At 37.5% G+C, this 123,440-nt stretch overlaps 3 protein-coding genes, 4 long non-coding RNA genes and 1 pseudogene across 16 annotated transcripts; 2 read left to right on the top strand and 6 right to left on the bottom strand.

The window, feature by feature from the left end:
* Positions 1-5,763: 5,763 nt before the first annotated feature.
* On the top strand, positions 5,764-6,285 carry LOC121774638. The gene is made up of 2 exons (XR_006044958.1): positions 5,764-5,927; positions 6,073-6,285. It is a non-coding gene; the product is annotated as an uncharacterized LOC121774638 (long non-coding RNA).
* Positions 6,286-49,717: 43,432 nt separating this feature from the next.
* Positions 49,718-57,956, bottom strand: LOC121774895. Of its 2 annotated transcripts, XR_006045064.1 has the most exons (4): positions 57,712-57,956; positions 56,436-56,534; positions 50,953-50,999; positions 49,718-50,307 (listed from the first exon to the last, which is right to left on the bottom strand). It is a non-coding gene; the product is annotated as an uncharacterized LOC121774895 (long non-coding RNA). The 2 variants fall into 2 exon arrangements; XR_006045063.1 differs by having other exon boundaries at positions 49,718-50,999; positions 57,712-57,954.
* A 3,709-nt stretch (positions 57,957-61,665) lies between these two features.
* Positions 61,666-66,925, bottom strand: LOC121774796 (casein kinase 1-like protein 10). 2 transcript variants are annotated; one of them, XM_042171652.1, is made up of 14 exons: positions 66,156-66,925; positions 66,041-66,081; positions 65,730-65,799; positions 65,493-65,641; positions 65,304-65,399; positions 64,717-64,787; positions 63,775-63,836; positions 63,572-63,635; positions 63,402-63,486; positions 63,127-63,253; positions 62,950-63,023; positions 62,785-62,848; positions 62,400-62,530; positions 61,666-62,308 (listed from the first exon to the last, which is right to left on the bottom strand). In XM_042171652.1, exons 1-14 carry the CDS (start codon positions 66,229-66,231, stop codon positions 62,033-62,035), a joined length of 1,386 nt encoding a protein of 461 aa, XP_042027586.1. In that variant the 5' UTR covers positions 66,232-66,925; the 3' UTR covers positions 61,666-62,032. The 2 variants fall into 2 exon arrangements, with proteins under 2 accessions (XP_042027586.1, XP_042027587.1); XM_042171653.1 differs by having other exon boundaries at positions 65,730-65,822; positions 66,156-66,924.
* Positions 66,926-68,310: 1,385 nt separating this feature from the next.
* On the top strand, positions 68,311-69,872 carry LOC121774599. The gene is made up of 3 exons (XR_006044950.1): positions 68,311-68,521; positions 68,727-68,779; positions 69,564-69,872. It is a non-coding gene; the product is annotated as an uncharacterized LOC121774599 (long non-coding RNA).
* A 12,168-nt stretch (positions 69,873-82,040) lies between these two features.
* Positions 82,041-84,427, bottom strand: LOC121774442 (uncharacterized protein At4g14342). The gene is made up of 4 exons (XM_042171319.1): positions 84,422-84,427; positions 84,239-84,324; positions 84,041-84,164; positions 82,041-82,339 (listed from the first exon to the last, which is right to left on the bottom strand). Exons 1-4 carry the CDS (start codon positions 84,425-84,427, stop codon positions 82,292-82,294), a joined length of 264 nt encoding a protein of 87 aa, XP_042027253.1. The 3' UTR covers positions 82,041-82,291.
* Positions 84,428-87,116: 2,689 nt separating this feature from the next.
* On the bottom strand, positions 87,117-94,123 carry LOC121773616. 8 transcript variants are annotated; one of them, XR_006044815.1, is made up of 7 exons: positions 91,966-94,123; positions 91,471-91,872; positions 91,310-91,392; positions 90,747-90,812; positions 89,804-90,164; positions 88,085-88,167; positions 87,117-87,131 (listed from the first exon to the last, which is right to left on the bottom strand). It is a non-coding gene; the product is annotated as an uncharacterized LOC121773616 (long non-coding RNA). The 8 variants fall into 8 exon arrangements; XR_006044813.1 differs by having other exon boundaries at positions 88,085-88,272; XR_006044812.1 differs by lacking the exon at positions 87,117-87,131 and adding an exon at positions 87,767-87,986 and having other exon boundaries at positions 88,085-88,272.
* Positions 94,124-95,511: 1,388 nt separating this feature from the next.
* Positions 95,512-97,157, bottom strand: LOC121773615 (annotated as a pseudogene).
* A 12,466-nt stretch (positions 97,158-109,623) lies between these two features.
* LOC121773316 (probable methyltransferase PMT3) lies at positions 109,624-113,866 on the bottom strand. Its single transcript, XM_042170146.1, has 8 exons — positions 113,640-113,866; positions 112,208-112,680; positions 111,931-112,095; positions 111,638-111,820; positions 110,922-111,516; positions 110,668-110,780; positions 110,337-110,557; positions 109,624-110,218 (listed from the first exon to the last, which is right to left on the bottom strand). Exons 2-8 carry the CDS (start codon positions 112,472-112,474, stop codon positions 109,909-109,911), a joined length of 1,854 nt encoding a protein of 617 aa, XP_042026080.1. The 5' UTR covers positions 112,475-112,680; positions 113,640-113,866; the 3' UTR covers positions 109,624-109,908.
* Positions 113,867-123,440: the final 9,574 nt, after the last annotated feature.

Genomic DNA, 123,440 nt, shown 5'->3' on the forward strand with positions numbered 1-123,440 from the left:
TTTTGCTTAGTAGACTGGTTGTGGGCGTCGTCCACTTTAAGGTAACTACAGTCGGTTCTATGCAATGCTTTGCAAAAGAAAAAGAAAAATTTCACAACCTATATAGGCTTTGGCTACCTATCGTGAAAGGTTGCAATGTCAGTCCGATTATTTCTAAGCCTTATTGAAATAGGATGACGTTGGTGTGGTATAGCACTGAATGGATCTAACAGCAAGACGTGTCTTTATGCTATCTACTGAAAGACGGTGTCTTCATAAATATTTAGTTCTTAATCAATGTACGTTAGCATTGAGCATACGATATTGAGTATCTACTACTTTGACTTACCAAAGGTGCGGGTTTTTCGTCACCCAACGATCCAGGTATATTGGGTAGTGGTGATCATTATCTAGCGGTGCTAGGATTGCTATTATGTTGAATCGCGCACGAGGTGAGTCTCGTTTGATAATGTCCTCAAGAGGAGCTTGAACAAGGTTTTATTATTCGGAAACTGGCCAGTTGGAGTTTTATTACTCTATGAATAATAAATAAGTGTTTCTTGCTAAGTCTACTCTTGGAATTAATAAGATGTTAATTAATTAAGTCCATAGCAGACTTTAATTAATTAATGGACATTTTTATCTTAAGCGCGTGAAATAAATAATAAACAAAATGGAAACCCGGAATACTTATAATTTTGGATTTGGATGGGGAGTTCAATATTACGTCTGTAGTGGCTGCTCGTGATATTCCAATATAAGCTTGTATTAAATTGTGGGTTCAATTTAATTAGTAAAAAGCTAATTAGGGGAGCCCATATCCAAAACCTTCCATAGATCCCTGATTGGGCCCAATATGAACTATTATAAATAGGAGAATAAAAGAGACAGAAATAACAATTTTTGAGTAAAATTTTCGTCCACTCTAAATTGAGAGAGGGGGACGATTTTTTTAAGGAATTTCTCCTCCGTGAGATTTTCAGCTCCTCCTCCGTGAGAAAGTTCTGTCTTCTTTATTCGAGTCCTAGTGTTTCGATAAGATCAGCCCACCCTGATGACGGAATACAGTTCGGGACACCAGTCAGAAGATCTGTGGTCTAGTATTGAAGATCATCGTGGAGAAGGCGCGAGCAATCGACGATTCTTTGGAGAATCAACGAGGTAAATTGGCTAACTCCGTAGCAAGCATGTTTTAGAGATTTTTATGCTAAAGCATGTATGTAATTCAAGTTATGAGCATGATACATGTGATAATTACGCGAATAGATTTTGTCTAAATAATCTGCTAAATAGATCCGTATTATGTGATCCGTTAGAACGCACGCTTCCGCTGCCAACCCCTTCATAGTAGTCACCCCGGGGCAGACAACTAGTGATGTGAAGCCCCATGTTATTGCAATCCTGCCCACGTACTGTGGAAAGAGCTATGAAGGCCCTTACGAATTCCTTCATGAGTTCTGTAAGATTTGTAGGGCACGGAGAAGGCCAGCAGGGGCGACCGAGGATGACTATAGATTGAAGGCTTTGCCGTTCATTCTAAAATGGGAGGCTAACACCTGGTTCATGCGACTGCCCCCCAATTCCATTGAGAGTTGGGCAGATTTCAAGTTGGCATTCTTAGGGGAATTCTTCCCGTCATCAAAGACGAGCGCGCTGAAGAGAGAGATCACTAGTGTGAAACAAGGGTACGATGAATCCTTGAGTGACTATTGGGCGAAATATATGAGCCTCTTGGATGCATGTCCGAATCATCGTATGACTGATATAGAAATACATCATACCTTTTATGAGGGGATGAACAAGGCAACAAAGGACCTAGCAAACTCCTCGTCAGGAGGAAGTTTCACACAGTTAAGGGTCAGTGAAGCTAAAAGAGTCCTAGGGAAGTTATTGAGTGCAAAGAAGGAGTACGACAATTCAAGAGATGGTTACAACAGAGAAAGGATTGCTAGTGCCTTGTCTACTGACCAGGAGCACAAGTTAGAGCAGAAGATGGATTTGAAAATGGACGAATTGAAGAAGACACTCCTTAGCGCGATCGAGAAGAATGCACCACCCACTTCCCCAACTAGGAACTACAAGGGTACAGAGCAGGGAAATCAAGGACCAGGCTATGATAAGCCTAATGATTTCGTCAATATGGAGTAAGTCAATGCTGCGGAGTACTATAATTCTAATGGGAATTGGATCCAGGGAAGGCAGCGGGACGCACCATGGAGGGACCATCCGAACTTTCGATGGGGAGACGGGAACCAAAATCAGAGCCAAGGTCAAGGTCAGAATCAATACAACCCCCACCCGAACCAGAATCCCAACCGTGGCCCAGCAAATCCTGACCACCAAGCCAACTGGTCAGGAAGGAACCAACAAACCCATAACCAGAACTCACAAAACCAGAACCCGAACCCTGTTTATATACCACCCCACCAGAGAAACTTTCAAAATTACCAGAATCAGCCTAATCAGGGTCCACAACATCAGCAGAACCAAAACCAGTTCCAAAGCCAGAACCAATATCACCAAGACCAGTACAACCCTCCTGGCCAGTATAACCAGTACCCGCCTAACCAGAACCAGCAAAACTTCCAAAATTTTCAGTCCAACCAAAATTCCCAGTATAACCAGCACTAAGAGCCAAATCAGTCCCAATATCCTAACAGGTCAAGACGATCTATGGAGGATATGATGGGAGAATTGCTTGCTTCGCAGCAGGGCATCAAGAGTGAGTTGCAGTCCAATAATGAAGTAGTGTAGGGGATGGAGAATGCCCAGAAGGAGCATAAAGCAAACATTGATATGATGAATAGGCAGTTGGCCCAGCTGGCAAGTTCGATGGGTGAGTTAAAAGGAAATTCAGGGAAACTCCCGTCTACAGTCCATGTGCCTGAGAAAGTAAACGTGAGCAAGGTCACATTACGGTCCGATACCTCCTATGAGGGGCCCAAACCAAAGAAGTCCAGTGGAGAATCAAGTGGAGCAACATTACTGAGAGATGTTGTCTCGGAAGAGGAGCTACACAAACCTCTACCCCAAATGCAAGATCCATTTTTCTTGAATGAGGAACCGTCGAGGAACAGTGAAACCGGAAGCAAGCAGCCCAAGGTGGACTCATCTAAGGAAAAAGAACTGACGAAGGAAACTCAAGCCCAGAATGTGCCCGAGAAAGACTCCAGAAAGGCTGTCGAGGAGCTGGTCGAAGAAGAGAAAGGGAAAAAGCCATTCCCTTATCGTTTCGTGACCAAGAGGAAGAAGGAAAACCCAGTGGATTACATGTCAATTTTTGGGAAGCTGGATGTCACCATACCATTCTTCCAATCCGTGAAGCTACCCCCGCTTGGAAAATTATCAAAGAATTCATAGCCGGGAAAGCCCAGAAGGATGGGAAGATCATGGTGGAAGGGATAGCGTCAACAATTGTGCAAGAAAAGCTACCACCCAAGATAGTAGACCCAGGTATGTACACTTTGCCTATAACTATAGGAGATGTAAAAATCGAGCATGCAATGTGTGATCTGGGAGCTTCTATAAATGTTATGCCATTGTCAGTTTATAATCGGCTAAAGGGAGTAACGTTATCTAACACTAGGGTATTAATCCAACTGGCTGATAGGTCGTGTATAAATCCTGAGGGAGTGTTAGAGAATGTGTTGGTGAGAATACATGATTTTACTTATCCTACTGACTTTTACGTGATCAAGATGGGTGAGTCTGAAGCTAGGGAGTCTAGCGGTATTTTGTTAGGAAGGCCATTTCTTAGGACAGCCAAGACGATTGTAGATATGGCTGAGGGAACAATTTGTATTGATTTTCATGGAAAAAAGTTTACCTTTGATATCAATGAGGCCATGAAAAAGCCTATCGATTCTGAAAATCTATGCTATATGGATGTAATTGACCCTCTAGTCCAAGATTTTCTTGAGACTGAATTATTGCAGGAAAAGCTACAAGCATTGGATGTATATGGGCAGGCTGATGTAGAGGCAGCTGCATGGTGTGATGTCACGACCGCACTTCCTAAGGATAGAAAGCACGGTGGATCGCGACTAATGGGGGAATTAAGAAGCGGGGAAGAAGGGGGAAAACAATCAAGGGGGTACGATATGTAGATCAAAAGACGAAACTTCATTATCAAATCATAGTCTCAGATCACGAAGCAACATAGTTTGAATAAAAATAATCCAACGGAATAAAGAAAACATCTGAGTTCTAAAACTTGACGTAGCGGAAGCATTTGAGAGATAGCTACTACTATGTATGAAGACACAATAGTAACCAGAACGTTATTGATTACAATTCTTGGCTCATTGCTCAACATCCTCCGCCTCCCAACCTCGCTCAACCTGCACATAGGGAAAACATATGCAGGGGCTGAGTACTTGATGCACCCAGTGAACTCATGCCCGAAATACATTTATCATTTAAGTTATGTCAAGCCATCATAGAGTGAAACTCGGATTTTACTTTAAAAAGACCGAGAGACACCAAAATCACTCCTTTAAAAGTGTCAGCGCTGACAATCATCATCCTCCATCATATACCATATCTGAACCATCATGTGAAACGAGACTGTGGCCACAATCTCGATCACTGGACCGGCCGACCTAGGGGACGGCTCACGATCCCTATCAGTGCACTATTCCGAGTAGGGACTCACTCCCTAGTCAGACCCGAATTCGTTAACTATCAAAGTCTAGTAGGATATTATCCCAATAGACAATCAGATGGGCAATTCAAAACATAAAAACGGCAAGACATACTATTTTAAACCACCCTTATTTCACCATAAACATATCAATTTAAAACAAAAAGTTTAAGTAGTAAAGCCCACCTCAAAAGCTTAGGATTTCCGTAAAATTCCTCGTTCCGACTTTAGCGGCCGTGCGAACCACCTTTTCGGAAAATACATAAAGTTCACATCAATCTCGGTAACGAAGACATTTTAGAATGCATGCACTCCAATTAAAATCTTTTAATTCGTTTTTTCGATTTTCGTGCATTTTCGATTATTCGGCGGCCGCCCAAGGCGTCGCGTGCGACGCCGGTCGGCCGCTTACGCTCGTTCTTTCCTCCATTGGCTCCTCGTATTTTCCAAGACGTCAGAAATAAATTTCCTAAAATTATTTAAACGCATACTTAATTTATCGCAATTATTTCTCTTCGTAAATACATTTACTTCGCACTTGGGTAGTATTATTCGTGCTTCAAATTATTCCGGGATTTAATTAAATCATTATTCACGATTAAATTATCGGCCCAAATGACAAAGGCCCAAATCCCTTTTTCTTCCACCATTTTACACGTCTCTCTCATCTTCTTTTATCTCTCTCTTCTCTTCTTCCTCTCTTCTTCTTCTTCTTCATTTAAAAATTTCCATCGCCCCTCCCTTTTCGCGTCGGAGCCGCCTGCCAGGTGAGAGGAGTGCTGCCGCTGAGCGTCGCTCAGCGTCGTTGTACTCCCGCTGTCGTCTTTGATCCGTCAGCGTCGCCGTCGCGGTGGGGGTCCAGCCGCCGGCTTACTTAGCCGCTGCACAGTGCCGTCGTGGCTGTTCCGTCACTGCTGCTGTTCGCCAACGGGAGCTGCTGCCGGAGTCGACGGACAGCGCAGCTGCTGTCGCCGGACAGCATAGCTGTTGTCGCGCCATCGTCCATCCCCGTCGAGTTGCTGCCGTCGCTTCCTCCTCCCCAAAACCACTCCGAACCCGCTCGGAAACACTCCGAAAAGACCCGCAAGGTGTATTTTTATTATCAAGTTACGTTCTTTGGTCTTTCGATTGAATACGGCGAGTGTTCGATTAATTTCAATTGTTGATTGTTATTTTGTTTGATTTGATTATGGAAGTGGATTATGCAATGATGTATGAAATATATATACAAAGATTCATGCTTTGAGGCTTGAAAAGAGATTATACCTCAAGAAGGATTGAATTTGGTGGTGGAGGAGCAAGAATGGTAGCAACCCACTTCCTTCACTCTCGGCTCTCATCTCTATCTCTCGGCCCTCTCTCAAATTTTGTTTTGTTTGAAGTTGAAGTAGAAGAGTAGTGGAAAGATGAATGAACATATGTTATAATATGGGTGACTCTTGATTTTGTAGAATTAATTGTGAGAAGATGGAAAGTGAAGAGAGTTGGAGGTGAAGAGCCCCCATGGTGAAAGACCGTAGACTACTTGGAGAAGAAGAAGGAAGGAAGACTTTTTTTCTTTTGGGCTTGCTCTCATATCTTTGGAAATTGTATTGGGCTCAACATATATCATTTAAATTAGTTTGGGTTCATTTAGTTGAAAGCCCAAGTTGATAATTATTTAATTGTTAGGTATATATTGTTATGGCCCAAGGCCTATTTATATATACTCATTGGACTCTAATTTAATTTGAGAAGCCCAAATGTAAATATACGTACTTTATATTCTCGCATTTTTTTCGATAATTAAAATTCGCAAAACTTTATTAACTTTCGTTATCTTTGTTCTTCACAAAATTAAAGATCGCTTAACGTCACGACTTATATTTGGTGTTGTTCCAAATATAATTTCTTCGATCGTTCCTCGATTTACGCTCGTCATCTTCCATAAAAAGTACGGGCGTTACATTCTACCCACCTTAACAGAAATTTCGTCCCGAAATTTGCTCATCTCTAACGAACAACTCCGAGTACTTCTCTTTCATTTTATCCTCGAGTTCCCATGTAGTCTCCTCATCACCAAGTCGGGATTCAAAAACATTTCCTCATCATCATCACATCCAACATCAAACCATTCATACTTCAGGATAACCAAATATAACACACAACATTCTAACTTTCCAAAGCAAACACTTTCGAACTTCATTAACATTAAAAACTTTTGAAATAAAAATTTTCTTTAAACTCTCGCACTTTCAACAAAATTTCTACATCTCACTTTCAACTTTAAAACTCAAAACTTACTTTAACATCAACTTTCATCTTTCATGTAGAACAACAATCCATCGTTTCTCTTCAAACTTCATCATCTTTCTTTCTCAAACTATTCTCATCTTTCTTTCTCAAAAACTCTTCTATCCTTCTTTCTCAGAAACTTTATCACCTTGCTTTCTCGAAAACTTTCTCATTTCAAAACATTTTACCTTTTCTTTTGTTGAGCGCGGCGAGACGGAATGTTGAGCCTTCAATGAATACTCTTTTATTCTAGCAAACGAGTCTAGACTAGATTGAATAAAAGACTCTCGGTCCAGAGCGGAAAGAAAAATTGCTCTGATACCATTCTGTCACGACCGCACTTCCTAAGGATAGAAAACACGGTGGATCGCGACTAATGGGGGAATTAAGAAGCGGGGAAGAAGGGGGAAAACAATCAAGGGGATACGATATGTAGATCAAAAGACGAAACTTCATTATCAAATCATAGTCTATGATCACGAAGCAACATAGTTTGAATAAAAATAATCCAACGGAATAAAGAAAACATCTGAGTTCTAAAACTTGACGTAGCGGAAGCATTTGAGAGTTAGCTACTACTATGTATGAAGACACAATAGTAACCAGAACGTTATTGATTACAATTCTTGGCTCATTGCTCAACATCCTCCGCCTCCCGACCTCGCTCAACCTGCACATAGGGAAAACATATGCAGGGGCTGAGTACTTGATGCACCCAGTGAACTCATGCCCGAAATACATTTATCATTTAAGTTATGTCAAGCCATCATAGAGTGAAACTCGGATTTTACTTTAAAAAGACCGAGAGACACCAAAATCATTCCTTTAAAAGTGTCAGCGCTGACAATCATCATCCTCCATCATATACCATATCTGAACCATCATGTGAAACGAGACTGTGGCCACAATCTCGATCACTGGACCGGCCGACCTAGGGGACGGCTCACGATCCCTATCAGTGCACTAGTCCGAGTAGGGACTCACTCCCTAGTCAGACCCGAATTCGTTAACTATCAAAGTCTAGTAGGATATTATCCCAATAGACAATCAGATGGGCAATTCAAAACATAAAAACGGCAAGACATACTATTTAAACCACCCTTATTTCACCATAAACATATCAATTTAAAACAAAAAGTTTAAGTAGTAAAGCCCACCTCAAAAGCTTAGGATTTCCGTAAAATTCCTCGTTCCGACTTTAGCGGCCGTGCGAACCACATTTTCAAAAAATACATAAAGTTCACATCAATCTCGGTAACGAAGACATTTTAGAATGCATGCACTCCAATTAAAATCTTTTAATTCGTTTTTTCGGTTTTCGTGCATTTTCGATTATTCGGCGGCCGCGTGCGACGCCGGTCGGCCGCTTACGCTCGTTCTTTCCTACGTTAGCTCCTCGTATTTTCCATGACGTCGGAAATAAATTTCCTAAAATTATTTAAACGCAAACTTAATTTATCGCAATTATTTCTCTTCGTAAATACATTTACTTCGCACTTGGGTAGTATTATTCGTGCTTCAAATTATTCTGGGATTTAATTAAATCATTATTCACGATTAAATTATCGGCCCAAATGACAAAGGCCCAAATCCCTTTTTCTTCCACCATTTTACACGTCTCTCTCATCTTCTTTTATCTCTCTCTTCTCCTCTTCCTCTCTTCTTCTTCATTTAAAAATTTCCACCGCCCCTCCCTTTTCGCGTCGGAGCCACCTGCCCGGTGAGAGGAGTGCTGCCGCCGAGCGTCGCTCAGCGTCGTTGTACTCCCGCTGTCGTCTTCGATCCGTCAGCGTCGCCGTCGCGGTGGGGGTCCAGCCGCCGGCTTACTTAGCCGCTGCACAGTGCCGTCGTGGCTGTTCCTTCGCTGCTGCTGTTCGCCAACGGGAGCTGCTGCCGGAGTCGACGGACAGCGCAGCTGCTGTCGCGCCATCGTCCCTCCCCGTCGAGTTGCTGCCGTCCCTTCCTCCTCCCCCAAACCACTCCGAACCCGCTCGGAAACACTCCGAAAAGACCCGCAAGGTGTATTTTTATTATCAAGTTACGTTCTTTGCGATTTTCGATTGCATACGGCGAGTGTTCGATTAATTTCAATTGTTGATTGTTATTTTTTGTGATTTGATTATGGAAGTGGATTATGCAATGATGTATGAAATATATATACAAAGATTCATGCTTTGAGGCTTGAAAAGAGATTATACCTCAAGAAGGATTGAATTTGGTGGTGGAGGAGCAAGAATGGTAGCAACCCACTTCCTTCACTCTCGGCTCTCTTCTCTATCTCTCGGCCCTCTCTCAAATTTTGTTTTGTTTGAAGTTGAAGTAGAAGAGTAGTGGAAAGATGAAAGAACATAGGTTATAATATGGGTGACTCTTGATTTTGTAGAATTAATTGTGAGAAGATGGAAAGTGAAGAGAGTTGGAGGTGAAGAGCCCCCATGGTGAAAGACCGTAGACTACTTGGAGAAGAAGAAGGAATGAAGACTTTTTTTTCTTTTGGGCTTGCTCTCATATCTTTGGAAATTGTATTGGGCTCAACATATATCATTTAAATTAGTTTGGGTTCATTTAGTTGAAAGCCCAAGTTGATAATTATTTAATTGTTAGGTATATATTGTTATGGCCCAAGTCCATTTTATATATACTCATTGGACTCTAATTTAATTTGAGAAGCCCAAATGTAAATATACGTACTTTATATTCTCGCATTTTTTTTCGATAATTATCGCAAAACTTTATTAACTTTCGTTATCTTTGTTCTTCACAAAATTAAAGAACGCTTAACGTCACGACTTATATTTGGTGTTGTTCCAAATATAATTTCTTCGATCCTTCCTCGATTTACGCGCGTCATCTTCCATCAAAAGTACGGGCGTTACATGTGACCTGATCAGTAGCCAAGGGTTAACTGATGAAGAGGTAGAAGGAGCTATTAAGGACTTCTGCAAGCAATCAGAATTTATTGGAGCCACAGGGGCTAAGCTACCAGTCAGAACAGATGAACTCTCAGAGGAAAAATTAGAAAAGGAAGGGGATGCTGCAAGAAACCCTCTCCCAGCAGACACACTTCCCCCACAAGTTGAATTGAAGAAGTTGCCAGCAACCCTGAAGTATGCCTTTCTCGGGGAGGAAAACTTATATCCGGTGATAATAAGCAGTAGCCTGACAAAGGAGCAAGAAGCAAGGCTGCTGACCGTTCTAGGCAGGAACATGAAAGCAATTGGATGGAGCCTTACAGATTTGGTGGGAATAAGCCCTGACGTCTGCATTCATCATATTAGGCTAGAAGAAGGGGCGAAGGCACATCGAGATTCGCAGAGAAAGCTGATTCCCAACATGCGGGAGGAAATATTGAAGGAAATCTTGAAGTTGTTGTCATTAGGGATTATCTATTCGGTGCCCGATAGCGAGTGGGTCAGCCCTGTGCACATGGTCCCCAAGAAGTTCGGGATTCAAGTGGTTCAAAATGAGAGGAATGAGCTGATACCGACAAGGCTAGTCATTGGTTGGCGAATGTGCATAGACTACCTCAAGCTGAACGCCGCGACCAGGAAAGACCACTTCCCCCTACCGTTCATCGATCAGATGTTGGAGCGACTGGCTGGGAAGAAGTACTTTTGTTTTTTGGATGGGTACAGCGGGTATTTTCAGATTTACGTGAATCCTGAAGACCAGGATACAGACGCATGCCGTTCAGACTTTGCAACGCTCCGGGAACATTTCAGCGATGCATGATGAGCATATTTTCTGATCTAATTGAGGAGTGTATAGAAATATTCATGGATGACTTCACAGTCTACGGAGACTCTTTCGACTCATGCCTTCGTCATTTGGATGTAGTCTTGGAGAGGTGTCGGGCGAAGAGCCTAGTCTTGAATTTTGAGAAATGTCATTTCATGGTCATAGAGGGCATCTTCCTAGGGCATGTGGTGTCAGACAGGGGTATCCAGGTGGATCAAGCCAAAGTGGACATCATTTCCAAACTACCTTTTCCTACTGACCAGAAGGAAATAAGGGGTTTTCTGGGGCACGCGGGATTTTATCGCCGATTCATTAAAGACTTCGCCAAAATTGCCCAACCCGACTTCTCCAAAACGAAGTAGAATTCAATTTTGATGATCAATGCAAGGCTGCTTTCAACTTGCTCAAGGAAAAGCTGATATCCGCACCGATTATCCGAGCTCCTGACTGGGATCATCCGTTCGAAGTGATGTGTGATGCCAGCGATTATGCAGTAGGAGCGGTTCTGGGTCAGAAGATCGAGGGAAAAAGGTATGTGATCTTTTATGCATCTAAGACATTGAATCAAGCTCAAAGGAATTATGATACCACGGAGAAGGAGATGATAGCCGTGGTTTATTCATTTGAGAAGTTTCGGCAGTACTTGTTGGGGTCAAGGGTCATCGTTTATACTGACCATGCAGCCATTAAGTACCTGGTTACCAAGAAAGAATCCAAACCCCGCTTAATCCGATGGGTACTCTTGTTACAAGAGTTCGATTTAGGTGGAAGACAAGAAAGGGTTGAGAATAAGGTTGCGGATCATTTGAGCAGGATAGTGCAGGATGGAAATAGCGAGGAGGTGAGAGATCGATTCCCGGAAGAACACTTGTGTGAAGTTATTTTCGCCGCTAGAAAAATTGATTGGGAAGAAGCGATGAAGCTTACTGGCCAGGATGTGACAAAAAGAGGAAAGGAAAAAGTAGGGGAGGAGCCATGGTATGCGGACCTAGACAACTACCTCATTTCAGGGGAGCTTCCAGAAGTGCCGAACGTCACCAAAGCTCAAAGAATGAAGATCAAGAGTGAGTCGAAATACTACTTTTGGGACGACCCGTATCTTTGGAGGGTAGGAGCCGATCAAGTGATAAGAAGATGCGTTCCTGACTGGGAGCAGAGGGACGTATTGACGCATTGCCACTCTCTGGCATGTGGAGGACATTTCGGTCCCAAGAAGACGGCGAGAAAGATTCTGGATAGCAGATTTTATTGGCCAACCCTCAACAAAGATGCCTACGAGTTTTGTAGAAGTTGTGAGCGTTGTCAACTGACCGGTGGAATATCCGCGCGAGACGAAATGCCGCAAGTCCCGATCATTGTTTGTGAGTTGTTCGACATATGGGGGATGGACTTCATGGGACCTTTTCCCTCGTCGTATGGGAACTTATATATCTTAGTTGTAGTTGACTACGTCTCCAAATGGGTAGAGGCTAAGGCCACGAGCACGTGTGAAGCAAGGGAGGTAGCCAAGTTCCTCAAAAGTAACATTTTCAGTCGATTCGGAGTACCAAGGGCCACAATATCTGATCAAGGCACCCACTTCCGTAACCGCACCATCGAAGCTTTGATGAAGAAGTACGGTGTGCATCACAGACTATCAAGCCCCTACCACCCGCAAGCGAACGGGCAGGCAGAGATCTATAACCGAGAGATAAAGAAGATTCTGGAAAAGACCGTCAATCCTTCCAGGAAGAACTGGAGTATGAGGTTAGAGGATTCTCTATGGGCATATCGCACAGCCTACAAAACCCCCATAGGAATGTCCCCGTACCGGATCATTGTTGGAAAGATGTGCCACTTACCAGTGGGAATTGAGCACCGAGCATACTGGGCAGTACAGCAAGTGAATATGGATGCTACAACCTGTGAAGAGGAAAGGAAGCTGCAGCTGTAGGAGTTAGAGGAACTCAGATTGGAGTCGTTTGATTTAGCCATGTTGTACAAAGAGCGAACCAAATTGTGGCACGACAGGAATCTGAGGACCAAGGATCTTCATGTTGGGCAGAAAGTGCTACTCTTCCAGTCGAGGTTGAAGCTCATGCCTGGAAAACTCAAGTCGAAATGGACAAGGCCTTATGTCATCACCGCACTCCGTTCTAATGGAGCAGTGGAGATTTCAGGGAGTCTTCCTAACTCTGAACCTTTTATTGTGAATGGGCATAGGCTGAAGGTATTTAGGGCCAATAGTGATGTGGCTGTAGTGTATGAGATCCCACTGCAACCACATACTCAGGTATCATACTAACCGGTAGGATAGGGATTGGGATTCTACTGAGCTAGCTCCTTTAGCGTAATGTACATATGCTGGCAAAGTAGAATTCCAATTTTCCTAAGGAAGATGTAAATATGGTACATATGTGGTAGTTAATTAATTCGAACCTTTGCATGCTAGTTAATTTAAGAAAACCCAAAAATATTTTTTTTAAGACCTCAAATGTTAATTGGGAGTACGTACTGACCATCAGAATACCATTTTGGTGAAACTCCCCAATTTATTTAAGTGTCCTTTTTACTTTGTTTCTACTCTAGGAAAATATAGGGGGAAATCATTATAGGGCAGAATTTGAATTTGGGGGCTTGCTGCAGCTTTGCAGGCGGGCAGCGACTGACAGGGTGCGTGAGCAGAAAAAGGAGGGGCGACCACCAATCAGAGAGCCAGCTTTCCCAACCGTCTCTCCCTCGAATCGGCGCTACCTAGAAACCGCCTACAGCCGGTTACAACCCATACCTACCCTATTCCTACCCCATTATCAAATCATCCGTCCCATTTTCACTTCACAAACCCTCGCCTAAATTTTCTCTCTGCAAAATCTTCCGACCTTCCACAGAAAAAAAACGAAAAAAAACCCACACCCCATTTCCACCGAAAATCACCGATCTAAACCTTGGGAAAGAAAGCCTGGGCGAAGAAAGTAAAGGGCGAGAAATCTACTGCTCACCGCAGGGAAGAAACCCCAGAAGCGCAACCGCCCGTGGAAGTGCGACCTCCGAACCCGCCATCTCCTTCGACTGCATAACCCTAGCATAGATTTCTTTAGACGCCATGGCGGAATTCCTTCGACTGCAGGACCCTAACAGAGATTGGGCGGCGGCGCTGGCCGGTTTTAGTCAAATGGGGGGAAAAGGGAGCATGACCGGAGGAGCCCCATCTGAACCGAATGTGCAATCCATGGTACAACCAACTGTTTCCATTCCGATTTCCGTTGAAATTCCACCAGAAAGAAAATCTCCATCGGTAACCGTACCGCCAGAATCTTCAGAACCCTCCCAAACTCCACAACAAAGTGATTCGATGAAGGTTGACCCCATATCCGCCCATTACGATTCCAACTCAGATGAACGTGAAGCAAGGAAAAGCAGGGAACAGGGGAGCCTACAGGGAGACGATGAACCAGAGAAAAAGCCGGCGGCGGGGACCGTTTCTCAAGAAACAGCGAGGGAAGAGATAGATTTAAATGAGACGGCCAAGAAACAAGGCCTAATCACGGATGACGAGTTTCAGGCGATTTTGGATGGAGTAAACCAGAGGGAAGATGATACTGCCACGATGGTTGAGGATCTGAACCTCACATCTAGGGTAGTAGGAGAAGATGAAGAAGGCAGGGCAGGAGAGAAAGAGCCAGAGTCAATGAACCCCCAGACAGAGGCGGGGAAGAGTGATGTGCATGTGGAAGCAGAAGAAACAGAAGCAAGACCAGAAGTACCCAACCCAGTGGCACCTCCGGTGACGAAACCGAAGGCCGTCAAGAGGAAGTTGGTGTTGAAGGGCGAACCTGAGGCTAGTCGGCCAAAGCCGCAAAGGGTATCTCAACGATGCTTAGGAAAGTGGGCAGCTAGTAAGGCGAAGCCGAACACGGAGTCAGATCCCGTGGAGATCTTGAGTGAAGATGAGAGGACCACTCCCACAAAACCTGAGGAGGAGTTTTTACTTGCTACTGACCTAGAGGATACTGCAATGGAAACCGAAGCGGTCTCTCCTACACCGAGTGGCCAAGGTGAAGAGGCTGACGGGATGGCTGAGGGTCTGGACCTCGCATCCAAGTCAGTAGGCCACGAGGAGCGGAGAATTGACAATGCATGTACCAGCGGAGAGACCTGCCCAACTACCTAGGATTCACTTTCGACACAAACTGAGAAGGAACCCGAAGAAGAGAAAGACGAGGATGACGGAGAGGAAGCCAGATATCAAGTAGAAAGGAAACAGAAGGACAGTGCACCTGGGCTTCTGGACCGCATACCAGTGTCACCTCATCGCCACCCACCCAGCGAGGAACCTCTCCCTCTGCCATATATTAGGAGTATTTGTCAGGAACAACATAGCTATCTCGGAGGGAGAGGACTTATCCCCCTTGACGATGGTCGACCCTCCTGGCCTCTTTGATACACCTTTGTTCGTCCGAACGAACATCGTTTACATGAGGCAGGGCATACCACGTTTCTACGCGATGGGAGAAGAAGCTATACCAGCCGGCAGAGCGACGGCAGTCCAGGGAACACCAGCGCAGGAGCAGATGCAGGAGAGGTTGAAAAAAGCAGTGGCAGGAGTTAAGCCGTTTGGCAACTGTGATGGAAAGAATCCTGAAAGAACTGGCGACCGGGAAGTTAGTACGAGAAGCTGGAACAAGCAGCCATGGAGGCCAGGATGATGAACCCATGGGGACCGAGACAGAAGAAAAGAAACAAGAGGAAGGAGATGCCGAAGAGTCGGCAGAATCTGGGAACAAGCAGTCCGAGAATGAGGAGGAACAACCGAAAGAACCACCTGCACCACAACCTGCCCCACGAAGGAGCAGGAGGAACAAGTGACCAACCATACTGACCAGTTAGTTTTCTTTTTATTTTCAGTTTTTAGTTTTTCGTATTTTACTAGTGTTTTGCTGTGTTTTCAGGTAGTATAATCTGTGTAGTATGTGAGCAAACCCCTTTCATAACACTTAGCCTATACAATAGTCTAAGTATGAGAAGTAAAGGGTTTGCTATTTTTGGCGCATGTGTTTGTGTTTTCTATTTTCTTTTTCGTATGCATGTCAACTCACGCTTAGCCTGTTATATAGTCTAAGTGTGAGGAGTTTGTTGTATATATATGTTTAGGTTTGATGGTTTCTATTTAGATTTTAAACTCTCCCACTTAGCATATTATATAGTCTAAGTGTGAGAAGTTTTTAGTATAAGTATGTCTTGTTGTGTTTTGGTATGTCTGTGTGTCAGCCATACTGGCCATTACCTTTTTTCCACTTCACAGCCTCTTCTGAGGGCAGACACGTGTGAAGTGGGAGGGGGAAATGCACTGGCCAGTATGACATGTGTACATATGTGTTATCTGTGTTTAAGTGTTTGTGTAGTGTCTAGGTCTAGTTTTTTATTTAATTGGGCTTAAAACTCAACTGTCTCGAACTGACGGTGAGGGGAATTAAGGGAGATAGGACATGCTGGAAAATGGAAACCACCCCCCCCCCCTTAGTATCTCCTAGTCAGTATAGATGATGCGAGTATGAGAGAAAAGCCCACACTTAGAGCCAAAACACAAAAGCCCTCTTAAAATTTGAGTTAAAAGCCTAAAGTGGAACCACTTTCCACTAATTCAGAAAAGAAAAGAGTGGCTGCCACAAAGTACCTAGGGTAAAGTGACCGCGTGTAGCAACACTGAAGGCAGTAGGAACCCCCCCTCCCCAAAAAAAAATAAAATAAAAAATATATATATTTTCCAACCCTTAAAACCCCACTTTCTAGCCATATATACCCAGATATAACCCCTAGCCCCTGGAATTGTGTATGCAAGGCATAAGGCAAGGAGGCAACAAGCCAGAAGGACATACACTAAAGAAACCAACTGGAGCGAAAAGAATTAAGAAGCAGGGAGAAAATCGACTAAGAAGTCATTCCAGGCCTAAAAAAATAATAAGAAGGAAAGAAGGAAAATTTGAAGAAAATGGTCGAAAACACTTGACCACAAAAAGAATGAGAATGAATAAGGGTGGCGAAGCCACAAGACGCTACTGACCAGTTGGGAAGCAACTTTGGAAAAAGTCCAGCCAAGCAGAAGTGGCAGCCGAAAGCCTGAGCGCACACAGTTCCCCCGCATCAGAATAAAGTAATGGTTTTTGAACCTTAGAGCCTTAGGAAAAACCACCCTAAACACTATAACCCAATAGCCCCGTTACAAGCCTAAAAGACCTTCAGTAGCCGCACGTGAGATCTAAGTCCGAAGCATTTGTGGTTCAGCGCTATGAGAGAATACAGTCCTAACATCCCCAGTGAGGAGTGAGTGACTGAGAGAATCTAGTGTTAAGCCGCGAGTGTGGGTGATCTTGACAAGCGGATGTACTGACTGGGAAGGAAAAGGGGGGGCGGAAATTCAAGGCTGTCTAAGGCCGGATTGCACCTGATCCTAAGGGGAGAGATGGTTAAAAATATAGCCCAATTGAGTTGTGTTAATGTGTTTAAGTGTCTTTAGTTCTATTTATGTGTATGTGTCCGTGCTTATGTGTTTTTCTTTGCGCCATAGTTTAGGGTCTAGGTTAGGATAGAGTCGGTCAGGGGAGTAACCAAGCTAGAATTCGACTTACTTCTTTTGTTGTTCTTCACGCTTGAGGACAAGCATGTGGTAAGTGTGAGCAGTTTGATAAGTCGTATTCTAGGCCTTGGTTACTGGTCAGTATAATGTGCATAATTGGAATATATCTGCAAAACAGTTGCTAAAGTGTGCAGGGAAGTGTTCTAGCCAGTATGGGAATGTTAGGAGAATTCAGGTGAAAAGGGCGTCAGGATGTTGCTATCCTGACCAGTATGCATGCCAAAAGGCTCGAGATGGAGAAGAATGATAGCTAGGAAGATCAGCCGCAAACAAGGGGGCAAAAGAGTCATTTCATGTTTGAATTCTACCCTAATAATCAAGGGAGGCCTCCCTATAAAAGGAAGCTACTTGGAAAGAGAATCATGATCAATTAGTTCATCCACTCCTACACTTAGTTAGCAATCTCTCTTCGGTAGATCAATCCTTCAGCATTATTCTTCATATTCTCGTTCCTCGCCGACAGCCATGGTCACCTGAAGCTCATCAGTTCGCCGAGTTCCACATTCTTTCGTTCCAGTCAGCGTTTCGTAGTGTTAACAGTTTCATCGCCCGGAGTGGCAAACAATCTTTATTTGCTTTCTTAGTTAATCGCACTTTGTTTTCTTACGTTGGGTTTGTTGCACTTTCAATATTTGCTTATTTTGCAGTCTTAGTTGTGATCCAAACGTTTCTATGATATGAGGTTGTTTTTGTGCATCGGTTCTTGTTGATCTCGTTCTTTTCTGCCTAGATAGCTTCAATCCAGTAGTTACGGTAATTTCCAATGTTGAATCGCATGTTTTCATTTCTGTAGTTAATCTGCCAGAGTTTGCAAGTCTAGATAGTTGTTAGATTTTAGATCTGAAATGGTTAAGTGTGAAAGACTAGTTTACGTGATTTCTGCCACCTTGCATGTCACCCAGTAAGCGTAATTTCAGTTTCGTTAGTCTAATCTTTTGATTTGGGGTTTTAATTATTAGATCTGTTCTTGTGAAGTTGTTATTCTACATTTCTCGTTCATGGAATCTGAGTTGTTTGATTTGTGTTCATACTTGTTGGAGAAGACAATGTCCACATCCAAATTTGGGACCACTTTGACTTTTTAGCTACTTTTGCTTTTGTCTTTTACTTTTCTTTACTTTTCAGCTGTCACTTTTCAGATCTGTATGCCTAGTCACCTAACTACCTCTTTTCCTCTGATATTCCGTTTAGCCTTTTATAGTAAACTCGTACTTTCCATATATTTCCTGAACCCTATGCTCCCCACTTTCCACGTACACAGCTACATGTCAATCATCTTTCTCCCCGCCTCCTAGTCAGTAGAGTAACATCTTAAATTCCAGCCTAGATAAAGTCTCAACCCAAAGCATGGTAGCTAACCAAACCTTTCCAAAATTTCACCACAATTCCCAAAGCGCGTTCATCTCTGTGGGATTCGACCCTTACGTCCACTATACTAGTCAGTTGAAGTGGGTTGAGGAATTATTGATACCAGGTTCAGGCATAGCTGGGGTTCCATCCTGATCAGTAGGATACATCCTGTGCTCGACACGACACCTGACACAAACCTGCTCTTTCAACCCCTTAGTCCAGGAATATCTTGAGACAGAATTGATGCAGGAACAGATTGAAAATTCAGAGATGAGTTACTCTATCGACAAAGAAGTGGATGGATGGTGTGAAGCAATGAACACAAGTGAATTATCAGATGAGGAGCTAGCTAAAGCAATCTTGGAATTCTGCATAAATCCAGGAGTAGCTAAGTCAAGGAAGACACCTCACGTGGCGAGCGTGGAAGGTTCTTCTAGGTCAGGGAAAGAAATGATATCTGATGGAACAGAGAAAAATCCCTTGCCCCAAGAGGCAAGCACCCTGAAGAAAGAACTGAAAGTGCTCCCACCAGGCCTCAAGTATGCTTATCTAGAAGAGATTGAGACTTTTCCCGTTATCATCAACAACAACTTGACCGAGGAACAAGAGGAGGAATTGCTGAATGTGATCAGAAGAAACAAGAAAGTCATAGGATGGACTCTCTCCGATCTGGTAGGAATCAGTCCTGATCTTTGCATACACCACATTAGGCTAGAGGAAGGTGCGAATGCATGTAGAGATCCACAACGCAAGCTAAATCTGAACATGAGAGAGGAAGTTTTGAAGCTACTTTCGCTGGGAATCATTTACTCCATACCTGATAGTGAATGGGTTAGTCCGGTCCATATGGTACCTAAAAAGTCAGGAATACAGGTGGTCAAGAATGACAAGAACGAGCTGGTGCCCACTCGACTAGTTAATGGGTAGAGGATGTGCATCGATTACAAAAAGTTGAATGAAGCGACGAGGAAAGATCATTTTCCCTTACCTTTTATTGATCAGATGCTGGAGCGTTTGGCAGGCAAGCAATATTTCTGTTTCCTTGACGGATACAGTGGATACTTCCAGATCTACGTAGAAGATCAAGAGAAGACTACATTTACGTGTCATTTTGGCACGTATGCTTATAGAAGAATGTTGTTCGGTCTATGCAATGCGCCAGGCACTTTTCAACGGTGTATGATGAGTATCTTCTCGGATTTATTGGAGGATTGTATCGAAATTTTCATGGATGATTTCACTGTGTATCGGAATTCTTTTGACTCCTTTGTAGCAAGTTTGGATATAGTATTGAGGAGGTGCCAGGAAAAGCATTTGGTTTTAAATTTCGAGAAATGCCACTTTATGGTCCCTGAAGGAATTGTCCTAGGGCATGTAGTTTCAGAGAGGGGTATACAGGTAGACCAAGCAAAGGTTGATGTGATCTCAAAATTGCCTTACCCTACGAATCAGAAAGAAGTTAGAGGATTCCTAAGGCATGCGGGTTTCTACAGAAGATTCATTAAGGATTTTGCGAGGATTGCCCAACCACTTACCCATTTGTTGCATAATGAAGTTGATTTCATTTTCGATGAGGGGTGCAAGGAAGCTTTTCAGCTACTGAAGGATAAACTAGTCTCTGCCCCTTTTATCAGAGCACCGGACTGGAGTTTACCGTTTGAAATAATGTGCGACGCAAGTGATTACGCAGTGGGGCAGTACTAGGTCAAAGAATCGATGGGAAATGCTATGTGATTTTTTATGCATCGAAAACACTCAATCAAGCCCAGAAGAACTATGACACCACAGAAAAGGAAATGCTGGCGGTAGTATACTCGTTTGAGAAGTTTCGCCCGTACTTGCTGGGGTCGAGGGTGATAGTCTTCACTGATCACGCGGCTATCAAGTACTTGTTGGCGAAGAAAGAATCCAAGCCAAGATTAATCCGTTGGGTGTTACTTTTGCAGGAATTTGATTGGGAAGTTCGAGACAAAAAGGGGACAGAAAACAAAGTGGCTGATCACTTGAGCAGGATTTTCCAAGGAGAGACGGATGAAGCTATACCTGATGCATTCCCGGAGGAGCATCTGTACTGTATAAGAACATTTCCCAGACCCATCTGTTGGGAAATGGTGATGGCGTTAACAGGTCCAGGAGATTTTGAAAAAGTGAAGTGTCAACTGAACGCCAAGCCTTGGTTCGCAGACCTAGCAAACTACTTGGTCACTGGAAAAGTACCCAGTCCTCAAGAAAGCACCCTGGCCCAGAAGATGAAACTGAAAAGTGAAGCCAAGTACTATTTTTGGGACGACCCGTATCTATGGAGAATGGGAGTTGACCAGGTGATTAGGAGGTGTATTCCGGAATGGGAACAAAGGGATGTGCTGAATCATTGCCATGCCTTAGCTTGTGGAGGTCACTTTGGACCTAGGATGACTGCAAGGAAGGTGTTAGATAGCGATTTTACTGGCCTACGTTGCATAAGGATGCTTTTGAGTTTTGTCAGAGCTGTGAGAGATGCCAGCAGACAGGGGGAATTTCTAAGAGGGATGAAATGCCGCAGGTCCCAGTGATCGTATGTGAGATCTTCGACGTTTGGGGTATGGACTTCATGGGTCCATTTCCATCTTCGTATGGGAACACGTATGTCCTTGTGGCGGTAGATTATGTGTCGAAATGGATAGAGGCTAAGGCTACCACCTCTTGTGAAGCCAGTGAGGTGGAAAAATTTCTTATAGCTAACATTTTTAACAGGTACGGTGTTCCTAGGGCTATTATTTCTGATCAAGGGACTCACTTCCGGAACCAAATAATTGAAGCTCTGATGAAAAAATACGGAGTCCACCACAGACTGTCTACACTTTATCATCCCGAGTCAAATGGGCAGGCGGAAATATCAAATAGAGAGATCAAGGCAATACTAGAGAAGACGATGAATCCGTCAAGGAAAGACTGGAGTAAGAGGCTTGACGACGCACTATGGGCCTACAAGACAGCCTATAAAACTCCTATTGGGATGTCACCCTACAGGCTAGTGTTTGGCAAGATGTGCCATTTGCCTGTAGGTGTGGAACACAGGGCATATTGGGCGGTCAAGGAAATTAACATGAACCCTCAGGCGTGTGAAGAAGAGAGGAAACTGCAGCTTCAAGAACTGGAGGAATTAAGGCTTGAGTCATATGAGTCCGCGATGTGGTACAAAGAGAAGACGAAGCTATGGCATGACAAAAACCTTCGGGTCAAGGAACTTCACGTTGGTCAAAAAGTTCTCATTTTCCAATCTAAGCTCAAACTTTTGCCTGAGAAGCTAAAGTCCAAATGGGTACGGCCATACACTGTTGTTGGCCTTCGAGCAAACGGAGCTGTGGAGATCCAGGAAAGTGCCTCAAACTTTACTCCCTTTCTTGTTAATGGTCATCGGGTGAAGGTTTTTAGGGATAATTCTGAGTTGTGTGTAGTGGAGGAAATGCCACTACGTGCACTCTCCATTATCGCCTAGTCAGTTTAGCAACTAGTGCTCTCGATGAATTCTTGGGTCAGGTAAATCGGGATGTGTATTTTTATCTATTCACTGAACCAGGGAATCTCGAGAGTGCTAAATTGAATGTGTAAATAATTTAATCATTTTTTTAAAATTCTAATCTTACAAAAATATTTTCGGAATAGATAAAATTCTAATCTTACAAAAATATTTTCGGAATGCCAGATTTCTTTAGGGATATGCTTTGTCACCTTTGAATCCTTAACCTAGGAACCTGTTGTTTCATTTTTGTTGCTTTTGTCTAAGTGTGGTATTGCGAGAGGGAAGCGTTTACATGGGGCAGAGAAATGTTAGTTTGGGAGGAAAGAGATACGGTTTCGAAATTCAAAATTCACTTTATGGGTAGGGGTACGGATGCTTACATCATGTCTGCAACCGTTCTCATTCCTACCTAAATATCTTTTTTCCCTTCTTATTCTTTATTTCCTACAACTGAATTCTCTCTCTCACTAAAAACCCCAATTTTCTCCCTTGCAAGTCCACCAATTTCTAACCTTAACCAGAAATTTTCTTCCAAGTTCTTTGCGAAATTTTCAGATTCAGGCCATGGAGAACACATCAAATGCAGGAAACCCCACCGGATCTGCCGATTCCAACGCGGCAAAATTCATGGCAGAGTTGATGCAGAAGTTTAGCGGGCCGGAAGAGGCGATGAAAGCCTTCGCCCTGTTCACGTCAATGATGGGGAAGGCCACACCTGCTGCGTCGACGTCCATCACATCCACCGCACCACCACCGCCACAAGTTCCTGGGGATACAATTTCTTGACCGTCTACCATACATGCAGAAGCCGACCTGTTTACTGGTGAACCGGAAAAAGAAGTCGCGGTAGGCGGAGAGCAGGAACAAGGGACAGATCTGGTTGTGGAGATAGAGCAGACGACGTTTGTTGAGGGGGAAACCCCTGTTATTTCTGCTAATATTGGTGTTGTTGAGGGGGAAACCCATGTTGTCTCTGATGTTGGTGCTGTTGAGGGGGAAACCCCTGTTATTTCTGCTAATGTTGATGTTGTTGAGGGGGAAACCCCTGTTGGTGAGTTGGAGGGGGCGACCCCTTATATTTCTGAAGAATTTGCTGGGGGGAGAACCTCGGAAGGGATGGCGGGCGGTGATGCCCTAACTTCTGAGAAGAAGGTTGCTGAGGGGGAAACCCCTGTTTATATCGAGGGGGCAACCCCTGGTTTGTCTGGGGAGGTAGAGGCTCCCGTTACTGAAGGAGTACAGGAATCCGTTGAGGATAGGGTAAATCTGATAGTGGATTTGACAGATGTCCCGGAAGGGACGGATTCACCGGTGAACAAACGAAAAGCCAGGAGACAGGCTCGACGGAGCTTGTTGAACGTGATAGATGATTTCGTCCCACCTACTGAAGGTGAAATGCTGGGCCTAGCACCCATGGAAACCGTCCAGGATAACTCTCCTAGACCTAGCGAGAAGGGGAGTGATGGGGAGGAGCGCCACTTGGCGGCGGAAAGGAAACGGAAGGGCAAACAGGCAGCTCCTTCCTTGGTCAAGAAAACGAATAGGCCCTCTAGGGGTAAAGCTATTGAAGTCTCCCTCCATCCCCCGGCGAAGGTACCATATGCTAGAGAGTCGGTTAGCCCTGCTAGGTCCAGTGAATCTGAAGATGAGCCAGAAGAGGAACTCAATTTCGAACCTGCAGAAGTGTGGATTACCAAAGGTTTGCTTGATGCCATGAGGAAGTTTGATGACCCTAAGCGAGCGACGACCTACAAGGAACGGAGTGGTCCGGGTAAACTCGCAAAGTCTTGAAAATGATATGATCCCGAAGAATTGAAGGAGAAAGATTCCGATGAAGAATTCCAGCAGTACATTGATGCCATCAGTTTCGATTGGTTGTTGAAGCATAGCTCTGCGGAGGTTCCAACGGCGCTGGCACGTGAATTCTTTTATACATTCCATTTGAAACCAACCACTGACTTGGATGCCGATTCCATCACTTTCCGTCTATTCACCGAAGAACATGAAATGAGTATCTGAGAATGGTCCCTCCGAATGGGACTGTTCACGCGTACGGAGGATGATGAGGGACTATGGAATGATCGGGTGGTTGGAGTACCGAAGTTTATGCCTGGATTCAAACCACACTCAGCCTGGGAGTTCATCTTCTACCCGAAGGTGGGACAGTTTAAGACAAGTATTTCAAAGGGGTTTCATATAGAGAATCGCATACTTCGATTTGCTCAGACTTTCATCAGTTACAATTTCATGGGGACTGCCAACTCGGCCTTGACAACGGCGGATTTATACTTTACTTGGTGCATGGCCAAGGGAGTACGGGTGCATTTAGGCTACTGGTTAGCCCAGGCATGCCATCAAATGACCGCCAACCCTTCCCGACACATGTACACGTGTCACCTTTTAGGGGCTTATCTTCAGCGAAACACGATAATGAAGATCTCCAAATCGGCCCCTAAGGTGGTTTTCTGTGAGCCTCCAGAAATTTTCAACGTTGACTATTTTTTCAACAAGGGGTTGTTGTACATGCATGGGAAGGAGGTTTGTTTCTACGAAGTCGGCAGGGTGGAGCCCCAGGTCAAGCAAGAACCGGAAGTTGTTGAGTCCAAAACTACTGTTGAAGTTGAGGCGATGAGGAAGGAGGTGGCAGAAATGAGGACAGATATCAGGGGAGTCAGAGAAGAAATGGCTGCCCTACGGGGTAGTGTGAATGAATTGGTGGGGATGTCGTCAGCCCACAGCGGTCAGATGAGGAGGCTGCCCAGTTAATGATGATGATGATGACAAAATGGATAAAGGAGAACTTCTCCGAGCCCCAGGTGACACTGACTACTAGACCCGGCAAGGTGTCCACCCAGCCAGGGCCAGGAAGTTTGACTCCCCAGCATCCCCACCCGCGTCTAAACCCCTGTTAGCCCCGTCGCCATCAAAGACCCTGACTGTGAAGCGGACATTGACCAAGCAACCGAGTGAGGAAGTGAAGGAAAAGCCGGATTCGCCGAGTGAGAAAGAAAGCAAAGGTGACCCGACCTTACGTACCGCCCCAGTCTGGCTCCCGCGGGGGCCAGACTCCGAATTGAATCCCCCAGGAACAAGTAACTTTTACTTTTCTATTTTTTTTCCTTTCTTCTTTCTTTTCAGTTTATATATGTTCTTTGCCAGCATGCTTTATTCTGTATATATGTGTTGTGCTTTCACACACTTAGCCCAATGATTGGTCTAAGTGAGAGAAGGGGTTGTTCTTTTATGTATGTTTTGGCTTTTGTCTGTTGCACTTCTCCCACTTAGCCCGATGTTCGGTCTAAGTGTGAGAAGTTTGTGTGTTTGTGCGTGTCTTGTCTTGTTTATTGTTGAGTGTTTGTTTTGTACTGGGTTTTACTTCCCTGTATCCCCCATTCACTGGGATAGCTTGGGGACAAGCTGGAGTGAAGTGGGAGGGGGGGAGTGAGTGCAGCATTTGTTTTTGTGGTTAGGAGTCTCTAGGTCTAGTCTAGGTTTAATGTCTTTGTGTGTCGCATGAGCTAGTGATATAATAAGGTAAGATTCCCTTAGTAAGAGCGATTGAAGATAGGATGCAGGTCAACTTTGAGGCCTTTTTACCTTAATAAGCCGAATGCGGTCTGAATGAAGTAAGGATGTTAGAAGATGTCTTAGATAACCTAGTTGTGCAACCCCACTATAATGCGAGTTATAAGCCTAAACATATTGAGCTAACATGTTAGAAACGGGGCCGCCACTTGATGTTTAGGGAGTAGAGTCGGAAGGAGAAAAAATGTGGTTCTGGAGGTATAAGCTGGACGAAATCCAGGAATTGGAGGTATAAGCTGGACGAAGTCCAGGAGAAAAAAAAACATATATAAAAGGAGGAATAGAAAAAAAAAGTAATCTAAGGGCAGGAAGTAAAAAGTAACCTGACCCAGGAATCAAAAGGGAAGGGGGATTGTAGAAAGGAGAAACTCTCATAACCCGAAGCATCAGTGGTGTGTCGTTGACTTAAGAATGAATCGATCCTAACATCCCTGGTGAGGAATGAGTGATCGAGCGAACCTAACAGCTGGGAAATCGATAGGCTATCTTGACAAACTGACAGACCGTTTAGGTGGAACAAGGGAGGAGGAGGATTTGAAGGCTGTAGTCAATCGGATAGAACTTAAGCTTGTGGGGACGATCGCCTAAAAGTTGAAACTAGTTCATGCTTGTGTGTTTTTTCTCTTTAAGTGTTGTTTTCTCTTTTGTGAGTCTATAGTATGTCTAGGTCTAGTAGTTTGTGTTTTGTTCGTGTCTTGTTTGTAGAATCGTTCATGGGAACTGTGCATTGAAATTCGCCTTATTTCTCTTTCTTGTCTTTCATGCTTGAGGACAAGAATGGTTTAAGTGTGAGCAGTTTGATAAGGCTAATTTCATGCATAGGTCTAGGGGTTGAATTCATACAATTATAGGGTCTAACACATGTCTTAAGCCAGGTGTGCAGAAGAATTCGCCAGGTCGAGGAACAAAGAAGGTGAATTACAAGGACCATGCAATTGAGGCGAATAAGTGAGTAAATTTGGAGGAAAATGACTAGACGGAGGGATCGTGAAACCGAATGGCAGAATGGAGATTTCTGCGAAGGTTTCTAGAAGATCCTACCGCATCTATATAAGGAAGAGAGCATGCAATGCTCGGGGATGGACTTTTTTTTGGCACGGAGGCCTCTGGTTCTTAGCTCACACACTTCTACACACTTAGGGATTTTTCTGTTTTGAAAGGGGGCACGTTCGGGTCCACGGTTGTTTTCTGATTTCCAAAAAATTATGGTATAACACCGTCCTTGCAGAGGGCGAAGAAACAATTACTTGCTTTTATTTTAGTTACTGTTGTTGATTTCACCGAGCTTCGCTGCTTGAAGCTCGGCCCTGTTCTCATTTGAAGCGTTCGTAGTTTATGAAATCTATGTTTTCCGTATTTGAGCTGCTGTTGAGTTTTGATTATGGATGTCGTTTACTTTGAGCTTGTTGGTTACTGAATTGGATGTTTGGTTTCCGTGCTGGTTGTTTATTAGAGTAGAATCGTTGGGATCTGGTGTTGATTAGAGTAGATTTGTTGAATCAGAAGTTATGGAGTTGAGTTTGGTTGCTGTTGGGTTCGGATTGCTTGGATCCGGAGTGGATGAAGCTTCCGACGTTTAGATCTACGACAGAGTGATCAGGATTTATGCCTAGTTTTTGTGTTTTCATTTCATTCCGTCTAGTATACGTAGATCTGTTTTATTTCCGGTTGGTTGCGAGTTTCCGTCGTCCGAATTTTTTCATTTTGTTTGAATCTCGGTATGTGCTCTGTTTTCTTCATCTTCGTGTTTGATTCAGTTGAAGTTATACATGTCATTGTTAGTTAAATTCTTAGTTTGTTAGTTGCAGCTTTTCTTCCGTACTTGATATTTCTGGAAGTTGGTCCCCACTTTTATTTGCGTTCTGTTTAGCTATAGTTGGTAATTGTTTGCTCGGTCTAGGAAGTTAGTTTAAAGTTACGTAGTTCTAAGGTTGTTCGATCTCAGCATGACGTTTACAGTTTCCTAGGTCTAGTGTTCGATTTTGTGCCTAGGTCTAGCCGTAGTTATACCTCAACCCAAATTTGCGTGGCAGAAGCCGCTTTCTAAACCAAAGTCTCTAGATGCTTTCTTACGCGTCCATCTTTGTGGGATCGACCCCTGCTTCTCTATACTAATCTATAATATAACGGGTTGAGGGATCTTTGAAACGCAAGAGTTTGTGTGTCCATAGACAGAGTCTTCCGTGTCACCTTGGGTTCCTAGACCTAGTGTTTAGTGGATTCATTGGACTTGGTAGCTCGACCTAAAAGTTTATTACACATACACTCACACGACAAGCAGCCGTTCCACTAACTTTTGAAAAATATCACATAACTTTAAAACTCATATAACTTTCTCGATTTAAATTATTTTTTTGCACAACATATATCAAATTAAAGATAATTTCGTAAGGATTCTAACGAGATCTCACTTGCATATGTTCCGATGTCAAAATTTGAAAAAGTTTTAATTTTTTCGTACAACAACAAATGTCAACATAATATTTAGAAGATGTCAATATAATACATGTAGAATGTCAATCTTAAAGTAATGTGTTGACATAAGCAATGTGTTGACATTTCCAAAGCATTGTGTTGATATTTTCAAAACATTATATTGACATTTTCATCCAAAACCCTAACATATATCATTTTATCATTTTATCAGTCAGTCAAAAAGTATCATTTTATCAACTCAGAGTATCTTCTATCCGGCAAAACTATCATTCTATGCAATAAACATAACATATATCATTTATCAGTCAGTCAAAAATATCATTTTATCAACTCAGAGTATCATTCTATCCGGCAAAACTATCGTTCTATGCAATAAACCTAACATATATCATTTTATCATTTTATCAGTCAGTCAAAAGTATCATTTTATCAACTCAAAGTATCATTCTATCCGGCAAAACTATCATTCTATGCAATAAACCTAACATATATCATTTTATCATTTTATCATTTCATCAGTCAGTCAAAAGTATCATTTTATCAACTCAGAGTATCATTCTATCCGGCAAAACTATCATTCTATGAAATAAACCTATCATTTTATCACAAAGCAGTAAACGTATCATTTTATCAACTCATAGTATCATTTTTATAAGGTTACTATCATTTTATCCGCTTAGATTATCATTTTATAAGGTAAAAGTATCATTTTATTAAACAAAAATGTCATTTTATACACCAAAAATACCTATCATTCTATCGGCTGAAAGTATCATTCTACCCGGCAAAACTATCATTCTATCGGCTGAAAGTATCATTCTATCCGGCAAAACTATCATTTTATCAGTTTTATGTCATTTTGTCACGTTAAAGTATCATTTTATCAGCTTATATGCAATTTCTTCAGCTAAACTATCATTTTTATAAGCTAACTGTCATTTTATCCGCTTAGATTATCATTTTATAAGGTAAAAGTATCATTTTATTAAACAAAAATGTCATTTTATACACCAAAAATACCTATCATTCTATCGGCTGAAAGTATCATTCTACCCGGCAAAACTATCATTCTATCGGCTGAAAGTATCATTCTATCCGGCAAAACTATCATTTTATCGCCAAAAGTATCATTTTATCTACTCAGAGTATCATTCTATCAAGCAAAACTATCATTTTATCAACTCAGACTATCATTTTATATGCAAAAGTATCATTTTATCAACTCAGAGTATCATTCTATGCGGCAAAACTATCATTTTATGCATTAAACCTAACATTTATAAGCCAAAAGTATCATTTTATCTACTTAGAGTATCATTCTATCGGCAAAACTATCATTCTATGCAATAAACGTAATATAATCGGCACAATACATAATATACAAACCTACAAAGCAGTAAACGTATCATTTTATCAACTCAGAGTATCATTTTTATAAGGTTACTGTCATTTTATCAGGTTAAAAGTATCATTTTATTAAACAAAAATGTCATTTTATACACCAAAAATACCTATCATTCTATCGGCTGAAAGTATCATTCTATCCGGTAAAACTATCATTTTATCGCCAAAAGTATCATTTTATCTACTCAGAGTATCATTCTATCAAGCAAAACTATCATTTTATCAACTCAGACTATCATTTTATCGGCAAAAGTATCATTTTATCATCTCAGAGTATCATTCTATGCGACAAAACTATCATTTTATGCATTAAACCTAACATTTATAAGCCAAAAAGTATCATTTTATCTACTTAGAGTATCATTCTATCTGCAAAAGTATCATTTTATCAACTCAGAATATCATTCTATGAAGCAAAACTATCATTTTAAGCAGTAAACCTAAAATGTATAAGCTAAAATTATCATTTTATCAAGTGCAACTATAATTTTATCAAGTCTAACTATCATTTTACCTTGTGAAACTATCATTTTATCCCCTCAAACTATCATTTTATCCCCTGAAAATGATATTTTATCAAGTGCAACTATTATTTTAGCCCCTGAAACTATATAAGCTGACACTTTAACCTGATAAAATGACATTCTAAGCGGATAAAATTATAGTAACCTTATAAAATGATATATAAGCTGAAGAAATGACATATAAGCTGATAAAATGATACTTTAACGTGAAAAAATGTCTTACAAGTTACTATTACAACTACAACCCATCTTTACGGGGTTCAAATTCTCTAATCATCTTTTCAACATTGATTTCCCCTTTTTCCTATCATTCTGAAACTTCTATTGTATCATTGAAAAAGTCTCAAAAGCCTTCTTGTTAGTTTCTCCAACAAGCAATGCTTCAGTATATTTGGCACGAAGTTTTATGAACGCCTCTGTCCCGTTCTTCGCTAAACCTGAATTCCAGTTATGAACTGGACCACCCATGTAAGTCTCCATGTGGTGCATCACATAAACTCCACAGTCAACTTTATTTGTATCGTTCTGCCATGGTAGAGTCATGTGTCTGATTTTTTACGTTTTGACAATACTCTCCATTGTTGGATTAACACCATTTCCAAGATAAATTCGGAAGAAATTTTTCTATTCAAATAACACAAAACATATATGAGGTTGATTAAAAATGATATTATGTTTTGGTACTAAATGATATTGAATGCATTTAACTAAACATACCAGTATAGTTGGTGCACCTCCATATTTCTGCTTTATCACCTCGTCAGTAACCAGAGCAATGTCAATCACATCCAGCATTTGAATTTTGAGATTGAAGCACATGATATAAAAATGATCGTGCGCCCATATCGGAAAGAATATCTAATTTTCAAAACATTATATACAAATGTCATTTTCAAAAATATAGGTACGTTGTTCTGTAATGTATATCTCATTATGACTTACCATGTCATAATTTTCCCATTTGAAATCTTCAATCTTTGACACAAATTCATTTAACGTTGTGCAGAATTTTTCCTGAGCCTCGGCTTGAGTCCAATCAGGTTTCCTCGCAGCAATATTGTATACCTGTCATGTTTACATTTTTGTAAATAAATTTAACTTTTAATGTAACGCTATTACTTATTTACCCGTTTACTGTACCGTAGGAGTGGTGTTAATGAAAAGACAACTCGGAGATGCATTTGATTTGAATTTTTCATTGTAGTTGAGGTACACAGCCCATGCATCTATGATGTTGATACTGACGTACGTACGTGGAACAAGGGTGTGGAAATCAATCTTGAACATGCTGATCATGTCGTTCTCATAAACCATCTCATAACTGATCTCAAAATCATATTTAAGGTTAGGTAAAAGAATTTAATAAGAATATAATTATGTAATTCAAAACTTACAGTTCGCTTTCTTCATGTGTCATCAACCAGTACATAATTTCCTTCTCTTCTTTATTCAGTTTTCCTTTTATATTTACTGCCCTGACATTGTAGGGAGAGCACAGTGCTTCAACAACTTTCTTTGTTGTTCTGGGCACTTTCTCCTTTTCAACTGCAGGTTCTTGGGAAACCTTCTTCTTCCCTTTGGCCTTTTTCAAAACATCTTCTCTGTCTTTTAAAACTTCATCATCTCCGGTTTCACCATGTATATCCTCCATGACAGTGGATATTATGGCACATGCTCTTTCGTCCTTTCAATCAAAAATATAAATTGTTACTGACATAAGGGATATTATTTTACCCAATGGAACTCATATTATCATTTTATCAGCCAAAAATCTAAAGCTATCATTATGAAACAAAATTTTCATTTTATCATTGAACCTATCATTTTACCCACAGAAACTATCATTTTATTCCAAAGAAACTATCATTTTATCATTTCATGCAAAAGTATCATTTTATCATTTCATGCAATCATTTTATGATGCAAAAGTATCATTTTATCAATGAACCCTATCATTTTACCCACTGAAACTATCATTTTATGTAAAAGTATCATTTTATCATTTGAAACTATCATTTTATCCCCTTACACTATCATTTTATGATGCAAAAGTATTATTTTTCAAATAAAACAGAGCAACCAAAAAACATCATCAAACCTATATCATCTTAACCATATAAACAATCATTTTATGTACTTAAACTATCATTTTTAAAAGTTACCTCAAATTCATCATTGAGAGACAATTCAACTTCTTTCTCTGGAACTTTTTCCTTCTCTTCTTGAGCTGCTTTATTAACCATTTCCTTCTCTGGAAGTTTTTCCTTCTCTATATCCTTTTCCCGATTAAAATTTGGATTCTCATCAGGAGTCTGGTCATATTCGGGTATCAGAGTGAATGTAGGGAACTCATCCCTATTTTTCAGTATATAAGTCCTCTCAAAACCTTTAGTAAGTTCAATCATGATATCGATAAATTCAGGATCATCAATATCATCATTGTTCAAAGCATTTGATATTGATTTCTGACTTTCTGTGACACTCTGCATACCTTCCTCTCTGATTCGCATTGCATTTCTTGTTGTGTCACAGATAATCTTAAAGCTATTAAAATTCCTGATTTCAACCGGTGCTGCTTCAAGGACATCAACAATTTTCGACATTGAGGCTTTACACTCACTGGCAGCCTCCTTCCATTGATCTATGAAAGTCTTTTGTTGACTTCCACTAGTTGCCCCCTCTTTGCTCTGATCTTTCATCTCCAATGATTGTACATCTTCAGGTACATCATCTTCAGATTCAGATTCATCATCTTCATCTTCATCGTTCTCTTCATGTTGTTACTTTTTATATCGGTCAAACTTATGACCGAGACCAAACTCTGAAGCACTCATTTCTGCTCTTTGCCTTTCTTTCAGCAGTTCGGCAGTCCAACCCTTAACTGTTGGATAGCATCTTGGCACCATTTTTTTTTAAACACAATTATGTCGACATAACAGGCCTACATTAACAAAAACAAAATATTAGTTTTTCTGTAAATAGATTCATAGACAATGGAAAAAAAATATACTCTTACCACTACAAAGATGACTGGTCCGGTAAATATCTTTCTTGTGTTATTTTTCCATCGCTTTTGTGTTTCATGCAATTTGGATATGACATAGCCACACCAATTGTACGTATTCTTTGATCTTCTTCACATCAGCTATGTAATCAAAAACTTGTGGGCTCAGATTTCCATCAGCAGGGGTGTTGATCAAGGCATACTCAACCAGAATCATAAAATTCAATTTGAACCAGTCACCACCTTCTTCGTCTTTCATCATCTGTCCTACAACATAATCTGGAACCATATTTTTTTCTCCACCTTTACAGAATCTAGCAATTTCACTTTTAATGTTGATATTTTTCTGAAATTTGTTCCTACTCATAAGTAAAGGTCCAATAGGGAACCCAAGAGTAATATGAACATCTTCATCATCTAAAAATAGTGATTCCCCGCTGTTCAATTTAATTGAACAACTATTATGGTTAAAGTTGTAAATCAGATAATAAGCCAATGATCTTGGGAAACTTCTTATTTTGAAGTGTAGGAGTGCGCCAAACCCAATCTCTCTAACCGCTCTTCTTTGATTCTTGTTTAGAGAATCGAGCATGTTAACGAAGAAGTCAGTATTCCTTCTTCCTAACAAGGTCGGTGAGTCAATGGCTGCATCATCTTGAAGAACTATTTTCTTCCCCTTCTTTGCAGCTGCCTTCTTCTTACTTGCATCATCATTCTTTCTTTTCTTGTTATTTTTTATACTTTCTATTTCATCAGCCAATATTCTATCATCAGCAGCAGCACCATCACCTAATACACAAAAGATTTCAGTGTGTTAAACGGTTTATGTCATTATATTAAGTCAAAGTATCATTTTATCCCCAGAAATTATAATTTTACCCCCTGAAACTATCATTTTATCAAGTGCAACTAGTAAGTTTATCATTTTACCTACTGAAACTATCATTTTATTCCAAGAAACTATCATTTTATCATTTTATGCAAAAGTATCATTTTATCACTGAACCTATCATTTTACACACTGAAACTGTCATTTTATCCTCTGAAACAATAATTTTATCCCCTGAAACTATCATTTTATCAAGTGCAACTATCATTTTACCTTCTGAAACTATCATTTTCAATGTAGAGATTTATCATTAATAAACAAAAGATTTATCATTTTACCTTCTGAAACCATCACTAATTGTCTATCATCATGATCAGCACCAGCATCAGGAATGTTTGTTCCTAATACACAAAATATTTCAGTATGTTAAACGATTTATGTCATTATATAAAGTAAAAGTATCATTTTATCCACTGAAACTATCATTTTATCCCCTAAAACCATCATTTTATGAAGTGCAACTATAATTTTATCAATTGCAACTAGTAAGTTTATTATTTTACCAACTGAAACTATCATTTTATTCCCAGAAACTATCATTTTATCATTTGAAAAGTATCATTTTATCACTGAACCTATCATTTTATCCCCTGAAACTATCATTTTATCCACTGAAACTATCATTTTATCACCTGAAACTATCATTTTATCCCCTGAAACCATCATTTTATCAAGTGCAACTATAATTTTATCTCCTGAAACTATCATTTTCAATTTAGAGATTTACCATTAATACACAAAAGATTTATCATTTTACCTTCTGAAATCATCATTAAGAGTGTAACATCATCATCAGCAACAGCATCAGGAATGTTGTTTCCTAATACACAAAAGATTTCAGCGTGTTAAACTATTTATGTCATTATATTAAGTCAAAGTATTATTTTAGCACCTAAAACTATGATTTTATCACATTAAACTATCATTTTATCACCTGAAAATATCATTTTATCACCTGAAAATATAATTTTATCTTCTGAAACTATCATTTTATCACCTAAATTTCAATGACTTCAAAACAAGAGAGAGAGCAAAACTTGTCACTTAAGGTCAGGAGGTTAGAACAAAACACTACTCACAAAATCAGTACTTATATAAACTTCTTGGAATCTGCATTACTGCTGCATACATTTTTTTAAACCAAAGCGTTTTAATAAGGTCATGAGGTTAGGATATGGCTGCAGATACTGATAAACTAAAGGATCTCAACTATTCGCTTTATCAATATGAGTTTTGCCGCTATAGTCACACATTTGCTATAGACATGATAAACTTCTTCGAATAAACCGCTGATTTAGAATGTAAAAACCACTGAGTTAGGATATAGAACAAGGTATGAAGTAAATTCAAAGTAATTTCATCATGCTGTCATATGTAACTCTAAATCTACACTAAAAAACTATAGAATCTAAAAAAAAGGAGAATCGTAGGCAAAATAATAAAATCGAGCAAAAACAAAAGTAAAATAAGCAAAAAATTTCATCCAACCTTTCTTCGTTGATGCTTGAGCGTTTTCCGACGTCATATTACAGAATTTGGATGGATTTACCTTCGAAACTGAAGAAACTACGGTTTAAATGCGATCGGAGAGTTTGGAAGCGATTCGGAGGGTTTGGAAGCGATTCACAGGGTTTGAGTGTCAGAGAAATCAAATTTAGCGTCTAGTTCACGTTTCCTATCGACGTGCCAATTTGAAAACGAAATGACAATTTTGCCCTCATATATTTCTATCGGCTGCAAGTATCATTTTATCATTTTATACGTTAGAAATATGATTTTATCTTCTGCGAGTAACATTTATCATTTTATAAACTCAGAGCATCATTTTATCCGGCAAAACTATCATTTTGTCAACTCAAAGTATCATTCTATCGGCAAAAGTATCATTTTATCAACTCAGAGTATCATTCTATCGGGCAAAACTATCATTCTATGCAATAAACCTAACATATATCATTTTATCATTTTATCAGTCAGTCAAAAGTATGATTTTATCAACTCAGAGTATCATTCTATCCGGCAAAACTATCATTCTATGAAATAAACCTATCATTTTATCACAAAGCAGTAAACGTATCATTTTATCAACTCAGAGTATCATTTTTATAAGGTTACTGTCATTTTATCCACTTAGATTATCATTTTATAAGGTAAAAGTATCATTTTATTAAAGAAAAATGTCATTTTATACACCAAAAATACCTATCATTCTATCGGCTGAAAGTATCATTCTACCTGGCAAAACTATCATTCTATCGGCTGAAAGTATCATTCTATCCGGCAAACTATCATTTTATCAGTTTTATGTCATTTTGTCACGTTAAAGTATCATTTTATCAGCTTATATGCAATTTCTTCAGCTAAACTATCATTTTTATAAGGTTACTGTCATTTTATCCGCTTAGATTGTCATTTTATAAGGTAAAAGTATCATTTTATTAAACAAAAATGTCATTTTATACACAAAAAATACCTATCATTCTATCGGCTGAAAGTATCATTCTACCCGGCAAAACTATCATTCTACCGGCTGAAAATATCATTCTATCCGGCAAAACTATCATTTTATCAGTTTTATGTCATTTTGTCACGTTAAAGTATCATTTTATCAGCTTATAAGCAATTTCTTCAGCTAAACTATCATTTTTATAAGGGTACTGTCATTTTATCAGCTTAGATTATCATTTTATCAGGTAAAAGTATCATTTTATTAAACAAAAATGTCATTTTATACAACAAAAATGCTTATCATTCTATCGGCTGAAAGTATCATTATAAACAAAAGTATCATTTTATCAACTCAAAGTATCATTCTATCAGTCAGAAATATCATTTTATCGGCTCCAAGTATAATTTTGTCATTTTATAGGTTAGAAATATCATTTTATCTGCTGCGCGTAACATTTATCATTTTATCAACTCAGAATATCATTCTATCCGGCAAAACTATCATTTTATACAGTAAACCTATCATTTATACACCAAAAATATCTATCATTTTATTGGGTGAAAGTATCATTTTATCGGCTAAAAGTATCATTTTATATCAAATGGCTTCAATTTGTCTTCTCATTGACTCTACCACAATTTCTTGAATCATGACGACCCATCTCATGACATTTACCACACCGTCGTAGAGGCTTATTTGCTTTCCTTATTGCACTCTCCCTCTTTGATACTTTGTCACTAGCTGATCATTTGGTTCTAACAACATCTGGAGGATGTACATCAATTACATCAGGTACTGCCATTCCATAAAATTCCTCAACCATCTTTTTCTTTTCAATGACTGAAGGTATTGCACAAATTCCAAATATATGCTCTTCCAAATCATCAAGACCAGCACATAACAAAGACAGATGATCCATACTTCCCTCAGACTTTTGGACTAATCGATAAAAGTTGGAGAACAATTTTTTCTTAACTTCCTGCTTTTCATCCAAATCTGCTAGGTAAAAGATAACATTATTACAATAAATACTATCATTTCTCTGACTGAAAAAATAGAGTTTTTACAATAAGGTTAGAAATGGAGCACACGTTCAAATGGTTGTATCTCCTCAGATGGTAGACCATGTGCTGCCTTTAGTAAAGAGCTCTTCAACCACCTTCGACCAAAATATTTCTCAGGAATGAGATTAGCAGACTTATTCTTCAACAAATAAAATATATGACAGCATAACAAACCAATTCTGGAAAACTTCTTACAACAACACTCGAATGTGTCTTGCTTACAATCATACTTAACATCCCATGTTCTACCATATTGGTCCTTGACCTTATGCATCTTGATGTTATCCTCAACAGTTATCGAAACAATCTCACATACCATACTTATTTCCTGTTGTACATGTTTGAAAATATTATCAGTGTAGATTGTAGATGCATGCTTCTCAATAGGCAATTGGGTTGACAAATCAGGAATAGTTGAGTAATCCAAGTAGTTCAATCGTGAATTGGCATTCCTTTGATCTCCAACAGCACAGTTAAAGAAATTCATGAACTGTACAAGATTTGCACGAGGCTTTGTGTAGTTTTTAAAAAAGCTATTCTCTGATTCAGACATCGATGTAGTCCTAAGAAGCGACCCCATGGGAAAATCTCGAAAATAAGCAGGAACCCAGAATTCTCTATCTTCAAACATCGATCCAAACCAGTGGACGTCTTCTAATTCATACCATTCCATAATATCATTCCATATTATATCAAACTCATCAGGCTCTAACAAATCAGACCAAACACATGCATTAAACTCTTTTTTGAAATCTTCACTACCAAGCAAGGATTTGGGCAACTTATCTGTCACCTTAACCATAATATGCCACATGCACCATCGGTGCATTGTTTGTAAAAGTACTTGTTGAACAGCAAGTTTCATCCCCCAATCTTGATCAATGATAATCATTTTGGGTGCAACCCCCATACATCGAACAAAACAGCCAAACAACCAAGAATATGAGTCTCTGCCTTCACTTGATAACAATCCAGCTCCAAATGTAACTGCTCTGGAATGGTTATCTTTTCTAGTGAATGGAGCAAAAATCATGCAATACCTTCAAAACATAACATAAAACTGAGTTATATTTTCATGCATACAGAAAAGTATCAGTTTATCAGCTATGACTATCATTTTATCAGCAAAAAGTATCATTGTATCCACTGAAATATAATTATATCAGCAAAAAGTATCATTGTATCAGCAAAAAGTATCATTGTATCAGCAAAAAGTATCATTTTAGGTCTTTTAGCAACAAAAGTAATATGCTTGTTAGTGTTGTATGTTGAATCAAATGAAATTACATCTCCAAACATATGATAATTTCGTCTTGAAATAGCATCAGCCCAGAAGAGTTTAGTTAACTTTCCATGAGATCCTACCTCAATTTCATAATAGAAGGCATCAGATAATTCCATTTGAGAAAGCATATAATCAAAAATCATTTGAGCATCTGAACCATCAATATTGGACATAATATCACGATAACCATTTCTAATATCGATATTATCACATCCAACATTTTCAGGTCCACCCATTATCTCATTCAAAAGTTTGAATGTTTGAGTGGGACCAATATTACACCTGCCACAATCCTCCATAAAACTTCGATGGATAGGATCCAGACTGCGATTGGCCGTCATAAAATGCCTATGCTCATCCGCAACCATTAAGTGATTATGATACTCAACAAAATGATAAACCTCATACCTGCTGCTAATACCATCTGAAAAATATCTCAAGTTGAGCTTAGCAAGGCATTCACACCTAAACGACCGACACCTACGCCTCTTAACAGACACTTCAGTTGATTTGGATGCATGACCAGGTATAAAACTCTTAGAGCCTTGTCTGCTGCAAGCCAAATACTGCCACTTAATAATACCATGAACTGATTTGTTGCCCAGTTTACGAATGCCAATACCAACTGAACGGGCATAGTGTTCATAGAAACCAGATGCTTCTACTAATGTATTGAATTTCATACCAATCATTGGCTTCAAAGCATCATCACAAACAGGAATGTACAAACCTACAAATCAGTAAAAGTATCATTTTATCAACTCAGAGTATTATTTTATCAGAAAATCTATCATCAGAAACTATCATTTAATCATTTTTATGTCATTTTGTCAGTTTTATATCATTTTGTCACGTTAAAGTATTATTTTATCAGCTTATATGCAATTTCTCCAGCTAAACTATCATTTTTATAAGCTAAATGTCATTTTATCCGCTTAGATTATCATTTTATCAGGTAAAAGTATCATTTTATCAGGTAAAAGTATCATTTTATTAAAAAAATGTCATTTTATACACCAAAAATACCTATCATTCTATCGGCTGAAAGTATCATTCTACCCGGTAAAACTATCATTCTATCGGCTGAAAGTATCATTCTATCCGGCAAAACTATCATTTTATCAGTTTTATGTCATTTTGTCACGTTAAAGTATCATTTTATCAGCTTATATGCAATTTCTCCAGCTAAACTATCATTTTTATAAGCTTACTGTCATTTTATCCGCTTAGATTATCATTTTATCAGGTAAAAGTATCATTTTATTAAAAAAATGTCATTTTATACACCAAAAATACCTATCATTCTATCGGCTGAAAGTATCATTCTGCCCGGCAAAACTATCATTCTGCCCGGCAAAACTATCATTCTATTCGGCAAAACTATCATTTTATCAGTTTTATGTCATTTTGTCACGTTAAAGTATCATTTTATCAGCTTATATATATATAGGAAAATGATCAATACAAAACTTGATCTCAATACAAAATCCAGACCAAATCCTGACCATGAGATTTGACAATCCAATGGTCAATAATTAAACAAAAACACGGAGGGTCATTGTAAAGCAGTTTTAGGTCATATTATAAACTTTGGGTTTGAGGTCATGTTAAGATCATTTCATGTCATCCTTACTATAATGACGTAAAAATAAGCTTACAATGACCTAAAAATGACTTTTGTATGCTTGGTTCTGCATTTTTGTATTAAGAATGCGTTTGCATAGATCAAAACTCTATATATATATATATATATATATATATATATATATATATATATATATAGAGTTGTGATCAATGTCGAACCAATTTTAAAGACCGAACTAGAGACCAAATCTGGGCCATTAGATCTAGTTTATTTGATGAGATGTGCTGTTGTGTAAAATTTTTGGTCTTCATTACAAGCCCATTTTACTTCATTGTATAGATTTATTACTTCATTCCGTACGTAATACCTTGAAACTACAACATGTTTTTACTTTCTTCCAGTAGGTTTTGAAATGATTCAATATATGTTTCATTTGAATTCATTGATCTGAGTTTTTACTTTATTTACATTAAAAAATGTAATTTATTCAAGTGCGTTTATTACTTCATTCAGAAACGTTATTACTTCATTGGATAAGGTTTTTACTTCATTCCAGTAGGACTTCAAATGCTTCTACACATACTTCATTCTAATAATTTATTACATCATTCCATGTGTTTATTACACCATATCAGCGTTGTGGCGGTGGTGATAGATATTGTAGAGAGAAAGAACGACACGCGACGGTGAAACCGCATTTACGTACTGGAATGAAGTAATAATCCTACTGGAATGAAGTAAAAACCTACTGGAATAAGTAAAAACCTACTGGAATGAAGTTAAATCTTCGTAACATGTTAGTATGACTTATTTACCTTCGGATGAATTAAAATAGGCTCATGATGAAGGCGAAAATAATTGATAAATTTGTGTCTCTCATCCATAAAAAACTAGATCTAAAACCCTAATTTGGTATGGTTCGGTGGTTCGGTCTTTAAGAGTGGATTTGTGAATAATGGAACCCTATATATATATATATATATATATATATATGTGTGTGTGTGGGAGTGATCAATTGCTAACTCAACCTTTAATTGCTATCTACAACTAATTTAAAACCATATATGTAGAGATCTAGTGGTCTATAAATTGCCATGTGTAATTTCATTTTATTATTATTTAAATTTAAAAAGATTAGAAAACTACCAAAATTAGGGTTTTTGATCAAAATGTCAATATAGTATATAAAAAATATCAATGTGATTCCATGAATATGTCAATACAATTTTGCATTGACATTGTATATATAGTATATTGACATATTTTTATACCTATATTTACATTAAGCTGATACGAAAAAATATGAAAATTCAAAAAAAAAATCAAATTTTTGACTTCGGAACATATGCAAGTAAAATCTCGTTAGAATTCTTATAAAATTATATTTAATTTGATATATGTTGTATAAAAAATAATTTAAATTGAGATAGTTATACTCATTTAAAATTTTGGGATATTTTTTAAAAGTTAGTTATAGCTAACTTTTTGTTAATTGATATTAATACCCCTAATTGACATTTTTTTACACTATATTGATATCCGTGGCTAAATGATCTTGTGCTTTGATTTAATGATCTAATGCATATTATTTAGTTGTAGTTAGCAATTTAAGAATTAATTAGCAATATAACACACCCCTATATGGGATGTATTCATTTCCTTTTTGTATATTTTGTTCTATTGTTCTTTTTAATCTCAGCCCCACGATATTTTTCATCCGACGGTTAGATTGATGTCACGTGTCATTTAATCATGCAGATTTTCAGTTGAATAGTGCACACCGACTAATAATGCACCATTATAGTATAATAATGCAGCTTTTCAGCTGAATAATGCACACCGACTAATAATGCAAATTTTTCGTCAAATAATGCAGATCATCACAACCATCCAATTCAAGGATCCAAGGGTTGTGATTCAAGGGTTGATAATTTAAGAATTAATTAGCAATATAACACACCCCTATATGGGATGTATTCATTTCCTTTTTGTATATTTTGTTCTATTGTTCTTTTTAATCTCAGCCCCACGATTTTTTTCATCCGACGGTTAGATTGATGTCACGTGTCATTTAATCATGCAGATTTTCAGTTGAATAGTGCACACCGACTAATAATGCACCATTATAGTATAATAATGCAGCTTTTCAGCTGAATAATGCACACCGACTAATAATGCAAATTTTTCGTCAAATAATGCAGATCATCACAACCATCCAATTCAAGGATCCAAGGGTTGTGATTAAAAAAAACATTGGACTGAAAAGCTGCAAAGGACCTTAACACACCCTCCCCTATATATATATATATATATATATATATATATATATATATATATATATATATATATATATATATATATATATATAGGGGTGCATTATAATGATAACCCCAATTTCCGTAATAACCCTATAACTAAATCTGGACCACACATTTTTAAAATCATGTAGTCTAGATTCAAACTTAGATTTACTTCATAAAAAAAAGCACGGGGGTAAATATGTCATTTCGCTCATGATAAAATTTACGTATCCAAATTTCGCTCATTTAATTTCTGAATTTTGCTCATTTTATCATTTTATCAGTCAGTCAAAAGTATCATTTTATCAACTTAGAGTATCATTCTATCCGGCAAAACTATCATTCTATGCAATAAACCTAACATATATCATTTTATCATTTTATCATTCAGTCAAAAAGTATCATTTTATCAACTCAGAGTATCATTCTATCCGGCAAAACTATCATTCTATGTTATAAACCTAACATATATCATTTTATCATTTTATCATTTTATCAGTCAGTCAAAAAGTATCATTTTATCAACTCAGAGTATCATTCTATCCGGCAAAACTATCATTCTATCCAATAAACCTATCATTTTATCATTTTATCAGTCAGTCAAAAGTATCATTTTATCAACTCAGAGTATCATTTTATCCGGCAAAACTATCATTCTATGCAATAAACCTAACATATATCATTTTATCATTTTATCATTTTATCACTCAGTCAAAAGTATCATTTTATCAACTCAGAGTATCATTCTATCCGGCAAAACTATCATTCTATGCAATAAACCTATCATTTTATCAGTCAGTCAAAAGTATCATTTTATCAACTCAGAGTATCATTCTATCCGGCAAAACTATCATTCTATGCAATAAACATATCATTTTATCATTTTATCATTTTACATGATATTTGGCGAAATTGAGAAATTAAATGAGGGAAATGACAGTTTTACCCCCGCGCTTTTTTTTATGAAGTAAATCTAAGTTTGAATCTCAACCGTATGATTAGAAATATGTGTGGTCCAGATTTGGTTATAGGGTTATTACGATATTTAGGGGTTATCATATGGTCACGACTATATATATATATATATATATATATATATATATATATATATATATATATATATATATATATATATATATATATATGGTCCTGTTAGGTTGAGATTATTTAGCTAAATTGAGAAATGAGATGCAATATCAGCCACTAATCCACAAGATTAACTAAATGTCAACAGCTATCACATTATGTCAACACAGGGGTATAAGTGTCATTTCGTGTTTTAATGTGTCGGATTGTTGACATGGCTTTTATGTCTAGTTGACATGACTTATAATTGTTGTTGACATGGTTTCTATGTGCAGTTGACATGGTTGTACGTGTAGTTGACATGGCTTGTAACACAGTTGACATGGCTTGTATGTGTAGTTGACACGATATGTACCGTAGTTGACATGACATGTATGTGCCGTTGACACGATATGCACCATAGTTGTCATAGTGTCACCAGCTTATATATCAAAATGTCAACAACTGACAAACACTGTAACAAAAGCAAAATTGATCAATTGCATAATCCTCTCGCATTTAGATCTGCTCGATTCTGGCCGCAGCTCCACCAACATGCAGATCGCGCCGGCCTTGATCGCCTTCAGCCTCGACTTCTTCGACGCCTCCAGCATCTGCATCAGCAGCTTCAGCGCGCACGAGCTCGCCTTGTTGCAGATCTCGTCGGAGACGATCTCCAGCAACGATTTGAAGCGTGTCAATGGAAAATTGCTACTAGCCAATCCTCAATCACAACGAATCGAGATTGAACACTACCTCAATACACAGGTAAATCAAAACAACCATTTGTTGCTGTCAAATTGAAGAGAAAACAGAGTAATTAATAATTGCAATTTCGTCAACCGAAACAGAACGACATATTGAGAATCGCACTATATGAGCGGCGGCGGCGGCAGACGGCGCTCCTGGTGAGGAGTTACGATTTGAAGATCCAGTCTCTACCGAAGCAGAGAGACGACGAGATCTCGAGAGCGGGTGGAGGAAAATGGACCTGGAGGAATGGGTGAGGAGGATGGAGAAGGAGGAAGCTGATGTGGCAGAGATTGGCTCAGGAGAGGGAGGTTATGGCGGCGTCGCTGATGGCGCGGATGAAGGAGGCGGCGACGGAGGACACGACCGAAATTGCCTTCTTATTCGTGGTGATGTCGGCGATTGAGATGGTCTGGAGCTCGTCGGAGGCGTCGAGGTAGGATAGGGTGGCGTCAGGAAGCTTGTCGGCGACGGAGATTGTGGCAGAGATTTTGGGGGCGGCGGAGGGGCTGAGATCGAAATCTGCGGCGGGGATTTGGGAAGGAGATGGAGAACACAAGCGGAAGAAACCCAATTTAAACATAAAATTACCATTACGCCCTTTCATAATTAATTAAACTAAAAATATTTTCCATGTGGCAAATTCTGGACCACTCATTTAATAAAAATGAGTGGCTGATAATGCATCTCATTTCTCAATTAGGCTAAAAAATCTCAATTGATCACAACCCTATATATATATATATATATATATATATATATATATATATATATATTTATATTTATATATATATAGGGTAGTGTTAATCTCCTTTTCCCCCCTTAGATTTAAGTTCCTTTTTAATTGGAACCGTTAGATTTGATGGTTGGACGATCTGGATTAGAAGCCTACTTATGATTCCGTTTGTGCATTATTAGGGCCATTTCGTGCATTATGTGGGCAAATTGGTAAATGTACATTGTTAAAACCGCCCAAAAACGGCAGGTCCGAAATTCAAGCGTGATTTAGCCACGACCTTCCATCTTCTCTGCTCATTTCTCACGCCAAATCTCTCTCCCCTCATTACATCAATGCAATTCGTCTCCTCCACTTCTAGCCACTTTCAAAACCCTAGCCGCCACGGACAATCTCCACCGAACGTCGTTCGTCGTCTGTTTCCCTGTCCAACATTCATCCACGTCTGTTTCTCCCAAAAAAGGATCTTTTCAAAATCTTACTTCTTTGTGGTTAGGGTTGGCTCGCTAATTGGTTTTGTAATTATTTTGTGGGTTACAAATGTTTGTTGACCCATTTTATGGATGAAATCTAGTAGGGATCTGATTTTTCTGTTCGTTTCCCAGATTAATAATGACGAAAACAGGACGTCCTTCAACTTCACAACAATCGCAATTTGAAAGTGAGCATTCTATTTGAGTAGCATGACGAATTACCGGGTGATTGCAACTGTATATTCAATGGGTGAATGTAGTATTTATATGTTCATTAATTGATTGGATCTGTACATTATGTAGCTGTATATATGCATTATATAATTTGTTTTATGCATCATCTCACTGCAGTTGTACATTGGTCAAAGAGTGAATGCAGTATTTGTATGTTCATTACTAGGTTGAATCTGTATATTACGTAGCTATATCTATGCATTATATATTCTGTTTTATAGCATCATGTGACTGCTGATAGGGCATTGGTGAAAGATGAATACAGAATTTGTATGTTCATTACTTGATTGAATCTGAACATTATGTTACTATTTCTATGCATTATATATCATGTTTCTTTCATTATTTATGTAGTAGTTTACATTATTTGTCAAGTATTTGGCATTATTTGAATGCTTGCTGAGTGATGTGGGTGAAATGTTGAATGCAATATACCTATGTGCATTATTTGATTGAATCTATACATTATTTAGCTAGTAGTTTACATTATTTACCATTTATTAGGCATTATGGGACTGCTTGTGTACATAGGTGAATGGTGAAAGTCATATTTCTTTGTGCATTATTTGATTGCTTCTGTACACTATGTATCAAGTATTGTACATTATTTATCAAGTATAAGGCATTATGTGACTGTTGTGTACATGAGTCAATGGGTGAAAACCAGAACTCCCGAATCTGCTTGTATAATATTCCTTAGTGCATTATTTGATTGAATTTGTACATTATTAAACTAGTAGTATACATTATGTGTCGAATATTATGCATTATTTGACTGTTGTGTACATAGGTGAATGGGTGAAAGTCATATTTCTTTGTGCATTATTCCATTGCTTCTCTACGCTATTTATCAAGTAGTATACATTATTTACCAAGTATTATGCATTAATTGACTCCTTGTGTCAATGGGTGAATGATGCATTATTTAATGAAAATGTGACACAATATTGATAGCTTCCCATTTAAATAATGTTCTGATGTTGTATGTTGGACAGCAGCGAAGCAGCTGAGATTCAGGAACAATGAAGTGAAAAAAATCGCAGGTAAATACTGAGAAAGCAGATGGATGAAGACGAATCTGTACATTATTAAACTAGTAGTATACATTATGTATCACACATTATGCATTATTGGACCGCTGTGTACATAGGTGAATGGGTGAAAGTCATATTTCTTTGTGCATTATTTCATTGCTTTGTACACTATTTATCAAGTATTATACATTATTTACCAAGTATTATGCATTAATTGACTGCTTGTGTACATGGGTACAATCACCACTGTATAAAATCACCAAAAAACATCTCATCCAACATTTACATTATATATCATAAATGGTCCATTACAGAAACTAAAAAAACCATTATAGAGTAATATATGTACATTATGGGTATCACTAAAAACTACTTCCCTACCCGAGATGATATATAAACCCTAGATGAATGAATGAAACACGTGGACTTTGGCGGCGGTTTTGTAACTTAATACAAACTACAACCTAGCCCCAAGGATTGCTAAACCCTTGGGGAATACATGAAACGTGCTCAGCAAACATTTACATTACAAATCATAAATCGTCCATTACTGAAAAAAAAGTCATTACAGAATAATATATGTACATTATGTGTATCGGTAAAAACTACTTCCTAACCGAGATGATATCTGAACCCTAGATGAATGAGTGAAACTCGTGCATTCAATTGGTCATCCTCGTTCGACTTCTTCTTGCCTTCCCTATTGCATACAAAATAATACGAGGTTGTAACATCGTCCATCTCTAGGGATTAGAATTTATGACCGACGACATGCTTCAACTCAGGAGAACAATCAGGTACAACCACCACTGTACAAAAACGAAAATAAAAATCGCTCAGCAAACATGTACATTACAACTCATGTCTCGACCATTACTGAACCTAAAACAACCATTATTTAGTATAATATGTACATTATATACATCATGCATTATAGATCCTAAAACAACCATTACATAATATAATATGTACATCACGCGTGGCATACTCGCGGTCCTTCGTACAGATTATGTTTCACCCAATATACTACAACCCTAGCCCCAGAATTGGGCAACCCTAGGGGAATGAAGAAAACCTAAACCCCACCATATCAAAACCTGGAAATCATGTTTCCATATAAACATAGTAAGCTACGACGACCGGCTCATTAAACCTAATCATTGTCGTTTACATATCATGCATTATATAGGCAATAACATCCATTACATATTCATATTTGGTGCATTATTCGAAGCGATTTAAACTACTAACCTAGCCACGACGAAAACTAAGACCTTCATCATACTCGCGGACCTTCGTAGTGTTTGTGTTTCACACAATATACTACAATCCTAGCCCCCATAATTGGGGAACCCTAGGGGAACGAAGAAAACCTAAACCTCACCTTATCAAAACATGGAAATCATGTTTCAAAATAAACATAGTGAGACACGACAACACAAAACACGAATTTTCTGCTCTACAACGAACGAATACTGTAACTGATGTTGATTGAATTTAACATCTCCGATACGTAAACAAGAACGGAAAGAGAAAAATTACCTTCTTCCATTATCGAGAGAACGATGACTGCCACAACGCCGACAGCAGACGTTTATAATACTGAGCATGCGTCGACCACAGCAACGCCGGTAAAGATTTTTGAGGGAGTAAAGCGTGAAGAGAAGGAGTAGGGAGAGAGAGAATTCTGGAGCGTGAGATTGGAAAAAAAACCGCAAAGATTTTTGAGGGAGTAAATCATGGATATTTCCTTAACAACCATATTGTTGATTCTCTCTATTGCCCTTTACGTATTTAATATGGATTAAATTTAATGATTTCAGCAAATAAGTTATGCCATAGGATTACCATAAATCAACGCATGAGATTTAGAAGGAGAAAGGAGAAATTATGGGAAAATGATTTGAATACAACTCTATATATATATATATATTTGTATCATATAATACAAGATAATTTCCAAAGAAAAGAGTATTTTGCCCACTTTTTTCTTTGTAAAAAAGAACAATTTAATTATCTTTATATCAATGTGATCATTTAAATAAAATGAATGAAAAATTTACTACATTAAAATACCATGAAACGATTATTCTATCTAAAATTTTATTTTGAATCTTTTAATACTGGTGGATAATTTGATGAATAAAATCAATTTTTTAAAATGATATAAATGAATAAGGAAAATTTGTAAGAATATAATTTTCCTCCTACAATTGTAAATAGGGTCAAATTAGTCATAGAAATATGTAATTAATGATTCTATCAATTTAAAATAAATTGGTCTTATCCTATTTAAATTGGTCTTATCGTTATTCTATGACTAAATGAAAATATGAAACATTTAATATGATTTGCTATTGAATATGAATTTGAACCCATTTTTAGCATAGGAAATAAGTCATTAATTCAATGGTAACAAAAAAAGCATCTACAGAGTACGGATACATCTACATTAAAGGCGACTATTCATTTAAAATGTTACAGCTTGTCATTTTTTACTGTCAATTAAAATTAGGCATATTTCATTTACTGCGGAGGTTTTCTTATGCTTGTTATTACAAGAAGACAAATATAGTTTGTTATTTTGTAATCATTTCCTTTTTCTGGCAGTGGTGATTATTTTCGTGATGGAATTTTCCATTATACTTTATGACCATGGCCAATAGCAATTTCTCCTGCCCATTTTTGTTCTTTCTACCAGAAAATATACTGGCACTCTTCCCAATTAAAATAATCAATAAATCATAATATTTCGAGTAATTTAAAAAATATCTAAAGACGATTGGAGAATAAGCAACAACATTGTGAAATGATAAAAATATCATATATGGTCAAATAATAACAATAGCAACAATAACAAAGCATATCTCATAAGAAAAAAGTGAAATTACAAAACCAAAGTATAAACAGAGTTTGAAATTCCATATGTTTTAGAAATTAAAAATTTCCCATTTTTGGCACACCATAATAGTAAAATTTGAAAGGCTCCACCCTGTTCATTATTGCATTAGGCAGGCATATAAATAACAAAAATATGCCTTCTACATCTGCCAGTTATGCATAATAAACATTAAAACAACCCCAACATTACTATGAGTAATTTAATACCTGTAGATCATTAACACTCCATCTCATTTCTTGTAATTAAATGAGGCACACTCCTAATTGTGTAATTAATAAACCATATTTCAATAATGAGAAACCTAATTGATGATTAATGAACCATATTTCAATAATGAGAAACCTAATTGATGATTAATGAACTTCAATCAAAACGCTAGCTAAATGAGAACAATACTTACCGTTTAGCACTAAATGAGAAATCGGGCAATTAGGCCACACCAAAATATGGACCATGATATAAATAGTACTAGTTTCTAAATACAATTAGCCTGCAATTGTAGACATTAGCACAATATTAGTTTCTAAATCAGCAACACCTGATCCGTTACATCAAATTACATTTTGATGATCATTTATGTTAGGAATGCTTATATCTTACAAACCTTGGTTATGTGAATGATGAAACAAAAAGTGTGTAGATAATTTTTATTTCATAGATTTGATTCATCAGATATTAGGGAAATACTAATTGCCAAAATGCTGAAATACCACGGCCTTGATTTTCACTGTACTAACTTAATTTATCAAAAATTACGTCCTACTACCCACCCCTGCATGATTTTTAACAAAAATTGGCTCTTAGAACTTATCTTCATTCTAAAAGACCTCTTAGAACAATGTTTTCCATCCACATCTTTCCACAAAGAACCAAAAGATGCCTAAACTAAGTAAATGGGATGCAAATTATGCAAGATGAACTTAGCTACAATCAAGGTATACATATGATATGAAAGAGCAAAATTCTCTAAGCACCTACGTTTTAGGAGTGCAAAATTTAAGAGCTCTATCCATTAAAATTCATTGATTTACCAGTTGATCTTATTCAATCAGCTCATGCTAAAGATTACATGAGAACATTTGGCATTACTAGGTCCAAAATCTACAGTAATTAGTTAAAATTCGAAATACATTACCTTATAGTAAGGCTGCTTACCTCACTTTCTTTGCAGCTCTCTCCACCCTATATAATCAAAAAACACATGCATCATGAAAATGAAGGAACCTAACAACTGAATAAATTGGAGTTTGGTTCCTGTCCCATAGTAAACAGGATAATCAAATAAAATGGATAAGTACCGAAGACATTACAGCGTGACTTGTGATGTACTATATCTTAAATCTCTGCAAGATTATTTGATGATGATATTAGATTATTACATTCAGTCCCTCAAACTCCTTTTTCATTCTAGTTATTCTTGCAAAAGAGAGAGCCAGACATCTTCAGGAAGCAAGGTGTTATGCTTTATATGAATACATTCAGCTATATAAAAGATGAAATTGAGTTGACTACTTGACTTAGTGGAAAGACAATACACGAAGAATAAAGGAGATGATGGATTGATGGTAGACAGAAGTAATTGGTTTTATCTCTCATTTCAATGAATCTTGGAAAATAGCGCTAGATAACCAGTTGGGTGGCTATTTATAGAGTACTAATGCAAATTAATTGGAACATGTCTAAGCATGTGTTGTTTGTGGATATCTACCTAGATATAGATCGACATTATATGATCATTGATTTCGAAGAATTACAATATCAGTTCATTCTTGGTTTCTATGTAAAAGTGGACTTTTCATCATTGTATCTAGGTAAAAAAAGGAACAAGTAAAGACTTTGAGCAAGCAGGCAGAGGATTTGAGTGGGAATTCAGGAGCTTGGAAGAGTTGAAGCAGTAAATTTGGCAGAAGACCAGATGGATAAATACAGCCACAAAGAACTGCTGAAGGTAGATTTTACAAGCTGGATATATTTGAATAAGGCAAGAACATAAGATCAATTCATATTTCGTGTTAGTCACATAGATGATCACTATTTACTTGATGTAATATAGTCCAAAACCAATTAGAATTGGTAATCCTTAATTGTTTGTGGTTTCATGTGCATAGAGGTTCTCAATTAGAATAGGGTACTTCTAATTCGTTATGTTGTTATCAATTTAATCAAAAAGGGTTCTTGTACATACTACATTGTATTGTATTCTAGAAGTTTATAATCAATTGGTTCAATTGTATCATTCATGATTTTTGTGAATTCATTTTTCATTCAGAATTTCTCTCCAACGATAACTGCTTAAGTTGAATTTTCTTTAACATCCATCTCCAAAAAATTATAAATATAGATAAATAACAAAAAGGCAACTTAGCTCATGGGAGGGGAAGTTGCACAGTTTCTCGATAAATCTACCCTTACTCGTTCGTCAATTAGCATATTACATATGGGTTCGTAATCACTTGGGATCCCCTCTATTCCATTTTTTGGTTTCCCACTCATGTCTCACTATTAATTTTTTTATGTCTTTCGTTTCTTTCTTCATCTTGAATTCTTATGTTTTAAATTAGTTTTACAATTATTAATTAAGTTCATTATATCCACAAGCCTTATAATTATTTCTAGAATTCAGTGTTCATTTTTTGTAAATAATTAATTGTTAGGCTTGATTATTTCATCTTTAAGGTGTACTAATACTTTTTTAAGCTTCTTTTTGGTAGCAAATACTCCACCCTGTCCCAAGGTAGTTGAGTCGTATTCCTTTTCGAGCTACCACAAGGTAGTTGATTCGTTTCCTCTTTTGACTAACAACTTTATTCTTTCTCCTACTAAACTCTCTCTTTCTCTCTCGTACTTTATTCCCACTTCACTTCTCACTAACCATCTATTCCCTCATCTCCGTGCCCAAAAGAAATGTCCCAACACTATTTTTTCTACTGACATAGAAGAGAAAGGAAAGCAATATCCTCAAAAATCTCTCATGTAAATATTATTATGACATAGATTTTACCGTGTTTTTCTAATTACTCCCCTCTGTTCACAAAAAATAGTCCCATCCAAAAATAGTCCCTTATATTCCTTCTCATTTACAACTTATACCTGCCATCTATACACCTTTTCTCTTTCTCTCTCCTACTTTACCCACTTTTTTTCTCTCACTATTACTTCACCAAATTATCATTAAAAACCGTGCCGTCCGCCCTTGGGACTATTTTTGGTGGACGGAGGAAGTATAAGATATCTTGCCTTTTCCTAATGAAGTTTCAATGCAAATCAAATAAAAGGAAAGACAAAATTTCATTCATTAAATGCATAACACAATATAGTGAAACAGCAACAACAGATCTACTAATGGGAAAACAATGGGGACATAGCAACACCAGATAAGCATATATGGATGAGTTTTCTAAAGTTTCAACGTCAAGTCTATCTCAATTGAGCTCTTGTTCTCATCCTCCTCCTCATCATCACTTATGACAATTATCTCTTGATTCTTATGAACCGGAAAGCGCATTTGCCCTCCATTCCGCTCTCTCAAAGGCGGTGCCGCTGCTGCTGCGCTGTAAGCAAAGTTCCTAGGATCCACTTGGGAATACTTGATTGGCTGTGATGTATTCAACAAAGGGATATACAGAGGATTAGGGTCTCTTGGTGTATGGTTTGGTGCTATTTCTGAAGGAACAGGTAAAGGATGAGATCTTAAGCAGTCATTCATCCTTTGAAACCTTCTAGCCAAAGCAGAATAAGAACATGGTGGGCCGCTCGAAGATAAGCGCTGCTCACTTCGTAAAGATGCTAGGTCTCTGGCACGTAGCCTAAATCCTTCATTCACATGGCACTCAAAGTGTAGCACAAGGCTAACATTGTCGAAGAACACTATATCACACACCCGGCATGCGATTGGCATTCCACGCAAGCCAGTAGGCCTCTCATTTTCGAATTTTACAGAATGGCGATTATGTAGAGACATGTTGTGTGTGTTTAAGAGATCTTAATAAAGAAAGAAACTCAGAGATATGATTAATGGCAAACAGAAGAGAGAACAAAGACTACAAGGAAAAGGAGGTTTTGGGTATGAAGAGGAAGGCGATGCAATAGGTCTTCTAGGGAACACCGTATTTATAGAATAAAATTGGGAGGCCTTTCGAATGCATATCTGTATGGACATGAAATAAATGCTCAAATTTGCTGTCACTATTGCAAAATTCCAATGTTGAAACAAGGCGCTGAACGAATTAGTTAGCATCAATTGTATTAATTTCACCTATTAGCGAATCTTTTTGAATTTTAAAAAAGAAATTTTCACCGTTGGAAATTCTGGTTCTTAAAAAATTACTCCCTCCGTCACACCGAAGATGACTCACTTTTCTTTTTAGTTCATCTCACTCAAGATGACCCATTATTAAAAATGGAAACCCCTTTATCTCTACTTTATTTATTCTCTCTTACTTTATTTTCTCCATCTAACACAAAATTAAACTACATAAAATCCTGTGCTGCCTAAGGAAGGGGCCATCTTCCTTGGGACGGAGGGAGTACTTATTAGTTCACACTAGACCAGAAGTGGATCCAATAAAGGTTTCAGTCGGTCGGTTCAGTTTAGGGTCTAGGATTTTGGTTCAGTTTGGTCAATAGAGCGGTTCAATTTTTTATTAAGTAGAAATTTAAAAACTAAACTGAGTTTGGCCAGTTTTAATTTCTAAACATGTAACTTGGTTTTGGTTGAAACCAATCGAAACTATAACATATTTATTTTATTTTATCTTAGAACTTTGAAAATCAAAGTTATTTTTTACTCTCCACTTTCATTTTGTTCCCTGCTTGTTTTTTTTTTTACAGATTTGTTAGCATAAGAGACGATATTGGAGCAACCATATTTTTTACTACCAGCTATAGTGGCATGCCTGCTAAGCATACCAGAGGGTGATATACCAATGATAACCTAATATCTAATATCTAATTTATTTAGAAAATAAAGTTCTTGAAAAAGGACTGGTTTGACACCTCTAACCAACCTAAGCTCGACTATATAAGGTAGCAATGTATTATTAGATTAAAATACCCTTCATCCGATTATTATAAACCCTGAATTATTCTTGCAAATTAGGACACTTTAGGAAATTGGCAATAGTACACTATAGTATACAAAACCAAAGATTGAAAATCCATGGACTAGTACACAGTATACTAAACAAAACAGTAGGCTATACATCTATACAAAATTACAAATTAGGAATACTTGAAATAACAGAATATATACCTTTTTGGAGAAAGACATATATCTTAGTCAAATATATCAAGTTTAATCTGATAAAACTTAGAAAATGAGCCATTAAGCAATTGTAACTCACAGAAGGACAAAAATGATTTCTAAGTGGAGATAATACAGAGAAATGAAGTAGAAAATATCAAATTTGGCCAGTTATATGTCTAGTAAGGAACACTTACCTTGTTATATATCATAATCACAAAAGCTCGACTCAAATTGAAAATCTAGCTTAGATTTTTAGAATCGATGTTACGAACTTAAATATAGTGTGCTTTAAATTTACAACTTCAAGCAACATCAGAATACCAAACATAAATAAAAGAAAAGAACATTAACTGCTGTTCACGATATTCAAGTAATAAATGATAATCTTTCAAAAGCTTACAGGTTTTTATCATGGACATTCAAATAGTAACAAAGTTAAGTCAAACAAAAGGTCCTAGTTCAAATCCCTATCACAATTGTTTATCACAAAGTACATGTACATTACTTGAATTAATAGTAATTTTATTGCTTGCTTGTGCGCACTCTAAAGGAGGAAGAGGGCTATATTGTAAATATAAAACAGTAGAGCGAATTGCTTTAAGGATTAGTACAACATTTGGACAAAATTGCAAATTAGACATTAATATTAAGACACCACCACTTCTCGATTTGTTAGTTTATTAAGATTTCTAACTGTTCAAGTTCGACATGTCAGATTTTCCCTAAAGGACATAGTTTCCAACAAATGAAAAGAACCTTTCGTTGGAACAAAAATTATGGTAATTGGCAAAAACAATGATTTTTTGGAGATAATTGATATTTCAGCATGATCTTTATCAGTCTTTCAATTAGAACATCAATCTATGGTAGAATGTCCAGACATCAATAATAGAGGCTTGTGGAAGACATTCATTATCTACGTTGAAAACCCAAAACCCGTAAACCTATGCTGAAAATTGGGGGATCTTGAAAAACATCAAAATCGTAAATTGACGTCTTGAGTTTAAATAATTGAAACTCCTGTCAAATTGCAGCTTTTCTCACAAGCAGTGACTTCTTTTCCAACAATCATTGTTGAAAAAATGTGTTCCTTTATTTTCCTAAAACTATGTATGTCCATGTAAGAAAATTCCCATCAACATGTCAGACTTGATAGACTGGAAAAATTTAGCGATGCTGTAAAAAGCAATTAAAAAGCATACTCCTCTAAGCTTCTAGATGTAGCATTTATCCAACAAATTCAACAATAATACTATAGATAAGTGAACACATTAAAGTCCGAACTCATAATAACATTAATAAAAAATCATAAAGTTACTAATGCACAATTTATAACATATTCACTTTTCGCACTTATGAGAGTAAGGTCATACCTAAAGCAACTTATAGGTTGTAACTGCAATTTGCTAGCCTCTCATGATACACGAACAGTGGCTTCTCTTGTTAAAGCGAATACTGCATGCGCTCCACTTCTGAGAATAAGATATAGGATCAATATCACATGAAAATTAATGATGTCAACAACACTTTTATACCATTAACGTTTCTAATTCCTAGCATGTCAAATACATGTCTAAGAAATATAAATGTCAACTCAGCCAATTGGGGCTCTGCTATTAGGTGTTTAGCAACTAAAATCTTCAGTGCCGCAATTACTACCCATCAACTGAATTGAGTCTAGGTTGAAAGTTGTGATGTATATTATGATGTACTTTAAACACAAAAAAAAGAGCAATCCACGAGGCAAGTCTGGAGAAGAAGAGAGAACTTTTTACAATAAATAAAAATAAATAAACTCACAGCTTCCTACAAAATTAACACTGATGGTGCAAAACAAAAGTATGTAGAATTGCAGATACTCGAGAAATTTGCACTCTTTCAGGTAAGATTCCAGGAAGAGTAGGTATTACTGTATTATTAAGATTCATATCAAAAAAAAAAGAAGAAAGTCAACAAAACCATATTTCAGGTTAAACGAGTAACAGCTAAATTATGCAGAGTACAAGGAACTTATTCCATGCTTCAATTTCAATAGAAAACACTGCGAGCTGAGTTAGGAAGCCGACACAATAAATGTAATTGAGAAGGATCAATAATTAAACTAACATAGGGGCTTTCTATACCGAGACGGTTTACAAACGTAAGTACATGCCAACCTTTAATGCAATGTATTAGCATATCATTCATCACTTTAATTGACTCAACATCAGTTTTATAGTAGTAAACTACTCTCATGGCTGCTGCCATTATTAGGTACAAGCTTGCACGTAGGTAAGGTTTTAAATCCTGCTGCTAAACAAGGAAACAAAACTCTCACTTCAATGTTTAACTAACAATTTGAGTCTCAAATATTGCCAGAGTGCAGTAGGAATAACCCTTTGCTACAAAAAACAAAACATCATGGCATATCATCGACTAAAACAGAGCTAATTCTGATATACTCGTCAATTTCTAGCTCGAATTTCACTCTGTTTTGCTGAAGAAATACAAAGATGGTGCTTTTAGGGGACATCACAGCCAAAATGTTCATAGTAACAAGATAGATAAAAACCAGATTACGAAAACACGAACAACGAGAAGGCTAATATCACTGCATAGTTAACTGCTAGTATAGAATCGATTAAAATGCTTGGAAAAAAGCTAATGTACCTTGCGTGCAATATTATGCGCCATTGCAGATCGAACTTCACCAAAAACGTCTTTGAAATGGATTGAACAGAACGCATTAATCGCAGGGTTTGAGATTAGGGTTCGGAAAAGGTGAAAATTTTGCCTCCATTAATTTGCTCTCTTAATAATTCTGGCTAGCCCAAAATTGATTTTACTTTCTTCATCCAGAATTACTCTCTTTATTTGCTTGATTGATTTGGAAAAGGCAACCGGAAGAGATTAAATTCACACGGATATTCATTAAATTATTATATTAGCAAAATTAAGAAAAATATTAGAGTATCTTGAAATTGAAATTTTATGGAATTAGAGCATCCTCAATGAGTAAATCGTGTTCCTAACTCATAGGCCAATGTTTGGTTGACGGAAAAATAAAGTTGGCAAGGAAAATAATTTCTGGGAAAATGAATCCTTCCTAATAACATTATTTTCCTGTGTTTGAGAAATATCATGATTTTAAATTTTATATTTGATTTAAACATCAAACTAAATATATACTTTGTAAAGAAGAATTAGTAATATAAAATTTTTAGTAATTTATTAATTACAAATGATAATAATTATATTTAAAGATATTATAAATAATAAATATGATTAATATAATTATAATTAATACTCCCTCCGTCCCCAAAGAATATGCACTTTGGGGACGGCACAGGTTTTAATGTCAAATTGGTAAAGTAAGAGAGATGTAGAGAGAAAAGGTAATTAAAGTATTGTTATTGGAGAATGAGTCTCATTTTATTAGAAAGAAAAGACTTTTTAAAATTAGAAAGTGCATATTCTTATGGGACGGAGAGAGTAGTTAAATAAATTTTATAATTTGAAATTTCACCACGACTTTATTGATTAATTATTAATTTATAAATAATATAATAATTCATATTATATAATTATATTTAAATTATTTAATAATTATTAATTATCTTTATGATAATAACAAATATATATAAAGATTACAATAATATAGTTATAATTATGATAACTTTAATTATAATTATTTATTATATTGAAGTTAAGTATGATTTGTAAATTTAATACATTGTAAATAATAATAATAATAATAATAATAATAATAATAATAAAACTAATTTTATATTGCATTAAATATGTAAGAATCCTAAAATTGGGAAAAAGAATAATTAAGAAAAGTTAGGTTTCAGAATCTTGAAAAGTTGTACTAACTTTCCTTGTTCTCGGGATTCTGATTACTTTCCCAGTTTGATTAAAAACAAAACAAACACATGAATTTAAAATTTAAGGAATCAGATTACTTTCCCATACAGAATCCTAACAACCAAACATGGCCCTAAGGTATGCTCATGGACTTCGTATCACTTTTATCCATTTTCTTTTTTTAATGTAATTTTTATTTTATTCCTAGGATCAAATTACTATACAATCTCATCGATCTCGTATCAAATCTCATCAATTGAATCACTTTTTCAAAAAGTACACGATATCTAAGTCATACGAATAAATAAATCTATTCATTGATAAAAAAAGAAAAATTGAAGAGGGTTGGATCATTATAAAAAGTAAAAGATTTCTTCGTTTTGATAGGAATATACTCTTGATCGAAATCATGGAGAGGTACTTCTTAATCATTTCTACCAACCTAAAGCCCAATTTGAATTATTTTTTTATAACAAAAATATCAACTAATGTACAATTAGTAATGTCAATCGGGTTAACCCGTTCGGGTTCGGGCAAATCCACTCAGATTGTCGGGCTATTTTGGTGTGGGCTATTCAGATTATGATTTTTTCGGGTAATAAATTTTCAACTCTAACCCTAACGATTGGGTTTAGGGCTAAACCATCGGGTTATTTAGACCTAAAAACTTTCAAAAATAATCTGTTGTATCAAAATTTTCCTCAATAAAATGATTTTAAATTTTAAATAATTTTTTTCTTCTTAGTTCTAGAATAATATAAAATCTTCAATTTTTTATGATTTTCTTCAATAATAGTTGGAGAGAAGTCTTTCATTTCAATCAACTACAACATAAACAAAGAATAAATCAATTAATTTGAATTAAAGTTTGTGTTCGTGTCATTATTTTGGCATTGATCATAGTTAATTCTTTATGAAAATTAAAAAGCATATCTTACATGAATCAGTATTAAAATGATAAATATATTGAGGTTTTGATGAGTTAATTCTTAATTTTGTCTTGATTGGCTTTGGTGGTGGTAAGACAGTACTGACAGATGATGTGACGATGGAATAATGAGTCGAGGTGGAACTTGAAAGTTGATGGTGTGAGATCGAGTGGAAAAGTGAAGAATAAAAATTGAAGAAGATTACTGATTGTGCCACATGAAATTCAAAAATACAAAAACCTCTAAAACTTAATATATACTCCATTATTTGAATTTTAATCATTATTCATAAAAACGTTATACTCCCTCCGTCCCATAATAAATAGCACACTTTCCTTTTTAGTTTGTCCCACAAAAGATGTCACATTTCCTCTTTTAAAAAAAATTCTCTCTCACATTAATATAAATATATTATTTTCTCTCTCCATCTAACAAACAAAACAACATCTCCTAAAATCCCGTGTCAATTCCCAAGTATGTCATCTATTATTGGACGGAAATTACAAATAAACTCTTATATTATAGATAGAGGAAATTACAACTGATGTCAAGAGGGCTCGAACTAGGACAAAGACTCTGGACAAATATATTAGTTACTTGCATAGTCTCCATACACAAAAAAACGGTATTGCTAACTTTCTTCTTTGTCTCAGAATTTTGAACCTTTTAGTAACCCCAAAGGAGAAAAACCCTATTGCTATCAAAACTAGCAGGCGTTTCTATCATAGAAAACAATTTGGATGAATAGTTATACTCCCTCCGTCCCAGTTTAAGAGTCACATTTTGACATTTAAATTCGTCTCAGTTTAAGAGTCACATAGAATCTACCATATTTGGACATAAAATTTAGCCTCATTATTCGTCAAATTTACACTCAAATGTCATTACTTTCATAAAAATAAAATAAAACAAAATCCTAAACATACAAAAAGTCAAAAGGGTCCCACTTTTCACTACCTCACTTCAATTATTATTCACTCCAATAATCACTACCTCACTTCAATTATTACACACTCCATCAATTTTTTAAAACACGTGTCATAACTAAATCTTATTCTTAAATTAAGACAGAGGGAGTAATAAAATATTATAGGGCTAATAGTCAGAAAATATACTCCCTCCGTTTCACAGTATTAGAGCATTTCATTTTCTGCACTCGTTCTGAAAAAATAAATAATAAATAGTTAAAGTAGAGAGAGAGTAAAGTAAAAGAGAAAATAATGTAGAAAATAATCTTTATCTACAATATTCCCTCTTACATTATTCCATTATCTCTCTTACATTATTCTTTCTCCACTTAGACTACTTATAATAATTTTTTTAAAACGGATGCCGTAAATGAAGTGACTCTACTATTATAGAGCAGATGGAAATACTAACTATAGGGCAATTCAGGTATATATCATGCATTTTTTATATTCAATATACATAAACTTCTTACTAGTATATAATCAATTTTCACGACAAAATATTTTGGCAAAACTAAATCCTATGCAGTGTGTTCAATAAGAATTAGCAAGATTTTTTTATGTATTTTTTTATTAGAAACTTCATTTTAATTTAGTTTGACAATCCAATATAGCACCTCAAACTAAGACGATATCATTTTGAAAATTTAAACACGTCGTTTTAGATATAATTTGATATTGGACGATATTCAATTTTTTGAAAAAATTAGCTCTATATTAAAACGCCCAACATAATAATTTTTTAAAAAAAACTGAAACATGTAAAGATCAAAACATAAAACGATTTCACAAATTTCCAAGGACAAAAGGAGCTGAAACACATGTAATGTTTAACACGAAGAGTGTAGCAAAGTGCAACATGAGGAAGGTTACCATTGTGGAGACAGTATTTATTTGAATCACAGTAGAATCACAAACATGAAGACTAGTAGTTCCATTTAGCAAATTAATACATTCGTCTTCGTGGATTTATACGTACACGATGTATCGAAGCAAGAATAAGTAAATAGAGCAATTCAAGAAACGGAGATTTAGGTAATGCCATCGGAAACTGACCAGTGATGTCGTCGTATCTGCAGCCGGAGTTTGGAGAAGCCATATCAACAAAGGAAGCCATAACATACCCGTAACGAGTGAAAGGTAATAAGAGACATCATGATGAGCAGCTCCTGTGTTTACATAGTTTGGCCGCAGACAAAGCTGAAACGAGCAATATATATGGTACTGTTACTTCTTTTTCCCACTGCCAATTGTCAGCAGCTCAAAGCTGCGGAGAGTTTCATCTCGGATGCCTCTTGCAGCAGCACGAGTGAAAGAAGAGGATTTGGACTCAAATCCAGGTTGTAATCTCTGAGTGGTTGATATACGACCACTGCCTGACCCGAGCCGGCTATGACGATTGTCACTGGGTTCACCAGAGGAGCTGGGCCTGCTGCTTGACACGACTGCCCTCTTTGAGCTACTGCCGGTCCGAGAAAGCCGACCTCTTTCCGAATCAATTTTCTAGAAAATCAACAAGCAATATTCAGTTGTAAAAACTTTGGTTCTCAAATAAAACGTAACTAAGAAAAAACTTCTGTCAATTTCAGCGCACCACGTCTTTGGATGGTGGTACTTCATCGGATCTGTTTCTCGAGTTTTCTCCATGCAAGCCTGCACCAGAACCATTTCTTCTGCCAAATGCCTCCATTGCACCAGATAATCTGTCCCGAATATCTTGCTTCACTACATGACACATGTGGTCAACATTCATTAGCCATTGACAACTCAATGAGAATTCAAACACGTGTACCAACTTCTTTCTCTTTATCAACACCTAACCTAAATAGATTCTTGTTTTAAGGGGTTAAAATCAAGAAAATAGAGACTACCGCTTCACATCTTTTGATATCAAATCATCAACCCAAAAAAACAAAAATTCTATACTTTCGTGGTTCATATTCTTTCTTGCAACTGCAATCATAATCATCTCTCTTTACCTGGTGTCTTCTCAGCTCTTTCTGCAGGCTGTCCTAGGTTTAAAGGGACTTTTCCTGTTGGGTGCTGACAAAGAAAATATAAAAAAAAAGGAAAAAAAGGTAAGATTTATATTTTATACTAATTAAAGTGAAGTAATATTAATAAATGACCAAGTGAAAACTAACCCTCGTTTTAGAACTGGAGCCGACTAGTGGATACTTCAGTATTGTCCAATCAAATACATAATCAAATTGGTAACCTGCGATAATGAATTGAAATAAATTTCTGATATTAAGGCTATAAAGTAAAGTTGAAAAAAGCATAGCATAAAAACAAATGTGAACAACCCTATAGAAATGTACCTTCTCGAATAAAGAGGTCTCGGAAAAGTCTCTTCAAGTAAGAATAATCAGGCTTGTCTTCAAATCGCAATGACCGACAATAATGGAAATATGAAATGAACTCTGATGGATAAGATTTACAAAGCACCTGTCCAAAAATGTACAAATAAATTCATATCACCCACCATGTTACACCTGTGGCAATGCAAGATATTCATGGAGCACTTTGCTTTAAAGTTTGCCATGATCATCATAGGGTAACACAAGATAAATTTAATAAGAGCAAGTTACAGTACTTCTACTGGAGTAAGCATCTTTTTCTCGCTGATTCTGTCATACTTCTGCTTTTTTGTGCCAGCTTTTAGTCCCTGCCAAGGAAGGCTGAAAAAGAAGAACATTTAGGGAAGCAAATCAAGCCTAAAGAAGTTTGATGGAAAAAGATATAGATAAAAACTTTAAACTCAACCTTCCTCTTAGAAAATACATGAGGACATAACCAAGAGATTCTAAATCATCCCTTCTGCTTTGTTCTGTAATAAAAGATCACAAACATAATTTAATAAAACCAAGAAGATGCCAAAAAAATTTCTTTCTGTTCTTCTGAGACAGACGAACGAGAAAGTAAATGTTAACTTTAGTATACTGGTAACAAGAAAAATGGTGACTCACCAACTCCTAGATGGGTGTTAACACTAGCATAACGAGCTGTGCCAGTGAGGTTCTTGTTTTCTCTGTACGTAAGAAAGAAATGAGAGAAATATTCTAGGAGAAAGAATCAGCACATATTGTTTGCACATTTAAAGACATGTGAGACAAATTAGATAGATATAAAACAGTATATACATGACAACAGCTAAGACTTGCATTATACCCACAAAATTATTATTTCAGTATGCAACAGAGCTCGGAATCATCAGATATAAAATAACTAGTACCGGACAGAAGATACCAATCAGTCAAAATTCAAAAGTATTGAACTACTATTCTAGTTGTCATGTAAACGTACGAGCTACGAAGTGCTGTTTCAATCCAATAGAAAATAAACCAGTTTAAGTCATATGCAATAGTAGTAGTAAAACAAGTTATGCATTGTTACTCCTGTCATACTAAATAAAGATTGCTAGAAAGAGGAACACAGTGCTAAATAAATACTCCCACCGCCCCATGTTAGTTGAGTCATTTCTTTTGGGCACGTGATTTAAGAAAGTAGTGTTAATGGTTAAGTGGATACGAAATAAAGTAGATGAGAGAATAAAGTAGGAGAAAGAAGAAAAAGTAAAGTATGAAAGAAAACAAAGATTTTTATGCCATAAAGGGAAACAACTCAAGTTATGTGGGACAACCCGAAATGGATTACGACTCAAGTAATGTGGGACAACGCGAAATGGGTTGTGACTCAAATAATTTGGGAGTTGGGACGGATGGGGTATTAGATACAAACATTTACAACCCTATGCAACTTTCTACTCTTTTACATCAGCAATTATATAAATCTAAGGAGTAGTCACTCATTATTTATGATATTTTGGGGGCAAGGGGTGTGGAGGGACAAAAAAGATCAAGCATGAATTAGTTGGCAAGACAATAACTTTGTCGACCTAGTAATAATACCTGTAAGGTATATGCTTGTGAGTCTGTAGATCTCGGTATTTCTTAGCAAGCCCATAGTCAATGATGTACACCTGGCACAAAGATAAACAAAGTTGAGTTGCTTCAGGTACAGGCCTGAAATGTTTTTGAAGATAAAATAACAAGTTTTTCCATCAACAACTTCAGAGGATCAGCCAAACTGTTGCCTTCAGGTTTCCAATCATCGACCATTGAATGCATATGGCTATATGATCCAATACATCATAGAGAACAACAACTAAAAGCTGAGCATCCTTTACCCGTGATGTGTTTGGTGACAAGAATAACTAGTCCAAACCAGAAACTAGATTATTTTACCCAGAATGTGCTTTCATCTGCACGACTGCACCAATGACTAATTGCAATATTTCCAGCATATTTTATCAAAGACAGTATAAGAGATTCGAGTGTTAGGTGAAGCAAATCAACGATATTATAGATAGCTTTACCAGGAAAGTGATACCAAATGCTTAAGATATTAACAACTAGGAGCATCAAAAAGGAAGTAACCATGGACTATTCTAATTTCTAACAAAGACTATATGACCTGGGAACAAAAGCAAACTTACTTGGTTGGCTTTGCGTCCCAACCCCATTAAGAAGTTATCAGGCTTTATATCACGATGAAGAAAACCTCTAGAGTGCATGTATTCAACTCTATTTATCTACATATAAAAAATGGCAGTCAGTAAAGAGAAAATAACAAAACAAATTAACAATGTAGTTAATGTTGAAATGAACGCATACTTAGTACTTACTAATTGATCTGCTAGCATAAGAACTGTTTTCAATGAGAACTTCCTGTTGCAGTAGTTAAACAAATCCTCCAAGCTTGGGCCAAGAAGGTCGATAGCCATAGCATTGTACTCTCCTTCAACTCCAAACCATTTAAGGTGGGGAATCCCAGCTTCAAGAGAGAAACAAGAGCATTAATTTGGATTACATCTTATAGAAAAGAAGAAAAGAACTCAGACTTCATGAATGCAGATACTCACTTCCCCCCTGAAGAAGCATGTACAACTTCGATTCATAGTGAAGCTGAGGGTGCTTAGTCTTAACAGATTCCTTAAAAGGAGAAAAATATGTTCCTTCGCGAGATCAGATACAGCATATTAAATAGAAATTCAAAAATTGCAATTGGATGAGCACCATGATCTGTAATATCCTATTCTGGCTCAAAACTAAACATCTTAAACCATTACACAATTGAAAACAGGGGGAAAATATCCAGATTGACCAATCACTCCACAGAATTAAAAAAAAAAAGGCTGCACAACTTTGCCATTATTCCTCGAAACTAACTCACCAGCTTCACAGCAACTTCTTCTCCAGTTTGAATATTTACTCCTGAATGAATGAAAACAATGCATGATTCTTTTTACTCCAAAACGATAGAATTTGGTAATCATAAAAAAGAGTACCTAAGTAAAGCTCTCCAAAAGATCCGCTGCCAATCTTTCTTCCCAGCTTAAACTTCCCTCCGATGACATGATCCATGCTTCGTTTTCAGAAATTAATCGAAAATTCTCCCAGAATCAATACAAAAAATGAATCACTTCTTATTTCCCGATGCACAGCTTAATGCATCACGAAATTTGGACAAAATCCCTAATAAACAACAAAAAAAATTCCCCAATTTCTCTTCAGATCCTATCAAAGAAAACGATACAAAAAGGCACCCGGAAAAAAATATACCCTAATCAAGAATACAAGTGAATACAAGTGCTGCTTATATCACATAAACATTACAACATACATACACTGTATTAGAAAACAAATCAAATCTTCATTACTTGAAAGTTAGAAAACAACAGGAATTAATAGCTAAGACACCGCGGCAAAAGGGGAAACTTCACAAGTTTGGGCACGCAAAGTCAACATCTGGGACTTGGCAAAGAAAACCAGAGAATTTCTTCTCTTTTATCCGAAACTAAAAATCGATTGAGGAATGTTGTATGTTCTGCACAAGCGGCGAAGTAATTCAACAGCAAAATGTCGGATGCGGAAAACTAAGAGAGGGAGAGAAGAATCTGAAGGAGAAAAAAAGTAGCAGTGAAAATTGAAGTTTATAGATTCTGGAAAAGATCCGTGTGAGAGAAGTACATAGACAAGAATTGAAGAGCAAATTCAGATTCAGACTGCTCTGATTGATAACAATTGTGGATATCTCATGAATGTCAGCTCAAGATATGGGTGTGTGTATGTATATATACACTTTTAAATACTGTATTTCTGCAGTTTTATTTTCTTTTACACCCTTTTTCTTCTCGCCTTTAGTTTAAAAAATGAATTTGAAAACCTAATTTCATTTTTCACTGTTGTTATCCTGGAATCTGGATTATTCTTACGGTTAATTTTTTTCGTTAACTCAAGTAATTTATCTTAATCTAGACTGAGTTCTAAGGCCATTCATGGTAGTACTCTTAAAATCCTGTCTTATTTTTCTTATGTAGCATTTTATTTTTTCAGTCCCAACACTTGCAATAGCATTCTAAATTTTACCCTTAAAAATATGCAAATTTTATTTCTACCACTATTTTACTTTTTTTTAAAAAGAATTGTTTTATCAAATAAAATAGAATAAACAATACCAAAATATACTTAACTTTTTTTAAAAAATTACAAACATTGGAGTGAAGGGGTGACGAAATGGGATAAAAAAATAGAGGGTATTTATAGAGTGAAAGTAGTGCGAAAACATCTTAGGCAGTCAGCAAAGAGGATCTTCAATAGCGCCGATCTTCACGCCCTATCCTTGGGAGGATCAGCCTCGGCATCGAGAAATCTCGTGCAATAGCGGCCCATATACCCGCCGATGGCTTAGGGCGAATTTATAGGCACTATTGTGAGTGCCCTAAACACATTATCTTTGTTTGTTTGAGCATGAGAGAAACTTAGAAAATATCTTAAATTGTCCCTATTAGTTAAACAAATAAAGCATGTAAGTGAGTTCTCCATAAAGTTTCATGCCAAATAGAAAATGCTTCATTGCGTAAAGGAGAGAGTTGTTTTTATTACTCACTTATTTATTCAAATAAATATATTCTCTTTGTTTAATAAGATTATGCGTTGTTTCTTTTTAGTCCGTCCCACAACAGTATACATTATCTAATTTTGAAAAGTCTTTTCATTATAATGATGTGAGACCCATTTTCCACTAACAATACTTCAATTACTTTTTCTTTCTATATCTCTCTTACTTTACCAACTGTACATTAAAACTAATGCCAAACAAAAATACATATTTTTGTGGAGCGAAAGGAATATAACTCATTATTATTGTATTTAGTAAATCTGAAAGAGGGTGTATTTCCATTCTCCATATTCAATATATATATATATATATATATATATATATATATATATATATATATAGGGGCACCTTATTCTCCTTTTCACATCTTACATCCTTTTTCCTTCTTAATAATACCCGTTAGATATAGGGAATCGACGGATCACATTGTTTCAATAAATCTACTTCCGTGTTGCATTATAGAAGGTTCGTAAATGCATTATAGGGGTAATCTAGACATTTTGGCCGAATATGAACTGCCATATTTTTGGAATACACGACTTTCGTGGGATTTGAAACGATCTCAATCTTCTTCTTTCTTCATTCATTATTCTTTCACCCCATCCCACTCCTTCCACTCTCTCCACAACCGAAACCCTAGACAACTCCCTCCCAGCGCCGCGTCTGAAGATTGGGGATTTTGTCGACCAAATTTCGGAGGAAATAGCTATCACCGATAACATCTACTCAGAAACACCGATTCGTTTCTACTAGGTATGTTTCCATAGTGATTTAGGCGTCTTTTTGTCGTGATTTTGCAGACCCACGTTGTTAAAATTGAATCTTTGAATGCGCCGAGGCACAGAAATCTCTTAAATTAGTTGTTCGACTAGGGTTGTCACTAATTATCCTGACGTAGAAATTGTGTTGTGTTAAATAGGGATGGAATTAGGTCTCTTATATTTCCGTGGTCTGCCAGGTTCAAAATGCCGAAAAGAGGTCGTCCGCGCTCCCAAGCATCACAGGATGCAGGTAATTTGTCGTCGCATCTTGTGCTTTTTAGTATCGGATTAGTTTATTGTGTATAATGGTATTCCCATGTCTGTGTGTTGTTTGTATTAACTGTGCTAGAGAATAAAATAGTTAAGATTACTGTGTGCATTTTTTAGGGCATACTGTACATTATGTATCATTATCTATGCATTATATTGCTGTTAACATGGAGTGTTGTTTGTATTATTACAGAGGATTCAGATTGAGGATTAAATATAGATTTTTTACAATGTGAATTGACAGTTATAATTATATGGTTGATTTTATGCATTATGGCTAAGATTAGTATGCTCCATTAATTGTTCTTACATCATCAGTTTTTCCTTGCTGTACGTAGTTATCCGCATTAATCTCATCTGATTTTGTTTTTTTATCTGCATTGCATTATGTCAAAGCATAACGCATACATTCCAGGTTTTGTTGCATTTTAGAGGTGTAAGTAGTGTCATCTGTGATGTACAACATAATGTTAACAAAAAATTTTATGTGCATTATTTAACTTACGCTATGCATTATGTAACATGATATATGCATTGTAGTCAGTATTTTAAGCATTATTGCCGGTCTTAGCTGTCGTGGTTAAGTTTAATACATTATTTATTATGACTTACGCATCATATGTTGTGGTATATGTATTAATGGTGTTAGCTGTGGTGTTTAAGTTTAATTCGTTATTTATTGTGACTTAAGCATCATATATTGTGCTATACATATTAATCAGTAATCAAATTCAGTCCATGATGTGTTTTTCGGTCCATTTCAGATAACCAGCTTAGAGTCGACAAAGACAGTGTTGTCGACGACATTATTCCCGTGGCGCTAGCAAAAAGATTTAGGGAGAGGTTAGCCGAGATAGGCCCTGGGACCTCTGGTAGTCAAGGTGAGCCTAAACCACCTACGGGGCGAAAACTTAGCACAGTCTTTGTTGGAAGACTTAGCACTTTAGATATTTTTACAACCTTGAATACACTGAACAATGTTTTTGAGCATAGTCTTTCTAATTTTGATCTTGTGAACACTCAGCCGAACCGTATGTGCATTCTTTTTAATCAGACGGATACAAATACTTTGTGTGTAATTGGTGTATTATGTTCTTTGTCTTGTTTGTAATATTTTTTTGTCTGTATAGGTGGCCAATTAACTCTCGTAATGCTTAACACATGCCAAATAATGCACTAATCCTTGTGCGCAATGCAATGGCAACACTAAATAATGCATTTTTATTATACACCTAATAAATTAAGCCCCGTATGTAGTACGCCTTTATTTTATGTATATCATATCTGCTTATAATGTAAGTATTCGTATTAGATTATGCATTACAAAACTTTGTTTGTGTATTTTACACAAATAATGCAACAATCGTTGTGCGTAATGCTATCGCCTCGACTAAATAATGCATTCGTTTATTGCACACCTAATAATTTAAAACATATATATACTACGCCTGAATTGTATGTGCATCATATCTGCTTATAATGTAAGTATTCGTATTAGATTATGCATTACAAACGTTGTTTGTGTTTTTTACACAAATAATGCAACAATCGTAATGCGTAATGCAATGGCAACACTACATAATGCATTCGTTTATTGCACACCTAATAATTTAAAACATATATATACTACGCCTGAATTGTATGTGCATCATATCTGCATATAATGTAAGTATTCGTATTAGATTATGCATTACAAACGTTGTTTGTGTATTTTACACAAATAATGCAACAATCGTAGTGCGTAATGCAATGGCCTAGAGCTACTATTTGAGGCCTAGGTATATGGGCCTAGGTATATGCATTATTGAACTTAGCCTGTGCATTATCAGTGATGTTTAATGCATTATGGGAATGTGTTACGCAATCATTCATGTGATCTGATTAATTACGTTGTTTGCATTAATATGTAAACATTAATATGTGCACATCTTTACACAGAACGTTGTTTACCTGGTATTATGCATTATTAGATTTCATGTGTACATGGTTCAAAAGGTTTTAACGAGAGTTCCAAAAAATGTTTAGTATTACTCATTTGTGCATTATTTTAAATAATCTGTGCATTCTGTAACCAGTAGTATGCATTATATAGCATATATTATGCATTATTGTATTTTGTAATAGTAAAAGTCTGATATTTAATTTTGATGATTACATATCAGAGAAGCTGCTACGACTTGAAATCGACGAAACAGTCGATGATGTTATTCCAGTAGCCTTAGCACAAAAATATAGGGAACGATTGGCCGAGGCAGGCCCAAGCACGGCTCCAGAACAGAGTGAGGAGAAGAAAGCCAGGGGGGAGAGGTCGACCATCTCTATTGTCGACAACCAACGTCTAAGTTTTTAACTGTAGTATATTGTTATTGTACATTCCATTAAGTGTGTGTGCATAATAATGAAAACCTTCAATGCTAACAATGTACAGTATCATTTTCGTAATATGTTCTGGGATGCATTGTTTGTCAAGTATTTTGCATTATTATGTACATACTACACCACATGGTAACGAGTAATGGATACTAATGACTATATAATGCACAATATGTGAACTGCAATGCATTCGAACAAGTTGTACCATGTTACGATGTTTGGCACACTTTTCTTGTTTCCCTATGGGTTTAATAAGCTTAGGGGCTAGGGTATAGTACGTAGACATTAATAACAAATTGTAAACCGATACGAATAATGCACCAAATTGTAACGAGTAATGGATATTATTGAATATATAACCTACGCGCTATGCATGTGCACCCCAGATGAATTACCGCAATTCGTGTATTTGGACAATGTTTTTTAGACTTAAAACATACTACACCCTAGCCCCTAGGCTGGTTAAACCCTTAGGGAAAACAAGAAACGTGCGCCAAATATCGAAACACGGCACAACTTAAATTAAACGCGTCAGGATAAATGTTCATTACATATGACAAATAATGCATTACAGAAACTAAACTACGCATTATACTATAAAATATGTACATCATGTATATCAGTTAAAAAATAACTGCGCGCTATGCATGTGCAACACCAGATGAATTACCGCAGCTCGTGTACTTGGACAACGTTTTTTTGACTTAGAACATACTACACCCTAGCCCCTAGGCTTGCTAAACCCTTAGGGGAAACAAGAAACGTGCGCCAAACATTTAAACTAAGGCCAAACTTAAATTAAATTTGTGAGTATAAAAGTACATTATATATCAAAAAACGTGCATTACAGCACTTAAAACAAGCATTATATAGTATCATGTGTACATTGTGTATATCGGCTAAAAACTACTACCTAACGGATATGATTCCTAAACCTTAGATGAACCTTAAATGAATGACCGAAACTCGTGGACTCAATGCATACTACAACCTAGCCCCAAGAATTCCTAAACCCTTGGGACAAATAATAACCGTGCACCGAGCAATCAATCTCGGCTTAATATTTCCACATAGATGGAAGCTACTTGGTCTTCTTGTATTAATGGGCCAAGCGGTGAATCCTGCTCTCCACCAAAATCAACCTGAACTTGGAATCCTTATCATTCTTGTTCCTCTCCAAATGCTTCCTGGTGGCCACGACCTTCTTAATCAAGTGGTATAGCTTCCTGGAAGCGGTCCTTTATTAATTCCTCCAACCTATACATTGCAGATGACGTTTTATGCATTATACAGACAATATAATCCATTATGCATAATCATTTGGTGCATTATTTGTACCGGGTTAACGCCAAAAGGTATGATTCATACTCGCGGTCGATCAGTTATTTTCTCCATCCTATACATTGCCGATCACGTATTATGCATTATATAGTCAATACAATTCATTATCCGTCATCTTAAACGTTTTTTTGATGTGTACGTACCATACCCTACCCCCTAGGCTTATTAAACCCTAGGTGAAACAAGAAACGTGTGCAAAACATCAAAACTACTAACCAATATTTAAGACCTAAAGGAATAAGGCATACTATCGGTCCTTCAAATATTCGTACAACCTATACATTGCAAATAACATAGTATGCATTATACAGATAATATAATGCATTAGGCATATTCATTTGGTGCATTATTTAAACCAACTTTATTGAGTACAACATGTACATTGGAAACTTACGTGATTTATTTTTAGGTCAAACACAAGCTATTCTCATACGTTTTTATTAATGGGTATGTACTATACCCTAGCCCCTAGGATTATTAAACCCTAACGGGAAACAAGAAACATGTGACAAACATCAATACTACAACCCGATATTTATAACCTATACATTGCCGCCCACGTATTATGCATTACATTGGCAAAAAATGTCATTATACTCCATCATTTGGTGCATTATTTGTACCAACTATAAATAGTATAATATGTCAATTGGAAGCTTACGTGATTTATTTATAGGTCAAATACAAGCTATTCTTAAACGTTGTAATTAATGTGTGCGTACTATACCCTAGCCCCTAGACTTATTAAACCCTTAGGGGTCAAAACAAACGTGTGACAAACATCAATACTACGACCCAATACTTATACCCTATGCATTGCCGCACACTTATTATGCATTATATAGTAAAAACAATTCATTATATTTCATCATTTTGTGCATTATACGTATCGTTTTAAATTGCTGCACTAAACGTGTGACAAACATCAATACTACGACCCAATACTTATACCCTATGCATTGCCGCACACTTATTATGCATTATATAGTAAAAACAATTCATTATATTTCATCATTTTGTGCATTATACGTATCGTTTTAAATTGCTGCACTATTCAAGCCGAGAGCTAAACCCTGAAGGAATGTTTCATAATCGCGGTCGGTCATTATTTACACTATCCTATACATTGCATTACATAAATTACGCATTATATAGTCTATAAAATAGATTATCCATTACTATTTGGTGTATTGTTAGTATCAATTTACATAACTACATTAGCCACGCCATTAACTAGACCCACAAGGACTGATACGTACTAACGGTGCATCATCATGGTTTTGACTCTCACCCTATACTAAATCAACAATCCACAACTATTGGGCATCCACAGGCCATAACAAGAACCCTAACGGACAATAATTGAAACCTCGCCAAAGTTGTTTTTTGCAATATATCGCAACACACGAAATACGTGCTCAACAAGTATCTGGATAACAAATCGGATCTGAATTGGTATTGATACCTACGATACATAAACAAATACACGCATACAGAGAAAATAGAATTAAAAAAAACGATTATAACAACGCCGGCGTAACAAGATTATAACAACGCCGGCGTAACAAGATAGAAAACCCTAGGATCGAACAGCCGAGAGAGACGGAAATTGCAACGACCCAAATACTACAAAGATGGAATACTGCAAAAAATTGCGTCTGGAACGCGTGAAGAAGATGAAAAAAACGGAAGATTTCATGGGAGGATTTCATGGAATTTTCCTTAACCACCAAGCTATTATTTCCCTATAATGCCCTTCCACGTTAAAAATTGTATTAAAATGTATTATTTAAGTTGAATATTTTCGGCCTTAGGATGTAGAAAATAAACGGTTGAGATCAAGAAGGAAAAAGGAGGAAATATGAGAAAAGGAAATGAATACATCCCTATATATATATATATATATATATATAGGAAAATGATCAATACAAAACTTGATCTCAATACAAAATCCAGACCAAATCCTAACCATGAGATTTGACAATCCAATGGTCAATAATTAAACAAAAACACGGAGGGTCATTGTAAAGCAGTTTTAGATCATATTATAAACTTTGGGTTTGAGGTCATGTTAAGATCATTTCATGTCATCCTTACTATAATGACGTAAAAATAAGCTTACAATGACCTAAAAATGACTTATGTATGCTTGGTTCTGCATTTTTGTATTAAGAATGGTTTTGCATGGATCAAAACCCTATATATATATATATATATATATACTCCATCCACCCCATAAAAGTAGGAACTTTTGGGATTGCGCGGGTTTTAATGCAAAATTGGTAAAGTAAGGGAGAGGTAAAAAGAAAAAGTGATTGGAGTATTATTAGTGGAGAATGAAACCCAATTCATAGGGAAAAAAGACTTGCCAAAAATGGAAGATGATTATTTTTGTAGGACGACCCAAAATGGAAAAAGAAGACTATTTTTATGGGACGGGGGAAGTATATTGCTATGGATGTAATCAAATACAAACTCTAAATATTATACAAAATGCAAACTATGACCTGGTCCTTTAGAAAATATCAACAGGTGACAAAATAACAGAAAAAATGCCAACACAATGTCAATGGTTTACGTTGTGTTGAATCTGTGTTGATATTAAATCTTGAAATATTATAACGTGTTGACACTGTATTGACATTGTGTTGAGAAGTTTGAAGTTTATACAATATATATAGTTTGCATTTTATCACAACCCATATATATGTGTGTGATCAAATGCTAACTAATTTCCAATCCAGAACTTAGCATTTTTTAATTTTGTATATTAAAATTATCAACACAGATTATTATAAGTATATCAACACTAGAGTGTTGATATACTTATGTCTTTGTGTTGATTTTATATATATATATATATATATATATATATTGTATTACTAAAGTCATGTCTTTGTATTGATAATTTTAAGTATATAGTATAAAAAATTATGCATTTTGGATTGGAAATTAGTTTTATTATTACTAATTTTGGTAATGGACCTTACGTTACAATAACTTATCACATTCAAGTTTTATTATAAAACTAATCTTATAGTAGGACTCATTTTCACTAATTTTTTTAATATATTTTTTTATTATATTTCTTAAAATCTAAGCCGAGTCAAACAGACTCAATTAATCGTAGATGGAGAGTCTAGCATATATTTGAGGTGGATATAAAACATTAAGGCCGAATAATATAGAACTTTAATAAAAGTGTACAAGTCAAAATAGACGCTAATTTATGTTGATGGAGCCGCCAATTTGCTGTTCCAATCCAATCCAATCCAATCCAATCCAATCAATCTTTCACAAAAGGAGAAAACCAATCAACAAACAACTAACTAATCCTATTATCTTCACATGTATTATTGACAAAATTAGCAATACAGCACATATCTTTTCCCAATTTAAACGGCTATTATATTGTTTTGCCTCGATATATTATTACGTACATAGATATTATGTTGATAAACCATATGACATTATAACACGAATTGTCATTATCGCGACAACTTATTCAAATAAATTACATTTAACATATAAGTCAAAATACAATTATGTTTTTAGAACTGAAATTTAACGAAATTTCTAGACAAAAATAATCGCAATAAGTGCAAGCCCAAAGTATATAGATTACATTATCAGATAATTCTTGGTGTGAAGATTTCAAATAAAACGAAAAGAAAACGAGTAGACGGAAAATTTCTAACAAGTCGACAAAATTTTTTTGCTGGCCATGCCCTTTCTTGTCACCATATGTGTTGGAGAAGATCGCACCATATCAGGAGAAAGATATGTGCAAATTATCTTGTTATCATCTTTAGGAGATATGCAATATTTGTAATTATGTTAATTAGATTTACCTTGTATAGCAATCCCTACTCCTATATATTGGTACTCCATGTACAATGTAAAGATGAGAAAATATACGGAACTTAATTACCGATCCTGATATCATGGCCTCAGAGCAGGAACGACCTTGGCTCAGAACAAAATCATCATAGCCACAATATACTCATTCTCGACCCATATAGCCAAATCAACCACAGAATCCAAATCCTACATCAGAAACAATGTCAGACAGCGAAGAAGACAACAAAAACGATCTGAAAACTCCAACGAGACTAAGGAACAACAAGAATATCACTGTTGCGTTCAAGCTGAACGGAAAGAATTACCCAATCTGGTCAAGATTGATGAAGGTCAAATTGGGAGGCCGAGGAGCCTACTCATACATCAAGAAGGAACCACCTGCACCCGGAAGCAAGGGGTACGACGACTGGGAGGAAGATGATCTGGTCGTTTTCTCGTGGATCGTCGATAACATCGAAGACGATATTATCGCCGATTTCGCGCATCACCAAACATCAAAGGCGTTGTGGGATAGCCTTGCGGTAACATACGAAAGTAAGGCGGATCCATATCTCATCTACGACCTGGAAGAAAAGGCAACTAACAATCAGACAGGGAGATCTCGACCTTGAGACATACTACCGAAGAATCAATGGATTGTGGATCAACATTGACCGCTGCCAGAAACAGCCGGTTACTTGCTGCGACAAAGGTGTCGACCAGTTCAGAGAATTCTCCAACAGCAAGAGACTAATCAAGTTTCTAACAGGATTGAATCAGGAATATGAATCAATTAGGCGAGAAATCCTCAAGGAGGAACCGCCCCCATCGGTTGAGACTGCCTACGGATATGTGAAGAGGGAGGCTACTCGAAGAAGCATCAACACATCCCCTTCACTCACCGGAGGAGCCGACGGCAGAAACACCGATTCGTCATCTGGGGGGGGAATCGGGCACGGTTTAGCTGCCCAAAGACAACGCCCTAACTCCCGCGCACAGCCACACCCCTCCGCAGCCACTCACCGGCCGGATAACAGGCTGGATAAATCCCGACTGATATGCTCCCACTGTGGAAAACCGAGACACACCAAGGAGGAGTGCTTCCTCATAATTGGATACCCGGAATGGTGGGAGGAGAAACAGAGGGCGAGAGCTCAGGCGAAGCTCGCCATCGGTGTTGACAAACGGGGACAACAGAGACAAATTGGGGCTGGAAACCGAGAGACGACAATGGGGCAGGAGAAACCGCCGGGAGCCCAGGCTTCAACCGGCGGCGGCGTACGGGGGGCCGGCAATTTCGCCGAGAAAGAAGAGTGGAGCGGCGCCGCTATCGGAGGTATAGGGTTTGGCTTTAAACCAAACCCTAGTATTTCTTTACACTCTTATTTGCACCCCCATAAGAAACACTTATTACAAATGAAACCCCATGCTATTACTTTTCGGCCCCCAGATTATGTAACTTATCATAACCGACCCCAACCTTTGATGAAAACTCAAAAAACCCCAAATACTTGCAGTTTTTTGTCAAAAAACCCCTTTGCACCTCTAGAAAATGTTTCCGCGGCATTTCACGTTTGTAATGATGATAGAATAAGTGATCGAGGTTGGATTTTTGATTGTGGGGCCACAGATACAATGTCCCCAGACCGGAATGATTTTAGTAGCTATGATGTTGTTACTGATACATATATTAGGACTGCAAACGAGGAATTAATCACTGTTGTTGGGTTGGGAACCATTGATATATCTCCCACTCTTCGATTGTCAAACTGTTTACATGTTCCTACACTGTCTCAGAGATTGATGTCCATAAGTCATGTGACTAGGGACTTGAATTGTACACTTCTAATGCATCCTACTTTCTGCATATTACAGGATATTCAGACGAAGAGGATTCTTGGGCGTGGCACTGAGAAACAAGGACTCTACTATGTGGACGAGATAGCTCAAGATGGTAGTGCGATGCTGGCTCACGGGTCCACGAAACAAGAAATTTGGCTGTGGCACCGAAGACTAGGGCACCCTTCTCCTGGTTATTTTAAACTTCTTTTTCCGAACCTTTCTATTCCTACAGACTTTTCCTGTGAAACATGTGTTTTGGCCAAGAGCCACAGACAGTCATTTAAACTTACAAACACTCGTATAAATTCTATTTTTTCCTTGATACATGCTGATGTGTGGGGCCCTGCTCCAGTTGTTGGTGGTATTTTTCGTTACTTTGTGATTTTTGTTGATGACTGTACTCGAATGACTTGGATATATTTCTTGAAACATAAGTCTGAAGTCGTAGAAAAATTTATCTTATTCTTCAAATTGGTCCAAACACAGTTTCATACCACCATAAAAACCATTAGGTCAGACAATGGGAGGGAGTTTGTTAATAGTTCTATGACCCAGTTTTGTAAAGAGAAAGGAATGATCCACCAAACATCTTGTGCCTATACACCTGAACAAAATGGGGTAGTAGAGAGGAAGAATAGGACAATTCTAGAAATTACCCGGGCTCTCATGATCGAATCCAAAGTCCCCAAACATTTCTGGCCAGAAGCCAGAAGCCATAGCCACAGCCGTGTACCTCATGAACCGTTTACCTACAAAAATCCTCAACAAGAGAACTCCACTTGATATGCTATCCAAATTGACCAACATTCCCCAACACCTGAACCTTCCACCCAAAGTTTTTGGCTGCATTGTCTATGTTCATATCCCTAAACACGAGAGAACCAAACTATCACCATGTGCAACCAAGTGTGTCTTCGTCGGGTATGGAATGAACCAGAAATGATACCGATGCTTCGATCCCCACACAAAAAGATCATTACCACCATGAATTGTAATTTCTTAGAAACCGAATTCTTTTACCACACCCACCTTGATAGTCAGGGGGAGCGTGATCCAGGCAGTTCATCGGACTACCTAAGTTGGGTGGTGCCACTTCCAAATCCTTCTATTGAGGATCTAACAAAACCAGTTGTCACTACCGCCGAGCAGGTCTCGCCACCAGAGTCATCTCATCCGCCCCCAGATCCTCCTCAGATGATATCCGAGGTAATTCTTGATCCCGATGAAAATACATTCTCCCCTAACCACCATATGAGTACAGATGTTCCCGAGGAAGATAACACGGTTGATAGTGACACTGGGAGGTACATTCTTCCTAATCGAACTACAAGAGGAGTCCCACCAAAACGGTACTCTCCTGAAAAGATTGGGAAGAAGAGCAGATACGGAGTAGCGAACTTCGTACAAGGGAATCTGGCCAAGATGGCCAGAGCATTTGAAGCCGCATTGTATGAAGAAGAAGAAATTCCACAATCGGCGGAGGAAGCAATGAAACATAAGCATTGGAGGGATGCTATGGTCACGGAGATGGGGGCACTGATGAGGAACAATACTTGGGTGAAAGGCAAGCTGCCCTAAGGGGTGAAAACTGTTGGGTGTAGATGGGTGTTCACGATAAAGAGAAGGCCAGATGACACGATGGAAAGATATAAGGCCAGACTTGTGGCGAAGGGATACACCCAGACCTATGGAATCGATTATGACGAGACGTTTTCGCCTGTGGCAAAAATCAACATCGTCAGAGTCTTGTTCTCAATTGCAGCCAACAAGGATTGGCCACTTCACCAATTTGATGTAACCAATGCCTTTCTACATGGGGAGCTACCAAAGCCAGTTTTCATGGAACCTCCACCTGGATTTGCTGATGAGTTCCAAACGGGAGATGTATGTCAACTGAAGAAGACGTTGTACGGGTTGAAACAATCTCCAAGGGCGTGGTTTGGACGGTTCACAGAGGTGATGAAAAATATGGGTACAAACAGAGCAATTCAGACCACACACTGTTTATCAAGAAAAAAGATGGCAAGATCACGTGTCTGATTATTTATGTGGATGATATGATTATCACCGGAGATGATACTGAAGAAATGACGGAGCTCAGAAGAAACTTGTTTAGTGAGTTTGAGATGAAGGATCTAGGACCACTAAAATACTTCTTGGGGATAGAAGTGTTGAGGTCCAAGAAAGGGATATTCATCAATCAGAGGATGTACATACTCGACCTTTTAGCTGAAATCGGGATGCTGGACTGTAAACCTGCAGATACTCCGATGGTTCAGAACCACGGGCTACAAATGAAGAAAGAGGCGAAGCTTGCTGACAGGGGAAGATATCAAAGATTAGTCGGGAAATTGATATACTTATCTCACACTAGGCCGGATATTGCCTATGCAGTGGGAGTAGTAAGTCAGTTTATGCATGCACCTCAAGAAGAGCATTGGGAGGCGGCTGTAAGGATTGTTAAGTACTTAAAGGGAACAGTTGACCATGGACTTCTGTTCGAGAAACATGGACACTTGGAGATAAATGGGTTTACTGATGCGGATTGGGCTGGAAACCCAAATGATAGGAGATCAACCGAGGGGTACTTTACCTTCGTCGGAGGGAATCTTGTGACATGGAGGAGCAAGAAGCAGAAGGTGGTAGCACTATCTAGCGCAGAAGCAGAGTTTCGCGGAATAAAGGGTGGGTTGACAGAACTACTATGGCTAAGGAGACTTATGAGGGAGTTAAGTCTTCACTCGTCTCAGACGTGCAAGTTATTTTTGACAACAAGGCGGCCATTAGCATATCTGAAAACCCAGTCCAGCATGATCGAACAAAACATGTGGAAGTAGACCAGCATTTCATAAAGGAGAATATCAAGGCAAGAATAGTTGAGATACCATTTGTCAAGTCCGAGGATCAGCTAGCAGATATTTTGACCAAGGCGGTGAATTCAAAGCAGTTTCGAGAAGTATTGTGCAAGTTGAGTATTGGGAATCCCGTTACTTAACTTGAGGGGGAGTGTTGGAGAAGATCGCACCATATCAGGAGAAAGATATGTGCAAATTATCTTGTTACCATCTTTAGGAGATATGCAATATTTGTAATTATGTTAATTAGGTTTACCTTGTAGAGCAATCCCTACTCCTATATATTGGTACTCCATGTACAATGTAAAGATAGAGAAAATATACAGAACTTAATTACCGATCCTGATATCAATATGGATGCCATAAGATTATCAGAGAAATAGTAGTTAAATTTAAGACTTGTTTGTTTTCAGGTGCTGCATAACATTTGTATGGTTGTAAAACATCTCACATTGAGACTAGTTCATTTACTTATCAAGTAGAAATGAGCTGCAAAATTCACCATGGTGATTCAACATGCTTTGCGGCCATTCTTGAAATGGTGATTATTACCAATGATCCCTCTGCGAAGATCTTCTGCTCCTCACCCCCGTTGCCTTTAAGCTGCATTCATCTCACAATATCCTGCAGTAGTGCAGTGCCTTGCAACGGTCATGGTGGTTTCCATCTCCAGCTAGCTTCGTTCTTCTTCTTCGCCTCTGTCCTTGTAAGGGTCGCTTTCAGCTTTGCAGCCTCTTTCCACCTTCCCACATCAGCATAAACATTGGATAACACACTTTTCTATTGAAAACAAATTCAAATTTGGACACCCACAAATTTTCAACTAGTGGGTGGTGCCGACTATAATGCTAACTTTAGTTTTGTCAATTTAATTATCTTTTCTAGTTTTTGTATTCACATACTCGTGTATGTAGTGACTCGAATTTAACTTTTGTAAATTTAATTCTTACCAAACATTCCAACATCATCCGTTTCTCTACGGACGAGAAGTTTTAATCCTTGAGATCGCATTTTCCTTGCAGCAACAGTAACATTTACAGACAAATGCGCATATAATAAAGCAACCTTTCTTGCAAAAACTAAACAGTGTGTTAAGAGACGGTAAGAGTAGAGCAGTCAACTACAGCGTGAATGATTTATATAGAAATGCATAGGACAGATCACAAGGGCGAAAGGAGTGGCCAGGTCTCTGGGAACATCCGAGTGCAGTTTTCAGCTCCACAACGATAGCAGGAGGCCCTTCAATCATCTTCTCTCTCGGGAGGGAGACCACAAGGCAAAAGCATTTTCTGTACACAAGTTGGGAATTCACAAAATATTAGTACAAACTTTGATACAAAAACCAGCTACATACAATCTCTGTAAATATCATAGAAAACATGAAGTGCTAGAAGATATAAAAGTTCAACACAGGCATATCTGATTGCTCCAGAGCTCAATGAATAAACGAGTAGTATTTTTTTAAGCAATAAGCTGCACCATCTCCTGATAACCCTTTCAGTTAGGAGTGTTCCGAATAAGACTTCACCTCAAGCCTTTCACACAACTATATTACGAGCTTTTCAGTTCAGGTTTTACTAATCCAAGATCTGGGTATATTTTGAAAAATCTTAAAATTGCAACAAGAACCTATTTGTTATGGAGTACTTTTCTAAAGCTAAAAATTTCCAAAAAAATGGACACAAAGTAACAGCAATATTCAAATCCCAAATTTAGTGGAACTTTTATGGACATAAAATTAGACTGCTACAAGATCTGAGAGCTTCACACCCACTGCTACAAGCAGTAAGACGATTGACTTCCCATCATAGATTTGGACACATATATAAAGAAAGGGGGTGGGGGAATGATAGTTGGGCTGGCAGGCCAAAAGTCTGTTTGTGCACGCAGTGCACTTGGATTGTAGCTGGATTTGGCTTTGTAATGTATTGCCCCAGGGGGAGGACGGGGGAGAGATGGGGGAGGGGGAGGTCCAAGAGGGGCAAGATACTTAAAAGAAATGAACTCTCAATCAGTTATATATCATTCATTAAAAGGGCTTATAAATCCTCAAATGGGCTTATGCCTCTAAAACAATTTTACCAACTTCATAACTGAACCAACAAACAGTCAATAGTTCCAGTGGTACCACTCACCACTCACCTCAACCAAAAACCATTTACCTGAAACCAGTTAACGGACTGACTTTGGCTTGGGCAGGTCAGTGGCTGGAGCCAAATATGAACAACTTTACTAAGAAAATGGAAAGTAGAAACTACTCCCACGTATGCTAGCAGAATTAGAAATACACTCAACCAGAATGATTCCAGAAACAACTTTATCATTGATGATTGTGTGGAAGTAAAATAAAAAATACAAAAGATATTTGGACAAAATGGCACTTTCATAAATGCCATACCAACAACTCCTAACAGGAAGATCCTGTATAAGTAAAATTATCATCTCTTCTCTGACTAGTCGTGAGAATAAACCCAATCAAACATACTATCTGGGCTTTATTCATTCATTTCTACCATGTCCAGCGACAAATTGAAGCTTAAATAATACTACAAAATGTGACACGCCACTCATTTTCTTTAGAAACTTTCCACATTGAATAAAATCATAGTAGTATGTACTAGCAGAAGCCTGACGTATTTACAAGAGCATTGTAAATTTTGACTATGAAGCCTAATTTAAAGCTGAAAGAGACAAACAAACAATGAAAAGATTGCACCAATCGACTCAAATCTCACTGAAGTATTTACAATACCTTACCTTCACCAAATGACTAAATTAACAATCACCAAACCCACCACAGCACCAACTCCAAGTCCACAAAATAGAGAAACTAAAGGGGGAAAGGAAATGAAATTTTGAAAAGCTCAACAGACCGACAAATTTTCAATACCTTACCTTCACCAAATGACTAATATAACAACCACAACAAGCTCCAAAGTCCAAACACCGAAAAAAATAAAACAAATGAAGATTCAGCACGAAAGGTATACCTGCATGAAATTGTAGCGCTCTCTCCCAATGGATTCGTTTTCAGCGACGGCAAAGTAGGCCAGCATCGGATAATGCCCAACGTACGAGGCGTAGCTATCTCGATGGATATTCACCGCCCATTCACTACAAGAGAAGCAATTTTCCCAAAATTCACAAATTAAAGAAGATTATCCGCAGGTTTGGGTTAGGGGACTTACAATCGAGTCAAGTCGGCGTGCCCTGTACCGACATATTTAGCTTGCAAATGTTCGAGCTGTGAGTTGATATTGAACCTGTCACTCGCCTGCACCGATCACAGCCACAAAGATTAGCTTCCACCAAATTTCAATAGGGAGAGAAAAAAAAATCTAGGGTTTCAGTGACGATTTAAATTGATTTACCTGCATATTGGAGTTGAAGAAAAATAAGCCATCTGGTTTTGACTGCTACTTATATAGCCTTGTAAACAGCGACTATTCTAAAACGCTGTTAGAGAAATATTTATATTTCCTCATTTTCTTGCGTCTTTATTTTTCTATGCTAGAGAAAATTGGTAATGGTTATTTTTTGTATAAAGTATGAACTGATCGTGCAAATTTTACTAATTTAGAGAGTTCTTTTTGGGATTTCAAGACAATGTACTAAATTCGATATTTACATATACATACGATACGATGTGGATATTAGAAATGATATTCATAGTACGTAACTGTATATGATATCTATTTTTGTACATTGCAAATGATATTACAATGGAGTTTGAGAATGTCCATTGATAGTTTTTGTATGACAAAATTTAGTTCAATTCCAACTTCCAGCTTACAACTTTCAACAACCATTCAACGCATTGAATCTAACTAATAATCAACCAATTCATTCACGAATTACATTAGACCGGTGATATAATTAACTAATTATAATTAAAAATAAGATTAGTTATATAATTAACTAATTATATAATACTTACTATATTAATGAAGTTGAGCCGTATTTTATAAATTGTTCGAAGAATTACATTTGGAATAGTTTGTTATAATTATAAGAGTAAAGGTCAAGTTTGGTCATAAACATATGACCGAAATACGAATTTGGTCCAAAACATTCATTTTTTGAAAAACAGGTCCATAACAAATGAAATTTGTGTCGATTGGGTCCATTTTTGACAGTTCCGTCAACTTTTGAAGGTCAACCGTCGATTAGCGAATTTTTGACTCAATTAGGCAATTTTTGAAGGTCAAATCATGGGGTTGAGATTAAAAAGAACAATAGAACAACAGATACAAAAATGAAATGAATACATCCCTATATATATATATATAACCTATCATTCTTTGGACGAAATATATCATTTTATAAAATAGAATATCATTTTATGGATTAAAAATATCATTTTATGCATGCTGAAAAAATATCATTTTATAGTGTATAAATATCATTTTTAGTAAAAATGATATTTTTGACCCATAAAATGATAGGTTATTAGGTATCACCATAAATATGGTTATCATTTTAACGCACCCCTATATATATATAAATTTGAAAATGCAAAATTCAAAATTCAAAATTGAAAATTAAAATGTAAAACTAAAAATGCAAAATTAAAACAAGAACCCTAATTTTATCTTTGAATTTTCATTTCTTGCTTTCTTTCTTCTCTTTCTTCCCCAAGAACCCTAATTTGATCTTTCTACAACACCACCATACACCGTCCGACCCATCGGATATGGCAGAGTCGAGGTTAGTAGCATATGATGTCAAAAAACAAGTTTCTGTGTCACTGGCACAATTAAAACCATCATCAAACTCAAGTATCCACCATAAAAAAAACCAGTAAACACCATCAACATAATAAACGACAAATTAATCCTTGATATTCATAATCATGATCAAATACGTCCTGAACATTTTACAATTGGAATCAAGGGTCAGAAGAACTAGGGTTCGTCGTCGTCCTCCCTGCGCCGTCTTCTTCCTCAGGGACTTCGCCGTCGGGCTCGACTTTTGGAATTGGAGAAAGCTTAACTTCTGCGTCGGTACTAAGGTTTGCCGACAGATCTTGTTCTATTTGCTTCAGAGGAGGAGAATGGTGTTCGTCAGAATTGGACTCCGACCTCCCTTCAGTTTCACTTTGATTTTCAGGCAGGTGGTGGTTGGACTTCCTCTTCCTCGAATACACCGCTTTGACGTTCACAAGTCCGTCGGTGGAGCGGAACTCATGGTACTTCCAACTCATGGCCGGCGGTGTCGACGGCGTTCTCAGTCTGAATCAGACTTAGGGGTTTGTGTGGATTGTGTGGAGAGAAAGAAGAGAGAGAGAGAGTTGGAGAGTTGGGGAGGGAGTCGATTCGTTTCCAGTATTTGGAGTGTGGTGAGGAATGATTTTTGAATTAGAAATGGAAAAGTAATTTAAAAAGTCTTAAAAAAATTTTAATTAACAAAATAATTAGAAAAATAATTAGATGACTAATAATCCGAGATTAAGCCTAATCAGGTCAAAATTTCACTAATCGACGGTTGACCGTCAAAAAATGACGGAACCGTAAAAAATGGACCCAATCGACACGAATTTCATTTGTTATGGACCCGTTTTTCAAAAAGTGAATGTTTTGGACCAAATTCGTATTTTGGCCATATGTTTAGAACCAAAATTGAGCTTTACTCTAATTATAATTAAATTACAATATTTGAATAATTATTAATTTTACTGACCATAATTAAAGTTTTATCAACAAATACAATCTCAAAATTAAAAGCCTCAACCTCCCCGCCTTCCATCGATATAAAAAAAACAACTAAACTCAAAAACTCATAATCAAGACTACAACCTCTTAATCTTTGTGTATATTGTAGACTCAATTGACCGAGGAGTTATAATGGTCGTGGAAACCACTACCCTCGTCGGAATCCATGGCAGGAGACGGGAGGGTGAACATAGTGTAGAGGTGAGAGATGCACGCCTATACAGGCCATGGTCATTCTCGAGCCTTTAACTTCTGGACCAAACACCTAAAATTACACTATGGCGGAAGTACATTGAGAGAGAGAGAGAGAGACTGTGTGCGCGCTAATTTGACTTGGTGCCAAAATCCAAAATATAGGAAATGAACATCTCTGCACCAACAAATAATGACAATGCTTGAAATTTCAAAATTATCCTCATGGGACTTGCAAGTCATTCAGAAATTCATTAAGGGGTTTCAGTGAAGAGGAACAAAATCTATATAACGCAAAGACCAAGTACCATTTGAAGTTAACTTTTAATTTAAAAATAAAATTCAAAATTTTAATTTTTATCAAAACACAAAAAAATAAAGTTATTAGAAATCATATTCTCATGATTCATATTTTCAGAAATTATTTTCTTTGCCAAATAAAGTATTGTAAATAGGTTCATGTATGTGTTAGTTGTAACCAACCAATTACGAGCGCTGATGACACTACATTTTTTTATCGATACCTCCAAGATAGCAGCACATGACATAAACAGTTAAAGTCCAATTTTGAATTTAGTGCAACACTCCTGAGCTAAAGGAAAAGAGAGAGTATTATGAATTACTCCATCCGTCCGCGAATAGGAGTCTCATTTATTTCCGGCATGGATTTTAAGAAATGTTAAGAAAAGTAGATGGAAGAAAGTTAGCGGAATATGAGTTACATTTGTATATTAGTTTTAAATGAAATGTGAGTGGATTGAGTTAATGGAATGTGAGAACTCTTTATCATTTATAGTCGCGGAAAGGCCAAAATGGAAAAACAGGACTCCTATTCGCGCGGGAGTAGTTTATACAGGTTGAAACAAAAAAAGAATACATCATATTCATCCTTTGTGAGGAGTAAAGAGGGAGATGGAGTATCAGATATGTACAGTGAGGGAATGATTTACACAATCAAGAAAATATAGTAGCTCGAAAACTGCCTTCGTCACTGTCGTCATGGACAAGAAGATGGAAGACAGCCTAAATGAACCTATCCAGAAATGCTTGACATATTTGATTTGGAAGGTAGCAGGTTTATGAAACTTCCATTTGTAGATTGAGTAAAAAGAAAATATAAGGCCGCCTAACCTTGTTTTTTCTAGTCAGTATTGTACTGAAAAGGGAATTCACAGTAGGTCTCTTAGGCTTGTTGCTCTTCTTCTTCAGTTCAACTAGCACATTGAGAAAGATATACATTGACAATTCTGACAAAGCAAGCATAAGATGATAATTTACGATTTCAAAGTTCTTGTAGGTGTATCCCATGAAGTTCATGTCTGTGTAAGAAATAAATATTTATCAGATCCCACATTATCAGAAACTTATACAGCAGGAATGACAAGCTTCACTAGATCCCATTTCATGATAGAAGATATGCGAGGCGAGTGAACTAAAACAATGATACATGATACAGTTGAGTAGGCCTAAAACATAAATAAGGAGGAGAGTGAACTAATCACATGTTGTCCTTACAACCGCCAACATTTTTCTAAGAAAGGTTGTAATCTCATGTTACGGTACTTTGCCAATTACAGCAGTAGGTGAATATAAGTCCCTCTAAGCCACACACACATGTATATACATGTCCTTGAGTTCATCCTTGTACAAGAGTCAATCGAGATAATAACAAATGGCATTTTCAGCATTACACGAAGATAAGAGGTAAGACTAAAAACACGTTGCCATATCAACAAAATATCATATCATGGTAGTAGTATCAGAGACCAAAAGAAACGAATTGCAACAAATCCAAAGAGAAAGCACCCTTTCCAATCATGGTTAATGGCTCAAAATCATCAGCACCCATTTTATGCATATATTCTGTTTCCTTCTTCTCTAACTACTTTAAAATGTTGTTATGCCTCTGAAGGCGCATATTACGTCTGTAAGAATGTAAGAGACTATTTGTGCATAAAGTAAGATAAATCAACAATAAAATAAAATAAAACATGCAACCCCAGAGGAGAGTAAGGGAGAAATTGCACGAAATAAGATAAAGCTTTGGCATTGGTTTACTAAAATGCTCTTTTGGGGAATGGAGACAGAAAGATCTGGCCGAATGAAAGGAGAAGAAGAAGAATCTTTCATAATATAAGAAACTCCAGCACATATTTTATAAGGATTCTGTTAGATATCATGCTAGCTTCTATGGAGAGACCCTTGCCCAAGAACCAAAAAAACATTCTAGCTCCAAGTTATTCACTCTGAGCTTAAGGAGATTGCAATCCACCAAAAAACATTCTTTATTAATCGTGCGCTCCTAACAAAAGGCGAAAGAAGATTGAACCCCAACTTCTGTTAATGCTTCAACCAAAGATTGCTTCAAGCTACTCAAAACTAAGTACAACGAATTATTTTCCGAGAAACGTTATAAGTATAATGCATAGAGGCTTACAATGGAAATAGCGAAAATCTGACAAGTATTTGGACCGAAAAAATCATAAAGAGCTTTGTTTCGGAACATAACTCACTCTGGAACTATTTTAACAAAACAAGACAATGAGACATGAAACAAAGACTGTTTGATATGACAAGGAGCATAATAACATTCATACTACTTGAGAACCAATTGAAAAAAAAGGTGATACATCAGCTTCGTATAATCAAATGTGGGGGTAGTAGTCAAAATGTAATCCCAATTCCCATATATGTATATGACTTCTGACAACATAATGAAAATATCAAGGTGGAGGAAGTTGACAGAAGAAGTCACAATGACATTGATCATGCAGACTAAACATAGCATGCAGAGGAGATATGTGTAGTAAAATCCAGTGATCTGCAGTAAACGATAGAAAAATGTCATACCGCTCTCTCCTTTCTAGCAAGTTCTTCATTTGTTCCTTGTAATGATTTTCAATATACTGCTTGGCTGCAGCTGCCTTCTGTGTAGTTGCATTTGAAGGTGTTTCCTCATTCAATTGTCCCTTCATACCTTCTTTTCCATTAGGCCTAAGCTCAGTCCCTTCATACCTTCTTTTCCTCATTCAATTGTCCCTTCTGCTTGAAGTATTATGCTTCCCCTTTGAATGGAACTTAGCACACCAACGCCTAGCAGTTTCAATCTACCTCCACTCCTCTTTTGTTGCCAATACTCAAAGCGCGAATTCCCAGATGCTATAAATTTAGTGTCTTAAATAATCTTCAAGCTTCGCGTACATTGGGAATGCTGCATAAAGCAGAGAAATAAAAGGCAATAAATCAAGAAAGGTAGGCAATCTTCTTTCATGCTCAAGAAACCCTTTTTGGTTGGAGTTATATGAACAAAAATGACCTAAAATGTGTGTTCTTATTATGTTTTGTTTATTTATCTTCCCTACCAAACATGCACACAATACATCATATCTGGTCTCGTGTTGAACTTTCAAAGTCTTTCTTGATTGGCTAACAAACTTCTGTGCTTATCTCCTACTGAGACTGCTTCAAACAAAAAACCCAAATGCATGAATGGCTCTATTGTCTGCAGATTGAGTTGTTTTGTAGCAAAGACTGAAACTTGTGCATAAGCTATGGTTGAGTGGATTTATTTGATGCTTCAATTTATTGGGATAATGTGTTGTGGAACTAAGTAATCCCATCCATCTGATTATATCAATGTTTGATCCTCTGAAAGATGATGCTTTTCCAAGAAAGGGTGATGGTTTCATTTTGTGAGTCCTCAACAATGTCAAATTTACAACAAAAACAAAAGCAGGATTTAATTAATAGATCAATGCAAGCGAGTCAAAATATTTAAAGATCCACAAATTACAAGTAAATTCCAGGTATAATCCTGCTAGGGACCTTGTCGCAATACAGCTTCCAGTACTTGCCATACCTGCAACAAACAGAAAAAAATTTCCAATCAAAATGTTACAATCAATGAACACATTATATGTAATCTACCACATTCATAAATCAAAGATGTAATGCAATACCAACCCAGTCTACGATATGCGGGAGTTGTGCTATGATGAGATTCACGGAGATATGCTTCTATTAATGGCTAAAAGCAACCGGCCGGGATCATTCAATACAACGGTATGAACACGATACCAAGGCAAACCCATGGAAAATACCCCTTTATCGAAGAAAGATAGACACTTCGTAACTTTTTTGCATTGGAAAGGTTATGCTATGACTATCCTATAGACTTCCCCTGTTCAGTAGATTACTTCTTCACAAAGGTTAGGATTCTATATTCTACTTGTAATAATGGAAGAATTCTGTTCGTAAGAACAATGAGAAGCAAATTTGTTCTTTATTCGATAAGTACCAATATGCAATGGTGGATTGATATGACATTTATACGTGAAGATAATGATGTGTGCTTACTTTGTTTTGCATCTGTCATCATCCTTCTTAGCTTGGTCAAAAAGAAGAATCATAAGGAACACCACATAAAAGTATGGGAGAAACTGCAAGTTAGATGAGAGGAGGCCGGGGATTAGGAAGGTGTTAAGTTTTAAACTTAAAAATGTTGGTGAGAAGCTTACATGGTCGAACAGAGCTGGTACGGTTTAGAAGAAGGCTCCCAGGATTTCCGGCACATAATGGAAGTGACGAGCTAAGCCCCACGTGTCGAAGCATAATATACTTTTTTTTTATTTCTTTACGTATTTAGTTTTGATCAACCCATGTTCCAGATCATCATGTAGTGAAATATTTTGAGCTGATGATTGTGTAGCCTGAAGCTAATGTGGAAAGGTGATATGAAGCAATACACCGCAACCAACATTAAGTGTACAAGGATAGGTCATTGTCTGACCGGTAATCGTTGTGTTTGGAGCCTACTTTTACATGTAATGTATTTGGAGCATGACTTACCATCCTGATGTCAGTAAAAGTAAAAGGCTGTTCTTTGTTTGACCGGTAGTAGTTGTGTACGAGGCAACAATCTACATCAAATTTGAAAAAGACAAACTAACAATTTAATAACTCTTTCATCAATACGATAATTAAACAGTGAGATCACATATCATTATCACTACCTTGGATGGTGCTTTTCCCCAGACCAGGCATTTCCCTTTCGTCCTCCTAAATTCTTGCCTTTGCCTGTCACAATTGTTGGAAAGAGAACATGTGAGTCCCAAGTATGTTGGGAAGAGAATAACATTGACAATGTAGAGTTTCAATGAGTATGGTTTCTAGGTATATTTATATCTAGAGTCCTATAAATAGCCATGTAGAAGGTATCTCAATGAATAATTCAAATCTATCAAAATGTAGTCTTCAAGAGTTCTTCGGTTTTTTATTTTCCGCATTTTACTTTTCAATATGGTATCAGAGCAGGTTCGATCCCTTGTATGGATCAATCTGTCTCTATAGTAAAAAAAAATATCCAAAACCCTACCAAATTTACAGCCGAGAATATGCCCAAGTATACCAAACAGCTATGAAAAATTTTGGGTTCAAAAGTCATCTGCACGATGAGGACGTCGAGGGAGCAAGAGCAACTAACAATCCTTTGTTAGTTTGTTCAAAACCAAAAAAAAACACATACAAAAAAAAATTATCATTGATATTCATCCATCAGCAGCAGCGCCGCTCCATCATTCTCAAGGTAGGATGGTCGAAAAGGGAGGACAAATTGTTCTGGAGTCTGTTTTGAAGAAACAGAAGAGAGCTGAGGAATGGGCCTTGGTTAAAAAGCAGGAGGCCGCAGCACTGAGGAAAAGAAGTCTGCAAACAGGAAGCTGATCTACAACAGGGCTAAGGACTATGCCAAGGAATTCGCGGCCCATTCCAGTGGCTGCCCGAACTAATCCGGGCAGCAGCAACGGGGTTACCCGGGCAAGCTCCAGCAGCGGCTGCTCAGCTCCAGCCGACGGCGAACGGTAGCAGGGATAGACGACGGCACAGACCGCAAGCAACGGAGACCCCGACAACAGCAACGTGATGATGGCCGAGATCTCTTGTCAAAGCGGCAGAGGAGCCAACGGAGGACTAGCAATAAAAAGTCGATTGGATGCCGATGGCGGAGCGCATGACGGTTCTAAGGAGAACTCTGACCCTGCCAAGGCGTTGGAACTAGTAGAGTTGCTGAGGAAAATGATAAAAAGGATGAGACTGCCCCTGATCCAGCATTAAAGAAGAAGGCGGAATCAGATTCTGAAGTACGAAATACAAGTTTAAGGAATCATCCAGCCAGCGGCCAACCATGAGCAACCATGCCCGGAGAAGAAGGGTGATTGTAGCCGAATATAAAACTACAGCAGTCAAGAGAAGAAAATAGAGGAGTAATCCTCGGTTTGTCCATCCGAGGGGGAGAGGACTACCACAGCCGAAGAAACCAGAAGGAGGCAGCTCGTCGGAAGGAGGAGAGATGACTGATGTTTACGCCTTCGGAAGTGTATTGGCGTCGATGTACAGGTTGTCACCAAGAAGAGAAGATTAAAGGAGTCGAAGCAGTCGAAGAATTATCCGGTAGAGGGGGAGAGGAAATACACTACCGGAAGATTGTCTCCAATTCTACCAGCCATAGTGGTGCGTGCAGCCGTGATTCGAGGCTTGGCAGAAATCAACGAGGAAATCTGCTGTGATGAAAAGGTTGCAAGTCAGTGGTAGCTGGCATGAACGCTATGGATCTAAGACGTGGCATAACCATGGCTGTTGATGTTGTTACAAACTTGAAAAGCAGAGCAAGGATGATTGAAAAGCACATAGGAGGAGAATGCTCAGGTTGGAACTATTTCTGCTAATGGAGAAAGGGAAATTGATGAGCTGATTGCAAAGGTCGGGAAAAGTTGGAAAAGTGGGTGTCATCACAATTCAAGATGGGAAGACACTGTTCAATGAGTTGGAAGTAGTTGAGGGTATGAAGCTTGACAGAGGCCAACACGACCAAACGATTCAATCTCCGAATCAAGGAGATAATTGCTGAGGACGAAGGCGGAGCAAGCCGCTGTGAAGAGTTGGTAGGAATGAGATGTCGTCGATAAGATATTGAGAACCCGCTGCCAATTCGTCGGGAAGATGAATCAATTAGTGACTGGAGAAGTCTCACCATTAGGAAGTGAATAGGCGTCGGAGGGACGAGAGGATGCCGCCTGAGGACAATTTTCCTCGGGGACGATAAGAGGAAGGAGACACTACGTCTTCTTCATTGTTAGGGTTTCCAAAATGTGAAAGCAAATCTGGGCCTAGTGTCCATAGGCTCAAGGATGAAAAGGAATGGGCTGAGCATGGCCACACAAAATTAAGCTTTGGGCTGCAAATTAAATTCAGTCCAAAGAAGAAAAAGGCTCCTAAGACAAGAGCAAAAACTGTCAGAATTAGCTCCTCGACACGAGTAAAAACTACCAGTCAGAAAAAAGCTCATCGACAAGAGTAAAAAACTGTCAGTCAGAAAAAAGCTCCTCGACACGAGTAAAAACTGTCAGTCAGAAAAAAATGATTTGGCTCCTAGATACGAGCTAAAACTGTCTAAGATGGCTCCCGGATATGAGTAAAAACTGTCTAAGAAGGCTCCCGGATATGAGTAAAAACTGTCTAGATTAGCTCCTTGGCACGAGTTAAAACTGTCAATAAAAAATTGAAGAGCTCTATGACACGAGTTAAAACTGTCAACAGAAAAATTGAAGAAACTCCTTGAAATGAGTCTAAACTTTCAATGAAAAAAAGCCTCCTTGATATGAGTATAAACTATCAATGATGATTTGAAGAAGCTCTATGATACGAGCATAAACTGTCAATGAAAAGTGAAGGACTCCTGAATATGAGTATAAACTATTAATCAAAGTGAAGATCGTGCAAGTTAAGTGTCGAAAAACTCGATACTTAACTTGAGGGGGAGTGTTGGAAAGAGAACATGTGAGTCCCAAGTATGTTGGGAAGAGAATAACATTGACAATGTAGAGTTTCAATGAGTATGGTTTCTAGGTATATTTATATCTAGAGTCCTATAAATAGCCATGTAGAAGGTATCTCAATGAATAATTCAAATCTATCAAAATGTAGTCTTCAAGAGTTCTTCGGTTTTTTATTTTCCGCATTTTACTTTTCAATAACAATCATAGTTTATGTATATGCAGAGTATGCCTGTTACAAGAATGAAGATTGCAAGCTGCAAAACAAAGTTAATTTAGCCAAAGTTAGAGATAAGAAACTGAGATAAGGTTAAGCAAGATCTCAACTGCAGAGTACTGGCCATGGCATAAGTCAACTATCATTCAGAATTTCAGCCAAATGATGATTATGCTAATTTGTTGTATATGTAAAAATTGTGGTTTTATTGTTTTTACTTTCCTGTAAGGAACTGAAAAAAGATCTTCACACCTATGCAAAAAGTAGTAGGGAAACATCTAAAGAATCTGAAATCTTGCATATTGCATTATCACTATTTGACTAATTGCTAAGTAACTTAAAAAATACTTTTTAACTCCAAGATTCACCAGGTGATTGACAAGGTACATGCAAGGAGATGTATATATAGATGGGACCCACACATAACATCCCCAACAGATGTAAAAGCCAGCTGAAAATGCATTAAGTAAATTGGAGTTACAGAAACAACAATCACCCAATCATGAGGGAACTTGAGATACAATCAATATTGTTCAAATGCAAAAACCAGACCTCTATCATGAGCTACATCCATTGTGTTCCAATATCCGGCTTCCCACCAAAAGAATTTGGTTACATATACCAACATTAATATTGTGTTAACCAACATTGAATCGGATAGCTTGCCCTATGTTTCGTATTGCAGGTGGGACAACATAGAGTGGCCAATTGCCATCATAAGCAAATTGTGGCATTTTGAGATAGTTAAAGACTACTAAAATAATCACGAGTGAAGACAGAGTTTCCATGAACAATGATTTCAGGCAGCATTAACTGCTTTATGCAATAGGTAACAGCAAGAACAGTGCAAGACATCATCCCAAATCTGCAGTTTGTGAACACTTTGATATCGAAGTTCTTGCCAATGCGAGGATAAAGCTCCATTCCCTGAAAAAAGATAGCGCATCAATCTTTGACTTCCGGTTAAGTGGTTATTGTATCAGCAAACTAATTTCCACATTATGTACAAAGATTCTATTTGTCTTTCATTAAGTTACTGTTTTGTTGTGCTACACAGCTGTAGGGAAGGAAACAAAGATACAATGAGGATAAAACCAAAATTCTCACCCAATAGAAATCAATAATTAAGTTTCCAGACGATCCAGAATCTGTTGAAGATGGCGCAACATGACCCTTGGGAAAAAAAAACATGTACAACTGAGAACAAATGGAATATTAGAGGTACCTACATAACCATGAATACGTACTTTGATGTACAAGAATATACAAAAGACGAAGCTCCCAAAAATTAATGCAGAAAATATTTCTCCCAAATGGTCATAAACTATTGTAGGGTTGAAAATTCCAAACCTGCAAAAAGTTACAAAGATATCCATAAACCCCGCACGGGAACATACAAGATAAACCACCTTGGCTTAAAACATTAACTACATCTAACCACTTTTGAAATATATATCAAGAAACAGTGCTTGATAGAGTTTGAGCAAGAACTACACGTTCATGTCAACAAGCACTAAGCAACTAATTGCAGAATGCTCAGTTTCGATGAGAAGGCAAAAATGAACAATTGTGAGAAAACTCATCAAAGATCCTTACCACCAGAGGCCAAGATAGTGACCACATATGCTAGAACTCCATTAGGCTGCGATAAGAATACGGGAAAATATCACAAAAGAAACCCATATACAGAAAGTTATATATTGTTTTCACCATATTACCTTATACACAGGTTTATTTCCCAGCAGGGCCCTCCACCCTTTTCCGAGGGAGAAGAAGTTGGAGGGTAGCCTCAAAGGCCGCATAACAAGCAATGATCTTCCATGCAGTGACAGTGGGGTTTGGCCAGATATCAATCAATCCCCGTTGGCCATGCTGCCTTAAGTAATCCCATGTTTGCAACACGGATCCATCAGCATGTACCATCGTATACCATCTGCATGAACATCAGCAAAACCAATTGCATAAATCTAGCATTTAAAAGTCAATAAAACAACCAAAACAATCTTCAATTGGGATTCAATAATCGGATCGACTCTCACAGTAGAATCACAAAAGGCGGACAGAGAGAGAGCATAGAGGCATAAGTGATGAGCAAGGGCGCATGCACCAAATCGGCTTCTGCCCCCATTTTTCTCAACTGAGATCCAGGTGAGAAGCTCTCGACTGCATATATAAACCATGAATTTATTTCTGAAAAAGTAACACACGGTGTCATAAAGGAAATTTTCCCAATTAGATATTTCATTGATCACGTGCCTACCCACTATCATATTTTCTACTGAATTTTGCAAATATAAAGTCATCACTGATCATTTACTACATCAAATCCAATCACATTCAAATAACTTCAATAATTGCAACAAACACGAAATCCATAAAACTACCATACCTATAATTCACAAGGAAACAACTAGGTTGACATCAATCAGCTTGTCGAAAGTCTGTGGATTATGCTATATGTTAGAAATTGAAAATTAAATGTAATCAGTTAGGTTGATTAGTGATGAATCCGCGAATTATTGATGTTAGTAAATGCTGGTAGAGAATTATGACACAATGAATTTACGTGGTTCGATTTACTGAGGTAAATCTACGTCCACGGGGAGAAATGAGGGCAGGTTTGTATTGCTTGATCTGCGAAAATACAGCTTACAACACAGACTTGCTATATGCTATTTTATCTCTAGAGAGCTTAACCCTTTTCTATCTGATCTAAGTTCTATTTATACATTGAACTAGGATCGTGGTTTGCAGCCCCACTAACAAGATCGTGGGTGAGCAATAACTGCTCAATAACTGCTTCATACCACTAAATAGATCGTGGGTATAGTGGAGGTCGTGGAGGCCTTTCATGAGTCCACTAACTCCTAGTTCGGTCGAATGCTGAGACCGAACTGCTGGACTTTACCGATCAACTCTTGCCGATCTGAGAGGAGAGCTTGACTGGTCGGCTTTTACCGAGCTGTAGGCTGAGTCCGAACTCTTTGGTCGTGCCGAACTCTTTGGTCGTGCCGAACAGATACTCTTTCTTGGGCTCTGGGCTGATGGGCCGTCACTGTTATTGGGCTTGCCATTAGGGTTTAGTTCGTACCCCATCACTACCCCCCCCGAAAAGCGAAGTGGATCACTTCGGCGAGGTGAGTCACTTCGGCATTCTGGATAACGGTAAGGGGGAGGCTGACGTCAGGGGACGTGCCTAGCGCATGCCTGCATTAAATGCGACAGTAAAATCCGGCCGTTGATTCCTGAAAAGGTGGGATTCGAAACGGCGCAACGATTTCGAAATCTTTCCCGTATCTGATAAATACGCTCTTTCTTCATCATTGAAGCACTTTTGCTGTTGCGTCTTCTATACTCTCTTTCTTGCGAAAATTCTCTCTCCGCTTTCAAGAATTTTTTCAGACTATCTTCACCTTCAAAAAGTAAGAAAAATGTCTTCTTCTTCTTCTTCGGAGTCGGGTAGCGTTAGGAAAGGGGGTAAGGGGTCTTCTAGCCGGAAAGAATCCGGGGAGAAGACCGTAGAGTATTTTCACAGTATCTTGAGTAAGGATACTGTGATATCCCTTTACGAAAAATACTCTTTTCCTGGGGGGAAGGCGGTGGTACCTGACGGTGATCACAGGGCTGACTCCCCGCCGGAGGGTTACGTCACCGTGTACGAGGCCTGCTTAGAATGCGGGCTTCGTTTCCCCCTCCCTTCTGCCTTTATAGATTTACTAGATTTTTTTCAGCTTCCTTTAGGCCAGGTGACTCCGAACTCCTGAGGTAAATCTACGTCCACGGGGAGAAATGAGGGCAGGTTTGTATTGCTTGATCTGCGAAAATACAGCTTACAACACAGACTTGCTATATGCTATTTTATCTCTAGAGAGCTTAACCCTTTTCTATCTGATCTAAGTTCTATTTATACATTGAACTAGGATCGTGGTTTGCAGCCCCACTAACAAGATCGTGGGTGAGCAATAACTGCTCAATAACTGCTTCATACCACTAAATAGATCGTGGGTATAGTGGAGGTCGTGGAGGCCTTTCATGAGTCCACTAACTCCTAGTTCGGTCGAATGCTGAGACCGAACTGCTGGACTTTACCGATCAACTCTTGCCGATCTGAGAGGAGAGCTTGACTGGTCGGCTTTTACCGAGCTGTAGGCTGAGTCCGAACTCTTTGGTCGTGCCGAACTCTTTGGTCGTGCCGAACAGATACTCTTTCTTGGGCTCTGGGCTGATGGGCCGTCACTGTTATTGGGCTTGCCATTAGGGTTTAGTTCGTACCCCATCAATTAGCATAAATTAGTTAGTTAGATTAATTTGTTGTTTTTTTTATTTGACCTAGCCTATATATAAGGCTTCTCATTGTGATTTGTAGTTAACTTCTTCCACAATGTAGTCCTTAATGAAATATCCATTTTTACTCCCTTTTTTCTCTCAGTTTCTTCGACTTCATCGACAGCGGTTTCTCGCCTTGTGAAGAACGAACCTACGGTTGTGATGATCGAAATGCAAATTAATGAAATGACAACATGCAAGGAAGAACACAAGCGAATTACGTGGTTCGGCGTAAGCCTACATCCACGGGCAGAATCTGGTGTGTTTCTTTATTGATCACTCGAGAAATTACAAACATAAGAGCACTCAAAACTCTCAAGAATTTACAAGATGGAAAACCCTCAACTCGCCCGAAAACTTCTTGCTTCGAGAGCTAAAAACGCACAGCTGAAAGATAACACTTCCTCTCTTGAATTCTCTCTCTATCACTTTTGATTTCTGTTGTTGTTGGTTCTGGAATGAATCGCAACTCCCTTAAGAAGTATCGATCAAGAAAACCGCCGAACAGCTTCCTTTGCCGAACAGCTTCCAATTGCCGAACAGCTTCCTTTTGCCGAACAGCTTCCAATTGCCGAACAGCTTCCAATTGCTGAACAGCTTCCAATTGCCGAACAGCTTCCTTTGGCCGAACAGCTCCTTTTGCCGAACACGGTTATAACCGTTTCCAACGGCTAGTTCCTGTTTTGGTTCCCAACGGCTATTTCCTGACTTGATTCTTCCACCAGCTCAATCCGATCTTGATGAGCTCAAACACTAACAAATCCTCCACCTTTGAGCAATCTAAGATCCATCACCACCAGTTCCACCTTCCTTCCCATACTTACAAATTTCGGACCACCCCAACCAAATCCAAGCAATGTCGGAACTTGGATCTTGGTAGGGCTTTAGTAAGTGCATCAGCCGCATTGTGCTCGGTGCTGACCTTCTCAATCTTCACCGCACCCTTCTCAACCTCATCTCGAATGAAATGCAGCCTCACGTCTATATGTTTGCTGCGTTCATGATATGTCTGATGTTTCGAGAGACAAATCGCGCTATTGCTGTCGCACTTGATCACAACATTCTCTTGCTTCACCCCAAAATCACCAACTATACCCCTAAGCCAGAAGCTTTCCTTTACTGCCTCAGCAAGAGCTATATACTCTGCCTCCGTCGTCGATAGAGCCACCACGGATTGGAGATTAGACTTCCAGCTCACCGCGGAGCCGAACAAGGTAAATATGTACCCAGATTGTGAGCGCCTATTATCAAGGTTAGCTGCATAATCTGAATCGCAAAACCCAATAATGCTATCCTTATCTCCTTCATTCTCTGATTTGAACATTATTCCCAGATCACTACTTCCTTTGAGATACTTGAGAATCCCTTTCAAAGCCAACCAGTGCTCTCTTCCCGGACAGGACATGTATCTGCTCACCACGCTTACCGCATGAGAAATATCAGGCCTTGTGCATATCATCATATACATCACACTCCCAACTATGTTGGAATAAGGTATCTGGCTCATCTCTCTTTCTTCTTGCTGATTTCTGGGACATTGTGATTTGGACAGCTTAGTCTGTTGTGATAGTGGAACTGAGGTTGCTCTACTCTTGTCAATCTGATATTTGTGCAGTACTTTCTGAATGTAGCCTTCTTGGGACAACCACAACACCCTCTTATCTGCATTTCTGAATATATCCATTCCCAAAATCTTGCTAGCACTCCCCAGATCCTTGATTTCAAATCCCTTTTTCAATAAGGCTTTCACCCTATCTAGCTCCTGTCTATCTGGTCCAGCAAGCAAGATGTCGTCTACATATAATAGCAAATACACAGCAGGTCCCTCAGACTTTGATTTGAAGTAGACACAACTATCATATCTGGAATTTATAAATCCCATACTCTGCATATGTTCATCAAACTTGATATGCCATTGTCTACTTGCTTGCTTCAAACCGTATAGACTTTTCTTTAGTAGACAAACCTTATCTTCACTCCCATGTATCACAAATCCCTCTGGCTGATTCATGTATATAGTTTCCTCAAGCTCTCCATGAAGAAAGGCTGTCTTCACATCAAGTTGGTCCAAAAACCAACTTCTTTGAGCAACTATAGCTAGCAAAATTCTGATTGAGGCATGCTTTACCACTGGAGAAAATACTTCATTATAGTCTATTCCCTCCTCTTGTGTGAACCCCCGAGCTACAAGCCTAGCCTTGAACCTAATCTTGTTCCCAACCTCCAACTTTTTCTTGTATATCCACTTACAACTCACTGGTTTTTGTGTGGAAGGTCTCTTCACAAGCACCCATGTCTTGTTCTTGATCAGGGACTGTATTTCATCTATCATAGCCTCCATCCACTGCTTGCTCTCCTTAGAACTCATAGCTTCCTTGAAGCTTGAAGGCTCTGCATACTCTATGTTTTCTGCAACACATAGTGCATATAGCAAGTATTCTTCTTCACTGTATCTTGTAGATGGTTTAGGGATTCTTCTGACCCTATCTCTGGCTAGAACATAGTCACCCAAATCCTGCTGCTCTTCTTCAGGGTTCAAGACATCAGCATCTGCTTCTTCTTGTTCACTATGATTTCCCATCTGCTGTTCAGGCTCAGCAATTCTATCTGCTCCAGAAACCTCCACCTGAACTGATTCCTCAGCCTCCTCAGGTTCTGGAACACCCATCTCCACCATCCTCTCAGGCTCTGGTTCTTTCTCAGAATGAGATGGCCTCTGGCTCTCTTGAGCCTTTTCCAGAAATGGCATCCTACTTTCTTCAAATTGCACATCTCTAGAGATAATAACTTTCTGATTTCCTGGCTCTATGCACCACAGTCTGTAGCCCTTCACTCCCTTTTGGTATCCAATCATCACACATCTCAAGGCCCTTGGCTCCAACTTACTTTGCCTGATGTGTGCATAAGCCATACAACCAAAAATCTTCATATTCGAATAATCCATGGCCCTTCCATACCATCTCTGATCAGGAGTGTCAAAAGCTATAGCTGAAGAAGGGCTTCTATTGATGAGAACTGCTGCCATACTCACAGCCTCACCCCAGAATCTCTTAGCCATTCCAGAGCCAAAGAGCATACATCTAACTCGCTCTAGGATGGTTCTATTCATGCGGTCAGCAACTCCATTCTGTTGGGGATTAGATGGAGATGTCCTATGCCTCTTCATACCTTTCTGCTTGCAGAAAGAATCAAACTCCCCACTCAGAAATTCCAGCCCATTATCAGTTCTTAAACACTTCAAAGGACACCCTTTCTCCACCTCCACTTCCCTACACCACTCCTTGAATTTCATGAATGTCTCTGATTTTTCCTTCAAGATAAACACCCATAATTTTCTAGAAAAATCATCAATAATGGATAGAAAGTATCTACCTCCACCCAATGAAGCTGGTGTAGCTGGGCCCCACAAGTCACTGTGGGCATAGTCTAGTGGTGACTTTGAGCTGTGAATTCCTCTTCCATAGGGCAGTTTCTTACTCTTTCCGAGCACACATTGCTCACACAAACCCAACTGCTCATTGGGATTTTCCAGCTTAATCAGCTCCTTCTTGGCCAATTCTTTAATTCCAGTTTCTCCCAAGTGTCCGAGTCTGAGATGCCACATTCTTAAGTCTAATACCTGCACCAGATTCACAGATCCAGTAACCACACTTGCCTTTAGATAGTATAGGCTTCTCTTTCTCTCAGCCATCATAACAACATCACCATTCTTGACGATGTTCATAATCCCATCAGATAATATGCAATTATATCCTGCTGCATCCAACACTCCAATAGAGATCAAATTCCTCTTAATCTCTGGGATAAACCTCACACCAGTGAGTAACCTGATGGAGCCATTATGAAGTCTAAGCCTGATGGACCCAATTCCTCTGATTCTGCATATCTGGTCATTTCCTAACAAAACTGATCCAGCTGCATTCTTGATTTCCTCAAAATGACTTCTAGTTGGACACATGTGGAAGCTACATCCAGAATCCATGATCCATGGAAGTTCTTCCATGTCCTCAGTCACACACAGAGCCTCCGGGACCACCAACTCTTCTGCAATATCAGCATTGTTCTTGCCATTCTCTTCCTCGGCCTGCTTCTTCTTCCAAACCCAACAATTCTTCTTTATGTGGCCTGGTTTCTTGCAGTGATGGCATGATCTGGTCTCTTTCCAGTCAGCTGTCTTGTTTTTCCAAGGCTTCTTCTGTGACTTTCTTTTCACATTCTTCTTGTGATCAGCAACATTCAGACTCTCAGACACCATTTCAGTGGACTTTGGATTAGATTTCTGGATTTCCTTGAGCTTTAGAGCAGAGTACACCTCTTCATATCCAATCTTGGACTCTCTACCAAGAAGTATAGCATCCTTGAAATGCTCATAACTTGGTGGCAAGGAATTCAACAACATCAGAGCCTTGTCCTCATCTTTAATCTCTTCATCAATGTTCTCAAGATCATCGATGCATTTCCCAAATTCTTCGAGCTGTTCCAACACACCTTTTCCATCAGCAATCTTGAAAGTGAGAAGTTTCTGCTTCAGGTGCAGCCGATTTGCCAAGGATTTGGCCATGTATAATGACTCCAACTTGGACCAAACTCCAGCCGCTGTCTCCTCCTTTGAAACTTCTCTGAGGACTCTGTCATTGAGGTTGAGTATCAAGGTACTATATGCCTTGTACTCTCTGTCTTGAGCCTTTGCCTTCTCCTTTTCATCAGGCTCGGGCTTCTCCTCCTCATTACTGCCTCCACCATTTAGGGTTTCCCATAAACCCTGTTGCATCAAGATTGCTTTCATCTTCAGCCTCCATAGGCCAAAATCATTTCGGCCTGTGAACTTTTCAACATCAAACCTTGCTGCAGCCATTATTCAAACAGGTTGAGCGCCTTCTTGAGGAAACAAAGAAAGAACTCCCAAAACTTTATGCCTTCTCGATCAATTCAGTGGACGAATTTCCCACAGACGGCGCCACGTTGTGAAGAACGAACCTACGGTTGTGATGATCGAAATGCAAATTAATGAAATGACAACATGCAAGGAAGAACACAAGCGAATTACGTGGTTCGGCGTAAGCCTACATCCACGGGCAGAATCTGGTGTGTTTCTTTATTGATCACTCGAGAAATTACAAACATAAGAGCACTCAAAACTCTCAAGAATTTACAAGATGGAAAACCCTCAACTCGCCCGAAAACTTCTTGCTTCGAGAGCTAAAAACGCACAGCTGAAAGATAACACTTCCTCTCTTGAATTCTCTCTCTATCACTTTTGATTTCTGTTGTTGTTGGTTCTGGAATGAATCGCAACTCCCTTAAGAAGTATCGATCAAGAAAACCGCCGAACAGCTTCCTTTGCCGAACAGCTTCCAATTGCCGAACAGCTTCCTTTTGCCGAACAGCTTCCAATTGCCGAACAGCTTCCAATTGCTGAACAGCTTCCAATTGCCGAACAGCTTCCTTTGGCCGAACAGCTCCTTTTGCCGAACACGGTTATAACCGTTTCCAACGGCTAGTTCCTGTTTTGGTTCCCAACGGCTATTTCCTGACTTGATTCTTCCACCAGCTCAATCCGATCTTGATGAGCTCAAACACTAACACGCCTCTTTCCACAGATTTTCCTTTTAATCCTCAAATTTCAACACTATACTTCAACCATACTAGAAAACCCATTTTTCCAGTTAAAAACAGCCCCAACCATACACCAAAACGCATCTCAAATCTCCCATTTTTGCGTTTTTTGAACAGTAGCTACCCAAATATGGGGTAGCACTGTAGCTACTACATAATTTGTGAAAAATTGCAAAACCCCCCCTTCCTATGTACTCCCTCCGTCCCGCACTACTCGCACATTTCCTTTAGGGCACGGAGATTAAGGAATGAGTGATATACAAAGTCAACAATTACGGCTGTAGGTATAAATTGTTACTAAAAATGGAAAGAGTGCAAATAACTTGGAACGCCCAGAAAGGAAATAAGTGCAAGTAGTGTGGGACGGAGGGAGTATGTATTTATCGGGGGAAGAAACATACAAAGAGGAAATGGCGGAAGCAAAAATAGTAGATAGATTGGCGACGGGTTCTCTTCAATAAAGAAGACGACAGTCGTGGGCCTCTATTATGATCATGGGCCTCAATTATATATTTAATTATAATCAACTATAAATAATTAGTAAAAGATTTAATTGTTAATTGTATTGATATTTGGTTATGTTTAGTAGTACTAATTAACTATGTTAACACTAAACGAATTTAGAATTTTGAGTTTGTGTAAATAAGTTTTGTTTAAATATATTTGAATTTTAGATTTATATTTAAGTATTTATTCAAGGTTAAGTATTTGTAGTATTTAGTTTAAGTTTAATTATTCTTTCATCTATTATTTAGTTAAAAACTCAATTTTAACATTCATCTATTATATATATATATATATATATTGATATTATATACTACCTCCGTCCCATAATAATTGTCACTTTTATTGTGGGCACGTGTTTTAAGAAAGGTAAAGAAAGGTTGGTTGGAAAAGTTAGTGGAATGTGAGACCCACTTTTTTATATTGATTTTATAATAAAATGTAAGTGAAGTGAGTTAGTGGAATGCGAGACTTACTTACCATTTATGGTAAAAATGAAGTATGACAATTATTGTGAGACGGGCTGAAATGGAAAAAAGTGACAATTATTGTGGGACGGAGGGAGTATAATATTAGATTTAAATTTAATACTATAAGAAAATAAATTAACAATATGATATTTAATTTATAATAAAATATTAATAAATTATTATGGGGTTAATGTGTAATTTAAATAAATATGTATGTAAGATTGAAAAAGTAAAAAGAAGTAGGAGAATATGGAATATTCTTTTAGGTGTTTTAGTGTAAATGGTTGGAGTAGAATTACTATTTGATGTGACAGAACTGAAAAAATGAGTTTGAATTTGGTAGAAATGGTTGAAGATGGTATAATAAGCTATAAATACCGCCACAAAAATTTAAAAGCTCTGTAGTCCAAGAGGGATCTATGTTTTATTTAAATAATGATTTTAATAAAATTTAAATAATCATTTACAATAAACTCAAACTTAAAATAATATACTATGGAGTGTATATATGTCTTATTACTGACAAAATTTTAAAAAGTTTTTAATTTTATTTTAATGCAAACCTAAAAATAGATTATTTTTTATTCAAAAACAAAAAATGAGATTGATTTTGAAGTACTGTTGGAGCTAATTGTCTATCTCATTTTATGTTTTAGAGTACAATTGGAAATGGTGTAAAATCATGCCAAAATTTGGTATTTACCACGAACCTTAAAATTGATCTAAAATATCACAAACTTTACATTTTCTTTGTTTTTTTCTATGCCAATCACCATATCCAATCAACTTCCTTATATTTTTCATCCTACTTGGCACTTACTAAATTTACGTGATTTTCTATATAACTTTTTATCCTACTTATCACGAATCTAAAAAGCAATTTAAAATATCATAAACATTTCATGGTTGCCCATGTATACAATATTTTTGCCGAAGATATCTTATTTGGGTTGGGTTGGAAAATAACAAACAAAATGTAAAGTTAATGATATTTTAGACCAATTTAAAGTTAATGAGAAATACCAAAATTTGACCAAAGTTTATAATTTTAGGGACCAAATCCCTAAAACATTTAAAAAGTTTCATCCGTGTTTTAGGTTAATACATTTCGTTATATGTGTTCTAACGTCGCTAACTATTTACCAACGTAGCGTACAAAATATAAAATAATAATTAAATATTTTGTACTAATGTAAAGTAATAATAAAACATTTTATACCAATATGAAACAATAATTAAGATTTTGTACTACTTAGACTTTGAGTTAATTGCATTCAAACAATAATAGTAATAGAACATACTAAAATGAGAACGGAGTAAAAAATTGTATATACACTTCAAATTTTTTATATCAATATAAACCAAAAGGTAAAACATTTTGTATGATTTGGGTGTTTATCCCTAATTTGATATACTACTCATTCTGTCCCACTTAAGATGACCACATTCTTGAGTGGCACGGAGTTTTAGGTGGAATAGTTATTTGTGATAAAGTAGAATGAAAAAAGTAATTGAATATTTTAAATTCCAAATATAGAATGGAATAGTTTTAGGTGGGATAGTTATTTGTGATAAAGTAGAGGAGAAATGAATTTAATTCCAAATATAGAAAGTTGACATCTTGAATAGAACAAACTAAAAAGGAAAGATGAATGTCTTGAATGAGATATCTTTTATACCAATATAAAACAAAAACTAAATATTTTGTTTGATTTGGGTGTTTCTGAAGGGGTTGGCAGCGGAAGCGTGCGTTCTAACGGATCACATTAAACTGATCTATTTAGCAGATTATTTAGATAAACCCTATTCGCGTAATTATCACATGTATCATGCTCATAACTTGAATTTTAAACATGCTTTAGCACAAATAATCCCTAAAACATGCTTGCTACGGAGTTAGCCAATTTACCTCGTTGATTCACTTAAGAATCGAAGATGGCTTGTGTCTTCTCCACGTGAAGATCTTGAGAACTCGACCTCAGATCTTCTGACTAGTTTCCCGGACTGTAAACTAATATTGTGTGTGGAAGGACTTGGAAAGAGGTCGAAAACACGAATAGAATGCGGATCAAGTTATATGGAATGATAACCGAACCGATTGGATCAGTTAGCAAATGTCGTTGCCACTTAATCAATGCAATCTAGCTCTTGCCCTTTCCGCCTTGCCAAAGTAATTTATAACTCCCAATTTTGTACAACTTTAACAGTAAAGCGGCAAGTTCGGGGTCGATCCCACAGAGAAGTTGGTGTGTCGAGTGTGTGAGTAGTGAACATGGGGGTTGGCTGCTGCCACGCTTTAACTTGGGAGTTTTTAACTACTAGTTTTAATCTAGACAGAATTAAACTAGCTAGCTTGATCAATGGAAATTTAACTACCGGATCAAGTGAATTGCAGGTAATAACAGAAAAGTAAATGCGCGGATTAAAAGCGAAAATAACTTTGATTAAACTAAAAGCTGAGTACAACGTGAAATTTAAACTAAACTAACACTTTGGAATCTAAGAAAGCGGTAAAAACTGAGAAAAATCTCAGCGGGAAACTTAAGATAACGCTAACAGAAATGAGTATTATGCAGCACTCCCTTTCGGTCGCCCTTTAAACTAAGCTATCTAACTAAGCTAGAGAACTGAACTAAACTAAGCTAGAGAGCTGAACTACGCTAAATAACTAAGCTAAGCTAAACTAGACGGAAAGTAAAGTCTCGGATGCCTTCTTGTGGTGGCACACCCTCTATTTATAAGCTCGATTCGGCCGCTAGCTGGATAACGATCTTGACAGGGAATATTCGCTCATTCTGAGAGTGAGCAAATCATTGATTGCTACGTGCTGTTCTTCTAGAATGACGACGCTTTTTTGTAACAGATTCGTGACTCAGCTCCATCCTTGCGTCTCATATTCCAGCACGTGTCCCCTTCTAGAACGTCGTCCTTGATAACAGAATGGTGCGCTATATCCAGCTCATTTCCTCACGTGTTCTTCTTATAGAAGCCAGCGGTCCCCACCTAACTGCTTGATCGCTCCCCCTTGATTCTTCTTCTAGAACATTAAATAATCAAGGGAGTCAACTAATCCTCTTTCCGCAGGATGAGACACGCTCTGATAGAGCTCTTGAATTTGGGGTACTGTGCCCAAAGATAAAACGACTAACATCTCTGGTGTAACAGCACCGCTAGTTGACGAAATGGATAATGGCAAGGACAGAGCTTCAACAGCAGAGTGAGGGAAAAAGCTGGTAAGCTATGAATAAGAGAGTATGTTGGTGCATAGAATTAAGTACTCCCTCCGTCCCACTTTACCATTTTTGGATGTCCCACTTTAAGAGTCTCGGTTGGAATATTCCATAAATGGTATTTGGCCCCACATTCCACCAACCTTTTTTCATTCACATTTTATTATAAAACTAATATAAGAAAGTAGGATCCACATTTCACTATCATTTTTCACCAACTTTCCTTTACATTTCTTAAAACCATGCCGAACTCAAATGAGACTCCTAAAGTGAGACAGAGGGAGTAATTCATATAAAATTGAATTGAAGAATTTGTGCACACATTTCAATGTGTGTTTATATATGTGTGTATAGAGATTTAAAATTATAATTTAATTTCAAATTGAAATATTTTTTTTGATACATAATACTATTAGATTTGGAATAGAAGACTACACCAATTCCATATACCACGCAACCTTTTCTTTTTTCTCTACGATGGCAACAATAAATCTTTATATAATTTGGCTAAGAAATTATTCTTAGTAGCAACAAGTTCCCCAAAATCTTAATTTTACAATAACACAATCAATCGAAATGTAGTGTACAAATAAATTACTTCATGCATCGTGATCTAAATCATAATCTAGAACAAAAAATAGCAAAAAGAGAGAAAAAAGAAAGAAGAGAAACCAAGTAATGAATTTCCCTGGGAAAATGCTTCTTTGATCCCAAAAATATGTTGAGCAAATATAACAAGAGGCACATCAACTAACCTCAACGCCTACTCTGCATCTCTGAAGCTCTCACTTGTCAGCCACAGCTTCTTCTGGATGATAAATACGGCCTCGTCTCCGACCTGATTCAGCTCTCCAGTCGCCACTGCTTCCCAGTGCAATGCCGCCATATACTTCTTCACAAAGTTGATTACTGGCTGCCTGTCCCGGAATATGGCAAATCCGGCGGGCCTCAGAATGCGATCCATCTCAAGCAGTAGATCCTCGCCACTGCAACCCTTCTTCTCGATGTCTGAGAGTACATTCCACGCGTGGAGCAAATCATAGGTTCTCGGGTACGTAGAGAAAGCTTCACACCTGCAGTTTATTAGATAATGACTCAACTTAAAATGCTGCAATTATCAAACTGAAAGAGATCACTAAAGCAACAGAAAAACACAAAAACATCTTGAACCACAGCAGTTAATTGACGTACCAGTTATGAACTGAGCCAATCAAGCCTCTGTCGTAGACAATCTTAAGCGTTTTGGGTCCATCGTCAGCTACAACATTCATCACCCACACATCCTTGTCATTCAAGGCAGCAGCAAACGAACCTAAATTAGCTTTCATGTCCATCACGTTCCTGATAGTATCGGATGAGATCTTCGGGCTCAAGAGACTCCAGTAGTTGTCAACTCTCCGCCTCCATAGTTCCTGTTTTTAATCAGCGAGAATAAAATCAATATATTTGGCCACATATGCATATGCACAAGCATAACAAGTTGTAGGGATTCAGAAAAATAGGGAAGAATGTGGTCGTTTACCAAGTCCTTTTCAAACATATCGCTCGAATAGCCAAAATCAGCAAGGCGTGGAGGAGGAGTAATTAATCTAGCAGGCCATGGCGCTAGTCCGCTACCTTTCATTTTGTGATCATCTGATAGTGGGAAACAAAATGATGTATAAATAAGTCGAATCACATGAATGAAACTTTGCCATAGATTCTCGAGGCAGGATGAGATTTTCTTCTGTTTCTTTTAAAGAGAATCCCTAGGTAAAAAAGTAGTGAGATGCTTACGGTCTGAATAATGCGTAATGCACGGCTCCATCAGCACGCTCCCGACAGCATCAGGGTCATCATCAGATCGGCAGAGAGGTGGCTGAGTTCCGTGTTCTCTTTCAAAATAGCAATCATTACTCAACGGCTTCTGCCAAATGACAGTTTGGTTTTTCTTAACCGCAATTCTCCAACACATGCGCTCGACTAGTGCACTCATCTCCTTCCATATTCTCAGATCCTCCTCGTCCTGAGCATAAGCTTCGGGAGACGAGTAGGCAAAATAGCCCCCAGGTCTAAGCACCCGATCTAATTCAAGGAGAAGGATCCCATCCCTCTGGAGCCAATCAATTCTACAGCGAGAACAGTGAGCAAGTTCAAAAGACCTGCTCGGATAAGGAAGCCTCTTTGTCCCAAGAACACCTAGATATGCAGGTATCCCTCTCTCCAGAGCAAATTGGATTTGATTTTGGTGCACGTCGTTAGGAGCAAGTGACATAGTAATGATATTGGATGAGAGTAGGTAACCACCAAAACTTGCAACACCACATCCAACGTCAAATACCGTGCGCAATCTACCTTCATTGTTCAATACATTGTTTGAAAAATTGAGCATCTGCCAAATGGAAGTGTGATTACAAGTAAAATGAGTTTTATTAAATGTCAGTAAATGCAGTATTATTTTTACACTCGGGTTGATTATGAAATTCTCCGTACTACGATGGCACGAAACTTACATTGGCTAAGTGCGCGATATATTTATCTGCTCCGTAATGAAAGTGGGTGCCTCCTCCAGGAAAATGAATCCTATCGCCTTTAACAACCATCCAGTTTTGGTCTGACTTCTCATGGGCAAGGTGAGTGTGGGGTATATTAGCTTTCCAAACCTCATCTCGGCTACTCGGCCACTTAATCGGAATCTGTAACTCCGAGAAAGGGTAAAAAGAGTTAAATAAACAAGCGAAACAATCAATTTGCCAACTTGTCACACAGTAAACTTCAATACCATAAACCAGCTAGATGAGCTCACCTTGTATCCGGGAGGAGGAGGAATCAAACAATTGAACCGCCTTTCAGGTAATGGGCAGTGCCTCTCGTAGTGCTCCATTAATGATAGGTCCAGCTTCAATCTCATTTGATAAATAAGATTTCTGTCTAAACAGGGAATCAACTCGGAATGGCGATCATCACATACCTTACAAACCGAGCACAATGAGATCATAAAGTCAATTAGACACAATTCACGTATCATTTTTCTGATGAGAATCAAACTTGATTTGCATGAAATGAGTTGTCTAAACACTTACAGGGAAGCTCTTGGGAGTGATACCATCCTCACTGTCATCTAGCACAAACTTAGCTTCATCTTGTTTACCACCAAGATCGGAATCTTCATCTCCACCCAAGTACGAAGACCCCAACTTTCTCAAAGACCGGCTGCCATACTCTAACGCAGACTCCCCAGTATTCTTAGAGCCATGGTAAACGTATAGAAAAACAAGAAATAGAGCAACAACAAATACAGTAGTCAACAACCGCTTCTTTTGTGCTCCATCTGGCCGTCCCCTCGACATTTATGTAGATTCACTAATACTTGAAAAGGCCTCGGCCTCTCCAACCACCCTAAGTTTTTTCCTTTCGTTCTTGGCTGGTAAAACTATTTCCTCAAAATCTGGAGCTTAAGGTCTGGAAGTATAATTGTGTTACAGAGGTTATGGAGTCTACCGACCAAGAAATCACACTCACAACTATTCAGGTAAACGATGGTCTATGAAGCAACCTGTAACATCAATGTATAGTTAGAAAAATTGATTAAATCAACCACAATAACGTTTTTCCAAAATAATTTATGAGAAGAAATGAATTACTATTCCTCCTATGGTGCTTAACTAAACAGAATATCGTTAAGCGTTACAAGTTTTAAAAGACAGAGTTCATATTATAAATATAGCAAATCAAGTTGCAGCAAGTATAGTGATAGAACTAGCTCCATTGTAATTTTCTTTCTTCAACACAATAACCACAGCAGGACATCTCTATGTAGTAGTATACATAAACCACAAATTAAAAAAGTTTCAAACACATACACAAGTAAAATAAGCTGAGATTATGACCGATTCAAATTGCAAAGTGACTGTGGTAAATGAAACCTACAGCATAAAGTTGAATGCACTAAAGCATTGGAGAATGAACAATCTTGGGGCTATCAGAGAACAACCAATTTCGATTGCAGGAACCGAGTTTCTCTGGCAACTCGATTCGCATTTAGAATGAAACTTCTTGCCAAATCAACAATTGTAGAAACAAATTTTCAAGATTCTAGAAATGTAGCATAATCATTGCCTGATTTGATTGAATTATCACAACCAAGATACATGATTTTTGAAGAGACCTATACTTCAAATCGATCATAGTACACTCACCTCTCCACATTAGAAAACTAATCAATCAATCTACTCCATTTATAAGAAACATTCCATACTTCATTCTATAATCCACACATCAAAATCTAATCTTTCTCTACAAAAAGACCCATAACAAAGCTGCATCGAGATAGATCTACGAATACAAAACCTCAAAGCCGCATCCAATTACATAATGCAGTAACAGAATTCACATTGCAATTAACATAAAAAGTTAACAACTCTCCATTAAAAATAGATCAAATATTCAAAGTTTCGAATCAAACGCAATGGGACACTAAAAGTAGAAACCAGATCAAGATAGCAAAGTGCCTACCGAATAGAAAATATTGAGACCGGGAAGATCTGAGTTGGATTCAAGAAATAAATAGAGAGTATAAATAAATTGTTATCGATTCAATATAGTGCGTGGTGGAGAGGTGAGTAAGTGAAGATTTAAGTAAGGTGCCGTATTTATAATTATAAGTAATTGGAAACATTTGTAAATCATGAGGAGAAAGAGAGAGATATTGAATGAGGTTAGTACTTCGGAAACAATTTGTGATTTTTACTCTCTCCGCGTGTATAAGATTTTTTCCCTTCAACATTTGGAGGGGAAAATGTGAAGGCCTTATTTTAATTTTTGTGGAATAGTATCTTAAATGGAAAATACTCACTCCGTCCATTAAATATTCTATTTTTTTCCAACCACCAATAAATGTTTCATTTCACTTTAACTATATTTGGTAAGCGTACCATTAACTTATTTCACACATTTTATTATAAAACTAATATAAGTATGAAAGTAGGTCTCACATTCTACTAACTTTTTCTACCCACTTTATAATATAAAGTTAAACAATTTCTTAAAATATATGTCAGTCAGATATGAGACATTTAATTATGGACGGATAAAGTACTAGTTTAAAACGTGAAGTAATATAAAAAGTGACTCACAATTTTTAAAATTGTTCTCAGATGGCTTTGACCTTTTATATATTTCTCGTCCCATAAAAATATAGGCATATGATATGACACTGTTGGTAAGATAAAATTGGTAAAGTAAGAGAGGTGGAAGGGTAGTTAAAATAGTATTAGTGGATAGTGAGACTCATATTATTATTAATATTTTAATGGTGATATAAGTTATAAATAATTTGATGTATAAGGGTAATAAATTAAGATGACTTTACATAATAAAAATGCCCATAATTTTATAGGACGAGGAAAATGAAAAATGTACATATTTTATGGGAATGAGGGAGTAATATTGTAGGTCTCACTATACACTAAGACTACTTTAACTAATATTGTAGGAGTATTATCCTCTTCTCTCTTACTTTACCATATTATTCTCTTCATCTCTCTTACTTATCAATTTTGTCTTAATTCATGTGTTGTACCTATTATCTATATTTTTATGGGACGGAGGAAGTATTACATATAGTTTATTTAAAGATTAAATTTGCAGTTCTCCGAATTGTTCAATAATAACTGAAATTTCATAATTAATCGAGGTTAAAATAGAAGTTAGTTCTCAGTTTCCGTTTGTAATGGTCTAATATGTAACCCGTTAAAATAATTGCCAGCTTTTTATAATTTTGATGCCAAAAAGTTTATTTCGCAACATTACTATAAAAGATTCAATTCATGAAATAACCTTTTGCTATTGATTTGTAATTTGTTTATTAAAAATTTAGCATACTAATTTCTGCGTTACAAAAACAAGGTACAAAATATATATAAACGCAAAACAAGTTGAAGTCATCAGTGCCGTTAATTAAATCTATACATTACATATTGCCAATACGTCATGTCTATAAAACGTGACATAGTAAAAAACCATCGACATATGATACAGCGTGCTACTAAATTCTCTCCTACAATAAATCAATAAAAATAAAAGGTTCAGCAAAATCCTTCTCAAACAATAATAGTAGTCTCCAATTGGAAAATTTTTATAACTTTAATATATAAAAATAATAATAGATCAGTTATAAACTAGAAGTCTAGAACTATAAATGTTTATTTGACTAGTTATATGAATAACATGAATGAATTGTACAAGATACCCATTCTTTGACAGGATCCAAATAAATTAATGAGGTAAGTGGCTGTTAATTTATGAATAATAATAATAATAATAATAATAATAATAATAATAATAATAATAATAATAATAATAATAATAATAATATGATGATGATGATGATGATGATGATGATGTGACGCGATGGTATTGGAGAAAAAGGTAGAAAATGAATGATGCTGTCGGTGAGCATTTCTCTGGGTTGATCTAACCATAAAAATTAGATTAGATAAAAAATTGAGTGGGTGGAAGAGAGTGTGTGAGGTGAGAATCCTCTTTAGGACCATAGAATCACAATTTAAAAGAAAATGACAATCCTAGGCAACTTTTACTAAGGCAAACACCACATTGACTCCACAAATCTAACCACACTTAGCAACATAGGCATACGTTTACTTGACTAAACAATAGGAATATGGGATTGATAAACTCATCATTAAAAGGAGAGAACGCTCATTTATTACTTGGTATGAAATGAGTCTCAAGGCCTATCTATAGTTGTACAAATATTACACATAAAAAGACTCAAAAAATATGCTTAAAAGCTAAAATCGAGTTAGTAAGATCCACTCCAGCCCAATGGTAGCCACTCGGTCGACTGGGAGCCTTTGGAGTAATCAGCAAGGTTATCCATAAAAGCTAAAGACATTTACTTTTAGATTATTCAAAAAATCAACTATTGTTTGCGCCTTCTCCATATATTCTACGTACTCGACCTTAGATCTTCTAATTTGTGCCCTAACTCCAAGTTAATCTTTATGTGTGCAAATCCAATTATGCGAATAGAACTTGAATGAGAGAAACAAACCTTGAATGTGGAAGAGGAAAATTTGAAAATCCTCTTAACGTGAGACGGAGAAATTTTTAAATTTCCCAAGTATGGAGGCTAATGTTTCATTCTCTCATAAAGTCTCCTATTGGGTTATACTAGAGATTCCTGGAGGATGGACTTATTTCAAATTAAATTGAGCGTCAATTTAATTCAAGTCAACAAACATATACTCTCTTCGTCCCATAGAAATAGATACTATTTCCTTTTTGTTCGTCTCATAGAAATAGTCCATGTCCATTTATGGAAACTTTTTCACAAACAAACAGTACTAATAATGTGGTTTCCACCACCCAGTGACACTATTTCAATTACCTTTTCTCATTCTCCCCGACTTCACCAATTACGCATTTAAATCTGTGTCGTCCCCTAAAGTGTCTATTTTCTGTGGGACGGGGGGAATATTATTTTGTGTCACTATAAAAAATAATACTCCCTTTGTCCCATTAAAAATGAAACTTTTTTTTAGGTTGTTCAACTAAAAATCAAATGTATCCTAAAATGTAAACAATATCATCTCTACTTTTTCCCCTCTCTTTACTTTACTCTCTCTTATTAACTCACAAAACAACACTATATGAAATTCAGTACCGAAAACCAAATGTTTCATATTTATTGGGACAGAGAGAGTACAAACGCTCGCCCTACACAAAAATTATGAGTAAAACGTGCTACCTCTTCATTAATTATTTATCGTGTTAAAGAATTTAATATCTGTCAATTAATTTGAGTCTTGTACTGACTCTTCCTTAATTGACATCTTGTTTCAAAAGTGGTGAAGTTCATCTTGCCCTGTTTATTAGTCATAGAAATACTTCCATCCGGTCAAGCTTCTGAATAATAAATCCATTTGTAAACTCCTCTTAGGGATATAATTAAGACGGTTTTGTCGCCACGCGACTCTTAACATGATAACAATTGAACCACCCCTGTATATTAATTTCCCAACTCATCAAGATTCATTTTGGATGATGAAAAACTATCACTGTTTGATAGGTTATAGCTAATGTTACTAATACGATATGCTAAAATATTATCGGCCAAAATTAAGAAATAAAAGTTTATCGAGACTTTGTCTTATCTCACTAATATATCCTTTCAATGTTATACCACACCAGTATTATTATTATTAATTTCCTAGATAAGAAAATTATCATATTAACATTGCAACTAGGTAGCCAGAGTTTTGTTGTGCGGGGCGACTCATTGAGCGTGACTTGTAGGCGACATGACACGCCGTCCACCCTTTTCCTTTTATATTTTAAATATAATTTTACTTATTTTCTCTATTCAATTCCGACTTAGTTCTAAACCGTCAAACATTACATTTTTTTTCTTCTCACTGCGAACTTCTACACAGAGCATTAATATTTCTTCATACCCAAGGTATTCACCAGCATAAATAGCTTCTCACCCTCTGTCGTCGCCATTGGAAGTGTAAACTCACATTCGTCCAACAACAACAGTGGCTCTACAATACCCATCGGAAATCTGCATGCTATGCTGAAAACGTGTGAAATGGGAAATGGCTTTTAGCCTTTCATTTCCAAGTCTTTTGGCCTTTCACTTGTGGTAACCTCCAAAAGGTTTATGGGGTGTCTTGATTGGAAGACCATTCACTTGTTTTTCCTAGCCTATAAATAGGCTTGATCTTGAAGTAGAAAAACACACCAAGAAATCATCATCTTTTCTCTCAACGTCTCTACATCATAGTGTGCATCTTAGAAGCATTGTCTAGCTCAATTCTCGGAACTCCATCAAGTTCGCCGGTGCCTAGAGTGTTTGAGGTGCTTCTACACGCTAGGAGGAAGTCGTTTTATCTTTGGGGGCAATACGCCATTCCGTGAGCACTAGCCGGGGCGTAATTTGTCTTGTGGAAAGAGGGCTTTCCTCGACTCGACTAATAAATTTGGTTTGCTTTATTTCCGTTGTAATTTTCATTCCTCTTTTGTTGCAAGTTTCCTTTCGATTGTAATAGTTAGAGTACCCCCCTGTACACGGCTTGGGAATTTCTTCCCACTACTTCTAACAATCGCAAGACAAATTAGTGTACTCTTCTAAGACAGGGTTATATCAATCGAAGTTGGAGAAAACATGAGCTTCAAAGCTGGAATGAAGAAACGAACAGTACCAATGTTCATGGGCTACAAAATGGTTAATTCCTTGAGATCTACTCTCTTGAGAATTGTGTTTATCGTTTGTCATTTGATAAGCAAGACCAATTTAGACTTGGTAGTAGTAATTGGGATGCATGGGTTGTTGAATATACCAATGCACATATGGTTCAATATAATTGTGTACTTATTGGTGGAGACAATATTGTGCAAATTATTTGAACGTGTTGTTATAAACTACAATGATCACGAGGTGGTCGCAATGGTCTCCGATGTGAACCATGGTAACAATCCAAATGAATGGTTTGTTGATACAGGTGCCACATGTCATGTGTGCTCTGAAAGAAGCATTTTTTCTACCTACAAATCTGTTGGAGGTAGAAAAGTACGTATGGGAAACCAAACCTCTTCTAAGGTGGTTTGGTGTGGGTAATGTGTTCCTAAAATTAGGATCTGGAAAAGTTTTTACCCTTAGGGATGTACTGCATGTCCCAGACATCCGAAATAATTTGGTGTCAGGCTCACTTCTAGTAAATCATGGATTTTCACTAGAATTTGAGTGTGAAAAGGTTATATTGACCAAGTATGAAAAGTTCATAGGTGAAGGTCACCTAGTGAATGGGCTTTTTGAGCTGAATGTTACGGTCATTCACCGTGGAAAAGGAATAAGCAATAAGGAAGATGACACATCCTCTTATTTGCTTGAAAGCTCTGATTTATGGCATAATAGATTGGGATATGTAAATCTAAATGCTATAAAAAGATTAGTAAATCTTAAATTTACTAAAAGTAGATAAGTTTAACTCACAAGAAAGATGTGAAGTGTGTGTTGAAGCCAAAATGGCTAAACTGTCGTTCCATTCGGTAGAGCGAAGCACAAAACCTCTTGAATTGATCCATACAGACGTATGTGATTTGAAATTTGTGCAAACAAGAGGTGGTAAAAAGTATTTCATCACGTTTATAGATGATTGCACAAGGTATTGTTACCTTTACTTATTAAGAAGTAAAGATGAGGCAATTGAAGCGTTCAAAGACTTCAAAAATGAAGCTGAAAATCAACTTAATTGTCGAATTAAGTGTGTTCGAAGTGATAGAGGTGGTGAGTATGTAGCGCCGTTTGCAGAATTATGCCATGCAAGTGGAATAATTCACCAAACCACAGCTCCATATTCTCTTCAATCAAATGGTGTTGTTGACGCAAAAATCGAACACTAAAAGAGATGATGAATGCTTTGTTGATTAATTCAAGATTACCCCAGAACATGTGGGGGGGGCTGTGTTAACAGCGAATCATATCCTGAATAAAATTCCACTAAAAAATAGGGATGTGACTCCTTATGAGTTGTGGAAAGGCAAGAAACATTTGTATTCATACCTCAAAGTGTGGGGGTGCTTAGCGAAGGTAGAAGTGCCTCCTCCGAAACAAGTTGCAATAGGCCCTAAAACAGTCGATTGCACTTTATTGGCCATGCACTTAATAGCAGTGCATATCGTTTCCTAGTCCATAGTCAGCTGTGCCTGGCGTGGCTGAAGGAACAACAATTGAGTCAAGAAATGCTATATTCTTTGAGAATGTGTACCCTTGCAAGAAGCAGGAGGATCGTTCTAGTGAAAGAATGATGGATAAATCCACTAGTTTCTAATCCTCCAAAAAGGACAAGTTCAAGTCCTGAAGATATAGAACCAAAACGTGGTAAAAGAGTTAAAATTGCCTAAGACTTTTGGTCTAGACTTCATAACTTTCATGTTGGATGGTGAACCAAAAGTCATTGGCGGAAGCTTTGTCTGGCCCAGACGCAGCGTGGTGGCAAAGAAGCTATCAACAGTGAAATTGAATCCATCATGAGAATAACACTTGGGTGTTAGTAGACTTGCCTGAAGGCTGTAAGACTTTAGGGTGCAAGTTGGATTCTGAAAAGGAATATAAGCCCGATGGTACTATAGAAAGTACAAAGCTCGCCTAGTTGTCCAAGGCTTTAAGCAGAAAGAAGGGTATGACTTTTTTATACCTATTCACCTGTTACGAGAATCACTTCCATTCGGGTGCTTCTTGCGATTGCTGCTTTGCACAATCTTGAGATTCACCAAATAGATGTGAAAACTACGTTTCTGAATGGTGATCTGGAAGAAGAAATATATATGGAACAACCCGAAGGGTTTGTTGTGCCTGGGCAAGAGCGTAAAGGATGCAAACTGGTAAAGTCATTATATGGGTTGAAGCAAACACCATTACAATGGCATTTAAAATTTGACAATGTGATGTTGGCAAATGGATTCACTATCAATGAGTGCGACAAGTGTGTTTACATTAAGAACACATATAACGTTTTTGTTATTGTGTGTCTTTATGTAGATGATATGTTGATTATGGGCAGCAATAGGGCCATTATCAACGAAACCAAAAATATGTTGAAGAGAAATTTCGACATGAAAGATATGAATTTAGCTGATGTGATTCTCGGAATCAAAATTTAAAGGAATCATGAGGGAATTGCTCTGACACAATCTCATTATATTGAGAAAGTGCTAAAGAAATTTCACTCGTTCGATTGTGAGCCAGCTAAACTCCATTTGAACCCAACGTGCATTTGAGTAAGCACACGGGTGATCCTGTAGCTCAAGAAGAGTATGCAAAGGTCATTGGAAGTTTGATGTTTATCACAAACTGTACTCGACCTGATCTTGCTTGTCCTGTAAACAAGTTGAGCCGATTTACGAGCAATCCAAGCAAGGAACATTGGAAAGCTCTGTGTAGAGTTTTGAGATACTTGAAATATACTCTTAACTTTGGGTTGCATTACACAAGATATCCCCAAGTACTTGAAGGGTACTGTGATGCAAATTGGATTTCTGATTCAAAAGACTCATTTTTGACAAGTGGGTATGTGTTCACTTTGGGGGTGGTGCTGTCTCGTGGAAATCAACGAAGCAAACGTGTATTGCTCGTTCCACAATGGAATCTGAGTTTATCGCATTAGATAAAGCAGGGGAAGAAGCCGAGTGGCTCAGAAATTTCCTAGAATGTATTCCATGTTGGAAGAAGCCAGTGTCGACAATAGTGATATACTGTGATAGCCAAGCAGCTATAGGGAGAGCACATAGTGGCTTATACAACGGTAAGTCTCGACATATTCGTCGGCGACATAATACCGTCAGACAATTGATCACAAGTGGTGTTATCACAGTTGACTATGTAAGGTTAGTTGATAACTTAGCGGATCCGTTAACAAAATGTTTAAACCGTGATCAAATGCATAAATTGCTAAAAGGTATGGGACTGAAAACCACATCTTAAAAAGATGATTATAGTGGTAACCCAACCATACGATTGGAGATCCCATGGGCTTGGTTCAATGGGAAAACAAAGCTATATGAATCTAGTTGTAACACTCGGAAGATTTTTAATCTTCGCCCATTGTTTAGAAAGCATTGAGTGTTGTAACCTGCATGTGGTAGGAGGCTAAGTTTTGACTTTTAATGATTCTTGGAAACCTCGAGGGGGTGGGTATTGCAGGATACCTGGAAACGAATCACCTATGTAAGTGAAGAAGTGTGGGTCGCTTCAACATGTGAATCACTTATGAGTCCAAAGTGGTGTTCCATGGCCAGTAAAGGACACAAACGTGAGAACTGATGAGTTTGTAAATAATATTGTATCAATATTATTGTCTCGGTATACACTAAGGAGGAATGGTTCAAGGCATCACGTCCACCAGGCCGCCGGTATGCCCGATAGTGTTGACTATGGAAAGTTCAAAGCCACAAGCTACTAATCCAAATGCAATATTATTTCTCGAGAATTGAGCAAAAGAGTCTGCATACATGCATTTTGTGTCTGGTGTTGGTTTGAGCTTGCAGCGCTCCAACCAATGTGGGGGATTGTTGAAAACGTGTGAAATGGAATGGCTTTTAGCCTTTCATTTCCAAGTCTTTTGGCCTTTCACTTGTGGAAACCTCCAAAACTTTATGGGGTGTCTTGATTGTAAGACCTTTCACTTGTTTTTCTAGCCTATAAATAGGCTTGATATTGAAGTAGAAAGACACCAACAACAAATATAATCTCTACTCTTTCTACTACATTCTAGTGTGCATCTTAGGAGCATTGTCTAGCTCGATTCTCGGAACTCCATCAAGTTCGCCGGTGCCTAGCGGGTTTGAGGTGCTTCTACACGCTAGGAGGAAGTCGTTTTATCTTTGGGGGCAATACGCCATTCCGTGAGCACTAGCCGGGCGTAATTTATCTTGCGGAAAGAGGGCTTTCTCGACTCGACTTATAAATTTGGTTTGCTTTATTTCCGTTATAATTTACATTCCTCTTTTGTTGCAAGTTTCCTTTCGATTGTAATAGTTAGAGTACCGCCTGTACACGGCTTGGGAATTTCTTCCCACTATTTCTAACATGCTAGTAATAGGTGGATTGCAGTGCAGATTGTTGAGTATTGCATTAATGTTCACACTGCAAAATAACTGCATACAACAACAATAATGTCCATAATGCAAAATAATTGTATACAACAACAATCAGTCTATATATATACTGCAATTTAAACATTCACCTATTACTATCATGTAATATGTAGAAATCCATCTAAAATGCCTACTAATTAATATTGCATGATCCGCCCCTAATATTACAGGATAACGTGTCACGTGGCAGCACGAGGTTGATGGTACACTGTTACTTTAAGAAGGTGTCATCTTAATACATGCCTAGGAACAAATCAATCATATCTGCAAGACAATAATTAAATCCAAAACCATATTCTTATTTCTTTGAGATTATCATTACCTAAATTCCTAGGATTACCAAATAAATCCATCAAATCTATAAAATAAAGATAATATCTAAATTTACCAAATCAAAAAATTAGGAAAGATTCTCAATGATGGAAACTATCCAAATAATTAGGAATTAATTAATGTAGTTAAATCAATCATCTCTCTAAATTACCAACAGAAATCCCATAATTTTAGAATCCTAATTTTTTTAAATTTTGTAGGTCCTTTTGGACGAGACGTTGACGTCGTGCAGGTTCCCCTGCCGATCGCGCGTAACTCTAACTTTGCCACGTTATCTGGATAGGCTAGATGTGCCCTACCCCA

The sequence above is a fragment of the Salvia splendens genome, chromosome 17 (genome assembly GCF_004379255.2).
Source record: "Salvia splendens isolate huo1 chromosome 17, SspV2, whole genome shotgun sequence".
Lineage (NCBI taxonomy): Eukaryota > Viridiplantae > Streptophyta > Magnoliopsida > Lamiales > Lamiaceae > Salvia > Salvia splendens.

What these genes read in the sequence shown, in the direction of transcription:
- LOC121774796 (XM_042171652.1), bottom strand. Translation starts at nt 66,231, where the DNA reads ATGGATCATGTCATCGGAGGGAAGTTTAAGCTGGGAAGAAAGATTGGC. An exon ending in TTATGCTAGCAGATCAATTA is followed by an intron (nt 65,400 to 65,492) that starts GTAAGTACTAAG and finishes TTTTATATGTAG; the next exon opens with ATAAATAGAGTTGAATACAT. An exon ending in AGATGCTTACTCCAGTAGAA is followed by an intron (nt 63,254 to 63,401) that starts GTACTGTAACTT and finishes ATTTTTGGACAG; the next exon opens with GTGCTTTGTAAATCTTATCC.
- LOC121774442 (XM_042171319.1), bottom strand. An exon ending in CACGCCGACTTGACTCGATT is followed by an intron (nt 84,165 to 84,238) that starts GTAAGTCCCCTA and finishes CTTCTCTTGTAG; the next exon opens with TGAATGGGCGGTGAATATCC. An exon ending in AGCGCTACAATTTCATGCAG is followed by an intron (nt 82,340 to 84,040) that starts GTATACCTTTCG and finishes ACTTGTGTACAG; the next exon opens with AAAATGCTTTTGCCTTGTGG.
- LOC121773316 (XM_042170146.1), bottom strand. Translation starts at nt 112,474, where the DNA reads ATGTCGAGGGGACGGCCAGATGGAGCACAAAAGAAGCGGTTGTTGACT. An exon ending in CATTACGCATTATTCAGACC is followed by an intron (nt 110,781 to 110,921) that starts GTAAGCATCTCA and finishes TCCCACTATCAG; the next exon opens with ATGATCACAAAATGAAAGGT. An exon ending in ATATGTTTGAAAAGGACTTG is followed by an intron (nt 110,558 to 110,667) that starts GTAAACGACCAC and finishes GATTAAAAACAG; the next exon opens with GAACTATGGAGGCGGAGAGT.